Genomic DNA, 126,541 nt, shown 5'->3' on the forward strand with positions numbered 1-126,541 from the left:
ACTGGGATGCCCTTGCCCTCTATGCTACCAAAAGAATGGCCTATAATAGTTATTGACTTAAAAGACTGTTTCTTTACCATACCCTTACAGGAAAATGATAGAGAAAAATTTGCCTTCACAGTACCTAATTATAATAATTCTCAGCCAGTCAAGAGATATCAATGGAAGGTCCTCCCACAGGGAATGTTAAACAGCCCTACTTTGTGTCAATACTTTGTGCAGAAACCATTAGAGATAATTCGTGTAAAGTTTCCACAATCCATAATTTATCACTATATGGATGATATCCTATTAGCTGATCCAAAGTTAGATACATTAGAAAGCATGTTTGAAGAAGTAAAAAAAGTTTTGCCTCGCTGGGGACTGCAAATTGCTCCTGAAAAAATACAAAGAGGAGATTCTATTAATTACTTAGGATATAAGATAGAGCTACAAAAAATTAGACCCCAAAAGGTACAACTAAGAAGAGATAGATTGAAGACTCTTAATGATTTTCAAAAGTTATTAGGAAGCATTTCCAACTTACTGGGTATCATGGGAATACCCAAAGATGGACTACAAAATTTGGCTAATACTCTAGAAGGGGACAAAGAATTAAATAGTCCAAGAGAATTATCAGCCGAAGCTGAGAAGGAATTGGCTCTAGTAGAAAAGACAATTCAAGAAGCACATGTGGATTGTGTGGATCCAGAACTTAAATGCATTCTTGTCATATTCCCCTCCAGACATTCCCCAACAGGTATTTTGATGCAGAGGGAAGATATTATATTGGAATGGATATTCCTACCACGTAAACCAAATAAGAAATTAAAGACTTATATAGAAAAGATCTCTGATTTGATTCAAAAGGGTAAATTAAGACTTCACCAGTTGACAGGAATGGACCCAGCAGAAATTGTAGTACCATTAACTAATGAGGAAATTTCATTTCATATGGAAATTTCATATGGAAAGATAATGAATACTGGCAGAGAGCCTGCAGTAACTTTTTGGGAGTTATTAACAACCACTATCCCAAAAGCAAGAGAATAGAATTCATAAAGAAGACTGAATGGGTCCTTCCTCACATTGTACGACAAAAGCCAATTTCTGGAGTCCTCACATTCTATACTGATGCAAATAAATCAGGGAAAGCAGGATATAAATCAGGAGACTTAAGTAAAGTGGTGCAAAGTCCATATAGCTCTGTACAAAAGGCAGAACTGTATGCCATTCTTATGGTACTGATGGACTTCACAGAACCCCTCAATATAGTCACTGACTCTCAATATGCAGAGAGAGTTGTTTTACATATTGAAACTGCTGAATTTATTCCTGATAATACAAAATTAACTTCATTATTCATACAATTTCAGGAAATCATCAGAAAAAGGGAACATCCTATATATATAACACATATCAGATCCCATACAGGTCTGCCAGGACCTTTAGCACAAGGTAATGATGAGATTGATCAGTTACTAATAGGTAATGTGCTAGAAGTTTCAGAATATCATAAGAAACACCATGTAAATAGCAAAGGTTTGAAGAAGGATTTCTCCATCACTTGGCAACAGGCTAAAGATATTGTGAAAAAATGTCCTACTTGTTCCATCTATAACCAAACCCCATTACCTGCAGGGAATAATCCAAAAGGTATACAAAGAAATGAAATTTGGCAGATGGATGTGTTTCATTTTGCAGAATTTGGAAGATTAAATTATGTACATCATACCATTGACACCTATTCAGGATTTCAATGGGCAACTCCTATGAGTTCTGAAAAGGCTGATTCTGTGATTACACACCTATTAGAAGTTATGGCCATCATGGGAATACCTGTACAAATTAAGACAGACAATGCCCCAGCATATGTCTCCAATAAAATGAGACAGTTCTTTGCTTATTACAATATAAAGCATGTTACAAGTATACCACACAATCCCACAGGCCAAGCAGTCATACAGAGATCCAATCGAACTTTAAAGGATACGCTAAATAAACAGCAACAGGTAACAATGACTCCTAGAAATAGACTGCATAGTGCTTTATTAACCTTGAATTTTCTCAATGCTAATGAGAAAGGAACAACAGCTGCGGAGAGACATTGGATGACAGACAAAACTCCTGAGCTAAACCAACCAGTTTATTTCAAGGATGTGCTGACCTCAGAATGGAAACCTGAATATGTTCTACATTGGGGAAGGGGTTTTGCCTTTGTTTCTGCAGGAGAAGAAAAGCTATGGATACCAACAAAATTAATAAAAATTCGATTTGAACAGGAAAAACCCCTTGATGAAGAGAAGTAAAAGATCATCCACCAATGTGACATCTCTACAAGTTGTAAGAAAAATTTAACAATCAAAGGGTGGGGTAGGGTTCTGTTTTTGTCTTTCCAGGATAATGGAAATACCCATCTTTAAAAACTCATAAGGCCTTGGATATCCAGATGTTTACAGCAGAAAGGAAGAATCTATTGGTACCAATCTACACATGGTAAAATCTCACTGTCTAACATCTTTCTCTCTATCAACCTAGAAAAGTTGTGGTTCCAATTCAATTATAGCCAAGCTGGCTTTGGAGATGGAATTGGCTCACTCCTTCTCTAAACCCAAGCATATTGCTAAAAGAAAAGTTTGAGAGATTCTTCAGTCCCGTATCAGAAGAGCCTTCTGGTGTGAGACAGAAGGAAACCAATAAAAAGGGATCATTGTCTTCTAAATTCTAATTCTCTCCATGCTTACTCTTGATTTCTCAGAATCCTTTCTTACATGCTATGTCCTCTTTAAATCCAAACCTCCCATTTTTGATAACAAATAAGTTTTTCCAATAGCAATCTCAGAAGTCTCCAGAAGGAAGATGGGGCCCCAACAATAACAACTCTACCCAATCCAGAATGATGCCATGGTAATCATCATCATACTACACTTCTTGCCAGAATTTCAGACAATCTTACCCATTACTCTAAAACTTGCTGCAGAACCTACAGTTAGTCTAACTGAGATTTAACTATCTGAGCTTTCTCACAGTACCCAATAGAGATAACATCACCCCCTAAATGGCAGAAAGCAATTCTAAGAAAACGACGCCCCTTCTCCCTTACATTTCATAATTCTCAGGGTTATGGATGACGGTTATAGGGTTGGGGTGGAAGAAAATATTAGACTCAGTATTGTAAAAAAAAAAAAAGGAGGGGGGGAGAAGAAATGGAACGGATAGGTATAAGATATGATGGTAAATCATTGTATATACTAGTAGACAAACAGTAAAATAACAACCTTAGATAATTTGCACTGTAATTTGTACTGTTATAGATTCTTATATGTTGATACAAATGTAAACTATTTTTATACTCCTGTGTAAGATAATTTGTATATTGATACAAATACAGAACTATATTTGTTATAATGTACATATATTTCTACTCTAATTTGAAACATTTTTATATTGATACAAATGTAAATTTATATCTGTCATACTTTATATATGTTCTACTTCTGTTTAAGATATTCGATATATTGATATATATTTAAGATTATTGTCATATTGCATATCGCACTATATATTCCTACCTCTGTTATAAATATCTTGTGTATTGTCACAATTTTGAAGTCATCGTTCTTCACCATACATTTGCTTATAGACTGTTTACCTTATTTACGTGAAGCCTTAGTCCTTAGGTTATTTCGGTAGATAAGATTTATAGATTTATAGTCGCCTATGCCTGTCATCTCTATAGTTACGTTAGTTAGGTTATCCAGATTTACAGATACATAGGTCAGATGGCAGGTAATCTTCAAACACTTCATAGACCTAGAGAATATGGCATTTAAATAACTTAGAATTCTGTTGACGTAAGACACAATTGCTCCTGGCTGCACCAATTGATCCCGAGAGAATGTTGGGCTTCTAAGACATTTCCATTTGGAAGTTTGTCTTTTTGGCACAAAATGGCCTACTGGGCAAAGAACTGCCCTTGCCTTGATGACTGACAGTACAAATGCAATGCTGTCCTTTCTGGACAAGAGGGACACAAGGAAAGCAACCACTGTACTCTGCCAAGACAGGGTAAGATGGTCTTTCAGAAATCCTGCTTCTAAAAATGGTCTGTCAGATACTCTAGGCCTGTAGACAATTTGAATGCACCAACAATGCTGAGAAACATTAGGTGACTGTCCAGGCTGCCAGCTGTCTTGGTCTACTCTTGCAAGATTCCCAAAAGTTGCTTGCATCCATCTACCATTTCTCAGGTACCATTATGTTCCTTCTCAGGTCTTTGATGGGATTGAAGACTAGCAGTTATAGTTACAACTTAGTATATATAATATCTTAGATAGAACATATTAAGTATTAGATTCAGGTTCTTTAGGATAGGAAACCTTTGAATGATCTTTATAACATGCCATTTACCTCTGCTCTATACTTCTCTGGATTTTAGTATGTGTTTCTTGCTTGATATTGTTTGCATTGGTTGTAGTTACATCTTATCTAAGTCATTATCCCTCATTATTTCTGGACAATATTTGATAACCATTCCTTTGTATATAGTCTTGTATTAGTTTAGAACCTTCTTATTTAGACAAAAAGGGGGAGATGTAGTGGGTAGCCATTCCAGCTTGGATCTGGAAGTTCCAACCCCCATTGAGACTCTGGCAACTGTCATGCCTACGAGGTGGGCGGGGCGAGGGGAGGTGCCTGGGGACCCGAGAGCTGGATGGGCCAGCGCTCTCTCTGTGCCGGAACGCTGAACGGTGAAGGTGGACTGTGCAGAGCTCCGGAGAACACCGCTGGACTGCGTTACACCTTCCTCAGACCCTGCGACCTACCCATTACTTAATTTGTGAGTTACGCCATTAAATAAGTATCCTTTAAACTACGTGGAGTGGCCAAAATAATTTCTCCAATAGTTGTTCTTCCAGAGGTCCTGAGTTCAATTCCCATCAACCACAGAGGAACTCACAACCATCTATAATAGGATCTGACACACTGTTCAGGGATGCACACATGCATGCAAACAGAACACCGTATGCATAATAAATAAATACTCTTTACATATTTTTTCTCTTTCATTTTACATAACAACTAATATTTCTCTTGTCCCCTACACATCCTCGCCCCCCAGCTTCCCTCATCCTATCCACAGAGAGGGTAAAGCCCTGGACCACAGGTTAAAAAATCTGGCATATCGAAGTGAGGCAGAACTAAGCCCCTCCCCACACCTGCTTCTCTTGTAAACTTTCATAAAAAACCTGAAATTTACAGAAATTTTTGGATCTGTTACGTGGTAACTGGGGATCATTTCTTAAACTGCAGCTCCCCCAAATACGGGAATGTGGACCGTGGCATCTTCTTCACCAGGAGGCAAAAGGAGAGAAAGGAAGCAGTGCAGAAGAACAGGGGATAGCAGGAAAGCACAGCCTGTGGAAAAGTCAGGGGCAGTGGGGCAGCGGGGCCTTCTAGGATGGAAGCCACGCTGGATATGCCAGTGCTGGGCCAGGCTTCAAACCCTTCTGTCTCACAGCTCAGCTCAATACTGCCACAGCCTGAACACCTGAGTCATGGATGCTTCTCCCTCCTAGAGAAGCACACAGTGGCTTATCCACCCCAGGGGTTCTCAAACTGTGGGTCAGGACCCCTCTAGACCTAGAATGATCCCATCACAGGGATGGTCCAATATTATCAGCAAACACAGATATTGACATTATGATTTAAAACAGTAGGCAATTGCACTTACAAAGTAGCAACTGAAATAATCTAATGGTTGGGTAGTCACCACAACATGAGGAACTGTATTGAAGGTGACAGCATCAGGAGGTTGAGGAACACTGCTCTATCCTGTGGGACAGAAGGTTTCCTTGCTGTGTTCACTTTAAAGCAAAGGGGACTGAGGGACAACAGGACAGTGACATCCAACAGGGATTCACATCATCAATATTCAAGGGTAGGGAAAACCTCATTCTGGTCCTTGGTGAGTTTTGTGAGTTTGAAGTTCTGTAGACAGTATCTCATGTATCCCAGGTGATATCATGCAGCCCACCTTCTTTTCCAGGATGATCAGGACCATCTTCCCCTCCTCCCTTGACCTCCCCATTGCTGGCATTATCCACAAACTCATGTCACAACACCATAAAGGGCTCATACCCAACAGCAGAGCTGGAGTAGAGAAAGAGACTCTAATATGAACTTTCAAAGCCAGGACTAGAGGAAGTCAACTGGCAGGCACCCGTGTGAAGGACACATGCATCTGTTTCCTTCCTCCTACTTTGGAGACAGGGTTGCCAGGTACCCTGGGGTGAGCCTACAACTCATTCAGTAGAATTAGGATGATCTTGAACTCCTGATATGCCTGCCCCGGTGGTTTGGAATCTCTGACATTGACAGGTCCTGCAGCTATGCAAAGTCCAATGTGAAGAAGTGGAGATGTGAGGCCCATATCAGGAGATTGTTTCTAAGTAACCAGTGTCTCATTTAAGCCCTGACTTTTCTGATACTGAATCCCAGACCTTCCTAACAAGCCTTAATACTCTTTTGATAACTAGATATAGCTATGTGTTTTGGATTAGTCAGAATTGTCTAGAGTAACAGAATCACAAAATGAATCTATATATATTGTGTTTCTGTGTGTGTGCTGTTTGTATGTGTATATGTATGTGTATGTGTGTATATGTATATGTATGTGTATTTGTATATGTATATATGTGTGTGTATGTATGTGTAAGTGTATATGTATGTGTATGTGAGTATTTGTATATGTATGTGTGTATGTATGTGTATGTTCATATGTATATAGGAAGTTTGAGAACGTTTAGAGGCTGTGGTCCAGCTAATCCTACAATGGCTGCCGGTAGCTGGAGATCCTGCCAAATCCCAGCAGTCCAACAGCACACTTATAAAATAAACACACAGACACTTATATTATTTAAACTGTTTGGCCTAATGGCTCAGGCTTGTAGCTATCTAGTTCTTACATCTTAAATTAATCCATTTCTATAAATCTATACCTTGCCATGTGGCTCGTGGTTTACCAGCATCTTCACATGCTGCTTGTCATGGCAGCGGCTGGCAGTGTCTCCCTCCACCTTCCTGTTCTCTCTGTTCTCCTCTCTGTTAATTCCACCTATACTTCCTGCCTGGCCACTGGCCAATCAGTTTTAATTATTGACCAATCAGAGCACTTGACATACAGACCATCCCACAGCAGCTGCCTTTGTAGGTTAGCTCTAGTAGTTGTTTATTGCCTGAGGCTGGATGTGTCACCTGTCAGTATGTATACACTGGAATCCCAAATAAGTAGGCTCTAATGCCTGTGACGGAATGGACTTGCCACTCTGGTGAGACCAGGTAAAGAGCAAATACTTCCTTCTTCCATGTGTTTCCACTGGAAGGGTTTAACCCAGATGAGATCTGGATTAAAGATGTGTCTTCCTGGTTGGAATTCTTGATTAAAGGTGTGTTGTCTTCCTACCTCAAAGATCTGGGTTAGAATTAGGTCTTCCCACTTCAGATTAAGCAGTAATCCCTCACAGGTATGCCCTCCATTTTTTTTAATTAATTTCAAATTGTCAAGTTGTCAACCAAGAATAGCTGTCACCATGACCTAACAAGAATCTATTTAAAAAAAAAAAAAAAAAAAAAAAAAAAGTAAGCTGGAGAAATCATCCTGAAAGAATCAGGAACTAAGAAGAAACAGAAGGTAAATAAGTGAAATCTGGGTCTCCTCTAGGTGTTTTGAGTCTTGCTGATGAAGAAATTTATCAATGGACTGAAAGCTCAAGGACAATTTTATTAGAGAAAAAAAACTGCAGAGGATGCAGGTTGTTAACCTCACTGATTGCCCAGAGAAGGATGATGGAGAGGAGAGAAGGCCATGCTTTATAAGCTGGCCAGTTCAGACACTTGCCAACAAGCAGTCACATGAGGGAGTTGGAGGTGGGGAGCTTTTGAGAAAGAATAAGGAAACCTAAAATGTGGGGGAATCAGAAAGTGTTAAGGAGAGAGAGCATGCTTCGAAAAGAGACAGAGGGGCTAGAGAGATGGGTCAGAGGTTAAGAGCACCAACTACTCTTCCCGAGGTCCTGAGTTCAATTCCCAGCACCCACATGGTAGCTCACAACCAACTGTAATGAGATCTGGCACCCTCTTCTGTATACATAATAAAAATAAATAAATAAATAAATAAATAAATAAATAAATAAATAAATAAATAAATCTTTAAAAAAAAAAAAGAAAGAAAAGAGACAGAAAGGAGAAAAGGGAAATTTAAGACAGGCAGATTTGCATGCCATTATGGATGGCTGTAACCCATAAACTACCTCCTCAGGGTGGGGATTCTCGGAAGGAAAAAGTATCTCACTGAAGGGCTAATAATTTTTTTTATTTTATTTTACAATACCATTCAGTTCTACATAACAGCCACAGATTCCCTTGTTCTCCCCCTTCCTGCCCCCTCCCCTTCCCCCCAGCCCAACCCCTATTCCCACCTCCTCCAGAGCAAAGCCTCCCCCGAGAACTGAGATCGACCTGATAGACTCAGTCCAGACAGGTCCAGTCCCCTCCTTCCAGATTGGAAGGGCTAATAATTCTTCCTATCTCTTTAGCAAGACTTCATGTGAGCCTGCCTTCCTTGTGGAGGTCCCTGGCCAAGTGAGTGAACCATTCAACTGGAATGGTAGTCTCCATTCAGGCCAGAGACCAATTCTCTTGACCAGGAACTTCTTCTCCTCTAATAATTTGAGAAAGAAGTACAGAAAGTCTTGTGTTAAATCAACAAGCTAGCAAATCGGTAGTGGTGCACGCCTTTAATTCCTGCACTCAGGAGACCGAGGCAGGCAGATCTCTGAATTTGTGGCTAACCTGGTCTATCAAGTGAGGTCCAGGACAGCCAGGGCTACACAGAGAAACCCTGTCATGAAAAACAAAACAACCACAGCAACAAGAAAAAGAACATGCTATCAGAGAAGGAGGCAGGTGGAAGCAGGGACAATATGTGAGAAGACAAAAAATTGTCAAGTCTAATGAAGGATCCCATCCAAGGATTCAAAACCCAATGAATTCCAAGTCACCCCTCACCTCAAGTAAATGCTCCCTCAAGGCTTGTTATAGAGGAAGTATAAACATAAGGGCATGAAGAAGCTATGAAGGAAATTTTTATCTTAGTATTCACAGTTCAGCTCTGCTTACAGTTTCTAGTTGTTGTTATTTGGTTCTTAAAGACAGGATTTTTCTGTGTAACTCTAGCCTGGCTGGCCTGGAACTCTCTCTGTAGACCAGGCTGACCTCGAATTCACAGAGATCCGTCTGCCTCTGCCTCCCCAGTACTGGGATTAAAGGTGTAAGCTACCACCGCAGCCCGGCTTGTGTTATCTTTTGCCTGTATGTTCACACGGAATCTGGGTCATTTGTTATTATATCATAAACATTCTCTAAAGTTAGTACATTTTCTTCTTCAGTTTTATAAAATCTAAAGTTTGCAGTACAGCTAATCCAACAGCTAGCTGTGAATCCAAGAATCTAGTAGTTGCTCAGTCCCATGAGGCGGGGTGTCTCAGCTGGTCTTCTGTATATGCCCAAATCCCAAAAAAGTAGGCTCCAATGCCATTGGAGGAATGTGCTGGTAGCATGAGGGCAAGGAGACAGAGAAGAGAGAAGCCTGCCTTCTTCTATTGTCTTTATATAGACTTCCAGCAGAAGGTGTGGCTCAGATTAAAGGTGTGTACTCTCCCCATCTCCCTGGGGAAATTACTTATATCAGGTATACACTCACACCTATAATCCTACCACTCCTTAAACTGAAGCAGTAAGATCTGGCCAGCCTGGGCTACAGAGCAGATTGAAGATAGCCTAGACTACAGTGTGAGGGCCTGTCTCAAAACACAGCAACAATAAAATAAATAAATTCTACCTTTTCATTGTATGACAATCTGTTTAATCAGAAGCCAATTTTGTACAGACATCCTTTCTCTTTTTTCTCTCCACTTCCCTTGTGTGTGATGTGCATATGTACATGCACATGTTTTTGCACACGTGGAGAGAGTGCATGCATGTGTGCCAGCGTATAGGCTTAAAGGTGATATTGGAAGTCAGCCTCAACTGCACTTCCTCTTTATTCTTGTCTTGCTGGACACCTTACTCTGGTCATCTCCACCTTCAAAAGCGGGAGTTACAGGTGATCCACCATGCCCACCAGACATTTACATGGTTTTCTGGGATGCAAACTCCTATCCTAATGTTTGCTGAGCTATCTCCCCAGTTCCCACTGATGATTTCTTCAGGACAGATGCCTAGGCGTGGGTTGCTGAAGTCAGGGGGATGACGTCTAAGATGCACATTGCCAAACAGCTTTTCAGGGAGACTGTCCTCCACCTCAGCCCCTGAGGATAGCCACTGCTCCCAACTTATGTGAATGCCCCTATCCAATAAATGAAAGGCCCAGGCACATATAGACTAGTAAAGAGCCCCTAAAGCGCCCACACCCGTTAGAAGCAGGAAAATACTAAACTGTGGAAATCCTTTCCCTGTTTGTAAGCTTCGCTTCTGTTTTCCAAAACAATGGTGCTTCATTTACTCAAACAAAACCCGTTAAAGTGCAGCTCTCATCTGTTCTTTGCCCCCTGAGCACCAGACAGTTTGTTTTATGACAAATGGTGGCCTTAGTTCAGACCACGTGGTGAAAGACAAACAGCATGCGTCCCAGCCTCTAATCACAGCTCCTAATCTCATTTCACATTCCTCTCTGGTTATCCTGCTTGACCCTGCTGACCAAAGCACTTTCATTGTGCTGCTTAAAAGGACCAGGGATTGGGTAGAAACAAAAGCGAGGTCTGAGGATTGTCAGACCATGTGCCCGTCCAGCTCTGCCCTCACACAAAGAGAAAGGAGCGGGAGGCCAGCCAACACCGCTTGATGGAAAACTCTGACTTCCACAAACATGTTCCTGGTGCTTTTGAAAAGGCATCACAATTAGCCCAGATTGAAAGAAAGAGCCATGTAGTCACAATAAGTGCATGGCTGTCCCTGCTGCCTGGAATCCAGGGCTTCACAGGCCTGTCCTCTATCTATGGTGGGTACCTTAGACGTGAGAGCCAAATGGTTTCTTATGCAACTGTTCAATCCTACCTCTGGCACAGAAAGTGATCATAGACACTAGGCCAATGAGTGTGGCAGTACCCACACAGCATCAGCCAGCATATGTGGTGGCAGGATTCAGTCTGTGAGCAGTCCTTTTTCAATTCTTGTTTATAATCCATTGGCCACTCTTGATCTCCCTAACTGTGTGACTGGGCTCAGTCCTGTAGGGAAGGAGTGGCATTTTGGAATTCAGTTGTCCAGTACTAGCTAGTGGCAGGGATGTGGGACAGAGCGGGCTGAAGAGCGGCCAATGTGAAGTAGCCTGCCTGGTTCCCACTGTCAAAGATTCTTCTGGAAGAGACAAGAGTCAGAATGAGCCACCCACTGGTGACTGAGCACAGCTTTCAGGACAGGCTAAAAAGGAAACACAGCTCTCGTCTCTTCCTTCCACCAGCCAATTTCTCAGGAGCAGCATTGCCTCTCAAGCTTCTGGTCAGCATTTTTAACTCCATATTCATGTTGGCCCAGAGCCTCTGACATCAGCCTCTTGCTTCCCCCAAATGCTCCCCCACCGTCTCCCCAGTACTATACTGAGGGCCATTCTCCCAAATCTTGCCCTTCATTCTTCTCTCTAAATACGCTCCTTCTCGGATCTCACCTTCTTCCGGGCCCCCATCTTTGTGATCAGCTCCACCTCTTCACCTTCCTCAGAGGTTAGCTTCTGACACATCCCTCCTGATACCCAATGTAACAGGAGCCTTTCCTGGTGGAGGACAAGCTCCGGAGGATGGAAGTCAGGTATCCCATAAGAATATGAATGTGGATGTGAATAGAAAAAAGATATTGCTTTTCTCATTCCCAAAAAGAAGATCACAAAATCATTTTTATTTTAGGGTTGGCTTTTTGATAGCTCATTATCTGCTACACACACTGCCTCATGTCTGTATTTTACTGGCATTTTATTTATTTTATTCTTAATAAATAGCAAATGAATATCAGTAACAACAAAGATAGGAATAGAAATGACTAAAAAATAATAAAGGAGTCAAAGTAAATTAACTGCAGAATATATATTAAAATGCCTTAAAGGAATTACATGAACTATTAATGTTATATCAAGAACAAGATAGAATATAAAATGATTGTATTTATACACAAATAATATGAAGGTGTGGACAAGGACCACATGGAGTCAGTCAGTAACATAATTAGGGGAAAACTTTCAGATATATTTGCTGAATAATGCTTCTCCTTGACTCTAGCCAGAGAGGCAGGTAGGCTAACCTCAGATCTTCACTTCTCTCTCTGCTCCTCAAAATTCTGTCAGTCTTTTGCCCAGCTCTGTGGCAGACTACCTGCTGCAAGCCTCCCCCCCCCCATGCCACCCAGCACACACACACCTGCCTCCTTCAGTGGACCACACAGATCTTCCTCTTCTAACTCCCCTCCCCCCACTCACTGCTCTGTCCCAGCCCCTAACCCCAGCAGGCACTCCCTGGGAACCCACAGGTCACTCCAGCCAGCCAAGCAGGAAGGTCACCTGCAGATCTTCACCTCTCCCTCCATTCCTCCAAGTTCAACGCCCAGGCTCATCCCCAGCTCTGTAGCAGACCTTCTGCTGTGGCCTCTCCGCACTCTCTGCCCCATTTCCAGGGAACTAAGCAGAACCAGGTAGAACACCCTGTTTTCTTTCTTCCTGGGGACCTGTTCAGCCCTACCTGCAAGCCCATTCCCAGTCCTAAGTGTCAGATCCCAATACCCAAAACCACATTTTACCAGGAACCTCCAGTGTCAAAGAAAATGTTAAATCCAAAACTCCTGGCACAAAACATCCAAGAAATCTGAGGCACCATGAAGAGACCAAATCTAAGAATAATAGGAATAAAGGAAGGAAAAGAAACCCAGGTCAAAGGCACAGAAAATATTTTCAATAAAATCACAGAAGAAATTTTCCTTAAAGAAAGAGGTGCTTATCAAGGTACAAGAAGCTTGTAGAACAACAAATAGACTGGACCAGAAAAGAAAGTCCCCGCAACACATAATAACCAAAACACTAAATATATAGAACAAAGAAAGAATATTATAAACTACAAGAGAAAAGGACCAAGTATCATCTAAAGGCAGACCTGTTGGAATTACACCTGACTTCTCAATAGAGACTCTAGAAGCCAGAAGTGCCTGGACAGATGTTCTACAGACTCTAAGTGCCTGGACAGATGTTCTACAAGACCACAGATGCCAGCCCAAATTACTATACCCAGCAAAACTTTCTATTGCAATAAATGGAGAAAATAAGACATTCCATGATAAAGCCAAATGTAAGCAATATCTGTCTACAAATCCAGCCCTACAGAAGGGGCTAGAAGGAAAACTCCAACCTGAGGTTAATTACAACACAAGAATAATCTCAGATAAGAAAATCAAAAGAGGGGAAACACACACACACACACACACACACACACACACACACACACACACCCACAACAACAAAATAACAGGACTCAGCAAACACTGCTCACTGATACCTCTCAACATCAATTGTCTCAATTCCTGAATAAAAAGATACAGGCTGACAGAATGGATGCAATAACATGATATATACTTCTGCTGCATCCAAGAAACACACCTTAACATCAAGGCTAGGTATCACCTCTGAGTAAAAGGACAGAAAATGATATTCCAAGCAAATAAACCTAAGAAGAAAGCTGGTGTAGCCATTTAAATATCTAACAAAATAGACTTCAAACTGAAACTAATCAGAAGAGATAGGGCAGAACACCACATACTCATCAAAGGAAAATCCACACAAAGAGGACTTTGCAATTCTTAACATCTATGCACCAAACACAAGGGCATCCATGATTGAAACACACACACACACACACAATAATACAGCTTAAATCACATACTGACCTGCATACACTTATAGTGGGAGACTTCAATACCCCACTCTCACCAATAGACAGGTCACCCAAACAAAAAAACCTAAACAGAGAAATGCTGGAGCTAATTGATGATATAAACCAAATGGACCTAACAGATATCTACAGAACATTTCATCCAAACACAAAAGAATATACCTTCTTCTCAGAACCTCATGGAACTTTCTCCAAAATTGACCACATACTCAGACACAAAGCAAGTCTCAACATATATAAGAAAATTGAAATAACTCCCTCCATCCTATCTGACCACCACAGAATAAAGCTGGATGTCAACAACAACAGAAAACTGACAAACTCATGGAAAACAGAACTCACTAGTGGATGAAAAATGGATCAAGACAAAAATTAAGAAAGAAATTAAAGACTTTCTAAAATTTAATGAAAATGAATACACAATATACCCAAATTTATGGAATACAATGGTGGTTCTAAAAGGCAAGTTTCTAAGTGTAAACTTTTTTTTTTTAAAAAAAAGTGAGATCTCACACAAGCAACTTAACAGCACACCTGAAAGATCAAGAGAAGGAGGAGGAGAAGAAATCATACCCAAAAGGGGTAGACAGAAAGAAATAATCAGACTGAGGTCTGAAATCAATAAAATAGAAACACAACGATACCAAAAAAAAAAAAAAAAAAAAGAATCAATGAAGAAAACAGTTCATTCTCTGAGAAAACCAGTAAGATTGACAAACCCTTATCCAAATTATCTAAAAGGAGAAGAGAGAATATCCAAATTAACAAAATTAAACATGAAAAGGGAGACATAACAACAGACACCTAGGAAATCCAAAGAATTGTAAGGACATACTTTCAAAACCTGTACTCCACCATGTTGGAAAATCTTAAAGAGATGGATAATTTTCTCAATACATACAACTTACCATAGTTAAATCAAGATCAAGTAAGCAATTTAGACAGACCTCTAACCTTCAATGAAATAGAAGCAGTCATTAAAAGTCAACCCCCGCCCCCCAAAAAAAGCCCAGGGCCAGATGGTTTTAGTGCAAAATTCTACCAGACTTTTAAAGGAATGTTAATGCCAATACTCCTCAAATTATTCCACAAAATATAAAAAGAAGGAGCATTGCTCAGTTCATTATATTAGGCACAGTTACCCTGATAGCCAAATCACATAAAGACGCAACAAAGAAAGAGAATTACAGCCCAAATCCCCTGATGAACATAAATGCAAAAATTGTCAATAAAATACTTGCAAACCAAATCTAACAGCACATAAAAAAGATCATCCACCATGATCAAGTAGGCTTCCTCCTAGAGATGCAAGGATGTAAATATGTAACATATGTTTTGACACATGTAAATCAATAAATGTAATCTCTCATATAAACAAACTGAAATATATGAAAGCCATGACTGTCTCATTAGATGCAGAAAAGGCCTTTGACAAAATCCAGCATCCTTTCATGATAAAAGTCATGAAGAGATTAGGGTTAAAGAGACATACTTCAATATAATAAAGGCAATTTACAGCAATCTCACAGTCAACATCAGCTTAAATTCTGCTAAATCTGCTAAAATCGGGAACAAAACAATGTTGTCCTCTTTTTCCATACCTATTGAATAGTACTTGAAGTCTTACCTAGAGCAACAAGACAACTAAAGATCAAGGGTATATAAACTAGAAATGAAGAAGTCAAAGTATTTGCTGATGATATGATAGCATACATAACTGGCCCTAAAAATTCTACTGGAAAACTCCTACAGCTCGTAAACTTTCAGCAAAGAAGCAGGACACAAAATTAACACACAAGAATCAGTAGCCCTCCTACATACAAGTGACAAATGGACTGAGGAAGAAATCAGGAAAACTTGATTTTTGATAAAGTCAAAAATACACACTGGAAAAGAAACAGCATCTTCAACAAATGGTGCTAGTCAAACTGGGTGGATGCATGTACAAGAATCCAAATGGATCCATACTTATCACCTCGGACAAAACTCAACTCCAAATGGGATCAAAGGCCTCAAAACCAGATACACTAAACTTGATAGAAGAGAAAGTGGGGAACAACCTTAAACTCATTGGTACAGGAAAAGACTTTCTGAACAGAATATCATTAATTAGCACAGGCACTCAGATCAATAATTAACAAATAAGACCTCATGAAACTGAAAAGTATAAAATACATAAAGGACTAAAACAAAAAGGATGTCAAGAAAACAACCTAATTAAAATGGGGTACATATCTAAACAAGAGAATTATCTAAAGAGGAAACTCAAATGACTGAGGAACATTTAAAGAAATGTTTGACATCCGTAGCCATCAGGGAAATGCAACTCAAATCTACTTTGAGATTCCATCTTACACCTGTCAGAATAGCTAAGATCAATAAAACAAGTAACAGCTCATGTTGGAGAGGATGTGGAGTAAGGTGAACATTCCTTCACTGTTAGTGGGAGTGTAAACTTATACAACCACTTTGGAAATCAGTATAGCAGTTTCTCAGGAAGATAGGAATCAACCTATCTCAAGATTTTGCCATATCACTCTTGGGCATATACACAAAGAACCATTCATCTTACCACAGAGATATTTGCTCAACCATGTTCATTGTTGTGCTATTCACAATAGTCAGAAATTAGAAACAACCTAAATGTCCCTCAACAAAAGAGCAGATAAAGAAAATGTGATACATACATAATGGAGTATTACTCAACCATTAAAAAAAAATGAAATTTGCAGGTAAATGGATGGAACTAGGAACAAAACAAATCACCATGAGTGAGATAACCCAGATACAGAAAGACAACTATGGTATATATCCATTTATATGTGGACATTGGCTGTGAAGTCAATGATAAGCAAGCTACAATCCATAGAACCACAGAGGTTAAGTATAAACTAAGGGACTGGAGCAGGGCAGCTCTCCCTAAGAAAGGGAAATAGAATAGATAGTTATGGATGGATTGGGGGGGGGGTGAAATGGGAGGATCAAGTGAGGAGGGGGAGGAGAGAGGGTGATGAGGGAATACAAGAAAGAAACACTTTTTCTTGTCCACTTTTCCCATATCTATTCAATACTTGTTTTTTTGACTTCACGGCTAATATCCACACATAAGTAAATACTTGCCATAGTTGTCTTTCTGTGTCTGGGATAGCTCACTTGGGATAATTTTTTTTCCAGTTCCATTCATTTACCTGAAAATTTCATGAATTAATTAATTAATTAAAAAATTAACAAAATACTGACTCAGAAGACTTAAAATCTAAAGTAGAACATTTTACTGATAATCGGAATGAGAACTGCACAGGAGCCATTGCTTGAAACATAATTTCCTACCCTCCTTGTCACCAACCCCTATAATCTCCTTTTCGCCTCACGTCCCTGACATACTGCAGTTCACCAAAATTTGTCTCCATCAGCCTTTCATGACACCGTGACTGTATCTGGCTGCAGCTCTTTTGTTGTGTTTCATTGAAAGCTTGGCCACATGATGGTCTCAGACATTTCATTCAACAGGGCAGAGAAGGTTCTGGGGCACATCATCAGACTCCAGGGAAAGAAGAAACAGGAAGATGGAGATTTTAAATAATCACCTCTGATCTCAGAAGTTTTGGTTCTCTGTTTTGAGGGCTTCTAGAATGTACCACAGAGCTGGGTTAAAACATAAAAACCACTTCTCTTTTCTCCCGTCACCTTCTGATAACATCACTCAGAGGAAACCCTTTGTGGCCAAAAGATTTTCCTTCCTTCCACACGGGGAGTGTGGGCAATAGTGCTAAGGAATTCGTGGCAGACACTCACAGGCACCAACCAGCATGAGGGCACGATGCTGCTAAACCTCTGGTTCGCTGACTTGACTTATAGCAGATTAACCCAAGGAGCCAGCTTGAGTTGATCCCGAGGACTCAGGAGACAGCAGCAAATACATTTCAAATTATTGAAAACTTCAGGCTTAGAATAAAGAGCAGGGTGGCTCTTGCAAAGGTTCAGCTAGGGAATCCTGTGGGCTGATAAGTCAAGCTCCTGTAATAGCAACAGCTACAGCACTTGCCTTGAACCTGCTACCAGGTATGGTCCCTGCTGTAGCGCCCCCACAGACCTATGGCCTGGCTTCACCGAACCCCCTGGCATGAGCTGGGAGAGAAGGAATACTTTTGCTGGTCCTCAGGGCAGAAAGCAGAGATCTCAGTGCTGTCTAACACAAACGGTGTCCCAGGCTCTATCTTCCAGGGGGCGGGCAGAGTGTGGGGAGGGGGGAAACAGGTCCTGGGCCTTCGTTGAGTGGACTGGGGACCTGAGCAAACTCCCTAAGGACCACCAGACAGAAGCTGAACTTCCCCTTCCCAGTCTCCTGTTCCACATCCACCAATCCAGATCAGCCTGACTAGCAAAAATTGAATATATGATGAAAAATGTGATTTTACACTTATTTCTCTTTTATGTGGGGAATCAGAAGTGCAGGGGGGGAGGTGTGTAAACCATACACCATGAGTATGTGGCAGTCAGAGGATAATTTGTAGGCATTGGTTCTCTCCTCTACCATGTGGGCCCAAGGAACTAAGTTGTATCATCAGGCTTTGTGACAGGCACTGACCCGTCAGGAATGTGATTTTAAGGGGTACTAACTAATGACACTGCTTAGTCACCAACACTACTCACAATCAGCCCTGCTCACCGCACTTTAGCAAGAAATGATGCTGCCTCCCCACTGCGGGCTGCTACTGAGCAGGAAGGCTGGAAGGGCAGTTCTGGGGGCCTGTACCTAAACCCCGTCCTTAATAGCTACCATGCTCAGACTCTCAAAATTCCCAGATCGCTAAATGTTTTAACCCTACACACTCCATCAGTGAAACACAGGTAGAGAAGTGGCCAAGGCCAGCCCTGGGAGACTCAGTCTTCAAAGACACCTGCTGCCTTGTGTCCCTGGGGATCTGCGTCAGAAAAAGGCAGACAGAACACCAAGCCCAGGGCACTCCTGGGAGCCCCCTTCCTACCACAGGACTGGCAGAGTGCTGTACTTGGCAGTTAGGGATTCCCCCAGGCACCTTGTCTGATTTGAGAGGCTGGGCTTGGCCCCATCCAGGGTTCTTGCAGGGTGCAGGGCACCACTGTGGCAGAGCCCTGGAGCTGGGAGAGGCTAAGGCCACCAAAAGCAGCTAAACCGTCCTTCCTCACACACTCCCCCATGCATCTTTTGTTGCAGTAGCTATGAATTGCAGGCTTCTGGTTATGAGCTCATCTAATACCCACATCACTGAATACCTCCCCCCACCCCCTTTTACTTTTTCCTCTCTTGGGGAGAGTGAGGGTAGATGTGTAAAACAAAATTCTCACTTTATAGCTCAAGCCAGCCTCAGTCTCTCAATCCTCCTGCCTCAGATCCCCAAGTGCAGGGACTATAGGTGTCCAATCACCACACCTGGCTTTCTCTTCAGTCTTGGTAAGTCTGGTAATTTCACTGATACACTAGTTGTTTCTAAGAAGTCACCCCAAATTTGAAATGATTTAAGACTCACCTATTTCTTTATTCCTCTTTCTCACAGTGCTAAAGAAAGGTAGAACCCAAAGCCTTGTGTATATAAGCCAGCACTCTGCCACAGAGCTCCACCAGCTCCTCCAATTAAACTTCTATCCATAGATCTGTATGGGGGAAATAACATCCACTGAAACCTGAAAGATGATGCTGAGATGGGTATGTGTGTATGGAGCAAGGCTTAACAGAGATTGACATGGTCAGAGTTGATGGTAGCTGGTGGCCCTCAGCAGGCCTCACCGTAGTGTGTCTGATTCTACCCATGACTGAACCTGTGGTGCAAAAGGCCAGCACTGTGCACTCTCCTGGATCCTGGATCTACAGACTTTTGTCAGAGAAATGCAGCCCTGAAGACAAGTCCTACTGGTCTCAGTTAAGCTCAAGGGTTTAACACTAGTAAACTTTTAATATTTTGCACTCAATGCCAAGCTTAATTGTGGTGTGTGTGTGTGTGTGTGTGTTTCAATTCCCATACTGAACACTAAAGTTTTGGAAACTAGTTTTTGTTACAGAGTTGGTGATGTTTTTTACTGAGCAACCCAAAAATCACAAGGCAAAGAGTGCTACAGTATAAAACATCTCACAGGACAGTGATCTCCAAAAGATAAATTAACCTGACAGCTGATGGTGCAACCAGTTCATGGAACTCTGGATGGAATGTGATTCATCTGCAACATAAAGATTTGTTAAGGGGTAAACATCCTTAAATAAAGTATAAAAGAATTGTACTATTACCTTTCAAGAGAGGAATGCACTTGATTCATGACTTGCCAGTTTTATGCAATCCCTACCCATTCAAGAAGACATCTTTAAAGATGAGACCCAACAGATGAACATTTGCAACCACTTCTGATGATAAAGAATTACTGGCTTTAAGCCTCAATCAAACAAAATGAGTAGTCCTCTAAAGGGCATTCTATCCTTACTGTAACTTTATTAGAAAATACTGATTTTTCTGTAAATGACATCTTGTCAGTAAAAACCTTGTGGAAATAAAAAACTATCTTATAATATCAATGTTTTCCATTGGTCCTAGGACCTAGCATATTCTCTGGTTCTTTACAGCTTACAGATGAGAGCACTGTGCCCTTGGTACTGGCAGCTGTGGTAGTGACTGAGTGCTCCCAGTGTGGCTATTACTGGCTCTGCTGTGGCCACTTAACCATCCTAGCTTTCAAGACTTCTTGCACATTTCTCTATTACCTTTGACTTGGCATATACTCTCTTGCCATTTCGTATCAAGAAGAGATTCTAGGTTCTTGCATCATCTGGATGCCCTGCTCCACACCAGGCAAAACTGCACAGTGGTTCCAGGGTACATGCCTAAAGCCCCAAACAGATCTCAGTTCTGCCATCTGTTTGTGCGACACAAGTCTTTAAATTGTGGGTAATACCATCACTTTGCTGGTCCACACACAGAAGACACTAGAATTAAGACAGTTCTTAACCCCACAGGAATGTTTGCTGGGACCAGGGAGCTCACACTTGGGGTAAATAAAATCCATCTGATCCTAATACTCCACTCCAGCCTTGGTGGAAAGCATAACTGTTACAACATAAATATGGCCCAGGTGAAGCTTGGTGTAGAAAATTAAGTGGGACCTAAAAAAGAAATGTGAGCATAGATCACCCCCTTTGGAGCCCAAGGGTAGGGCTTTCAGACTTTGAGATCATAAAAATATGTATGTCACCCAGCATAGCAAGGGTTAAAACAGGTTTGGTCAAGAATACTTTTATCATGGTCTACCTACATGCCTGCTCTCCCTCGAAGAACTTGTGGCTGACTTTGACTAGGTTTTTAACTAGTTACAAATACAACTCCTCTACAGCCCATGCAACTACTAACCAAATGCCTCCATCTAGCCCTGTACCCCAACTCCCATGGTTATTGAAATGGAAGGTCGAGGAATTTGGGAGGCAGCAGTATGCAAGATGAGTCAAGAGAAACCCACATAACACAGATGCTCAGAGGCACACCCCAAAACAGACACATCATCATGCATCATGTTGGTATTCCCAATGCTCCTTTGCTTTCAGTTTTTTCAATTAAAGGTACTTATAACCATTGATTCATTCAACAAACATTTATTAACACCTAATACGTGCCAGAATTTTCCTAGGTACTTGTGATACAGGAGAGAAACCTTATCCCATTACATTCTCACCAAGTATGATGTATGTATGCTCTGCTCTTGTAACAGGGGGACATTAAAAACAGAATGGACAGGCATGCATGAATAAATCAAGACTGAAATCTCAAGTCTGGGAGCTATCCTCTGCTTTTTGCACTTTGCATCTCCCTCTTGAGAAAACAGGAAGCATGGCTTTATTGAAGCCTAGAACTGCAGTCAGACAGAGCTGGTCTGTGAGTAGGTCCTAGGTATAGTGTATCACTCTCAGAAAGATCCAAGTGACCATCTTAGCTCATTCTCCACAGCTATAGACCATATCCTGGAGAGGGGCTGGGCTCTATGCCCCATTGGGTTCTTAGCACATGGATAGATGCCTGAAGGATGGTAAAGTTGTTGAATGAATAAACAATTTGCTACATGGAAAGTGTAGCCCTGTTGATGTTCATATGCTACAAACGCCCAAAAGGGTGGAAAGTGAATGCTACTCTTCAATGATTTAGAATTCAACGGCAAAATTATCACTTGTGTATTTTATTCCTATTCGAACCATTTATTTGTGTATTAAGATCCAAACGGGGCCAAGTGTGGTGGCACACACCTTTTAGTTCCAGCATTTGGAAGGCTGAGGCAGGCAGATTTCTGTGAGCTGGAAGCCAGCCTAGTCTACAGAGTTCCAAGACAGCCATAGCTCACTACATAGTAAAGACCCTGTCTCAAAACAAAACAATATAAATGCAAGTCTTACAGATTCCTTTTATATCTACCCCCCAAAAAAGGGCTAAATATTTCACTAAAAATAAAAATCTATTACTTGTCCCATCACCAATTCTTAACCAATATATTTTTTTTAATCTGGGGGAAAAACACTGTGACAGAAACTGACAGGTGTCTAAGGCATAGTTTATGCCAGTCATTATGCCAGAACATTGATTCTTAACTGCATTGAAGTCTAATAACAAGGTGCTGCCCCAACTTCACTAACATAAATCTACAACAAATAATTCACCTTTGAAAATGCGGCACTTCAAGACCCCCCAGGGATTTCAATTATGCATCCCATAAAAGCAACTGATCCTGTGCACTACTGCCACCTGCTGACAGGAACTTAGAACTACAAATTTGATCATCTGGGAGGAAGGCAAGATGTTCAGGAGTTTGGGGTCATTCTGGTAGGTGGGTGAGATGCTATCTCAAATAAGCAACAAAAACAAACTACTACTCTCGTCATCAAAGTGGAAATGTTTTATACTGCATATAGAGTTCAGAGGAACACACTACAACTTAGTGAGCTGAGTTTATTTCAAAAGCAATTGCTATGGAAAATCCTCTATCAATGTAGAATTCTTAAAAATAACCTGTAACATGTTGGACACTGCTATGTTCTACTTACTTTACAGAACCTAGAAACTGGATTGCTCTTGATTCACTGTAGCTGAGGTTCTTGTAGGCTTGGCTGATCCATGGAGAACATTCCAAGTCTGCATTGAGAACTATTTTTTTTTTTAACTACTCATATACCCAATTGGGCTTAAAGCTAGAGACCAGGGCTGATACCATCACTGTCCAGAACTACTCTGACCATTTCCATTGGAGTTAATAACTGCAGTCACAGGAATCAATCTACATCACATTCACAGGCAGTGATGTCAACAAACGTAAAGCACAGCAGTAGTGTTTGGGAGTGCATCCAGATCATTCTCAGCTTCTGAAGATGGAGAGTGCATTCCTGGCAGTTAAATGTGGTACATCTTTTTTAATACACATTTTTCTCTTCGCCTACCATGGAGAGCAGCAGTTCTGTGGCACAAAGAAAATCTGTAGTAGCCACAGCACTCTGGACAAGTGGTTCTCGAGGCCAGTCTGATCAACACAGTGAGTTCCAGCACAGCCAGGGGCTACATAGAGAAGCCCTGTCTCAAAAAAACCAAAAAACTGTAGTACAATTTTGTGTTAATATTGATGTAGTTTGGGGTTGGACTTTAAACCCTGATAGTTTTTAAATTATTAAAGTGGTTTTAGACCTTTCCCCTCAGAAAACATGTTTCTAAGTGCATCACAAGGATTCACTATCAACCTGTGATGTGTACCACCACCAAGCTCAAGTTCTAACTACAGAATCAGAAATCTAGGCAATAGTGAGCTTTACAAACCCAAAGCCCTGCCGTTGTCACTGTGCTGCAGGAGGGAACATGGTCCGTTTGGATGTCTGTGACCCTCTTCAGTTCCACACAAGCTAAAATGCTTGGCACCAGTGATTCAGTTTGCAGGTCTGTAATGTTTCCACGGACTGACTACATGACTGCTCCTCCCCCGAACACCTCAAATCGGAATGTTGTCATGAAGGCTCTTCAACGTTTTCAAACTTTAGATCATTCAGAGTTCAGACTTTCAAACTAGGGAAGCTCAACATGTCACTACTGTTTACAAGTTAAATCTTACCTTACACTTTGGTTTCCTTTTCATAAGGCCTGTATTTATGAGCTTGTAATTCAGTAATTAGGACTCCCTGACTTTTATTGTAGGGACATTTTCCTATCCATCTAATGTGAGAATTATAGCCATTTATTGGATTATCCTTCCAAACATCCAGTTTCAAAATGAAGACATAAAGTAGAGTAGCTGTTTCTACTCACAGCCCCTGAATGAAGACGCTAACCTGCTGTGGACATAAGAGTTCAAGCTGGTAACGCTCTGAAACTGGTGTAATCTTAAGGGAATAGCAGAATAGACTGGCAAACTGCAGAATCTACTCTATGAATAATGGCTTGTCGGGGTAAAACTGAAAACTATGTAGTTTAGTTAAGGAAATTTATCTTTAAAAGTCTTTCACAGACATGAAAATCATGATTTCTTTTGAGGGAAACTAAAGTAACATATCGTCAATGGTAGCTTAGAACAAAAGCAGAGCCATGTAATGATACCCTCTGAAAAAATAGCTGGCCTAAAAACTAACTTTCAGTGATTTAAGACTACATTTAGGACATTTAAGACTGAAGACTAAGAAGACCTATGATAGAGTAGTGCAAACTCAGACTTGACATTTGCTATCATCTTCACTACAGTCCTTTATGCTACATAGAAATGAGTTACCGTGATTTGCAAATCACAATTGGCCAGGACAAAGGGAAGCCAGAAAAAGCAGTGTAAAATAGAAAGCACAGCATAATATGCACCCTCCTCCTGTTTCAATAATTAACACACTGGTAACCACTCCATTTCATGAAAGGAAAACATGAGTTACGATTTGAGTAAAAAGTATTTTTATGGGAAAAAAAAAAGGCTGAGCATCTTGCCTAGAAAAATCCTTTAATATCTCACGTTACCTAATACAGTAAAAGCCTTTCAAAATGCGTTGAGAATTCAGTTTGCATGGGAAATCCACTTGCCTCAGAATGGCTAGTCATCTTTTTAATTGAACGATTAAGTGGCAAAATCGTTCAGAACAGAAAAATATAGTATCTTCAATAGACATCTCAAGACAATAAAGTTTCTATTTACAGGATGCTGTCTATAATCAGATATCACCAGAAGCAAAAATAAACGATCATTTCATTGTCCTTTCTCTCAGCAGCAGGTTATGGCCACACACTAAGGAGAGCCAAGAACCAAAGAAATGTGCTCCAGGTGAAATAAATTTCCCAGAACAGCTGTCATAAAATAGTTTTCTTTCCCCCTGAGAATCAAGTAGATCAATCATTGGATTGCATGAGACAAAAACGAGCTCTAAATCCACTATCATGTAAGATCAAAATTCTGTAGGCATTTCTGTTTAGAAAAGCTAAAATGTACAAATGATAAAAACTAAATAGCAAGACACGGTGCTTAGTAGTACCACGGCAGAAATTTATGGTATTTGGTAAAATATACATGTGATATTTGTGGATAAGTTTATTGCTTTTTGATGGGCTATAGCACCACTCTGAGGAATAAAAGACGGTTAGGATTAACCAGCCTTTAGTCACAATATGTGTTTCTAGTAAAAGTATTTCAGAAGGAGAGCTGAAAAGCCAAGAAACATTTGCATTATGTTTTAAGTGTTCTCAGCTTCATTCAACGGGTGAATTAGGATAAATCTTAGTAAAGTAACTTGTACTGGATTTGCTACTGTCAGGCTGATGATTCAAATATAAAACCAAGGGACTCAAGTTAATCAAACTTACAAAAAGTTAGTACACTGCAAATTTTCATGCCAAAAGAAAATTTTCTGAGATAGTTATTGCTTAAATGAGCAGTGGCTATACATGTGAAATCTTCAAAATCGTGATGATAAAATTTCTTTAGTGTGCTAAAGTTTATCCTAAGGGAGAGAGAAATGTACAAGGGCTATGTAGATACTGTCTATTCGCTATGGAAAACAGGCCAATTTCTCTCAGAACTATTTTAAAAACTAGTATCACCATGGTGATTTCAGGATTAAGAATAAGAAATTAACATCACACATGCTATACAAAGTCAGCCCAAATAATGATTTTCAGCTACTACTTTACTCAGTCTTCAGAAAGTATAATATGAAGTAAGTTTCCTTAATCTAAAAGCTGTGAACAGATAGACTGCTATATAGAAGCACAAAGATATTTTAAATGTAATCTTCTATAAGAAGTAATTAAAATTTCAAAGCCAAACAATCTAGCATCAAGTATGATTTCCTCTGAGACTGACTTTATCCACAAGTTTTCTTCCTTCAATCATCTGGATTAATCAGCATTCTCCACTGGTAATCTTTTTGAGAAAGTGGGACACTATCTCCTTTCAAGTAGCTTGACTTTCTAAAATGACAATGTCAGGAGTGGAATTTCTAAAAATAATTCTGCCCCGCATAAGCATCAGTCACTTTTGGAAGCAGGCACAAGAATTCTCCTAAGAGTGGTAAAACTTGAGAGTGCTATGCAAGTTGTAATGCAGCATGGTCTGTCCACTTGGGGGTGGAGGGTGTCATATACTGAAGGCTGGCAGAGAAAAAGAAAACAGTTTTACACTGTCACTAGACATTTTACAAAGAGAAATGTCTTAATCTTGCTTTCAAGTTACACACACTCTCTCTCTACCTACATATATATATGTATATATATATACATACTTTTTTATTGATGGGGTGATGCAGAAAGTCACAAGTGAGAAAAGGACACTAAGTTTTAATAAAGGGAACATAAAGTCGTTTTCACCAGCATAGGTTCACATTACAGAACACCAGTATCGACAGCATTCTCTTGTCTATTTTTGGTACAGAAGATGGTATCTCTCTACACAACCTGGTAAGGCTTCAGTAACTAAAACATAAAACAAACAAACAAACAGAAAAACCCAAACAAAACAAAAAACCCAGCCTATTAAGTTTACAGTTTATTTTAAAAATTTTGAAAGACACTGCAAGTTCTAAACTTGAGTAGTGCTACCCATACACAACCATCTGGTCAAGAACGCAGTAAAAGCACGCCCTTTGGAGGGAGCTTTGCAACAGTAGAGCAGTGCAACAAGAAAAACTTATACATGGCACATTCTCTTCATATTTTGTAATGTAAAAAGTTACAAACATACCTAATCAAATAAATAATAATAAAAAAGAATTTGATGTATTTGTTAAGTATCCTAAAACCACTACATAGAATAATGGCAACTTTCACTCACAGATTATTTACATGGTGATACCCAGTGTGGGTACAATGCTACAAAACTCAAAACAGAAGGAGTAAACTTGAAATGTTTTCCTGTAAAGATCTAGCAGCATGACTATCTAATGCTGTGTTATCCCATTGCTTCTGAAACGGTCCTTTTTTAGTCTGTGTCTTCATCCAGTTCATAATTGTCTTTATCATAAATATCTTTTACTAGAAGAACCCGTACAAGCATATTTTCCAGGGTGTTCCGGTCCAGGGAAGTAGATGTGTACCACACAGGGCTATCTGTAGAACTAGAACATTCTGGTTGCAAATAAAAAACATCCATTCTCTGATTAAGATTCTGTGGACTTTGGAGGAAAAGAGAAAAGGTCAATTTCATAAAACACAACAAAATTCCAATTGACTTTATTTCTTTCAAGAACAACTCAGCCCCCAGCAACAGCTGTGCTCATAAAACTGCAGTTATGTTTTATCAGTAAACTGTTCGCTAAGCTTTTGTGATAAAAGGATTAGTTCCCTACTATAATTTAAATCCTATTTTCATAGAATCCAAGACTCCATTAATATATACAATATTATTTTAGTCATTATAATGGTGCCAATTATAATCTTAAATGCATTAATTTAACAGTGCATGTCCATTTCAGGAAAAAGGAAATTCGAAAAATATGACTTAAAATGATGAAAATATGCAACATATAAAAAGCATTACAGCATTATACAACAGAAAAAAAAAATACCAAAAAGACAATACTGAGAAAGGAATTCCCATCTGGTAAGTAGTTACCAACACTGGAAATCCATGAAACTAAACTGATGCTCCAGAATAGAGCTTAAAAAACTACCTTTATACCACAGTTAGAAACATAGGCGTGCTAGAGGTGAAGTTCACATGTTTACAAGTTCTTCAAAGCCACCCCGGAAACCGCACTATGACTTGAGAAGTTGTTTACAACATACAACCCAACTCTGCACTTTATGAAAGTCAGAGTGCTTATTTAAAACACTCAAAATGAAAGCGTATGACAGCGCCTCAACACTTAAACAGTTCCCAGAGCCTGTTAGTTCCAGACAGGGGAATGCGGCAGTCATGCAACTGGGGGACCTTCCAAAGAATGTCTTTAAAAAACTGTTTTCATTCACATCTAGGGATTTTATTTTCATCTCTACCTATTGTACCTACATTTAAACACGCCTACCTTTGCACTAGGAGCTGACAAACAATGGCCAGCAACCTGTTTGTATAAAGCCATGTGCTGTGAACTTATTATTATATAGTATATGGCCTCTGTCTAGTTGTAGTAGGACAATCAAGTAGATAAAACAGGGATTAAATACCCCAAAACCTAAAATAGTTATCTCTACACAGAAAGTTTATGTCCCTGCTCGGCCATCAACAGAACCGCTAATCTCTAATATAAAAGATGACAGCAGGAGTGATATTTTTAGCAAAGAGTGGTTTCTTAACATGAACGATCCTAAAGCATGTGTGCTAGGTATTTCCAAATGGTTGAATATAACTTTGGAATATAAAATTCCAAGAGAGAAATCTTAAAAATTGATAAAATACTATCACTTCCTTCATGCATTTTGTATGTGTGTATAATACATATTGGTTTTTCAAGGCTGGGATTCAATGTGTAGCCCTCGCTGTCCTGGAACTCTCTGTAGACCAGGCTGGCCTTGAACTCAGAGAGCTTTCTGCCTCTGCCTCCTGAGTGCTGGGATTAAAGGCATGCACCACCAGTGTCCAGCTTGCCATCACTTCGTAATTAATGTTAAATTCAACCAACTTATACAAACATCTTAAAAAGTCAAGTATCAGGCTGAGGATGCAGCTCAGTGATAGAGCACTTATCTAAGATGCATAAGGTCACAAGTTCAATTCACCTGTACTACACTATAAAAGTAAAATATCATTAATGTTCACCTTTTAGACAAGTAGCATTCAAACATTTTCACAGGACATCTAGAAGGGTTGGCTGTGTTTTCAATTTGTTCAAATACTGGCTCATCATCTTCATGTTTTCGTTTTCCAGTAGCAATTTTATCTTTAAAAAGCAACAATAACAAAAGTAAGCCTCCTAAAACCAATCTTTTTTTCTTTCTTGTATATATGTGTATGTATGGTATGTGTATGAATATGGGCACAGTGAGCCACAGCATGTATGTGAAGGTCAGAGGACTTCTAAAAGTCAGTTCTTATCTTCCACCTATCTGAGGCAGGGCCTCTCTATATCTACATAGGCTAGCTGGCCTATGAACTTTCTGGTGATTCTCCTGTTTCTGCCTCTCCTCTCCCAATTGAGTGCTGAGATTACAGATGCACCATACTGTATCTGGCTTTTTATGTGGGCTCCAGGAATTCCAATTCAGGTAGTCAGACATGCATAGCCCACTAAAACCAATTCTCAGTAAAGACATTACTATTTATCCATAGCAACATAGGATTAGGTTCCCTTCAGAGTTTTCTATGTGGTAGAAATGTATAATTTAATGTATAATTTTCCAACAAAGGAACTGAGAGACTGAGAATATAGCTCAGTTGGTAGAATGCTTGCCTAGTATGTCAGATGCCCAAGTATGAACCCCAGCTCAGCATAAAAACAGGTGTAATGGTTCATGTCTATCGTCAACAAAGGACCACAGTTCCAAGGTCATTCTTTGTTACATGATTTAAGGCCAGTCTGAATTAGAAATCTGATCTCAAAAAAAAAAAAAAAAAAATTAAAAGAAAAAATACAACAAAAGAAATAAGACATTTTAAGAAGATACAGTTTGAAGGTAGAGACAGGTGGATATCTAGGAGTTTGAGGCCATCCTAGTCTACACAGGGAGTTCCAGACTAGCCAAGGATACATAAGTGAGACTGTGTCTCCAAAAAAAAAAAAAAAAAGGAAAGGCACATTTTGTTTTATGAAAACAACTGTCTTTAGGCTCTTAATGAATAGGGCTTAATGAGGTAGATTTTAATGAGAAAAAGTTTGAATATTCCCACCACAGATAATCTCAAATAAAAAGGCTACATTATCAGGGCCAGTTGGCTCACAGGTTAAGAGCACTGATTTGCTCTTGCAGAAGACCTGGGTTCAGTTCCCAGAACCTGCATGGTGGCTCACAACCATTCACACCTCCAGTTCCAGGGTATCTGACACCATCTTATGGCACCCTGGAGCACTGCACATATGTGGTGCACACATACATTCATGCAGGCAAAACACATTCACACACAGAAAATAAAGATAAATTTGATTTTAAAAGAAGTTACACTACCTTCATTATCTGTTCCACATAAGGAAGACACCTGATACCGAAGACATGCTTTATTTTCCATCGTTAAAGGATTTTTTTTCCAATGCCTAAACACGGTGCCAAAGGAAAGTCTTAAGTGTTGCTCCACTGTTTTCAGGCCAAAATACTTAGTGTTAAAGTAGAACAAGGTGTTCAAAAGAGCCACTGGAGAGTGTGATCCCAGCTGCTTTATCCTCCAGAGATAGTCTTCTTCAACTCGAGAGAATATGGAACCTTAAATAGAGAGAAATGTTGTAAAAGAATTATAACTACAACAGCTTTAATTTAGCCATCTACAAATAGAAGTGAATTTAAAACAGCCCTATGCCCATCTACTATTCACACTGGGTCAATGTGAATGAACCTCAGAATTACATATTAGCTCTTTTAACAATACAAGGGTGGGAAAACAGTCTGTGGAACCACCATCCACAGAGTAAGGTACGGGATGCTTGCTCCTGTCCTTCAGTAGGACAAACACATCAGAAAATAATTAAAATCTGTGTAAGTCTTGAAAACATGTGATTCTCATAATCAAATACATTTTCTTCATATCAGAATCTATATATTGTATGTCTTAAGACATAAATATCTAGCTTTGCACTCCAAATAAAGTAGGTCACAGGCTTTACGAAGTTCTTCACAAACATTAGTTACTGATTATGTTTATTTGCAAATGAGCTCATGAGCACAAGTTCATACATCATAATTTGGATTACTTCCTAATTATATTTGACATACTTTCTGTAAAAGTAATAATTCCATTATCAACTATCAACACATATTTAAAACAGCATTACCATCTGGAAGAATGCTTGGTTGCCAACTTCGGAGTATTTTATTCAATTCTTGCTCAAACATCTGGTATCCTGGATCAATAAATATGTTGTCCTTTCGATTACTACCACATAAGTACTACAAAAAAATTATTGAAGGAAAACCAGCTAATTATAAACAGTGAATGTATTACACTTTTCATTTCTTAAGAAAAAGTTTTATGTTTAAGAAAAGCAAGGATTCTAATAAAACACAAGAAATTATTGGCCTTGGGTATGTGTGTAAAAACTGAAAAAGCATAAACTACAAAATAACTATTGCTTAAAACATGAAAAGCTGGAAAGTATAACACAAATCCTCAAAGTAAAAACTAGATAAGAATCATCAATATGGGGCCATAGAAATGGCTTAAGCAGGTAATGCATTTGCCATGCAAAAGCCTGATAACCTATTAAGGTTCTCAGAACCCACACTACAATGTTGTTCTCTGACTGCCAGCTGTGCAGTGTGGCACGCACATGCTTCCCCCACCTCTCCCTCTCCCCCCCATCTCACACACACCCACACACACAAACACAATCACACCCACACTCATTAGTCTGTCAGACAAAATACAGAATGACTCTAGTTTATATTATACATGGAGAAAAATAGACATTTTAAAGAATAATTAATGGTTGAAGGAAAACACTGAGGAGCTGCTGCCTGTGTTCTCTGCCAAAAAAGTGTGCATACCTGTGTACATGGTTGCGCTTTTGGAAATGCTGAGAGCCTAATCAGGGTTACACCACAAGGGAGGATCACCTGCCTTGTTGCTCAAGGGCCTGGACATTATTTCCAGTATAGCAGAAATCAAAACAAAAACAATCTTCTTATCTGAAAACTAAACAATTTATAGAAGAACCCAAGCCCTTTATGGTATGACTTCACCATCACTTACACTTCACACCTGATATCCAGCCATGTTAAAAATGGTTCCTGGGAAACTGCCTGACTCTGGTTTTCTAGGGATGCCATTCTCCTCTCATCCTGTCTAGAAAATTTCTACCTGTATTTCAAACAATTCAATTTAAAAAGTCTCTCATGCTGTGTATACACTTGTGTAACACATGCTTGTGTGAGCACACGCATGTGGAGGCCAGAGGTAAACACTGAGTGTCTTCCTTAATTACTTCTCCACGTTTTCGAGACAAGAGTCTCTCACTGAACACGGAGCTCTCTGGTTCAGGCAGACTTCCTGGCCAGAAAGCCCTCGGGGCCTCCTGTTGCCCCTCCCTAGCATTAGGATGACAAGCAAACCCCACCACACCTGGCTTTTACGCGGGTGCTGGGATCCAAACTCAGGTCCTCATGCTGGTACTGACAGCACTTTACCCACAGGGCCAGCTCCTCGGCCACTGTTAGACCTTACTGAGACACTTAGGTAGAATTAATGGGTCCCAGAACTGTGCTACCAATACTCCTTGAGTAGAGCACCATTTAAATATCTTAAATCCTCGTGCAAACCATATCATAGTGTCCTCCCTTACTATTCTCCCTCATAGCCCATGCTGGCCTCAAACTCATAACCCTCCTGCCTCACATATGCTAGCATGTACGATCTACTATGCCTCGTTTATATTGATTTCCTAAGTCAAACTAATCAATTCTACTTGATTTTTTTTTCTTTTGTTGTTGTGGTTTTTTTTTTTTGATTTTTGTTTTCCATTTTGGGGGTTTTGTTTTGTTTTGTTTCTTATTTTTTGAAACAGGGTCTTGCTATGTATCCCAGGCCGACCTCACACTCATGAGCATACCTGCCTTAGTCTCCCCCAAGTACTGTGCTACTATACTCAACCCAGATTCAAACTTATGAGCTACACAACTTGGGCAAGCTACTATGTAACACATCTCTCCTCATCAGAACAAGGCAAAAATAATGGTAGGTGCATCCAACATTTAGCACGGGTACATAGAAAATCAACTACTAGTAGTTAATGAATGTAATTTATCAACAGAAGTATGTCAATTCTCAAACCATGCCAAAGTCCAGTAAACAGAAAAATTAAAATAAAAGATTAGCAAAACTTCATAAATACTATACATACATTTTGTTTGTTTGTTTGTTTTGGTTTTGTCAAGACAGGGTTTCTCTGTGTAGCTTTGGAGCCTGTCCTGGAACTCACTCTGTAGACCAGGCTGGCCTTGAACTCAGAGATCCGCCTGTCTCTGCCTCCTGAGTGCTAGGATTAAAGGCATGTGCCACCATAGCCCAGCTGAATATTTTTATAGTATATAAATAATGCAGTCTTAAAGCTTCATAAATAAAAGAAAATTGGTTGTATGTAATTTAGTAATTACTGAAAACTACTTATTTGTATAGAACTTAAATTAACTACACAGGCCACTGTTCTACTCTTTGTTAAATTTATAAACATAGTGCAAAGCTTTAAAACAAAATCTTACTACATTCCTACCTATAAAATACTCAAAGGTAAAATCCTAGAAGAAATTCTGGGATGATGTCAAGTTACTACTATCTAGGGAGTTGGAAGAGAGAGAAATCTATCAGAATATACTATAAAATTCTCAAAGAATGAAAATATTATTAAAACAACAACAAACCCTCAAAACTAAGCAATCAAGCAACCAAAAAAACTAGGATATGTTTAGGAAGGTGCTTTTTAAATAAAATTTCATATAGACTAAAAAACAAAAATATAGAACTGGATTAAAATAACAAGAAAAGTCTAAAACTTTCTCTCCTTTCCCACTGAACCCATGTTGTTTTACACGCAAATCTTTTCATCTGCATGGTCAAACATAATGTCTCTTGAAACAAAGGGCATGTACAGTTACTTAGCATTGCTAGCATGGTCCAGGTAATATACTTATACCCTGTACTTATATATAGAAACATCAGCAACTTAAAGGGAATTCTGTAGCTAACAGTCTATGAATTCATTTACTTTCAACTACTAAGAAGTGGTGTCATCCCCAAATACACAACTAATTGTTAAGACTCCTCACAAAAGATGCATGAGGCTAGGGATGGTGGTGCATTTGCTAATTCTAGCAGGTAGGAGGCAGAGGCAGGTGGGTTTCTGTGAGTCCCACGTCAGCCAGAGCTACACCATGAGACCCTGTTTTGTTTTGTTTAAAAAAAAGGAGGGGGGGGACCGAGGTTGCACTTGAGTTAAGTCATTTGTTTTTGTTTTGATACACAGTTCTAGAGAACCTGAAGGTGTAAGGAACATATGTACTATGTTACAGAAAAGCATAAAATATCTAGGAAAATCTTTTATATACCCTAGGCATTTCCAAAGAGATTAAATTTTACCTTTCTTGGTAAGCCAATAGAAATTCCAGAAACCTGAAACTGAAGAAATAGCTCACCCAAGAGCACTGCTCAATCATGAAGATCAGAGTTCAGATACTAGCACCGCCATCAGGCAGTTCACAAGTTGTAAACACCAGCTCCAAGGCATCTGTGGGCACCCATATATACATGTGCATACACGCATACACACTAAGTTGAATAAAAACTTTTTTAAAGTTCCCAAAAACAACCCTTAAATTTTTATACACACATTTATATCTACAAACTCTACCATAGCTTTTCTTATTAATATTATATTCAAAAGCTTACCTCCTGTATACCAAGGCAGAGGTAATAGATGCTGTCGGGGGCATAATTCTCTCCATTTGGTCGTCGGATCTCATTGACAAAATGAGCTAGCCCATAGTTGAGCTCAGCTGTGGTATGAGAGAGTAGATCTTCTTTTAACTTTACTGATTTAGCTAAAAAATAAAATGAAATAAGTAACTGTTAAGTCTCTGCACCCATATTAGGCAGCTCATAACTGCCTTTAACTCCAGCTTTAACTCTGATGCCCTCTTTTGGCTTACACGGGCACTCATACACACATGGAATACATTCACAGACATACACATACAGACATAAATAAAATTAAATCCTGAGGTTGGAGAGTAAGCAATTAAGAGCAATGACTGCTCTTCCACAGGATTCAGATTGATTCCCAGCACCCACATGGCAGCTCACAACTTCAGTTCCAGTGAATCCAATACCTTCTCTGGCCTTGGTGGACACCAGGCATGCAGGCAAAACACTCATGCACATTAAATAATAAATCCTTGGGGGGAAAAATTAAGATAGTAAATCTTAAAGAAAAAAATTAAAAGTGACTAATTACAGAAAGCTATTTTTAAACAAAACTTAGGATAACAAAATCAAAACACTTACGAGATTTTAGCTCATCTAATACCAGAAGATCTTCATCAAGCTGCCTAGTTTTAACCCAATGTTTCCATGCATTTACACCGTATGTATACTTGAAAGGAAAGCTGCATTCTGAATTGTCAGAACTATCATCATGAGACTGGTATCCTGATACAGCTTTTCTTTTGGTACCCTGGCAATAAAAAAAAGCACTGTAAATACTTCAAGTCTACATTATTCCATGAATTCTATACAAGCTGTCTTTAAAGAAAGGCAGAGAGAACTGTATTTGTGTTAGAATTGGCTGACATTCTGAGAACTCATGAAAGTTATCCATACTGCTGCTTGAAATCTAACTACATAAATGTTTCTATACAAATTATTTTGTATAATAAAATCAGAATTAATGAAAAAGACAAACAGTAATATAGTAGTAGTAGTAATAATACTAATAATAATAGGGCTGGAGAGATTACTCAGCAGTTAAGAGCACTGGCTGTTCTTCCAGAGGTCCTGGGTTCAATTCCCAGCAACCACATGGTGACTCACAACCATTTGTAATGAGATCTGGCGCCTTCTTCTGGCAGGCAGAACACTGTATAAACAATAAATAAATAAATCTTAAAAAAAAAAAAAAATAATAGAAGGAAGCTGATTCTAAAAATTAACTTGAGACTGAAGACCTTTTTTTTTTTAATTTTTTTTTTTTAGAGTTTTTATTTATTATGTATACTGTGTTCTGTCTACATGTAGACTTGCAGGCTAGAAGAGGGCACCAGATCTCATTACAGATGGTTGTGAGCTACCATGTGGTTGCTGGGAATTGAACTCAGGACCTCTGGAAGAGCAGTCAGTGCTCTTAACCTCTGAGCCATCTCTCCAGCCCCCGAGACTGAAGAACTTTTTAGTAACTTCAACATATAAGAAATTTATTCTTGCCGGGCGGTGGTGGCGCACGCCTTTAGTCCCAGCACTTGGGAGGCAGAGGCAGGCGGATCTCTGTGAGTTGGAGGCCAGTCTAGGCTATAGAGTGAGTTCCAGGAAAGGCGCAAAGCTACACAGAGAAACCCTGTCTTGAAAAACCCCCTCCAAAAAAAAGAAATTTACTCTTAATTTAAGCACTTAGGAGGTAGAGGCAAGCAGATTTCTGAGTTAAAGACCAGCCTGGTCTACAAAATAAGTTCCAGGACAGCGAGGACTACAAAGAGAAATGCTGTCTTGAAAAGCAAAAAAAAAAAACAAAAAACCAAAAAAAAACACACCTCTTTCCTTGGTTTTCACTGTGTTTCCTTTCTTCTTATTAGTGCAGAGATCAAACCCAGGAGTATGCACATGCTACGCAAGCATCTGCCATTGAGTCAAAGCCCAAGTCCCTTCCATTTAATGTTGGGTGGTGAGGTTGTTTGTTTGGAGAAACAGTATCCTTATCTAGCCCATGTGGTCTCAAACTCACTATGCCCACAAGGTCATGAAGACTTAGGCCTAACAGTTTATACTTTTAGTTCTAACATTAAATACTATGACCCACTTGAGTCAATGGCTGTGTATGGTGTCAAATAAGAGCTCACTTTTGGCCTACTGTGGATACTCCCTCCTTTTTTCAGTTCTTTCTTTCTTTCTAGACAAATCTGGGAAAGCCATTTTCTTACAATGTCTTTTGATCTTGCCTTATGTTGGAAGTCAAAAACAGAAAGTTGTGGAAAGAATATTAAACATATTTAGATTCTGTACATCTGAATGATCAAATTGTCTAGTACATTATCTTATTTCTTTCTTGTTTTATTGTTGTGTTATTTTGGTATTTTTGTTTTGTGATGTGTGAAACTGTGTGACATTTATCCCAAGCTAGCCTGGAACCTCTGATCCTCTAGCTTCTCATCTCCTACTAGAATTACAGGCATGTACCATCACACTGTTTATGTAGTTTTGGTGATCAAACCCAGGGCTTCCTGTATGGCAGGTAAGCATTCTACCACTGGGCTACATCCCCAGTTCCCAACATGTCTTTTCTTTCTGTATTGGCATGCTTAAGAATAAATTATACCTCTTTTATATTGATAAACCTCATCAAAAATAATGAAAAAAATTAATCCCTTGAAAAATCATCAACACTTCCCCCTTCTCCTTTCCTTTTTGAGACAATCTTCTTGCCTCAGCCTCACCAGTGATTACAATTATGTACCACCATGCTCACTCAGAAAATACTCTATTATTGTCAGAGTTGAATTCCTTTTTTAAGTCAACTATTTTCTATTTTGACCTTGTATTAAGATACATTTTAACATCTCTCTTCCTATATCATAAGAAACCACCAATGCATCTTTCTCTATCTGAGATGCTGCTATAAAGACGAAGTGACTACAAGACATAAAAATATTAACAAATTCTGTACCTTTTTTTTAGATCGAGGTCTGGGCTGCTCCTCATATTCTTCTCCAAAAACAGGTGGTAATAAAAACTCATTTTCCATATCAAGCTCCTCCGCAGCTAATAAGTTAGAATTTTTTTTTTAATAGAACAGTACTGGCTTATGCTACATAAACACAGCATATAAAGAAACAGTCACATGGCATGAATGAACACTCAGACATAGGAATAAGTTTGAGGTAGGCTAGGGTCACTCAGACATGGGATAAGTTTGAGGTAGGCTAGGGAGTAGAAGACATCATACTTAACATAGTCTGAGTTTTAATAAACTCTGTTCATACTACTAAAAAACATACGTAACAAGTATCAATAGAGAAATTTCATAGAACTATATGATACTAGAAAAAGCAAACAACTAAAAACTTAGAAGACCCAAAGTGCCAATTCAGTTTAATCTAAGTCTTTGTCATAGAATGCTTTACACATCACTCAACAGGAACTCATAAATTAGGGGGAAAATGAAGAAAAAGAAACACATTCATCTCTCTCTGTTTAAGGTCTAGAATTCACTTTATGGAGTCTCCAATTTGTAATCCTCCTGCCTCAGTAGCAGGACTACAGGTATGCACTATCACATGAGGCTTTTGAAACACTCCTGTTCTTTATTTTGAAACAAGTCCTCATTAGATCAGGCTGACCTCAGAACCCGATACATAGCAGGGGCAGCCCTTTTACTCTAATTCTGCCTCCACTGTTCAATTGCTGGACTGTAGAAGTATGCCAAGATGTCCAGACAGGATACATTTCACACTTGTTTTTAGCTTAACAGCCAAGAAGCAATGGAGGGTTGTCTTAAAAAAACAACTGAATACATTTTTTTTTCATTCAAATGTGAACTTAACTTTCAAAAACATTAAGAAAAATGCTACCAAGCTAGAAGACATGCTGACATGCCTACAATCCCAGCATTAGAGAGGCTGAGACAAGGACTGAGGTGAGTTGGAGGCTAGCCTAGAATATAGAGCAAACTCTTATCTTGATCACCTCTACCCCAACAGTACCTTTGAATTAAAAAGAAACAAGTATTGTATTCTTCTCTAGTGTCTAAAGTTCCTGGAATAATTTTTAGTTGGGAAAGGAAAAGCAGAGAATGAAGGATATAGCTAAGTGGAAAAGCACATACCCACCACAAAAAAAAAAAACACAGAAAAAAGAGAGAAATATGGAGACAATGGGTAATGACATTAACACTGATGATCAAACTATTTTAAGTACAACTCTACAATTTGATTTAACAATGATAAAGTAGTATTTACGTACCTCTGGGGAAATCTATTTCAATATCCAAATCTGGCTCATATGGTACATCAGGCATATTGGATTGTATATCTGGGTCAGAGTTCTTTGTGAGATCTGAGCCAATTATGTCAGTCTCAATAATTACACCTGTAAAGAAACAGTAATTTCATTAGATATAAAACTTTCAAAAAACTCAACAGTATCTGGATACTTAATCTGCCAAAGGAAAAAGTACATACCAATCTTAATATGAAAGCTACTATGAAAGTCATAACTATAATTGGAAACTTTTAATCTTATACATTCTGGCTGTCCCTTTTCAAAAATTAGTAAATAAATGTTATAACACTAAAACAATTCCTATGTTAGAGTAGTTTTCTGTGTGTTTGTGTGTGTGTATGTGTGTGTGTGTGACAGAGAGAGACAGAGACAGAGAGACAGAGACACCTATGTCCTTGCTAGCATGCCATATGTACTTCCACATAGATGAGCATGCATGTGGAAACAGAGGTGGATGGTTTTTTGTTGTTGTTTACTGGGTCCACCTCTCCTCCTTACTCTACCGTCTCCATTCACTAGGGTTATAGGCACAAGCCGCTGAGCCTGACCTTTTAAATGGTTACTGAGGCTCTGAATTCAGGTTCTCATACTTATGTAGCAGGCATAAACTGCATGAGGCATTTCCACAGGTAAATATTCTTAAAAGCAATTCTTTGTGAGAAATAAATTTATGAAGGTAAGTAACTAAAAATTTCAAACGAACTTTTTGAATTTTGACCAAGCTTCTACATACTCAGTATACGCTTGTTTATAATTAACATATCTGTTTGGATCAGCTACTTAACATCTTCTTTTGTTGTATATTTACAAATGCATTCTATCTAATATATGCTGCAGAATGATGGCAGGTCTCCAGACAGAAAAATAAGACAAATGCATACAAATAGAAAACAAAGGTTTCATAAAACAATACAACTTTTCTATGAAGGATTTATGATATTGTTCTCCATTCTTTTTCTACAGTCTTGCTATGTTTTGTACTGGGCACACCTAGAACTCACCCTCCTTCTGCCTCATGTCCTAAGCACAGCAATTGAGTATCTATATTTTGTTTTAATTAAGAACAAAGACCATGCCACTAGTTACAATCCACTAAATTTTATGCTGCAAGTCGCAAGAAAATGTAATAGAATTCAGTTACTATCACAAAATCTACTACTTGGAAAAGTCAAGGGCTTCTCCAAAGGTCAAGCCATGGCTTAACAAGTCTTGGTAATATCTTAGCTTTTTTTTTTTGGTGTGTGTGTGTGTGTGTGTGTGTGTGTGTGTGTGTGTGTGTGTATTAATATTAGCTGGTTCCTAATCTCTGTGAGCTCAAGGCCAGCCTGGTCTACCAAGTGAGTTCCAGGAAAGGTGCAAAGCTACACAGAGAAACCCTGGGGGTGGGGGTGGGGGGGACAACAAACTCCTAACAGTGTATTTATCTAAAATGCCTATCAAACAAAGGCCAAATGAAACAATACCTGTCTCCTAGGTCAGGCGGATAGCTTTATTTCTTGTGCAATTTAGGGTGAGACCCTCCTTTCTTACACAACCTTACTTACTAACAGACCTCTAACTTCTTACCTAACCACTTCTAGGAATGTAGACTGAGCACAGAGATCCTTTCGATATACTAACTAATCATTAGCTCTCTACTGACCTCCTCCTTTATCACTCCCCTTTTGGGTTGTTAAAAAAAAAAGCCTGACAGTCACTGCTGGAGGACAATTCTTACCTACTTTTATGACCCCATAAGAATTCAAGCCTGGTGACCTTGCTCTGCCAGAGGATTGTTATTGCTTGGGTTTATAACTGGATTCCTGAGAGACTTAGAGAGAACCTAGAATACAGAGAACTGAGAGGTAGAAGGAGAGAGAGGAGGATTTTTGAAGAGAGAACTTGAAGACGAGACAGAGAAGAGACAAGAGAAGAGAAGAACTAGATGGGTAAGAACCGAAGAGGAATGAACTAGATGGGAAGAACTAGATTGAAGGCTAAAAGAGAGGACCAGAGGAACAAGATGGAAGATGAGGAAGAGCCAGATGGGGAAGAACAAGTTGAGGGAGAACAAGATGAGAAAGGAGGAGTTGGGAGGAGAGCTGAGATGGGAAGGAACTAGATGGATGAGAACCTAAATTGGGGCAGAACTAGATGAAGGAATTAAGATAGAACTTAGAGGGGACAGCAGAGAGTAGAGAGAAATCAGGCAAGAAAGGAGCTAGGCATGAGAGCAGAATAGAAGCTGTGTAGAGAGAGAACTGACACAGAATAGTAATAATAATAATAATAATATGTATAGACCAAGGAGTTTTATGTACAAAGATTAATTTCTTATCCTCAAACATCAAATTATCAGCTGATTGTAGATTCATCATGGGCCCTGGGAGGGGACTATCGAGGGGCTGGACCCCCACAGTCCTGCTTAACTTTACAATTCCCTAACAGCACTGCAAAATCATTACTACAATTGTCTTCTAGTGTAAAGACAACAAGGCAGTTCAGCACCTAAAAAGAGCTTCTGAGTATCACCAGAAGGCTAGGGGTAGGAATAAATATTCCAAGGAACAGAACCACCCACAAACGACTCATATTAAATCATGCTATTATGTAGCAAACAATCACCTAACAGAAAGTGGGATAAATTCTGATTTAGATAGAGCAAATTATATTTGATTAACGTAAGAAATAAAGTAATACTGGAAATTATCACAAAATAAAATTTCAGAAACCTATAAGTGACTAGGAAAAATAACTGAGTTGAAGTTCAAATCAAATCCTATAACTACTAAAACTCAGGGAGTGAGTGGCTCAACGATCAGAAGCAAATGGCTGCTCTTGCATAGAACCTGGGTTCAGTTCCCAGGCCCTAGATGGTGACTCACAATCATTTGTAACTCTAGTTCCAGAGGATACAATGCTATCTTCTGACCTCCACAGGTAAACCAGGCATAAAAGTGGTACAACTCTCATACTCATAAATAAATCTTTTTAAAAATGTTTGATTTTTTTGAGAGCATAAGTCTGTGTGTGGTGGTAGGCAAAAATAATCTTATCTATTTGAGATGATGAGGCTGAAAGACCTCTTGATCCCAAGTTTGTTGCCCAGGGAACATACCAAGACTCCCATCTCAAGATAAAACAAAAATGGAACAAATCATTTCACTAGAGATCAAGCTTAGAATCAGAGCACACTTGGCTCAAGGCGGAGCATGTATCTCTCTTTAATATTTATTATTGTTTTATGTGTACAGGTGTTTTGCATGTATATCTGTGCACCACTTACATGTCTTATGCCTGTGAAAGCCAGAAGAGGGTATGAGACCCTCTGGAACTAGAATTATAGACAGATATAAGCATGTGAGTGCTGGGGGCCAAAGTGTGTTATCTCTTAATATAAAATATATTTCTGCTATAATTCTTTCTCCTAGCCTCATATTAAGTTTTCCTACAGGATACGCCATTAAGTACTGTAATAATGACAATACATAGAAGCCATCCGCCAAACCACTTATTGACAAACTGTGTGGCTCACTATTGATGTCTGATGACTCTGTTTTCCCCTCATCTTCAGTCATCATAGCTGTCATTGTAAGCAATTCTGTATCAAGAGGATCTGAAGAAACTTTGCTTTTTAGGTCCTCAACTGTGGCAGGAATCTTCTCACTGCTGTCCAATGGAGCAGGCAGAAACACAGGAACGGGCACCTAATTAATCAAAGCATTTAATGTTAGGTATACTAAACAATACAAGGCATTTCCTCAAATTAAATGCATGATCTATTACTATACAAATACATTATTGAAGAAAATGTTTGGCAAGAATGCATATCAAAACTAAGATGTGTACTATGGCAAGGAAATCCCAGAATATACATACTTTAAAAAATAAAAATTTAGGAAAAATAAGCCAAGCTCAAATACAGTATTCTACATATTACAGGTGATTTGTGACGAAGTGAACATTTTAAGAACCTCTAGTTGGGCTGGAGAGATGGCCCCAAAGTTGAGAGCACTGGCTGCTCTTCCAATGATCCTGAGCTCAATTCCCAGCAACTACATGGTGGCTCACAACCATCTATAATGAGAGGTGCCCTCTTCTGGAGTGCAGGTATACATGCAGGCAGAACACTGTATACATGATTGATTGATTGATTGACTGATTAATTGATAGATTAGATAGATGGATGGATGGATGGGTGGGTGGGTGGGTGGGTAGGTAGGTAGGTAGGTAATGAACTTCTAGTCTGTTTCAGTTCTAAACCTTATGGTTTCAACAAAACATTTCCTTTGAAGATGAATTCAAATATAAAATATAGTATCGTTACAGCACGTACACCCATCTGCTCAACTTAACTCTCTGGGATGACTATAAATACAAATAAAGAGCATTATTATAGTAACAGGACGCTGACAAAATCTAACTGTGGAAGAATAGAAAAGATGGCCTCTGTTGGATGTACATGTCAACTGCTCTTCATATGCTCATGTGTTTGAACACTTGGTCCCCAGCTGCTGGTGCTGTGTTGGAAGGCTGTGGAACCATTAGGAGGTAGAATGAAATGGGTCACTTGGGATAGGCTTTGAGGTTTTATAACCTAGCCCTACCTCTTTCAGTCTGCTTCCTGACTGCAGATGCAGTAAGGCCAGCAGCTCCCTCATGCTTTTGCCTCCATGTCCTCCCTCCTAAATCATGACCCAAAATAAAGCTCCTCTGTCCATGAAGTCATTTTTGTCACAGGAACTGTAAATAGTACAGCTTCTCCAGCATCACCAAGACAGTAAAATAAGTTTCCAAACTGCTTGCAAAAACTAGAATGCAAGGGTAAAATCTCACGCACAGGAACAGGAACTGTGGTAGGGACAGGAATATTCTGGCTGTACATGTGCATAGGCACAGGGACATAAACAGGTACAGGAATAGGCACTGGGACATACTCTGTCTTCCAATTCTCATCTGAAAAACAAGACATAGCAAAGAAGAACATGTGTTTTACTTTGAGACATAATCTCACAATGTTGTACAAGCTAGCCTTGAACTCATGGCAATCCTCCTGCCACAGCCTTCTACATCTTGGGATTACAGGTATGAACCATGATAATGGCATTTTGTTTTTATAAACTTGCTTTGTAGCCTTAAACTAGCCTTAAACTCATAGAGATCCTCCTGTCTCTGCCTCCACAGAAGTGCAATTAAAGGCATATAACCACCAAGCATGACTTTTCACAGTGGTTTTTTGTTTCTTTGGTTGCTTGGTTTCATAATAAACTTAACTGGACAACAGGGGAAAATAACTTTGCACTCACTTAAAAGAAATTTCTAGCCAGGTGGTGGTAGCTCTTGCCTTTAATCCCAGCACTTGGGAGGCAGAGGAAGGATCTCTGCAAGTTCAAGGCCAGCCTGGTCTACAAAGTAAGCTCCAGGACAGCCAGAGCTATTAAAACTTTGTTGTTTTCTGCAACACCTGTTCTAACGTAGAACAAACACAACTTACACTTTTTAAAAAATGGAAGAAGGAAAATATATATATTTAAAATATACTTCTATATCCAGCAGACTGTTCTGGCAATTCCCTTCAGTTTATTTACTTAAACAATTAAAATGTAGCGAACACTGGGCTGCACAGTAGCCCACTCCTGTAATCCCAGCGCTCAGAAGGATTGTATTCAAGGCAAACCTGTATACAGCAAGACAGAATTCCCAAAATATCAAAAGGAAACAAAGAACAAAAACAGTTAATGCTACAGATGTTAAATAAGCACCTAAATTATTTAATATCCTTATGACCAGGAGGAAAAAGAACTATCTTTGTTATAATCACAAAGAAAGAGTTCTCTCAACAGGAACTATGCAATTGTAGGTTATCAGTTCAAGAAAAGTTTTATAGAATTGTGTGGTTTTTAACGTTATACTCTAGGCCTTTAATCAGCTATTAACAGATCATAAGTAGTTGAAACAATATGCTTTATTCCCAAGGCAATTTAAAAAAAATCACAGGTGGAAATCAAAAGGATAAGGTATCTATTCTGTAGCCTTTACTCTAGAAAAGCATGCATTTTAATTCAGTAACATCTAAGCAGGAGGTACAATTCAAAGGATCCTAAGTTACCTGTCTGACAAGATTTGGTCTGCATGTGAGGCTTACAGTAAGTTGCTTTTGTCATTGTTAAAGGTTTGCAAAGAATTGCTTTGTTCTTCATCTCTTTGTTTGGTGTAGGAGAAGGGGGTGGTGCTGAGCCCTACAGAGAAGCAAAGAGAAACATTTTATTTTTGTAATTTTTATAACTTCCTAGTGCCAACTGTCTGTTTTCTTTCGTCTTTTCCTCTTTCTTTTCTTCCTTTTTTTTTTAATCTATTTATTTATTATATATGCAGTGTTCCAGAATGTATGCCTGCATGCCAGAAGAGGGCACCAGATCTCATCCTAGATGGTTGTGAGCCACCATGTGGTTGCTGGGAATTGAACTCAGGGCCTCTGAAACAGCAGCTGGTGCTCTTAACCTCTGAGCCATCTCTCCAGCCCCTCTTTCTTTTCTTTCTTGAGGCAGGGTCTTACTATGTAGCTCTGGCTGGCCTGGAACTCGGTATGCAGACCAAGCTGGCCTCCAACTCACAAGAGATCTACCTGTCTTTGCCTCCGGAGTGCAGAAATTAAAGGCATGCGCCATAAAGCCCAGCTCATTGTCTGTTTTCCAAGTCCTAAGGGGACTTACTTCCACAAAAAATGGGGAAGTATAACTAAATGTTACTACTAGTAGTTTATCAGTCTTAATCTGTGAGGGTTAACGTGAATCTACTCTAAACACTGGCAAGCCGCAGGAATTCATTCTTCAGTCTATGAATAGGAGTGTTTTAAGAAAAAATATGAAAACAATGACCTCTTAAGTATCAGTGAACTCAACTGTTAAAGAATTGGCTCATTTATATCTATTTTATGAAAAGAATTCTTACAGCTATTATGGCTAACATTACAGCTTCCTGTACTGTATTGACATACTCTAATACTGATAGGTGAAATAACTAAATATAGAATACAAGTTCAGTCAATCCTCAACGATTAAGGTAGCTACTTTCTTCACATACAGTTTCCTTGAACAAAGAAGTAACCCATATGGAACATGGCTGCAAAGAACCTAGGGAATTGGGTTCCTGTGAGCCTCTAGTTACATTTTCATCAACTGCTCCATTTGTTTTAGAACATTTACTGGCAGTAAACTTTCAGTTACAGAATTTTTGTGTTTTTTGTGTAATGATCTCACTGCACTAAGACCAGATCTCTACCCCTCTCTCTCTCTCTCTCTCTCTCTCTCTCTCTCTCTCTCTCTCTCTCTCTCTCTCTCTCACACACACACACACACACACACACACACAGTACACATAAAATAATCACACATTGTATAGCACACACAAATCATATAGTACATGCATGTATCAGTAATGGCACATACATGCTACATAGTAATCACAGTAAGCACAAAACTATAGAAACAATTATGCACTACATATTATGAAAAGTCCTGAAAATACACTAAAAAGATTCAGCATTTGAAGTTTAATCATAATACATTAAGTTTTACTCTCGTAAAACATCAGAATCTATGATGGTATAATGATTGATTTAATCTTTCAACCTTCATGAAATTCTTGAAAACCAAGGGAAGTTAGTGGCACTAAGGTCTTGTGACTTGTTGGCAACATGAAAGATTTTACCTCCCAAGCCAACTCCAGACATTGTTTTAGCCTTGTCTGGTTAGTAATCTTGCCTCCAATCTTGATACAAAGCACATACACATGTGGTGCTGTATCTTAAGCACAGGATCATATTTTTCCATACATGGACAGTTTTTTCAAGATATCTGTTCTATCTGTGCCATCTCCTCTCACAGCACCAAAGCCTTTCCTACTCATTCACTGTACAACATAAACTATGTACATTTTAAAAATTATGTATCTTTATTTCATGTTTGCCTGTATGCACATATGTGCACCATCTGCATGTCTGGTGCCTAAGAGGTCAGAAGTGGGCATCAACTCCCCTGAAACTGGAGTTATGGATGGTTGTGAGCTACCATGTGGGTGCTAGGAACCAAACCCAGATCCTTCTGCAAAAGCAGTAAGTGCTTTTAACTGCTGAGCCATCTCTTCAGTCTCTAAATTATGTTTTTAACATTTCTATTTTCTATTACAAGAATTCAAGGCCTTCAAAACTTTTGCTCTAAACCAACACTTTCCTATCAATTAGCTAACAGTAACTTGTTTGATGTTCTCCTATGCTGTGTTAATGTAATAATAATGGCCAGTTGTCCATTGCGGTGGTTTCTTTGTTGACTCTAAGCCTTGCATCTTCCTCATGCAGTATGCCTTGAAAGTTTGTAGTCTGTTAACAATAGTTTAAAAAAAAATTATATCCTGGCACATGTTAGTCAAGTGCACTTCTAATATTTAAATCATGAAGTCTCATGAAGTTTTCCGGGCTAGCCTCTGTAGACCACTTAGGTCTTAAGGTTTTGATCAAGCCCCAGCCACATCAAGCCTTAATTTTCAACTTAGTTAGACTGACTGTCTACAAGAGAAGTGAAACACATTCATGATGTTTCCAGAAATGAGTAGGACATGAGGATTCTGGCCTAATAGATGGATTAATTCTTCAACAACTCTGAAGGCCAAGTTCTCTCCTTTTTGGTATGATGTATGTCCAGAATATTTTAGATATCCCATGCTTTTTCATCTCATCTCTAATAGAATGACATACAGTTCTCTTTTTTTTTTTCCTAAGTGCTCAGATAATGAGCACTGACACTGGGAGTTTGTTAAGTTGTTTTAGGCACTGATAAAATTTCAAGGCTGCACAAACTGAATGATTTAAAACTAGGTACTGAAAATTATTAGTAAGTTTGTCAATGCCCTTGAGAATACCAGACACTCCTATCAGCTCTAAAAACTTCATATATTTTCCTGTAAAACACTTTCCAGATTCCTCATTGTCCTGATCTACATAACTTCCTTCAAGTTCAACTTTTTCAACATATCAAATGTGCAAGCAACTAGCACTAGCTGAAGTTTAACGTTCCACTAAATCTGATTGTCATGCTATAAGCAAAAAGCTTCACAACAATGCTCGGCATTACACCTTTGTAAATAGGTCATAATCTCACAAATCCACATGTTGCTTTCTTTGTTATGTCAGTTCTTGGAGCGGCCTCCTGAACTGACAAGGAAACTCTTCCTTTCTTTCTCTAGTTGTTAGTATTTGTTTACTTTTGAAACAGGGTTTCCCTCTGTAGTTCTGGCTGTACATCAGGCTGGCCTCAAACTCACAGACATCTATCACCATCCACAACTGACTTGCTAATTTTAAATTCACACCAACCATACTCAAACTTAACCTGAATGGCTTAACTAATACAGGACAAGAGGTAACACTTTAGCACCACACCTGTGGGTTCTTATAAGCAGCAAACTCAACAATAAAAATGCAAAAAATAAAGAGTATAATGCGCCAAAAAAAAAAAAAGAACAGACATTTCCAATTTCCAGAATGAACATGGAAACAGTAAAAATCATAGTACTGTTTACATTTACAAGAAATATGTACCTCAGGTGACCTGAATCACTCTATATGTTAAAGATGCCAGATAAGTAGGTTTAGTTAAGTTTGGGGAAGTAGGTAAATTTACAAAAACATAATAATGAAGACTGGCAATGATGTAAAAACTTTGTGTGAGCCTGTAATCCCAGCACTCGGGAGGCAGAGGCAGGTGGATCTCTGTGAGTTCAAGGCCAGCCTGGTCTACAGAGCTTGTCCAGGACAGGCTCCAAAGCTATAGAGAAACCCTGGGGGGGAGAGAGGGAGAGGGACAACTTTCTGTGAGAAAAACTTCTGGAAGAAAAGTGTGCTAGGATCCAAACCCAAGGCTTCGCATGTGCTAGCAAAGCAGCCCTTCCAATGAGCTCTTTCCCAAACGCTTCGGTCAATTTTCTTTTTAATTAATAAATCAACATTCCTACTAGACAAAGAAGAAAAAAACTGTCAGGCAGTACATGAGGCCACTTCCAAACTTGAAGTGACACAACCTCTGGAAAGGTATGTATTTAAAAAAAAAAAAATTTATAAAAGTGACTGGCTCACTTGATACACATAATCTATATGGTCATGAAGGGTGGCACTAGGAGAAGCTTATTCCAGATTCAGTGGATTTCAGGCTACAAACTAATCAGAAATACAGACTCTAGAACAAGAAGGGAACTTGGGTCTAATCTGTTCGTAAAGGCAAATCAATTTATACTTCAACCTCTTCAACTACATAGTGAAGAAAACACTTGGCAGGAGTATCTACCATATGCTAGGCACTATGTTAGGTTTGGGAAGTACCGTGATAGCCCTCTATGCCAGCTAGTTTTATGTCAACCTGACACAGGCTACAGTCATCTGAAGGAGGGAACCTCAACTAAGAAAACGTCTCCATAAGATCAGGCTATGAGCAAGCCTGAAGAGCATTTTCTTAAACAGTGATTGATGTGGAAGGGCCCAGTCCACTGTAGGTCGAACCACCCCAAGGCTGGCGGTCCTGGGTTCTATAAGAAAGCAGGCTGAGCCAAGTGGTAGCACACACCTTTAATCTCAGCACTTGGGAGGCAGAGGCAGGCAGATCTCTATGAGTTCAAAGCCAGCCTGGTCTCCAGAGTGAGTTCCAGAACAGCCAATGCTACACAGAGAAATCCTGTCTTGAAAAAAAAAGAAAAGAAAAAAAAAAAAGGTAGGCTGAACAAACCATGAGGAGCAAGCCAGCAAGCAATACCCCGCAATGGGCTCTGCAGCAGCTTCTGCCTCCAGGCTCCTGCCCTGTTTTGTTTGAGTTCCTATGCTCACTGATTTTGAGGATGAACTGTGAATGAAATAAACTCTTTCCTCCTAAAGTTGCTTTTGGTCATGTGGTATTTCATCATGGTATTTCAGCAATAGTAACCCTATCAAGGAAACCCTTCCAACTTACAACAGAGAAATCCAAAATCACAAATATCCTATGATTACTTCATGCTATACCTCTCCCTATTCTGTAAACATGATACCATGTCAATTAACTATGCCATAATGAAAGCCTACAACTCCCAACTTTTTAGAATGTTTGTCCGCTAATCAACAGGTATGATCTATAACTATTTATGCTGATACTAAAGGACTCAAACTAATAAAAATTACGAAGACTACAGTACTCCCAGTATGAAAATCTAAAAAAATAATAAGTGTTAAAAAAATTTTTACAAAACCATTAGTCATCCTGTTGGGAACATACTCTATACTAAAAACATATTCTATGCTAAAATCTACATAAAGCAACAAATTTTTCATCCTCCACACAACAGGAGTTGGGTTTTTTTATTACTGTTTCACAAATGAGAACAGTAAGGATTTAGTTACATAATCTGGCAAGGGATTAAACAGTTAAGAGTTCTGCAGTTAGATGGCAAACATTTTCATCTTATGTCAAAGCTTGTGTTCTAACTACTATATACACTGTCTATATAACATTGGAACTAAAAAACTACCATGTGTTTCATACCCAGTATGTGAAAAGCCAGGTGAGGCACACACTTAAAATCTCAAGAGGTGCTAGGCGGTGGTAACGCACGCCTTTAATCTCAGTACTTGGGAGGCAGAGGCAGGTGGATCTCTGTGAGTTCAATGCCAGCCTGGTCTACAAAGTGAGTTCCAGGACAGGCTCCAAAAGCTACACAAAGAAACCCTGATTTTTTTTTTGTTTTTTTTTTTTTGGGGGGGGGGCGCACGCGCGCGGCGGCGACGGACGGACTTAAGAGGTTAAAGCAGGAAGATGAGAGCAAGTTCCAGGCCAGCCAAGGGCTACATAATGACATCTCACCTCAAAACAAAACAAACTTGAGAAGGGTATCATATTTAATTTTATTTTATAAGTAAGAAACTAAAAGACAGTGAAATACTTGCTTAAAATAATCCAGCTAAGGACCAGGTGTGGTGGCATATGCTTTTAATCTCAGCAATCAGAAGGCTAAGAATGGCAGATCTCTGTAAGTTTGAGGCCAGCCTGGTCTACATGTCAAGTCCTAAGCCAGCCAGCACCGCAGAGTATGATTCTGTCTCCAAAAACAAAAAACAAAACAAAACAAAAAAAACTCAAAAAACAAAACCAGCTACGCTCATCTTTGGCTATGGACTATGGATACAGGGCTAAAAGCTCAAAATGCAAAGAAAATAGATTTGTAAGACACAGGCCTTAATAGTCATTATGGCATCCTAAACCAAGGATATAAAGAGTGTATGTCACTTGGTTATTATCATCACTGCTTTTATATTAAAACTACGTAATGATATTCTAATGGACAATTTCTGAGTTGGAGCCTAGAGATCACACGGTTCTGAAAACCTGCTTTGTGATCTTTGTTCGAGCTAGAAACTAGTAACTACAAATCATCATTATCATCATTATCATCATCATCTTCATCTTGACCACGATTACGGCTAGTCCAGAGGCTTTTTATGATGCCAAAGAACAACTCCTTGAAGCACAGAGCTTTATTTGAACAAGACTGCTAGGAACTCCAGAGGCAACTTGAAGGCAGTCAATGCCTCACTGTTCAAGGTATGGCAAAAAATTACTTGTGCTCTCTAGTAATCATTACATGTAAATGGCCACTATCAACTTATAAAATTCTTAAAATGACGCCGGGCAGTGGTGGCGCATGCCTTTAATCCCAGCACTCTGGAGGCAGAGGCAGGCAGATCTCTGTGAGTTTGAGGCCAGCCTGGTCTACCAAGTGAGTTCCAGGAAAGGCACAAAGCTACACAAAGAAACCCTGTCTCGGGGGGAAAAAAAAAAAATCTTAAAATGATAATTAAGGATTTGCTGCATTATACCAAAAGAAAAAAAGACTAAGCCAAAAAAGATCAGAGCATATTATGTACATATTTTTCCGGTTTAAAAGACTCACAGATCCAGACATCTACTAAGAGATCTTTAAATCACTGCTTTTAGCTTCACTCCCTTATTATTCTCTCAGAGATCCTTATCAGATTGGACCCCAATGTGTTGCTCTGCCAAACGCTCATATACTTTGTCCTCTCTTCCTCCTGACAACGTTCGACTGACTGTTTACCATTGGTCCATCACTCTCTCCAAGGACAGAGAGAACAATCATCTCAAAGCTACCTCTATGCCAATTCAAATACCATGTATTATCTTCCCCACCTGGGTAGGGGCTATCAACAACTCACTTTTTATGTTCCTTATGTGTTTCTAGTACTAGTAAGTAAGTACTTACTAGTAAGTAAGCTGAATGTTTCCACTGTTTCAACAAAATAAAAACGTTTATGATGATCACATTATATTAAGCTAATTATTTTTCACTCAAACCACATCACAGCACTAAACTGAGAAAATACTCACTGTCATTTTGGTTCGGGACGTCTGACAGCCCTGATCTAAAAAACATAAACATTTAAAATAAGACAAATACACTTTCTTGACGTTTTCTAAATCCCTGTTTATCACTGAATTTTACCAATTTTGAAAAACAATTTTAAAAAAGAATCCCAAATTTAAAGATAGCATAAAAATATGGAGGTAAATGAGTACTTAACTGATTTTCCCCTTTGTCCCCTCTGTATACACAAGAGTGCTTTGGGGGAAACATTATATTCTAAGAATTACTGCTGAAATAAAATAAAAAGCCACAACTTCTAAAGTTTTGTTGTTCCTTCCAGGCCACAACTAGTACATAATCTGCTAAGAATGCTTCTTATTTGAAGTTAGATATCACAGGATAGATTATTTTTAAAACTATTCTTTTAATTGCTTAATTTCTCTCTAATTTAGTTCAGTGATGGCCAGTATTTTTCAGCAAATAGGTTTTGAAAGGGGAATAAAATAAGCAATGTATCTATAAAACATCATCATACTGAAGGCTTGGACCTAGAGAAAGTACGAGGTTTATTTCAATTGACTTTTTCACCCATAAACCACGAGAGACCTGACCTTTTTCAGGAAAGGCTTACTAGAGTTATATATAACCTATTGTCCTCCTCTACCATTGAGCCATACCCCATTCTAAACAGCTATCTTCAAATCAACTGTACATTATCAATGTTTGGGATTCATAACTAGGAAGATAAAGAATGTAAAGAGATTAAGTGGCCACATTACATACCATAATGGAGGTTTTCAGGTCCTTTTTGGGTCGTCATATTGGGCTCATTTTGCTGACAGTAGAAACGTAGTAAACAGTGTTGGTCACAAAAATGTTTCATCTCCCCACGCCACTGAACTCGCTCTTTAAGAGTGCCTTGAGATTTACAGCAATCACACCTTGCAGCCTTAATACGAAAGGAAAGTGCTTAGACATTTCAAATGAGATTTAACATATCATACACATTAGCTGACAAAAGTGATGAGAAAATACTGAAATGTTATCTAAGAAGAAATAAAATTTTAAGCCACACACGAAGACTAAATAAATGTGTAATACAGACTGACAAACTCCAATCCCATATTACCAAAGTCATAAAGAAACAACAATGGCTGGAGAGATGGCTAGTAGTTTTCTGTATCTGCTGTCCAATTGTTAGGACTGGAGTTCTGATTCTAGCACCTGTAAAACCAACTAAGCATACTATATAAACACCCATAAATATACCTGAGGGATCTCATGCCCCTTATGGTATCCATGTGCAGGCATGGGCACCTATCTACACACACATGAATCATTTAAAAAGTAATTAAATCAACATGATTAGACAAAATTGATAGAATTTACTAGAAAATAATTTTGAAACTGAGCACGATGGTGTATACTTATTACTCCAACAGTCAGCAAGAAAAGGCAGGAAGCTGGCAAGTTTGAGTCCACCTTGAGCTACACAGCAAATGTAGGCTACAAAGTAAGATCCAGACTCAAATAAAAATAAACAAAACAGCCAGGTGGTGGTGGCACACGCCTTTAATCCTAGCACTCAGGAGACAGAGGCAGGTGGAGAGTTCGAGGCCAGACAGTTCTACAGAGCGAGATCCAGGACAGGCACCAAATCTACACAGAGAAACCCTGTCTCGAAAAACCAATAAATGAATGAATGAATGAATGAATGAATGATTAAATGACTAAATAATTGAATAACTGAATAATTAAATTATAATTTATTTATTTATTAATAAATTAATTAATTAAATGAATAAGCAAAACAAAACTTACACCAAATAGCATTAGTACAAGACAATTTTTGAGGGCCATAATCTTAACAAGTAGAAGTCTCTAGCAATTATATTATCTTGAACAGTTCCTACAATAAGCAGATTTCCATGCTTAAGTATAGAAGACTGGACTGTTTTAATTAAAGGAAGAAAATGAGTCCACTGAGTACACTGCAGGGCCACACACTGGGCAATAACAGGAACTTCCTGTAGGAAGACCAAAGTAACTCTGAAGCAATGTCGTATGATGGAAAACTCAGAAATAATAGCTTCAATTATTTTAGTTTTCTGACAGTTTAATATAAAATTTAAAAAGTTAATTTTCTGACAAGAACTTGAGACTGCATTTTAAAAGAGCCAATATTTACTTAAAAGAAAGGAAAAAAAAATTTTGCAGTGGTGGCACACACCTTTAACCCCGGCACTTGGGAGGTAGAGCCAGGCAACTCTCTGTGAGTTCAAGGCCAGCCTGGTCTACAAAGTGAGTTCGAGACCAGGCTCCAAAGCTACACAGAGATACCCTGTCTCAAAAAAAAAAATAATAATAATTAATTAATTAAACTTAAAAATAAATAAATAATTTATCAAAATATCCCATTAGAAACCAGGTGGTGGTGACACATGCCTTTAATTCCTGCACTCTGGAGGCAGGTACAGATGGATATCTGAGTTTGAGGCCAGCCTAGTCTACAGAAGTTCCATGACAACCAGAGCTACACAGAAAAATCCTGTCTCAGGGAAAAAATAAAAATAAATAAATAAATAAATAAACAAACAAACAAACAATCAGATCTATAGCTAGGAAAGATCAACAGATCTACAACTAGATCAAAGCAATCCAAAGTTTCCTATTAAAAGCAAAAAAAAAAAAAACCAAAAAACCCACCACCCTAAAATTCATACAATTACACTTTAAAGCAGTAGCTCAATACAGGGCAGATTTCCACTTTGAAGATATACTATTTCACCTAAATCTTGCCCATCTTTTAAAGACATTTTGATCAGTGAGTGAAACAAACGATATAATTAATTCCAAATAGAATAAGAAAGTTTCTAATCTAAAAATAAATTACTATAATTTTAAAAAACTGTCAGCTTAACAGCTTAAACATTCTGATAATACTAATAAGTACTACTTTACAGTTCATAATAATTGTAGCTGTGGCTTTTTCATTACTTTAATCCATGGTTTTATATTGTAGATGTGATTATATCTCAACGTAGATCTCAAATGAACTTCTATTAATAAATACTTTAAGGGTGTATCTCAGAAGAGCACATTTTAGCTTAAAAGGGGAGAAAAAAGCAAACTCCTAGTTGAGAGATACTAATAAAGGATCATATTGGTACACAGGTCTTAAAGAATTAACAAAGATGGACCATAACACACTGTCTCTTTACTCCATTTCAGCTCTCTTGCTGAATAAACATTAAACAAATGAAGCTTCATGGTGTATTATCATAAGCAATAACTGATGCTAATAAGCCTTGTCTAAAAACTTATGAATCAAATTGTATACTGATAGTATCATGTAGTAATCTCAGTCACAGGAGCATTTAGTGTTTAACCTAGATCGTTATGATGGTTAATCTCAGCTGTCAACTGTATTTCAAGTGGGAAGACAGCACCCTAGATAAAAGGAAAGCAAAGAAAGATGCTTTGCTTTTGTCCATTTGCCTCGGCTCTCACTAGCATGTTCATCTACCTACTGCTGCTAATACTCTTTTACTGACATCAAAACCTAGATTTTAGGGGCTTCCAACAAGGACTCCCAGCAGCTCTGAAAGTACCAGCCTTGAATACCAAATCACAACTGCTAAAGCACCCAACCTCGAGGCCTGAACTGTTACCAGGCCTCTCCTGTGAGAGACAGCCACTGTTGGTAATAAAGAATACCCTTTTAATATACACATTCTATTAGGTCTGTTCCTCTAGAGAATTCTTAATACAGTTATACTTGACTCAATAATGGAAAAGTTCCTATATACAACTCTTACCAACTAAAGACTACTTAAAACCAAAGTGTTTCAGGTTCTTCTTGTTTCTGTCCATTTACAATCAAATCATAAGGAAAGAAATAAGCTTATCAACACTTACAAATGAGTCAGAGCACAAGAAAAAAGCAAGTAAGGCTGCAGCCTGACTACCCCCTTACTGAGAACCTGAGATGAAAGCCTAACACTGACCTGCTACCTCAGTTCTTACAACAGCTCTGCAAAATGAACGCTGAAAACCAACACTCAAAAATTAAAGATCCGACTGACTAACATCAAATATTAAAAATGAAGCTACAGGATTCCAACAGAAAAGCCAAGTCAAAACTTGTACTTTATCATGACCTCATGATAGATTGACAAAGGAAACACAAAATGAGTTGCTATAAATATAAATAACTAGAAAATAAAAGCCCTAATAAAAGTAAAACACACAAAAGGAGTTCTCAATTTAACATCTAAGCCAAAATTCAGTTTGTGTAAAATTTATCAAATTACCATAGCATAGTACTCTATTGGCTTTCTGAAAAGGTAGGTATCAGGATGCTCAACCTTGCCTCAAAAACCCAATCAGGGACTAAAGAGATGGCTCAGTAGTAAAGAACACTGACTGTTCTTCCAGAGGTCATGAGTTCAATTCCCAGCCCCCACATGGCAGCTAACAGCTGTCTGTAACTACATGATCTGACACCCTCACACAAACATGCATACAGGCAGAACACCAATGCACATAAAATAAAAATAAATAAATTATTTTTTTTAAAAAACCCAATCAATCATCTTGCTTCCACATCCCAAGTGCTAGAATTACAGGCATATGCCACCATACCCAACAGTATTTTTATTTAAACTAGTAATTCAAATGAACATAACTAAGTATATCCTATCCCAAAAAAATCTAAATAATAAAGTTAAGTCTTCATTCTAAAATCATATATATTTAGTTTTCCTACATCCAATTCCTTTCTTCCAAAAAATTGAAAACAGTTTGTCCAAAGAAAACCAGGGCAGGATTAACATCAATTACACATTAAAAAAAAAAATCTAGCCGGGCGGTGGTGGCGCACGCCTTTAGTCTCAGCACTCGGGAGGCAGAGCCAGGCGGATCTCTGTGAGTTCCAGGCCAGCCTGGGCTACCAAATGAGTTCCAGGAAAAGGCGCAAAGCTACACAGAGAAACCCTGTCTCGAAAAAACAAAACAAAACAAAAAAATCTACTTTTTTTCCAACTAAAAGGGTGGGAACTTAAAACTAACAATTCTAAGCTTAATGCCATAACAAAATTATGAAGGCTGAAAACTTTTGTTTATTTTATGTATTTAAGATTTTTAGTGGCAGGTATGTCTATGAACCATGTGCATGCATGCCTGGTGTCCATGAAAGTCAGAAGAGAGACCCCTAGAACTGGAGTTACAGATGGTTGTGAGCCTTAACATGGGTGCTAGGAACTGAACCTGGATTCTCTGCAAAAAAAGTAGTGCTCTTAACCACTGAACCATCTTTCCAACCCGTAAAGACAGGCTCTTCTTGTGTAAGCACAGGCTGGCATCTAACTGCCCATCCAGATGGCTCTGACAGCTTAAATTACAAGTATGTACCCCTACACCCACATAAAACAAATTTTATTTAATTTTTTTTTTGTTGTCTATCAACACTTTTCTCTATTCTAACTCAAAAGAATTTGAAGATAATCTACTGTAAAGATCAGAAAATACAGATTATTCACAATGTCTTAAGAAAAAGCCTATGTAGTAGTTGACTGAGAATGCCTGCAATAGGTTTCCACATCAGAATGCTTGATCCCGAGTTGGTAGCAGAGCTGTACGTGGCCTTGCTTGAAGAAGTCAGTCAGTGTGGATAGGCTTTCAAGAGGTAAACCTCTCCGGTCACTTCTAGTTAGCTCTCTGCTATGTGCTTATAGTTCACAATGTGCTTCTACCCAGACATTATGGACTCTAACCCTCTGGAACCATACACCAAAGTACTTTTCTTCAGGTCACCTTGGCCATGGTGTTTTTAATCACAATAACAGAAATGTAATTAATACAGCATACCAGTAGAAAATTTCAAAGCATAATATTAAATGTTTCAATTAAATTTATCTTGTGGTACTTAGCATCAAACTCAGAGCCTTTCACTTACTAAAATAAGCACTGAATTATACAGCTAAATCTCATTATTAAATTTAAATACTAAAATATAAAATTATTTTAATTCTATGTAGTCTCTCAATGTTGTTATGTATATTACACAAAGGTTTATGGGTTTTAAATAAAAATTACTATATTGGTGCAAAGGAAACAGCAATTTGGGGCTGTGACTCTTAAACACACATTATATGTAACTTGGAAAAAACACATCTTTACCCATAAAAAAGGGACCATTACAAGTATCATCTTGGGGAGAGGGAGGAAAAAGAAATGTTTGTTAATTCCAGAGACATCTATCTATGCTTTTGGATTTGCCAAACTCTTACAAAGTACTTTCTGCATCCTTCTGGTTATAGAAGCACTTTCCCTTCAAAAAGTTGTCAAGTTGGGGGGCAGGAGGGGGGGAGAGCAAGGGAATCCGTGGCTGATATGTAAAACTAAATTAAATTATAAAATTAAAAATTTTTAAAAAGTTGTCACAATACTTGAGAAAGCAGTACCTCATTGCAAGAGGTTGGGACTGTAACCTGCCTCATCTTTTGAAGCATTAGTTGTGCAACATGTGGTGGGTGTCGTGAAAAAGAACGGGGTCCTTCTGTTGACCAGTGACAGCTACAGAAGTTGGCAGGTTTCAGTGTAATCGCATGGGTTTTCTGAGCCCATTTCTTCAGGATTCAGAACATTGCAGTCAATCAGGAAAGGCAGCAGACAACCCAACAGTGACAGTGACCACGGCTATTTTTCAGTGAATGTTTAGTCTTGGGAAGTGCTTTAGAGCTGATTCCCAGCACAGTACTGAGCTGCCAACTGCCAGTTGTATACAACCCGCGTTTTTAAGATTTTAATTTATATATTTATGTATGTATGTCTCTCTGTGTGTATATGCCACCAGTATGCAGCTGCCCACAGAGAGGCCCAAAGGTGTCAGATTCCTGGAGACATTTCCTACAGATATTTATGAGGAGCCACGTTAGTGTTAGAAAATGAACTCAGGTCCTCTGGAAGAACAGCAAGTACTCTTAACCATGAAGCCATCTCTCTAGCCACTACAATCCACTTTTGTCAAATGTCAAAATCTGATCAACAAATAGTTTGTTGATGGGCAGTGGTGGCGCACATCTTTAATCTCAGCACTCGGGAGGCAGAGGCAGGTAGCTCTCTGTGAGTGAGGCCAGGACAATCAGAGCTACATAGAGATACCCTGTCTCAATAAAATACAATTTCAGCTATGAGGCGGCCACTTTTCCCACTACCCCCTTTCCAACTCGCCTCAAATGCCTAGCGAGCCCTGACTATTCATGTAGTTGTAAGAGAATCAGCTTCACTGACTGTTTTCCAATAGTCACTGTCAACTTCCAGTGGCCGATTACTCTTTATCTTCAAGGCTCAAGTCTCCTTGGCGAAAGTCCTGGAACCATCACAATGTACTATATACTTTGCTAGAAGTTCCTGGACCAAACACATTGTGGATGTTTTTTCAAGTTACCTCTGTGCTTTATGACTGACTCACTTTGAACTTGAATAAGAAAACCACCCAAATCTGCTTTCTGTCTAACATACCTTTCATAGAGAAAAATAAGTAACAAGTTAACAAGTCACTAACAAAACAAAAAGAGAAAGTAAAAAATGAGCACTAAAATGAAATGTATAACCACATTTATTATATAAGAACATATTTCACGGGCTGGAGAGATGGCTCAGAGGTTAAGAGCACTGGCTGCTCTACCAGAGGTCCTGAGTTCAATTCCCAGCGACCACATGGTGGCTCTCAACCATCTGTAATGAGATCTGGTGCCCTCTTCTAGCCTGCAGGGATACAAGCAGGCAGAACACTGTATACATGATAAATAAATAAATCTTTTAAAAAAATTTCACTATAGAAAGACAAACTTCAACAATGTAAAAACCGACATTACTTCTGCACCAACCTAATATAAAATACAGAGATCTTATACGTTCTGAAATGTACTGCTTCTTTGAAATGTACTGCTTCACTGAATTGTCATCACTGAGCACTACAAAAATGAACATTATTAGCATATACAATTAGCATGTATGAGGCCCTACATTCAATCCCCAGCACTATCAAACAAAAGTAACAAAATAGAACATAAGACAACAATGTGGTCTTCTACAAAACAGCACATCTTTACCTGCCAAGGAACAAAGAAACTATACAATTTCTCTATTTTCATTATAGATAATATAAAGAAAATATGAAGAGTAAAAGAATGAGATAGGAAGGAGCACACAAAAGAAAGAAATAATAGACACAGAGAGAATAGCTAGCCCATGAAATAAAGTTAGTTTATTCTATAAACAAAACCCAAAATCTCTAAACTAAGTTTAAAAAAACTATTTCAGGGGGGCTGGAGAGATAGCTCAGAGGTTAAGAGCACTGGCTGCTCTTCCAAAGGTCCTGAGTTCAATTACCAGCAACCACATGGTGGCTCACAACCATCTGTAATGAGATCTGGCGCCCTCTTCTGGCCTGCAGCCATATATGCAGGCAAAACACTGTATACATAATAAATAAATCTTTAAAAAAAAAAAAAAGATTTTAAAAAAAAACTATTTCAGGTTCATAATTAGGTAGAAACTTGAATAGTAAAATAATTATAAAGAAATTATTATCACATCATAGCAACTTCTGTCTCAATCAGTGAATGATAAAAAGGAAAATGGTACTTTTAAATACGTAGTCACCAAATACCTTTACTGTTTTGATTACTCAAAACATAATTTCAATACTAAAACCTCTTATTCCTAGCACCATTAAAAAATAAAAACAAAATCTATACTAAGCATGGAACACAGTATTGATATGTGAAGCTACGAGTTTGATCGCTCGAAGGGTAAACAAACAATAAAACCTAAACTGAAGGTAACAGTGCACTTGTGTGTATTAAACAAAAATTAAGCACTAGTAAGATCAAAATAACAATTGGGGGAAATTTTTTAAATACACTCCTTTAAAATATGAAAATGTGAGAAGAGTGTTAAAATGTGTGTCCACTGTGTAGTTCTAAACTTTGGACTTTAAAACTTCAACAGTAACAGTAAAACTTCAAAGCAACAGTAAAATAATGAATTATCTTTCTAAAGTATACCAAAACCATTTTATGAAGGTACACCACTGAAAATACATGAAATTTCAATTATTTTACCTCTGGCCAGGAAAGAATTCTTCCTTTAGTTAGTATGATGATTTGCAGATACATCATTAACACTAATCATCTTCATAAAGTGAATAAAGTAAGTCAGATTCTTCAAACTTGTTTATCTCACAATTTAGGAGTTATGGTATCTATCTTCACATGTTTTAAAACTGTATCCATAATGAAGTACCCCTAAGGTACTTTTTCCATGTTATTAACATAGAAATAAGTAATTTTTTCTTATGTAATATCTAAATTTTCCTTGGGTAACATGATGATACTACACACTCCAACTTTATCTTTATTTTCTCATCTAAAAAAAAGTCACCAGGAATAGTGATGCAATCCTTTAATCCCAGCAATCAGGAAACAAAGATCTGTAATATCAAAGTCAGCCAATGCTACACAGTGAAACCCTGTCTCAAAAACAAGTAGTTAATAGGCTAAAGATTATTAATATGCTGACATTTAAAAGTCTTTTATAAGATACAACAAAGTTGTTCCACACCTCTATTCCACCAAGAGACATTTACATATGAACCCACACACACATAAAAGCAAAGACTTACAAAACACTAGATAAATATTTAAAGCTACTATTGTTGCTCAATACTGACAATTGAGTCAGTATTAAAATAAAATTAAGAGAAATATCCATTTTATGTAGCTACACTATTGAAAATACATGAATAGCCTAATAATTGGTAATGCCTAAATTCCAAAGAAAATAATAATTCTACTTCAACTTATAAAAAAACAAGTAGAAAAAACAAAAACAATCTTAATGAACAGCTGAATCAGGGCTAGGCATAAAGTATGCAAATTTAAAAAACAAAAGTTTCTGTCACAATAATAGCTACCAAGAATTTTAAAACACTACCCAAAGTAGTTGCTGCAATCAGAGTACGTATGTAGTTACTTGCCTTGTAGTACCACTCCTGAAATTTTTTACAGCAGTCTTCACTGCAGAAGTCTCTGAGAACTCCATCAAGCTCTTTAGTTGCTCCCTTCTTACACAGCTGAGAACAATAGTTGCACGTAACACATCTTAATCCTAATCGTCTTGCAAAATCTTGTTTGTATAATAACTTGCAGCCTGAAAAATGTTACCATTTTTTTAAGAACACATAAAAAGACAAATTTTAAACTGAAACAGATCTTAGAAGACTAGTTAATGATTAGTTTCAGAAAATGCTCAATATACTCACATTAAAAAGTCCTCTCTCCCTTCTGATTAAAAACTTACATATGGGCCAGGCAGCATCGCACACCTTTAATCCCAGCACTCGGGAGGCAGAACCAGCCAGATCTCTATGAGTTTGAGGCCAGCCGGGTCTCCAGAGTGAGATCCAGGACAGGCACCAAAACTACACGGAGAAAAACCCTGTCTTGGAAAAAAACAAAAACCTACATGTGTATGTTCAGGCACACACATGTGGAGGCCAAAACTTGACGCCAGTTGTCTTCCTCAATTTGCTCTCCACCTTATTCTTTAACACAGAGTCTCTCATTGAACCTAAAGTTAGACTGGCTAGCCAGCAAGCCACAAAATGTATCCTCCTGTCTCAGCCTCAGCAGTGCTGGAATTACAGACTGCTGTGCCTGATTTTTACATGGATGATAGGGATCCAACTCAGGTATCCATGCTTCATGTCTGCGCAGCAAGCACCTTACTAACGGGACATTTTCCCCAGGCCCTATGAAATGCTAACTCTTCTATGATAGCACCAACCTCTAAAAATTTGAACAGAACATGGATTTATTATATTAGAAAACGTATCTACCACAAGGGTTCAAACAATACTTTAAAGACAATAAAATCTGGTGATGCTTCAGAACTATTTTCTTTGCTCTATTTAAATCAAATCACAAGGAAATAGCGAGTGCATTAGAAAAATGAACACAAACTGCTAAGAAGTTCCAACTAAATTTACAGACAGTCTTTTTTTTTTTCCAACACAGGGTTTCACTGTGTAGCCTTAGCTGTCCTTGAACACACTCTGTTTATCAGGCTGGCCTCGAACTCAGAGATCCACCTGCCTTTACCTCCCAAGTACTGGAATTAAAGTGCACCACCACTGCCCAGCAGACATTCTTTAGAAGGCATTATACTCAAGTTTTCTAGATCCTTCCTAATAGCCTATTTTCATATAAGAATTGTTCAAGGAAATAGAACAGATTTCCTTACTTGTCTAGGGAAAATACTATCTACTCCTTTAATGAAATACACCTCTCCTTATCTACTGCATAAATATGCTATGTATTTTCACATATCTGATTTATTACCTATACTACCTCTGAAGTTAAATAGGCCTCTATGTTGTTACTCATGCTATTTCATGTAAATAGAATAATCTACTAGTATCTACAGAAGCCCTGCCCTATCTACCCCTTAATAAGAAGCTCAAATTATAATTCTACCATATACAATGTTCTCATCAATCTAAATATTTTAAAGTCTTGTCCTATCTATGTATCTTCTCCTTTTAGGAGCTGGGTCTCATCATTCTCCTGAGCTACAGCCACGAATGGCTCTGAACTTTCAATGCTCCTTCCTTAAATTCCCGAGCGTTAAGACTGTAGGCAACTGCTACCATACCTAACTGTACAGTTTTTAAAAATATTAAGTTTTGCAAATTACTGTGTGCCATCCTATAATTTATTATTGTGAACTATATATTATTATTAAAGTTACATTTATTTTTATAGGTAAATGTGTTTGTGGCCTCATCATGTTACAGCATACACATACACATGGCAGTCAGGATACCTTGAAAGAGTCAGTTCTTTCTGTCCATTATGTGGGGACTGGGAATCAAACTGAGGCCCCCAGGCCTGGCACTATTTTAAAATATATTGTAATATATATCTTTTTAGTTTTTGTTGTGGTTGTTCTTACTGGGTGTGTTTTGGTTTTTTGAAAAGGTTTCTATGTAGCCTTGGCTGTCTTGGAACTCAATATGTAGATCAGGCTGTCCTGGAGCTCATATAGGTATCCATCTATCTGCCTTTGCCTCTTATTGTTGGGATTAAAGGTATATGCCACCACATCTGGCCTTTTTTAATTTAACTAGATTTGACTGGGGATAAGAGTAAGTATTTTGTTATTTATAAGTTCCAGGAGAAAACTAGGTTGAATAACAGAGGGTTAAAAAAAATGTCATTTAATAAAAATAATAATGTAAATGTAAGTAAAAATGTAAAAAAATTCATATCCATAACACTTTATTACCCATCTGGAACCTTAAGTCTATCCCCATGAAAATTATGTTTCTAAGTATCAATTAACTATTTGATGCATTCTTTATTTACTATAGCCCATTTTAGATTTACCAAAATCTAATTGCTACACATACATTAATTATCAATTATTATGTTCAGACTTAGGAATGAATTAGACTTTTTGCACAAAAATGCAAGTGACAGATTCAATCAACTCGGTATCATCTCAGAATGTGTCACTGTCACTATAACTTCGCCCTTAGATAATAATAGTAATAAAGCATCATGATTCTAGGTGAGATGTAGCAATTACAACTTAGGAGAAATGCCTTGCTTTGTTAATACCTTCTAACATATATGTTCTATTGCGTGTGAGAAGTATGTATGGAGATAACAGTTGAACAAACTGATACATCTGAATTTGTCATTGACACTGGCATTTAGGATTACTCAACTTTCTTCTTGCCCCCAATTTGCTATAGGAATCCACAGAAAAAGTAGAAGAGACAAAAAATCCTCAGTGGAAAATAATAGGTCAGTGGCGCAAGCAAGAGAAAGAAGAGATGATGAAAGCCAGCTTAGAACAAAACTGTGACAACTGGGATACTGCTAACAAGCACCTAAACCCATAGCTACAATCCCGTTTCTATCTATAGTAGTGAGTTCAGAACTAGAGTATAACCTGATTTATGCTGAGATCAGCGAAACTGTAAATAAGGAGAAAGGATGTTTGTAAACTTTTTTTAATTTATTTATTTATTATGTATACAGTGTTCTGTCTGCATGTATGCCTGCTGGCCAGAAGAGGGTGCTAGATCTCATTACAGATGGCTGTGAGCTACCATGTGGTTGCTGGGAATTGAACTCAGGACCTTTGGAAGAGCAGCCATCTCTCCAGCCCGTTTGTAAACGTTTTAACAGAACAGAATGTGCCCCAGACACCCATACCCTAAATGTACCCTCTCTAGTTGTCACTGCATGCAATTCCCCCCACCTATCCATCAGTGACCCTTATCTAAAATGCTTGGGGTCAGAGGAATTTCAGATTTGGGTGAGTTATGAGGTGTTTATTTATTTATTTTGAAAAGAAGCACTTTATTGACTGAGCTTCCTAACCTAAAAATCCTAAACCTGAAACTTCTAAAGTATCATGGGTTTCAGATTTTGAGATCAGTGATGATCAATATGTCTACTAAAAACATCTGTAGCAAGCTGGTAGAGAAAAAGCAGCTAACATAAACCATTCTTTGCTCTTGAAAATCAGCTTTCAGGCCACAACATACAAGTTTAGAGATGACATGGTGTAACAATGCTTTCTTTCCTTTTATCCCCAAATTTCTAAAGATGAAAATTGGAGACCCAGAAATCTAAAAACATATGTAAAACAACAAAACGATTCAACAGAAAAGTAAACTTAAGTTTTATTCAGCCTTATTAAAATAGTGCAACTATTCTAGACATCTGTAATTACATAATAATTTTGGCAAAAGGGCATTAATTATATATAGTAAACATTATGAACAATGGACACTGTGTACACACTTGCCTTCACTACAGAAAGGTCTCTTGACGCCAGAGAAATTTACTGTTTCATGAAGCGTCTTCTCCTCTTGGCAGTATTCGCAATATGTAACTATGCAATGCAACTTCTTATAGTCATCTGAGCAAGTTTTGCTGCAGAACTGATGAACTTTGTTCTAAATGCACAATGGGAACCTTGGTAAGTATGAGAACCATCTCAAGACCAAGTTTAAGAAACAAACAAGCCACTTTTACAGTAAGTTAAATCATTTAATGCTATGATCCTTGGAGACACATTTCCTATAGGCCACAGACATCTAAGCTAACCAATTCACTAAATATAAACATAGCTCCACTAAATTCAGCATCATTAACTACCCTAAAAGTATTCTATGACTAGGTGAACAATCACTAACATGAAGTATCAGTCTGGAAATGCTAACTGAATTGAAGAACAAAAAAGATTAATGAAAAAATACAATGTAAGCTACAGAAATACAAGATACAACATTTTTAGTCAATGCAAGATACTCTTTGTTAAAAACAGACAGGTAGATTCAAACACTTTCCTGACACACTTTAATAAAAACATTTATTCTGTCAAAGTTTTCAATTAGTGCTATTCTACAGCACTGATGCAAACCTTGAGACTAAGTTAGTTTCCTTAAATGAAAAATGGTTAATTACTATTTGTCCTGGCTTCAAAGTCACAGCTGACAGGCCTACTTTTTAAAGAAAGAGCCAGGATTTAAGAAATAAAATTTGAAAAAAAGTAACTTTTCTCCCAAATTATGGCAGCTACAGATGAAGTCAAAATCATCCACTTAATACATATTAGAGATATCTGAAGACTGAAGTAAGGAAATAAAGCAATGCAGCAAACAACTATAGCAGTCGTGAATGGGAAACTGCCGCATTATGAATAAAAAAGTCAAGGAGAAAAAAATGGCTAAGAAGGACACACAGACACACACAGTCGCACAGAAACATACAAAGACACACACATGAAAAAGAAAAAGAAAAAATTCATAGCTGCTAATGATGGACTGAAAAAAGGCTTTAAACTCATAGTCTCCTGAGGGAGATGCTCACTCAATAGGACAGTATCTCTTAATGGCATCTAACACTGAAGTTATCAATACCATATCACTATAAAATCTGGGTAGCAATGATTTTCATCTGAAATTATTGAATTTAAGTTTATTATAAGACATATAGGGGTTGGGGATTTAGCAAGCGCTAGAGCAAGCGCTAGGCCCTAAATTCAATCCACAGCTCTGGAAAAAATAATAATAATAATAATAGTAAGACATTTATTTCCTATATGATACTATTTGAGGGCTTGCCCATGACTTTCTTTCCTCACTCCCTGGTCACTCCTTATTTTTCTCATGTCGGGCATTCAGTATTATTTTTGCTACTAGTTAAGTAGTTATTAGTCTAAAACTCAGGACAGGATGCCATCAAGAGTCTCCAAAGAATGACTGATTTAACTACACTGGAGACAGCACCAAACAAAACAATAAACTACAGAATTTTATAGGAACTAAAATAATCAACTTTCTCAGATTTCCAAATAGTTTAGAAATCATGAAGTATAATTCTAGGTATCACTTCTCACCTGAGTGTTACATTTTAAGTGATGTATGAACAATCACAAAAAGTGGTCAGATTTTTAGTTCGATATCTTATATAACTTTTAAGTATTTACTTCAGGTTATACCTCGGACCACTCAATACACCCAAAAAAAGCTTAAAGAATAGACAAAACTAAACACTGTTCAGCACGGCAATGAGCAGCCTGGATCAATCTATCCATTACTCTCCTCTCATGGAAATAAACTCACTGTTGAGAAGTGCCAACAGCAAAAGAAAGAATATGACAAAGTAAGCAAGTACACTAAAATAGGTTAAGAGTGCTAAGAAGAAAATCAACTACATTCACAGGCCTCTACTCTCTTACTAAAATATAAGATGTTAAATGACAGTACAGTGTGTGACTTACATATTCTAATTCTACAAATATTGAGCAGTACGGTATTTATAGTTCACAGATGATGATAATGAGGAGAAACAGTAAAATAGTCAACAGACACTCTGTGTGTATAAAGTGACTTTTTATATTCTGTTACAAGCACATTAATTATGCATGTGACTTCATTAAATTGCTTCACCTGAAATCTATCCTGTTGATTTCATTTCCACATGAGTAGACAAACCAACAACACAAAATATGAAACTTATATCCACTAAGAAAGGTTTCCAAATAGAAATGCCAGTTATTTTATTACATTCTCATCTTAGCATTAGATAACACATATAAGGAAACAAGACTTGCCTCCCATTCCAAGATTTCTGGTTTTGAACAAAAGGAATTTTTACAGTAGTTGCATTTCAACTGAATATCACTGGGTGCTACAAATTGGCCATTTGGAGATGACTGCATGCTTAGAGCCTAAAATAAAGAACAAAATACACTTAGTCTGACATGTATTTTTACAACTTCTACCTGCAAGTACTATCAAATGTCTACTAGATGCAGAATACAATAGTTTATTTGCTAATTGTTTTTTTAGTAGGTGAAACAATCATTCTTAATTTTCCCTTTAAAATACACTGTGTCAAAGGGCTGGGATGTAGCTCAGTGGAAGGATGCTTGAGTAGTAAGTTAAAGGCCCTAGCTTCAATGCCCAGTACTGCAAAAAAAAATTTTTTTAAAGTACACTGTAAGCTTTATAAATTGAAATGTTTACCAATAATTACCTAAAATAAAATATGAAAAGGAAAAACTACAGCTTAATTACTTCAGCTGAAGAAAATGCTTAACAGTAAGGTTAGCTGTCCAAGTTCTGAACTACAAAATACAAGCAGTGAAGAGGGATAAGAAGGGAGGGCGGTTAGTAGGGTAAAGACATGAAGGAGACAGATAACCCTGCATTGATCAAATACTGAGTTATGAATGACTTGCCCCACAACATTACTCCCATAATTCTCACTCCAAGTCCTTAATCAAGGAAAACAGCATGTATTACTTTTTAAAAAGGTAACTAAGCCAAGCGGTGATGGCACACACCTTTAATCCCAGCACTTGAGAGGCAGATGGATCTCTGTGAGTTCGAGGCCAGCCTGGTCTACAGTGCCAGTGCCATGATAGGCTCCAAAAGCTACACAGAGAAATCCTGTCTCAAAAAAACCAAAAGAGAAAAAGAAAAAGAAAGAAACAATAGAGGGAGAAACAATCATTTTTAAATACCATATTGTACAATACAATTAAAATTTGTGAAAGGAAGAAAGAAGCAAAAAAGACATTTACTATCTGATGACTAAAATGTCACATGCCTTTTGTATTACCTCATCCAGTTTCATCTAGTCAAGCCTAAGAGGCCTTTGAGCCACAAACTTGCAAGAGCCATATTGGATTTTCTAAGTTCCAAAACTATGAGAAATAGCAAATTTTGCTTATAAGCTATTTTTTATAATAGCTTAAAGAGACAAAAGAGTAGTATTCTATTATCTTGCTTTTTTTAAAGATTTGTTTATTTTTATGTGCATTGGTGTTCTGCCTGCATGTATGTCTGTGTGAGAGTACCAGATCCCCTGGAACTGAAGGTACAGACAACTGTGAGCAGTCATGTGGGTGCTGGGAATTGAACCATGTCTCCTGGAAGAGCACCCTGTGCTCTTAATTGCTGATCTCTCCAGCCCTCTTATCTTGCTTTTAAAAGTAAAATATCCTAATACAGACATAAAGTTCAAGATATACGATGTGCCTGAGAGATTAAAATATTGCCTCTTTATCAACTTTGTCTTATTTGTATATAGACTATATAAGGATGGATATTTACATCTTTATCTGTACATTACTCAAAGTTGTTTCTTAAAAATATTTAATGTACATATACACAGCCTCATCAAACCATAGACAAGAGAAGTTTCAAGTAAATGGAAAAAGTAATTAAGCTGATCATAACGACTCAAGCCTGCAATCCTAGCACTTAGAAGTTTGAGAAAGGCATTATGACTTCCAGTTTGAGGCCAGCCTGAGCTAGAACATTGAACACTTTCAAAAGCAGGGTGGAGAATGAAGTAGTGAAGACATTATCTGTATCAGTCCAGTATACCTAACATCAGAGGAAATACAGGTGGTTTTAATATCTGACAAGCAGCAGGCCATCATCACTATCCTTCTCTTCACAAATTAATTATTCCTTTATTTCTAGTTTAAGAAAAACCAACAAAATAGAAACATTATGTACCACTTTGAGAACTTTATCTATCAATGGCCATGACTTCAACTTACAACAGTTTAGTCTTGAACAAATTTATTATCTAACTTCAATGAGGATTTAACTCAAGAAAACAATATTCATTCACATGACTGAGTTTAAAAATCTCAATTTAAGGCCAGGCGGTGGTGGCGCACGCCTTTAATCCCAGCACTCGGGAGGCAGAGCCAGGCGGATCTCTGTGGGTTCGAGGCCAGCCTGGGCTACCAAGTGAGTTCCAGGAAAGGCGCAAAGCTACACAGAGAAACCCTGTCTCGGGAAAAAAAAAAAAAAAAAAAAAAATCTCAATTTAAATGGCAGTAACTGTTGTAATAACTACTGTTATGTTACATAGCATATGTAAAAGACTACAGTTGCAGTTTAAATAAATTAACATACAGCACAGTACCTAAAATAAAGTAGAACTGTTGGATGAAGTAACTCATGAATCATAGCTTTATGCACTGGCTTGAACCTTTGAGCAATACCTGAAATTCTCACATACAATACGTAAACCTACTAGTACTACCTAATACTTGAGTCCCTCGAAACTACTCCTTCAGAATGGTCAACCAAGTTAAGTCTCAACACTTCCTAAACATCTGAGATTATTCATACTCCAAGTTTGAAGGACTATGTCAGACAATTCTTACCATTTACCAAATCAGAAATGTCTCCCTGAAATGGACCTCATATTACTATAAAAGATCTAAATCCCCCTTTTTACAACGTTCCTTTCTAATTTGGAAAACATATATGCTTAATATTTCCAGGCTAAAGAAACCTATATATTTCATTCATTTATCACAGAACACTGCTACTCAAACTACCTAACAGGAAAAGCACTATATATCCAACACTGAACTAAACCACACTAAAATTCATTTTCCTTCAAGATCTGTATCACATCAAATCTGTACAGAAGTTCAACCAGGCCTTCTGTGATTCATGATATAGTTTCCACCCTCCAATCAGGCCTTAAACAAATTAAGTAAAAAGTAGCAGAAAAGATAAAGCATATTACACTAATTGTTTTCTATTTGTGTTTTATGGGGGTGGGGGAAAATAAATAACAAACCTGAAATTTAGCCACACAACTGGAATTGCAAAAGTTATATAGTTTTCCATCAGGCATTGTGGCTTGGTATTGAGGTAAAGAGTTTCGCTTACAAAAATGGCAAATAATTCCCAAACCTAGAAGAAAAAAGATGCATACCTGATTTCTTTATAAAGAAAAAGAAGGGTTTCTAAAAATGTTAACTGATTGTTTAAAGGGGTCTCTCTATATATAAATTATTCTCATATTATTTGCACCTTACGTTTTTCAAAATTATTTGCATCTTCAAAATTACTGCCAGGGTTTAATAAGTGGCTCAGCAATTAAGAGTTTTTGCAAAGGACCCAAGTTCAGTTCCCAGCACCCACAAAGCAACTAACCACCTTTAACACCAGTTCCAGATGACCCTTCACCCTCTTCAGACCTCTGTGGGCACTGCATGCACACAAGTGCACATAGACCACACCGGCAAAAAAACCCGTAAACATAAAATGAGAATAAATATTCAATAAAAAAAACATACTGCCATTAAAAAAACTATTAACTAATCTAAAGTGTACACAGATACATACATAAAAATATTTTAGAAAATTATGGGTGTAGTTAACAGTTTTAGCTAAAAATTTCAGATACAAATAAAACCTCACTAACTTTTAAAAATTAAAAAGTATGGGAATCATCAAAATAATTTTTTTAAAGATTTATTTATTTATTATGTATACAGTATTCTGTCTGCATGTGTCCCTGCAGGCCAGAAGAGGGCACCAGATCTCAATACAGATGGTTGTGAGCCACCATGTGGTTGCTGGGAGTTGAACTTAGGACCCCTGGAAGAGGAGTCAGTGCTCTTAACCTCTGAGTCCTCTCTCCAGGCCCCCATCAAAATAATTTTATACTTGCAATAAAGAAGTTCGTATGAGAAAACCAAACACTGTTAAAACGGTGTAAAATTAAAATGTTACCTTTAATAAACAATTATGTCATTAAACTTTCCAAAGACCTGAAACTTACTTTGTGATTTTGCATATTTTGTCTTGTGACTATTCATGCAGGCAGTTGAACAATATGGCTCCATATATCCATTAGGACCTATGCACTGAGTCATATCAAAAAACCTGCACTGTGTTCGGCAACCAGTACAAGTTGTCAGTTTTCCATATTTCTAAAATTTGAACATAAAAAGATAATTTAAAAAAAAAATTCAACTAGAACTAATTTCATCATAGCATTTTTTTTAAAAGCAAAAGACAGAGCTCTCTATGGAGCCCAGGCAGGCTTCAAAACTTATGATCTTCTTTTCTTAGCCCCTTAAGATCTAGGATTATAGACACATGCCATCATACCTGGTTCAAAGCATCTGCTGTCTTTTCAAAGTGATTCTATTACACTCTTTCTAGATGCAAACTAAATGTGCCATCAACTAAACTAGGTTCTAGCAAACCAATCATCACCATTTAACTCTCCTTCAAAAAACAATGATTTCGTCTATATTTAGTTGAAAATCTAGGAAAGACATAGTACCTTTTCTGTGTGTGTACAATGGTTTTGGTACTATGTTCAAGACTGCATCTCTAAGAAACAAGAAGAAAGCAAGTTCTATGTATGGCTATTAAATCTCACAGCCTGGAGGTGGATTGGAAACCAGAAGTTTTACTGAGTTGAGGAAACAGATGACGTTCTGGACAACTACAATTTAGAAAACAAAATACTGAAGGGAGCTACACAAAACAGAACTATGGCTACTTAACTACAGGTATTTCAGAAGAGGGCTCGGGCTAAGAACTAACATGTGCGAGTGTAAGAAGTAGAGATATGGAAGGAGCTGGCAGTAACCCTGCATAGCTCAATCTCAGCATGAAGGAAGTTGAGGCAGGAGGCTAAGCTACATAATGTGACCCTGTCTCAAAAAGATACAGCAGCAACAATACCAACAAAAAAAAAAAAAAAACACTGCAAAATGGAGCATAGGGAGAACACACACACACACACACACACACACACACACACACAGCCTCAGTGGCTAAGAAACATTAAAAGCAGGATGTCAATTGTATCAGAGGGTTGTTAATAATCTGGGTAAACAATATCAAGAAACAGTATCTGAAAAGAATTTTCTAGGAACACAAAGATTTTCTGACAAAAGACAGGTAAAATTTAGTAGAAGTAAAAAATCTATCTCTTGGAGAAATGAAAACATTTGTCATCTGCTATAATTAAGGAGAATAAATTTTAATATACTTATATAATTATGCTAAAATACATTTTAATGCTTCAAATGGATGTGATTTTTCATATACATTTGATACCAGGGACCTACATATTATAAGAAGATAATTAATTTCTACAAGTTGTCCTCTAACCTTCATACACCCACCTTGGCATGCACAAGCCCACATACATATATACACATACAAACAAACATGAAATTAAAAAAAAATTTTTGAATGGGTCTTCAATCTCACCAACATTCCTGCTCACCTCAGGCTGCATTAAGAAAGAGTCCTGCATGTGATCTCGAACTTCCTTCAGGAAACTTGGATGGCTACCTACCTAAAACATTGTAAAAGATTTTATAAGTACATAAAGAAAAGCTGTTAGACTGAAAAGCAAATAAATAATCTATTAAAGTTGCTTCAATTGTTGACTGATTTTTAATCTCCTAATTTTCAACAGTGTATTTTCTGTTCTGTGCTCACTGCTGAAGAGGGGGGAAATGATAAAACATTAACAGAACAATGTAGAAAAGAAAAACAGAGTTTTGATTCATCCCTGCACACCCCAGCAGCATTCAAGAACCAACACCTGTTCTTTAATGCTAGATAAGCATAATAGTATTATGATTAACACACACACACACATACAAAACACACACATACAACACACACACACACACACACACACACACAAAATACGAGGAAAAAAGAAAAGAGCCCTAGACTACAAAGTAATTTAAGTTAAAAACAGCAATCCTCATCACCAAAAAGCAAAGTTAAAACTTTAAAATTAGTAAGGTAATAGATGTCAAAACCCAAATTACCAATGTTAGAATAGCAGGCAAAAATTTCGTAAGTAGCCATCATAAAAATGCTTCAATAATTACAATATGCTTGAAGAAGAAATAAAGCAGAACCTCTCAATTAAAAAACAGGTATGGAGCCGGGCGGTGGTGGCGCACGCCTTTAATCCCAGCACTCAGGAGGCAGAGCCAGGAGGATCTCTGTGAGTTCGAGGCCAGCCTGGGCTACCAAGTGAGTCCCAGGAAAGGCGCAAAGCTACACAGAGAAAACCTATCTCGAAAAACCAAAAATAAATAAATACATACATACATACATACATACATACATACATACATACATACATACATACAGGTATGGAGCCAGGTGTGGTGCTGCACACCTTTAATCCCAGCACTTCAGAGACTGAGGCAGGCAGATCTCTGGAATTCAGGCTGGAACCAAGGCTACATAGTAAGATCCGGTCTTAAAGAATCAGACAATTGTAAGACAATAAGCAGAAATTGTACTATTTCATATCTTTGGAGCTCTGAAGGAATAAGACAAAAAGAAGAGTTTTCCAAGAAATAATGCCTGAAGATGCCTCATATCAGGCAGAAGAGGTAATCTACAGATAGAAGCTGAGTAAACCCTAGATTAATTTCATCCCTGCCCCCCCCCAAAAAAAGACAAGAAACATCAACAATTTGTTAAAATTAAAGACAAGAATAAAATTTTGAAATGAGCAACAGAAGAGCTTATAGAAGAAACTCAACACCAACGGCAGCATAGAGAGACAAAACATTCACCTTCTACTCTAGAAACCCAACACCAACGGCAGCATAACACATTTATTTCTTTGTCTTTTGAGATGGGGTCTTACTATGTAACCTTGGTTCCAGCCTGAATTCCAGAGATCTGCCTGCCTCAGTCTCTGAAGTACTGGGATTAAAGGTGTGCAGCACACACCTGGCTCCATACCTGTTTTTAATTGAGAAGTTCTACTTTATTTCTTCTTCAAGCAAATTGTAATTATTGAAGCATTTTTATGATGGCTTATAATAAATAAGTTTTAGCTTAGGTGCTTGTTTTCGCCTTGATTACTATGATTTGTAAGGTAGTACCTTAGTCTGCTGTTTTGTTCTGTATATATACAGCTTATCTATTATGCATATTTTACTTCTAAATGTATTTACAAACTCAAACTAGAGACCAAAAACTGGAAACTAATCTTAAAGCTGAAATATAAAGGTAATCATTCCCAACCCAAGCTCTAACAGTTTGAAAACCCCTCTCCAACTCCCCCAAAAGAAAATTCAAAAGAGGAATTACACTAGTAGCATTTACTATTGTATGTAAAAATCACAAGTTGATTTCCAACAACCTACATATATTCTTAATTCATTTGAGGTAGGCCATCTTCACATAAAGAAAATTATGAACTTAAATGAGATTCCAAGATAAATATGGCTAAATCTTCCTATATTAGAACTACAATGCTTCCAAACTCACCCAAAAGAACACCTGGGGTTTTTTAGCACATAAATTACCTGTTTGTATTCACTGACACAACTCTGACAGCAAAATCTTTTCTGCTGACCATCGATCACCAGAACATTATTTCCAGCACCTTTACTAGGCAAATATTCTCCACACTGTTCACAGCAATTCATTATTAGACCATTGGCCATTCTGTATCGATTGAAGCAGTGATCACTGCACAGCTTATGAGTCATATTTTTAAAACTAACTTCATGGCGAATCTAAAAGAAAAACAAACAATTTTAAAGAGTGTATCTGTTTCAAGTAGCTAAAAAGCTGATCGATCCAACAGCAACAAACACCCAAGAAAGCTAAATGTGAGGAAAAGGAAAAATCAAACTACATATCCTATGTCTTTAAACTGTTTATATACACAAGAACATAGGCACACATGCAAGGCACTATCGAAAATGAATGACCCCAGTGATTATCACTATAAATTTCTCTAAAGATAGATTAAAAACAACAGAAAAACCATGTCTGGATTGTGTTAATGTTACATTTCATAAACAGACTTACTATAAGTCTTTAGACAACTCCAAAAGAAATGATAGAGTACACTGCACTAGGCAAGAGAGAAGAAAAGCCAGTACTACAAACAATTCAAATAAGGTATGCATATACAGGTTACTTTAATGTCATAATTAATGTGAATTTATTTTGTTGAAAATTCTTTCACTTCTATTTGCCCATGTTTGTCTTTTTATGTAGTCAGTGTATTTGTATAAATAAACATATTATTAGACCAATAAAAAAAAGAAAAAGTACAATCATAATACTGTGATTACTCTCAACCTATGAAATAAACAAGGTAATTCTTCCTGAGTCAGCTTTCTTGGAAGACTAGGATCGCATAATAGAATACTCTAAAAAGTTTACATATCCTCTCTTCTAATGATACGTGCACCAATAAAAAGTAGGGAAAGCTGTCAACACCTGCAATAATCTCACATGAGAGTAAATGAAAAGTACACAAGTACAAACCTCAGTCAGTTTGCCACAGATTGTGCATCTCGATTTATTTAGAGCTCCTTTAGCAGGACTCTGCTTGTCTTCATAGAGAGACAGACAAGATGTGCTACAAAATTCTTGGAAGGACTCACTTGAATCTACTTGAGCAACAATTGTTCCTTTCATTGTAGTTATATCTCTGAAAAACAAGAGGTACAACTTAAAGTTCCATTTCAAAAGAAACTAAAAATAACAGTTATAACCAATATTTTTAATTTCCACAGATTGACTCATAGAAATTAAACACCATTTTTAGATTCAGGAGATCACTTTTAGTATAAAATATGAACTCTTGGCAATAAGATTAAAAAGTCAAAATATTTGGTCCTGTCACTAATAATTTATCTTCAAATGCACTAACAAGGCTTTTAGATATTGGAAACACGAAAATAAAATTAACATAATTACATGGAATTAAACTGATAGTGCCTGTTCAATTCCCCTCTCCGATTAAAAGGTAAACATAAGATTCCTAGAGTATAGAAATTTAACATCAAGAGAGACTATACGAAATATTTTCTACTTAAATGCACCACTTGCCAGGCATGGTGGCTCACACCTATAATCCGAATACTTAGAAGATGGAGGTAAAAAGGGTCGGAGGTTCAAGGTCCTCAATATACAGGCAACCTAGATTACATAAGACCCTGTTTGGACATAAATTTTAAAATGAATTAATTAATTAATGTGTAAATAAATAAATAAAATGAGTAAATAGAATATGGGGGGGCATGCACCTGTAATCCTAGCATGAGAAAAAAATAGGGGATTGCCACAAGTTTGAAGCCAGACTGTCTTTTTTTTTTTTTTTTTTGAAACAGGGTTTCTTCTGTGTAGTTGTGGTGCCTGTCCTGGATCTCACTCTGTAGACCAGGCTGGCCTCGAACTCACAGAGATCCACCTGGCTCTGTCTTCTGAGTACTGTACTGGGATTAAAAGCGTGCACCACCACCACCACCACCACCACCACCACCACCACCACCGCCGCCGCCCGGCGCCAGAATATTTTATATAAAGTTCTAAAACAGCCTGGACTAAAAGCAAGATATCTCAAAAAAAAAAAAAACACCTAAAATATGACACTACTGAATTTAAAGAAATACCAAATTTCTAGACTCTCTTACAGTATTTAAGTGTATTGTAAAATAATCTATACACTATAGAACAATTGTTTCTGTGCTTGGATTTACTACAAAAATAAAGCACTAAGTCCTTCCCAGATGTCTAATACCTAAAAATAGCTTCAGATTTGGGCAGCTCCTAGAGAGTACAGAAAATCCATTTGACCCTGCAATACATTGTATCATCCAGTTTTGTTTGCAATCATTGAGAACAGTTCTAAAACAGGATATAAACTGTATGCCCAAGAATAGCAAAAAAAAAGGGGGGGGGCTAACTTAGGTCATAAAACTATAAACTTTGACAACACTCAAAACAAATATTCACACAAAACCCAGAGATTTGTCAAATTGAAGATAACCACAGTCCAAAAACAGTGTAAAATGCAGCTTATTTTAATACAGAATGTACCATATATACTCTAAAGTAAGACCTTGTACCATATATACATTCTATATCATAAATGTAAGTAAATTAACTGTCTAACATTAAGCTACATTCTTACAGTTAATAGTGCATTCAGTAGTAGAATGCCTCTATGAGGGAGGCTCTGGGCTTAATCCCTAGCACTGTAAAAAGGAAAAAAAAAGTAAAACAAAAAATTCACATTTTTACAAATTCAAGGGGTCCATTAGAGAAGAGAGTCAAAATAATTACAAGGGTCTAAACAAATTACCCAAAACCTACCAAATAGAAAGCTCAATCTATAGCTTCCAAGATTCAAAGTGGCTTACCAATTTTTAAAACATGAATTCATCTCTAAGAGTCTCAATAAAACTTCTAAACACTTTTATGATTATTATTCAGCCACATGGAACTGTATAAAAGGTTAATCTTACTTTTTACACATAACACAGAGTTTCTTTGGAGCAGGTTTATGAGAGAATGAAGAAAGGCAGGTAGTTGAACAAAAGAGGTGAGCTGATCCTTTTCGTTGATAAGCTGTTTGCCCCTTCTGTAGAGGTTTTTTGCAGTTTGCACACGTGACTTTAACTGGTTTAGTGGGTTGTTGTTGGGCAGAAGGCTGGAATATCTGTTTAGGAAGTGAGGCCACTGGTGATAAAGAATCCACCCCTTGTTGTTTCTGGTTACGAGGAAATGATGCTGACTGGGAGATCCAAGAATCTTAAAAACAAAACATAGAGAAAATAATAATATAAATAGATATTTAAAGACATAGAAATTATCAAAGCAATAGTTTTAATTTCCCAGTTTGCCAAAGTTTATAATACTGATTAAAGCCACACATGGTGGCTCATGCCTATAATCCCAACACTTAAGAAACTGAAGGATTGCCATGAATTTAAGACCAGCCTGAGCTCTAAAGTAAGACCTTGTCTCAGATGCTAATGAAGCAGCAATTTTGCAGAAGTACAAAGTCTGTGGCTAAGATTGTCTGCTTTCTAGAAACAATACATTATAGTCTTAAAAATGGCAAGACAATAGATTTCAAGTGTTCTCATAAAAAGAAAGCACATGGCATAATATATGATTGGCTTGATTTAGTCATTCCACAATATATACATATTTCTAATCAATATGTTCTACATGATAAAAGCATATTATTTCTGTTTGTCGGTTTAAATAAAAGTACATGACATACATGTGACTCTCCCCACATACTGTACATATGTAATTAAAAAATTAGCCAGGCGGTGGTGGCGCACGCCTTTAATCCCAGCACTAGGGAGGTAGAGCCAGAGATCTGTGAGTTCAAGACCAGCCTGGGCTACAGAGTGAGTTCCAGGAAAGGCGCAAAGCTACACAGAGAAACCCTGTCTTGAAAAACCAAAAAAATAAATATAAATAAATAAAAATAAAAAAGGAATGGAGCTGGACAATAGCTCAGTTGGTAATGTACTTGCTGCACAAGCATGAGGGTCTGAATTCAATAGAACTCATGGTTTTTATTTTTATTTTGTTTGCTTGGTTTGTTTTGTTTTTTGGTTTTGGTTTTGGTTTTGGTTTTGGTTTGTTTGTTTGTTTGTTTGTAAAGCAAGCCAATGGAGTGGAGAGATGGCTCTTTCAGGGGTCCTGAGTTCAATTCTCAGCAACCATATGGTTGCATAGATGGTTCACAACCATCTATGAGACCTGGTGCCCTCTTCTGGTCTGCAGGCATACATGCAGGCAGAACACTGTATATATAACAAGTATTTTTAAAGAAGAAAAAGCAAGCCAAGTATGATTGATACACACACTCATAATCCCAGAAGGAGGCAAAGACAGATCCCTAGGGCTCACTGGCCAGCCAGCCTAGCCAACTTAGTGAGCTCCAGGCAAATTAGAGACTTTGTCTCAAACTCAGGATTAATCTCTGGCATCCAAAGGAATGCACATGTACCCTACACAAACACGCATGCACATACATATAACAAAGCAGTAAGTAAGACCACTTCTAAGATTGGTGTACTCCTTAGAAAAATGTGTTTCACTCTTGTTGACACTAGAACTAGTACCAAACATTCAATGTGATAACACATATAAAAAGCTAGCACAGTGGCTAGCATACAGAAAGCACTAAAAAATGTCATTGGTTATGAGACAGGAAGTGCAGACAGAGAAACCTTGTCTTGAAAAACCAACAAATAGCCAGGCACGTTACCAAATCTTGAAAAACTTCTTTACCTACAAAAGCATTTAAGAATCAGCCTCATGGTTTCAAGCAATTGCATACTTTCAGTCAGATTTTGTATTATTGCCTGACTATATTAATGCTCCTTCTTCAACTTAAAAAAGAATGAAAGATGGTGGTGTGGCTCAACAGGTAGAGTACACGCCAAGCCTAGGCTCAGTCCTCAGCACCACAAAAAAATAGGCACAGTAACACAATTCTGTAATCCCAGCACTTGGAAGAGGGGACAGAAGAACTGAAAGTTCCAAGTCATGGAGCTGTAAAGATGGCTCAGCAGTTAAAAATACTCCTCTTACAGAGGACTAGGGTACAAGTCCCAGTATCCACATGGTGGCTAACAACCATCAGTAACTCCAGTTCTAGGGAATCTGCCACCTCCTGGTCTCCATGGCATGAAGGCATGCATGTGGTACATATACATATGTGTAAGTAAAAACTGACACATAAAAGAAAAATAAAAGAAAAATTCCTTTAAAATTCAAAGATATTATTGGCTGTATAGTTATTCTGAGGCCATCTGGGGCTATGTGAAACCTTGAGTAATGGGTGATTTGAATGAGCAATGTCCCTCATGTATTTAAAGACTTGATCCCCAGCGGGTATAACTGCTTAGGGAAATTATAGAGCTTTTAGGATGTGCAGTCTCAAGTAAATAAATCACTGGAGGCAAGCTAATTTGAGATGAATACATATGAACACATAGAAGAGATGAACACATAGAACAGACTGTCTCAAATAAAATACACACACACATAAAATAAACAGTACATTCTGGAACTATTTTCTTGCGAGCATCAATTTTAACTGATCAATTTTAATAAATGGTTAAAAACAGTTTAATATATATATGAGGCTGAACACATTGCTAGGTAATTAGGGGCACTTTCTGCTCTTCCAGATGAACCAAGTTCTGTTATCAGCACCCATGTCAAGAAGCTCACAACTCCATGTAGCACCAGCTCATAGGATCAGAAACCCTCTTCTGACCTCTTCAGGCAACCCCTACATTTACAGAGACACACAGACACAAATACAAATCTTTAAAAAGGCCAAAATCACTGGGTAGTAATGGTGCATGTCTTTCAGATGTCTGAGTCCAAGGCCAGAAGAAACTGTCTGATTCCCTGGAGTGAGATCCAGGACAACCAGGGCTACACAGAGAAACCTTGTCTCAAAAAATTGATGGATGGATGGATAGATGGATAGATAGATGGATGGACAAACATATAAATAAATAAGGTCAAAATGCTTACACATAGTATGCTTAAACTAGAGGATTTTTAAGAAAGGTATCGTGGAACACATTTTTAATCTGAGTTTCAGGAGGCAGAGGCAGGTAAATCAAGAGTTCCAGGCCAGCCAGCAATACAGAGTGAGATCCTGTCTCCAAAAACAAGAATTGTTTTGTTTGTTTTTAATACAAATACTGGATCACTAAGACTTTCAATTTCGTGGGATCATCTTTTGATGATACTTACTTGGGGGAAATGGTGCTTTAAGATTTTATTTGGCTAGGTGAGACAGTTGATTGGCTTGATCAGGTTGGGAGGCAACTAGGCAGTGGGACCGAGTCCTGTGCTCATTGCATGAGTTGGCTGTTTGAAACCTGGAGTTTATGCAGGGACACTTGGCTCAGTCTGGGAGGAAGGGACTGGACCTCCCTGGACTGAGTCTACCAGGTTGATCGCAGTCCTCGGGGGAGGACTTGTCCTGGAAGAGGTGGGAATGGAGGGTAGGCTAGGGGTAAGGGGAGGAGGTGGGAGGGGGGAGAATAGGGGAACCCATGGCTGATATGTAGAACTGAATGGTATTGTAAAATAAAATATATATATTTAAAAAAAAAAAGATTTTATTTGGCTTCATGCCTGTAGAAATAATGTATGACTTTCTTTACATATCAGCTCTTCTATTTCCCCTACTTCCAGGTTTTCACTTCCTCCCATATTTAAATGGCAGGAATGGTAATCATTTATCTAAGCCCTCAGTTTTATATAAACAGATAAAAGGATTAACAGTTACATTTTTCCAAATAACACCAGTAGAAGAACTGGTATCAACAGCAAGATTTTATAACACTCTTTTTCAGTCAGGGTGGCCTCAAACTCTATATGTACCTGAGAATGGCAATGAATTACTGACCCCTCATGCCTAGGAATACAGATCAGCACCATGATACCCAGATAAATTTTCTTTCTCTTAATCTACTATTCTCTATTACAAATGTAAACACCCCCAAAATGCAAGAGCTAATTAAAAACTGCATCAATCAGTCTGATTATTTTGGGTGTTTTGTTTTGTTTTGTTTTTTAACAGTTTGAGGAAATCAGCTCTCATTCTGGGAGTCAGCTCTCTTCCACCATGTGAATTCCTTGGATGGACCTCAAGTGGTCAGGCTTGGTAGCATGGATATTCATTCATTCACTGAGCTATCCTGCCAGCTCTATGTTTTTCTTAAGTGCACTTTATATTCCTTTATATAATTATTATTAAGTAGCATACAGATAGTACATAATTTTTATGACCCATAAATATTCCTAAAGAAATAAGTATAACAAGATAAATGCACAGATTACTAAGAGTAGTTAAATTTAAAAACCTAGAACAAAACTAAGTAGAGAATCAAGAACTCTGAGACATACACTTGACATGGACAAACTTTAAGAACTATTGTGGGGGCTAGAGGATGGCTCAGCAATCAAGAGCACTTGGTGCTCTTCTAGGACTGGAGTTGCAGTACCCAGCACCCACGTCAAGTAGTTCACAACTACCTATGATGTTAGCTCCAAAAGATCTGATACCCCCTCTAATCTCTACAGGCACTTGCCCACACACGTGCACAAAACAGACAGGCACATAAGGCATAAATAAAAATAAATCTTTTAAAAAGAAAAAAAATGTTAAGTATTTAAAGGCATAGTGTAGAGTCAAAACCGTACCTACACTATGCTCTCAGAATTACAGATACTATCAATTAATTCACTTTTATTTTTGAGACAGGGTCTCACTATATAGCCCTGGCTAAAGTAACTGATTCTTCTTAATGGTGATAATCAATGCTGTTATTTGCTTCTTCATACTAATAGTTAAAACACTTATAATAATTAGAAAAACAGTTATTCTAAGACAGGCAGTGGTGGAGCACACTTTAATTCCAGCACTCAGGAGGCAGAAGCAGGCAGATCTCTGTGAGTTCAAGGCCAGCTTGGTCAACAAAGCCAAGTTCCAGGACAGCCAGGGCTTTTACACAAAGAAACCCTGTCTCGAGGGGGAGAAAAGAAAAATATGTTAATATATACATGTTAGCAGTATGAACTTGTGCTTTGGAAAGCCATATGTCAATATATGTCCAAAGTCAAAAATGCTCAGTCTGGCTGGGCAGTGGTGTGCACGCCTTTAATCCCAGAACTGGGGAGGCAGAGGAAGGAGAATCTCTGAATTTGAGGCCAGCCTGGTCTACAGAGTGAGTTCCAAGACAGCCAGGACTACACAGAGAAACCCTGTCTCAAAAAACAAAAACAAAAAACAAAAAAGCTCAGTCTGGGGTATGGCTCAGTAGAGTCTGTATAACAGCATATTCCTAACACTCCAAAACCTATGCATGAGGAAGTGAGATGGCTCAGAGGTAAAGTTTCAACAAGCCCCAGGTCCAACAAGACAGAAGGAAAGAGAACCTAACCCCTGTAAGGTTGTCTGTGTCCTGGCTAATTTTATGTTAACTTGACAAACAAGCTCAAGTTATTTGAGAAAAAACCTCCATATGATTTGCCTATAGGTACCAGACAGCAGTGGCACTCGCCTTTAATCCCAGCACTGGGAGGCAGAGCCAGGCAGATCTCTGTGATGAGTTCAAGGCCACCCTAGTCTACAGAGCAAGATTGGGGGGGGGGGGTTGTCTACAGGCAAATCTTAATTACTGACTGATACGGGAGGGCCTAGTCCATTGTATGAGTGGTGCCATCCTTGGACAGGTGGTCCTGAGGTGCTATAAGAATGCAGGCTGGCTGGGCGGTGGTGGCGCACGCCTTTAGTCCCAGCACTCGGGAGGCAGAGCCAGGCGGATCTCTGTGAGTTCGAGGCCAGCCTGGGCTACCAAGTGAGCTCCAGGAAAGGCGCAAAGCTACACAGAGAAACCCTGTCTTGTAAAAAAAAAAAAAAAAGAATGCAGGTTGACCAAGTCAGGAGAGAGTAAGCCAATAACCAACACTACAGCATAAATAACCTCTGCATGAGCTCCTACCCCCACATTCCAGTCTGAAGTTTCTGTCCTTCCATTCATGAAGGCCTGTGAGCAGGACATGGAGGATGAAAAAAACCCTTTCTCCCTCTTCTTGTTTTTGGTCTTGGTGTTATATCAGAGCAATATAATAACTAAGACAGCATGTGTACAAATATATGTGAGAATGAGAAAGTGAGATAGAGAGGAAATGAGAATTCTTATTTTTTATTTAAGGCTTTTCCTAACACACACTATGGAGGAGGAAAAAGAAATTTTTAAACTGAGCATGGTAGTGGTGCAAGCCTGTAATCCCTGCACTCAGTTGTAAAAGCAAAACAATTAGAAGTTCAAGGTCATCCTTAGTTACATACTGAACCCAAGTGTGGGCTACATAAAACTCAGTCTCAAAAAAGAAGTAGGTCTGGGTAAAGAATTCTACATGGAAGAATAAAAACCAAACGTCATCACCTAGAATGCACACACACTAAAAAAAAATAAAAAAAATAAAAAGCCACAGGTACAATGAAGTGCACCTGTAATCCAATACTGGGGAAGCATAGCCAGGAGGATCCCTAGGGCTTGCTGGTCAACCAGTCTAGTCAAATCCATGGGTTCCAGGTTCACTTGGAAACCTTGCCTCAAAAATAAAAAAGTGGTTGAGGAACATGTCCAACAACAGGCCTCTACATGCATGTGTACATAACACTGTGGTGGTTTGAATAAGAATGTCCCCCGATAGGTTCATACATTTGAATGCTTGATCATCAGAAGGTAGCACTATTGGAGAGGGATTAGGAGGTGTGGCCTTGTTGGAGTAAGTATGTCACTGGGTTTCAAAAGCCCACACAAAGCCCAGTCTCTCTTCCCCTGACTGTGGATCAGGATGTAGCTCTCACCATGATGATATTGGATCAACCCTTTGAAACTGTAAGCAAGCCTGCAATTATATGCTTTCTTTTATAAGAGATGTTTGGGTCATGGTCTCTTCACAGCAACAAAATAGTGACTAAGACAAGCACACACACAAAGCTCATATAAACTCACACATAACAATACTCATGCATGTATGTATTTACACATATACATGTATGCATATGTATGGGGAAGAGGTATTGAAACAAATCTCTAAAATGAGTAAGAAGAAACATCTCTTCAGCCAGGGGGTGGCGGCACACACCTTTGATGCCTGCACTCAGAATCTGATCCCCCCACACCACTCCTACAGGGTTTCTTTGTGCACCCCTGGCTGTCCTGGAACTCGCTCTATAGACCAGGCTGGGTTCACACTCAGAAATCTGCCTGCCTCTGCCTCCCAAGTATTGGGATTGAAGGTGTGCAACACCACACCCAGCTCCATTTTTTTCCAAACTAAAAAGTATGGGGATAACCTATGTCCTAACTTCACCTCTAGAAATATATGCTAAGATAACCAGAAATATGAACAAAATATAGTAAATAGAAAAAAACATAGGTAGAAATGGACACAAATCCCCACTGGACAGTCATGAACACATATAAACAGAATGAGGTGCCATGGTACATCCCAGGAATACCAGACTCAGAAGGCTGAAACAGAAAGATCACCGTGAGTTCAAAGATACGAAGTGGGATCTGACCATGTCTCAACTACTCCCCACAAATTATACAGAAACTGTTAATGTTGTGAGAAGTATAATATTAAAAGGGAAAAACAAAATACCTAAGGCTGGAGATTAGGCTCAGTGGTTAAGAATGTTTGTTCTTGCAAAGGACCTCAGTTCAATTCTTAGCATGTACATGGAAGCACACCACCTCCTTGGGCACCAGGCACACACATGGTGCATAGACATACATGCAGGCAAAACACTCATAGACACAAAATAATAAAGTAAATTTAAAGATAATAAAAATAAAATAAAATGATAGTATACAAAGCTACATTTCAATTAGGCTTAATTTAAAAAAAAACACAAACAAAACTACCAGAATTTAAAGATAATTACCAACAGCATTGACAATGATCATGTTCAATTAGTATAAGGGACTCTGCCCCCCATTCTTAAATGCCCCTTATGCATTTTCCAAACATTCTTCACTAATCAGATACTAATGTTCAAGTAAATAAACAAAAGTAACAGGCTGGAGAGTTGGCTTACAGATTAAGAGTAACTGGCTGTACCTCCAGAGGACCCAAGTTTGATTCCCAGCACCCACATGGGGGCTCACAACTATCTGTAATTCCAGTTTCTGAGAATTCTATACCTCTTCTGGCCTCAAGTTCATGGTGCAGATACATACACACAGGCAAACTCATACACATTGAATAAATAAATTAGTTTAAAAAAGAAATAACTGGGGCTGGAGAAATGGCTCAGCGGTTAAGAGCACTGGCTGCTCTTCCAAAGGATCTGAGTTCAATTCCCAGCACCCATTTGGTGGCTCACAACCATCTGTAATGAGATCTGGTGCCCTCTTCTGGCCTGCAGGCATACATACAGGCAGAATACTGCATACATAATAAATAAATCTTTGAAAAAAAAAAAACTGCCGGGCGGTGGTGGCGCACGCCTTTAATCCCAGCACTCGGGAGGCAAAGCCAGGTGGATCTCTGTGAGTTCGAGGCCAGCCTGGTCTACCAAGTGAGTTCCAGGAAAGGCGCAAAGCTACACAGAGAAACCCTGTCTCAAAAAAAAAAAAAGAAAAAGAAAAAAAATAACTGGCATATATATCAAAGTGCAGTGCACATCATCTACATTTTAGTAACTCAAATTAATTCTTCACAATCCTAGGGTGTTAAAGTTGCTAATGAGACTGAATAAGTGGAGACAGACAGAGAGAAACTGAGATAGAGACAGGCATATCTACATGCAGAGAAAGATGAAAGCAGAGGAACATATACCATTATGGTTGTGAAAAGGCCAGTTTTATATGTTGCCTGGTTTGGGGAGAGAGCTTTTTGAGATAGTGTCTCACTATAGCCTAAGATGCCGTCAATGTGCTACATGGCAAAGGATGGCTTTGAATTCCTGATCTTTCTGCCTTCATCTCTCAAGTGCTGGAAGTACAGGTATGTGCCACTACACCCAGCTAAGGCCAGAATTATTACAATCTCTGTATTTTACTATTTTTCAATGAGCAAAGAAGCTCACAGAAAGGAAGATCCAATAGTCAAAAACTATACCAACTTTCAAAAATGATAATAAATGTTTATTGAAAACACTGGAAAAAAGTAAAATAAAATAAAATAACAACATAGATAAGCAATCAAAACCAAACACAAGGCAAATGTACTGTCACACACCTTTAATCCCAGCACTTTGGAGACAAAGGCAAGCAGATCTCTGTGAGTTCAAGGTCAGCCTGGTTTACATAGCAAGTTCCAGGCCAGTCAAGGATACACAGTGAGACCCTGGCTCAAAAGAACAAAGATAATAACAAGCAAACAAACTACAAGGATCTCAAAGTCATTGAGTAGAATATAGTAAATCTGTGCCTGTCAATCATCCCTTAAAATAGTTTAAAAATGAAAAATAATATATTTGGCTTTCTTCAAAAGAAAAGAAATAAAAGGATACCTTAGTCAATTCTTTAATAAAAATATGGAAAATATGCAGAAGAGAATGTAAGTTCAATTATATAACATTTTTCAGGATATTATTCTTTTTCTTTTAATTTACATATTTAAACATTAATGCATATTAGCAAAAAGCAATGACAAGATGCTATAATTACACATTATTTTTGTTCACTAAACATAAAATCATACTGCTATTAATATTCTACTTCACAAATACTACACATTGTTTTACAATTCATTAAAATTTCAAGCTTTAATGTCAACAGAATGAAAACATTTTTCTATATGAAGATATTAAACAAAGCAACACCTCTTATTACAATGAAAAAGGGATCAGACAAATTATTAAATTCATTTGCATGAAGCAGAGTATCACTACTTACCAGGATTATGATGCGGTGCAGACTCGCCATTCTGAAATACATCTCCTGCAACATTCATCCTACCAGGATTAAAAGGTCCTACTCCAGACTTGGACTGTGAAGTTAAAGATGGGGTGTATGTTTGTATATTAACACCAAAGTTACTTGACTGAAGTCCGTTAGAGACATCTCCCAGGTTGGTATTATGCAGTGATGTCACATGAGTAATCATTAAGTTCATGTCTCTCCCGTCAGTATTTTCTAGCTGGCCATCACTCACAGAGCTTACGCCTGTTTCTAAGGTTGTAACATTAGCAATCTGAATTTCAGAGTCTGGTTCTGTGGTAATACCACTGTTACCCATTCCTGTGTTTACCTTACTTCTTGAAAAAGTGGAAGTGGAGAAATCCACATCATTCGTTCTGTTTTTAGTTTCAGAAGGTCTCCTTTCAATAAAATTTGAGGAATTCTTCTCTTGCCCTTGATTTGTCTCCATGTCCTCTTCATCATCAATGACAATTGTCTCACTTACACTGCCCTTCTGAGAAGCCAACTCTTTCAATGAAGGAAGGACTTTGGGATCATTTCCTTGTAGTTCTTCATTTTTTGAAGATGTAAATGTTACGCTTCTTTGATCGGCAACCGAAGGTGCAGAAGATGGAGGAGGTTGCACAGGTTCAATAAAAACAACGTCATCATCATCTTCCATTGATGAATTCTGAAACTTACTAGATCTAGACACTAAAGGATTCGGTGGGCCACTAAATGAATTTCCTACGTTCGTGAGACTAGTTGCCATGGCTGTACTTCCTAATAAAACAGGAGTTTGATCAGTCAATTCTAATGTTCCCACTGAACTTGTGTCCATGCCAAAGAACCTGTTCAGGGAAATGAAATATATATATGTAAGTATATGACTTGATTTTTAAAGATGCACTTATTTTCTGTTGTAAGACTGCCGTAATATCTTCTGTGGTCTTAAACATTCCATTATTTACATATCCATATAGCTACATGCATGGGAACAAGGAAAACAGCCAATCCTCAGTAATCATGTGTACTATACACTCCCGCGTTCTTTCTAGAGATACACTATTTACTCTATAAAGTTTACCAAAATGTAAACAGTAAGTGTCAACAGAAATCCAAAACTAACATAATATGAAAGTAAAGAGTCAACATCAGGTATCTTCCTCTATTGTTCTCCATCTATTTTTTTTTTTTTTTCTCACTGAACCTGGAACTCACTGTTAATTTGGTCTTTGGACACTCAGAAACATTCATTTTACTGTTAACAAATTTTTCACAACCATACAGTTTAAGAAGGTTGTCAGGTCCTAAGAAGTATGGTACTGTTGACACCTTAATCTGATCCCAGTGAAATGGATTCCAGATTTCTGGGCCCCAAAACTATCAGGTTAAATTTCTGTTGTTTTAAGCTACCAAGTTTATTGTAGTTTGTTGCAGCAGCCATAGGAAACCCATATAATCCACTTCTCTGTTCAATCATCTCCCAAACAACCTCCATCTAGGTATAATTTGTATCCTATGTTAATAATTAAGAAATTACAAGCCAGACATTGTACAGGCCTTTAATTCCAAACAAAAGCAGGTGGAGTTCCAGACCAACCTGCTTTTACATAGAGTTCCAGGCCAGCTAGAACTACACACTAAAACCCTATCTTTATATATAAAGGAAGGCCAGGCAGTGGTAGTGCACACCTTTAATCCCAGCACTGAGGCAGGGGCAGGCAAATCACTAAATTCAAGGCCAGCTTGGTCTACAGAGCAAGTTCCAGGACAGCCAGGGCTACAGAGAGAAACCCTGTCTCTAAACCACCTCCAACCCCCCAAAAAGGAAGGAACTGTAGCTTAGGCATTGGAGAGGTGGCTCAGCAATTTACTGACGGTTTTTTTCAGAGGATCTAGGTCCAATTCTCAGCACCCACGTGTTTGTTCATGACCATCTGTAACTCCAGGGAATCAGATGGTTTCTTCTGGCCTCCATGGGCACTAGGAATATACATGATGCAGACATACACATAAAATAATAAAATTTATACACATACACATACACACACACACACACACACACACAAGCAAACACTCTCCCCCTCTCTCTCTCAAAAATTGTAACTTAGCGAAGCTAGTTTGTCCAAGTATACAGTATTGAATACACAGCCTCTAAACTCAAGAGCCAATGTTCTGCTACATTCAACTATTTCTGTTCATTTGTTGTTTTTAGAAAGGCTCTCACTCTGTAACCCAATCTAGTCTCAAATCATGGCAACCCTCCTGTCTCAGCCTCAAGTACTGGTTTATAACAGGCATGCGCCACCCCACCACATCCAGCTCCAATTAAAATTCTCTAAATACCTAACATAATGCCTACCTATGTTGAAGCCAAAAAGAGAGAAGGCAGAGCTAATAAAAGAAAAAAAACAGAACAAAATTCTTGAATACATGGAGATGAGATTACGTACACAAAAGGTAGCAATACTAATTCTCAAGAAATCTGGAGATCTTAGAGATGAAAGAGATCAGTGGACCAAGCCGAGGGGGGAAATAGAGAGCATACACTCTAGGTAGATTTGTAGACATGACACAAGTTGAAGTGGTTTATAGATGGCAATGTTATTTTCAGAGGATGCTACCTAAAGAGACAACAGATATACAGGTACTATTTATGTATGTGTGTATGCACATTCATGAGTATACACATATATAGGCATGTATGCACATGTGCACAGAGGCCAGAAAGCAACATGCATTTATTCCTCAGTGGCTCTTGTTTGAATGTAATCAACCCCCATAAGCTCATGGAGAGGGATACTATTAGGAGGTATGGCCTTGTTGGAGGTAGTAGTGTGTCACTGTGGTGGCATGCTTTGAGGTCTCATCTATGCTCAAGCCATACCCAGTGACTGAGTTCACTTCCTGCAATCAAGATGCAAGACTCTCAGCTCCAGCACCATGTCTGCCTTCATGCTGCCATGTCCTCACCATGATGATAATGGACTAAACCTCTGAAAATGTAAACCACCCCAGGTAAATGTTCTCCTTTGTAAGAGTTGCCATGTTCATAGTGTCTCTCACAGCAATAGAAACCCTAAGACAGCTCTTTACCTTATTTTTTTAATTAAGGTTTAGTTTTATTTTATTTATGTGTACGTGTACTAAGTACATGCCACATGTGTGTAGATATCCACAGAGGCGAAGAGAGGGCATTAGATCCCCTGGAGCTGGAATTACAGGCAGTTGTGAGCTGCTCAAAGTGGGTGCTAAGAACAAACTCAAGTCTTCCGGAAGAACAAGAAGCACTCTTAACCACTGAGTCACCTCTCCAACACTTTCCACCTTAATTTTTAAGACAGAATCTCTTGCTTCACCTGAAGCTCATCCATTTGACTAGACTGACTGGCTAGCAAGTTCCAGAGATCCTGCTGTCTCCTTCTCCACTGCTAGGATGACAGACATGCACCACCACACACAGCTTCTTACATGGGTGCTCAAACTCAGGTCCTAATGCTTGCATGCTTGTGCAGCAACCATTTTTTCATCTGAGCCATCACCCCAGCCCCTAGCTGTGAAAATTTTAAAAACCTGGCTTAAAACCATAAAAGTACAAAGAGCTACCAGGATAGAGGACATAAATGTAACTATCACTTCGATTAATGGGTGACAGGGTAGAAAATGTGTTCACTGTTTATCATATGCTTAATTTTTGGATCACATGATTTTCATTTTTTTTTTTAAGCTAATTTAGGGGGGACTTGGCTTTTATGTTTGAGATAGGGCCTTATTATGTAGTCCTAGCTGGCCAGGTACTCAATATGTAGCCTTGAACCTGTGGCAATCCTCCTGCCTTATCCTCCCAAGTGCTAAGATTACAGGTGTAAACTATCATGTCTGGTTATAAATTTAAGTTTTTTAAAACAGAAAGAGGTATGAAGATGTAGCTCAGTTGGCAGACTGTTTGCTTAGAATGCACAAAATCCTGGGTTCAGATCCCTATCATGACATAACCCAGGGGCAGAAGCACCCATTTGTAATCCCAGAACCTATAATGAGAAGGCAAGAGATCCTGCAGCAGGGCTTGTAATTGGTAATACAGTGGCTATACACAAATAAACTTGAAGATTCCCACTAATTAAGAATTCATGCCAGGCAGTGGTGGTACACACCTTTAATCCCAGCACTCGGGAGGCGGAGGCAGGCAGATCTCTGTGAGTTCAAGGCCAGCCTGGTCTACAGATCCAGATCCAGGACAAGCACCAAACTACACAGAGAAACCCTGTCTCAAAAAACCAAAAAGAAGAATTCATAAAATCATCCCAGGGCTTTGTGAATGGAAGACCTTCATTCTAAATTTTACTCTACCTCTGTTGTCAGAATAAGCAAAGGTATGTATCATGAGACTTAGCTTTAGTGACTGCCTATCTTCCCATTAATTTAATTTAAATTCCTTGTTAAAGACAATTCAGGTTTAAAGGATATGGGAATATTTTATTACTATATGTAATATGGCTTGAGGCCAGCCTAGGCTACATGAGACTTCAGTCTATTAAAACAAATAACAACAACAAAACCTTTTAAATAAATAAGGACAAAAAAAAAGCAACATAAAAAAGGGGACAAACTAAACCTAAATTCATAATGGAAGGAAATTAAAAAAAAAAGTAGAAATAAATAACATTAAAATAGAAAAACAAAAGCAAAGACCAATTCTTTTGGGGAGAAAAAAGCCTCAAATTACTAAAAATGGGGATGTAACTATTAACCTTACAGAAATAGAATTTTCAAAGACTACCATGGACAATTCATTATATGCCAAACTGAATAACAAAGATGAAATGAAAAAAAATCCTTAAAATTCACACAAAGGAAAAACATGAAATCTGAGTAGATCTAAAATAGGCAAGTTGATTAAGCCAGAAGTCAGTAATCAGAAACATCTCAGCAAAAAATAAGATTAGGGCAGATAACTTTACTCATGAATTCTATAGCATTTCAAAATAACCAAAAACCAAAAATAATGAAAAGGGGAACATTTCCAAACTCTCTTTTTTAATCCCGAATATATAAATACCTTACAGGCAACTTATAGTAATCTTTAAAAAGACAAATCCATGATTTGCTTGGTGCCACAGGCCTTTAACACCAACACTGGGAGGCAGAATAAGGAGGATCTCGGTGAGTTGTTGGAGACCAGCATGGTCTGTGTATCAAACTTGAGGACAGCCAGGACTACAGAGAGACCCTTTCTCAAAAAATAAACAACAAAAGACAGCTCCAAAAGTCCTTAACAGAGAAATAAATAAATGAATGGATAAAGAATATGATATACAGAGAGTATATTCTAGCATAAAGAATGGGATCCTGTTAATTATAGGAAAATGGATGAACTAGAGGAAATCATGTTGAGTAAAATAATACATCTGGGTCCTGTGCTTTCTTTCACATATGGTAACAAAAATAAAGATGACCTAAAGGAAAAAAAAATTCACAAAACTGGTCCATTACTTAGACCATGTACAATACATTAATAAATCTCAAAAAAACAATCAAAATCTAAATAGAAGCCAACTAAAACTCTTAGAGAGAGAAAACTTCAATCCACTGGAATTGTCATTCATTTTTGGATGACACCAAAAACACAGATAAGAAAAAAAACATTAGATTGCTCAAGATTTACAGTATTTGTGCAAAGAATTATTTCCAAGGAATTGAAGACAATGTAGAGGGAAAATACCTCCAAATCAAAAATCAACATCAAAATAAATGTAGGTAGGTAATTAGGTAGGTAGGTGGAATTTCCACAATACCAACCTATTTTTTAAGTGAACATCATACTTAAATAAAACACTTTGCCAGAAGACACACAAACAACCAATAACCAAATCAAAGATGGCCCAACATCATCAGTCATTAGGCAAATGTATATGAAACCAAGAGATCTCAACTGGATAGTATGTTATCTGTAATCTCAGCTCTGGAGAATGAGCAAAAGATTCAGGCCAGCCTGAGCTACATTTTAATATCTGTCTCAAGGTGGTAGCTCATGCCTTTAATCCCAACACTCAAGAAGCAGAGGGGAGTGGTTCTGAGTTTGAGGCCAGCCTAGTCTAAAAAGTGAGTTCCAAGACAGCCAGGGCTACACAGAGAAACCATCTCGAAAAAATGTTTAAGAGAGAGAGAAGCTCAAGGTATGAAGAAACCTCAACAACTTTTTAAAAGTTGTATTATACTTATGTGCGCATGTGAGTGTGCATATACGTGGGTGTGTGTGTCTATGGATATGTGTGCACATACATGCGTACAGTGTGTACAGAGGTCAGAGAAGCCAGTTCCCCACTTCCAACATGCAGGTCCTAATAGTAAGCACCTTTACCTGCTGAGCCACCTCACTGCCCAACCCCTCTAAGCAACTTTTTTTAACTGAATTGCTGTCATCCATCAACTATATCACTGGATATATGTCCAAAAAGACATGAAGGGAGAAACTCAAAATGACATTTGTACATCTATGTTTATATAGTAGTAGTATTCACAAATGCCAGGAGGTTGAAGAAATCCAAATGTCTATCAAAGAATAAACAAAATATAGAATATCTACAAAGTAGGAAACTATTCAGGGTGTGTTACAGAAGCATGTGTCCTGGAGTACCTTAAAAAAAAAAAAAGACACACCGCCTATGATCTCACTTGAGCCACCTTTAATGGTCAGATTCATCTAAGCAAAAGTAAAACAGTTGCTACAAGAGAGATAAATAGGAAACTGTTTAATATTAGTTCTGGTTTTACAAGATCAAAACAAAGTTCTAAGATCTACTGCTGGCAACATGACACTATGAATGAGTGAGTGAGTGAGTGAGTGAGGGAGTGAGGGAGTGAGGGAGGGAGGGAGGGAGGGATTACAAGCTTGGTTGTTTTTGTTTTGTTTTTGGTTTAGTTTGGTTTGGTCTAGTTTTTCAAAACAAGGTTTCTCTGTGTGGCCCTGGTTATCCTAAAACTCTCAGACCAAGCTGGCCTCAAACTGGCCTCCATCTGCCTCTGCCTCCCAAGTACTGGAACCAAAGGCATGTATCACAACAACCCAGTAGTATTACATGTTTTAAGCTGTACTCTTAAGCTAAATATAGTGACACACACTTTTAATTTCAATGCACAGGAAGCAGAAATGTTCTATATAGCAAGTTCCAGACTTGCCAGAACTACATATAGTGAGATTTTGCCTCAAAAAAGAATTAAGATGGCCGGGCGGTGGTGGCGCACGCCTTTAATCCCAGCACTCGGGAGGCAGAGCCAGGCGGATCTCTGTGAGTTCGAGGCCAGCCTGGGCTACCAAGCGAGTCCCAGGAAAGGCGCAAAGCAACACAGAGAAACCCTGTCTCGAAAACCAAAAAAAAAAAAAAAAGAATTAAGATGATAAAATGTAGGGCTAGGGGTACATGAAGCTCAGTGATAGAATGCTTAACTAGCATTCCATAAGACCCCAGGTTCTCTCCAGCAGGAGAGCTATTATGTGGGATTTTATAAGAATTGGAAATGTTAAAGGGGAGAGAGAGGGCACACTCATCTATATTCCCAGCATTTGAGAAGCAGAGGCAGGTGTGTCAGGTCTTCTAGAGCAGCCTTAGTCACACAGGAATTTTGAGGCCAGCCTAGGCTACATGGGACCCAGTCCAAAAAAAAAAAAAGTTTAAACTTTAGTAAGAAAGATAATAAATATCCTCTTCCTCGTGCCCACTGGGGTGACCTTTTTTTTTTTTTTTTTTTAAATTTTATGTGTATGGGTGTTTTGCTTCCAAGTGTGTCTGTGCACTATGTGCATGACTGGTGCCCCTAAAGGCCAGAAGAGGGTGTAGTATCCACTGGAATAGGAGTTACAGATAGTTGTGAGCCTCCATATGGGAGCTGGGAAATCAAACCCAAAGCTCTTAATCGCTGAACCATCATCTAGTCTGTCAAGTATGAACAAAGACCTAAAAGCAGAGGTTTTGTGCATGACAATTAACTGTAAAGTATTACAGCATGGTGGAAAAGTTTGACAGTTGTTCTAAATTAGATAATGTATGACCTGTCAATTTTATTCATTTCACACATACACACTCAACAGTACTAAATACAAAGACTCAAATGAATAGTGTTAAACAAAGGACCAAAAGTAGAAACAGTGTAAATGTCCATCACCAAATTTATAAAAAAGCAAAAATGTTCTATATGCTTAGAATAGTACTCAGCCTTGAAAATGAATTAAATTCTGAAACATACAACATAGAACTCTGAAATACTGTACTAAGTGAAATAACTCAAACAACACAAAAAGACACACACACACAAAAAAAAACAAATACTATGATTCCAATCATGAGGTACTTACTACAGGGGAATTCCTAGAAACAAAGGTAAATTTGACAGAAGACGTTGCTTACTAGTGGAGTACCTGACTGACAGGCATAAAGTCCTGAGTTTGATCTTCACCACAGCAAAAACAAACAGCAAAGACAAAAATAAAAGGTAAATTTTTTTAGTGTAATTTACAGGAATATTTTGTTTTGTTTACTTTTTTTTTTTTTTTTTGGAGAAAAGGGCTTAACTCTGCTATCCAGGCTAACCTAGAATTCACTATACAGTCCAAGCTAGCTTCAACCACTGGTGATTCTCTTACCTCAGCCTTCTAAGTACTAGGACTACAGGTGTGAACAACCACATAAGATCAACACAAGAGGATGGCTCAGCAGCTGACCGAAGTGCATTTACCAGCATCCACGGCAGGCTGCTAAAAACTGCCTATGACAACAGCTCCAGGCAGATTTGATTTCTCTGGCCTCTGATGGCATTGTGAAGACATACATACAAGCATACATATACATATACACACATACATACATACATGTGCGCATATGCACAAAACCCCTAATTAAAAATAGTAAAACAAGCCAGGCAGTGGTGGCGGTGCACACCTTTAATCCCAGACACCATAATTAAAAATAGTAAAACAAGCCAGGTGGTGGTGCACACCTTTAATCTCAGCACTTGGAAGGCAGAGCCAGGCAGATCTGTGAGTTCGAGGCCAGCCTGGTCTACAAAGTGAGATCCAGGACAGCCTAAACTACATGGAGAAACCCTGTCTCAAAAAACCAAAATAAATAAATAGATAATAATAACAGTAATAACACAGAAGCTCAAGATGGCTTAGTGAATGAAGATCACTTGTTAATCTTGCAGACCTGGGTTTGATTCCCAGTATCCATATGGTGGCCTATAATCATCAGTAACTCCGGTTCTAGAGGATCCAATGCCTTCTTCTGGCCTCCAGGAGAACCAGACACACACATGGTACACATACATACATGCAGTCACATTTATACACATAAAATAAATCTTAAGAATTTTTTTTAAAGATTTATTTATTTATTATGTATACATTGTTCTGTCTGTACGTATCACCACAGGCCAGAAGAGGGCACCAGATCTCATTACAGATAGATGGTTGTGAGCCACCATGAATTTTTAAGTAATAATATTTTTCAAATGTCACGGGATTTTTTTTTTTTTTTTTTTTTTTTTGAGTCAGGATTTTTCTGTATAACAGCTCTGGCTGTTCTGTAACTCACTTTGTAGACCAGGCTGGCCTCGAACCCAGAGAGATATACCTGCCTCTGTCTCACGAGTGCTGGGATTAAAGGCGTGGGCCCCGCCACCACCCCCAGCACCGCCAGCACCAGCACCACCACCACTGCTGTCACAGCAAGTTTTAAAGGAAAAAGTGGAAGATAACTACAGGGGGGTGGGGGAGCCAAAACAACTAATGTGGTAGTTTGAATGTATTTGGCCCCCATAAGTTCATAGGGAGTGGCACTATTAGGAGGTATAGCTTTGTTGAAGAAATGTGTTAGCGTGGGGGCAGGCCTTGAGGTTTCCTATGCTCAAGATACCACTCAGTATCTAAGTCAACTTCCTATTGCCTGCAAGATGGTGTCAGAATTAAGATAAATCAGAGGATATCTTGCTAGTGTTTAGGGAAGCCCTCTTCCCTAGGACTCAACTATTACTCCAGCACCAAGTCTGCCTACATGCTGCCATGCTCTCCACCATGATGATAATGGACTGAACCTCTGAAACTGTAAGCAAGCCACCCCAATTAAATATTTTCATTTGTAAGAGTTGTCAAGGTCGGCTGGGTAGTGGTGGAGGTGGCCGCCGCCACCTTTAATCCCAGCACTCGGGAGGCAGAGGCAGGCGGATCTCTGTGAGTTCCTGGGCTACCAAGTGAGTTCCAGGAAAGGCGCAAAGCTACACAGAGAAACCCTGTCTCGAAAAACCAAAAAAAAAAAAAAAAAAAAAACCTAAAAACCTAACTAAGACAACCAATTAGGGGAAAAAACACTGACGTTTCTCCAATACTCCTACTCAAAATTCAGTACAGAAAATCTGTGACCAAATGTAGAGAAGGGCTTCCCTAAACACCAGCAAGATATCCTGATTCATCTCAATTCTGACACCATCTATCTAGAGACAACATGAGTCCTCATAGGTTGAGAACTCACAGACCTTCCATTTCAGATTGCAAGCCATAGGTTTGTGTTTAACTTGTGTTTGATTAATTAGCTCTAAACTGGGAGTCCTCAAGATCCTCTAGCTAAGTCCAAACTTTGCTAAAGATGTCCATAAAACTCAATTTGGAATTTATATTTAACAGTTTACTTTTTTGTTTTGTTTTTTGTTTTTCGAGACAGGGTTTCTGTGTGTAGCTTTGCGCCTTTCCTGGAACTCACTTTGGAGACCAGGCTGGCCTCGAACTCACAGAGATCCGCCTGCCTCTGCCTCCCGAGTGCTGGGATTAAAGGCGTGCGCCACCACCGCCCGGCAACAGTTTACTTTTTATAAATGATATTTTAAAGACTACAGAAGAGGGGCTGGAGAGATGGCTCAGAGGTTCAGAGCACTGGCTGCTCTTCCAGAGGTCCTGAGTTCAATTCCCAGCAACCACATGGTGGCTCACAACCATCTGTAATGAGATCTGGCGCCCTCTTCTGTATACATAATAAATAAATAAATAAATCTTTAAAAAAAAAAAAAAAAAAAAAAAAAAAGACTACAGAAGAGATCTAAAGAACCAGAAAGAGGGAAAGAGCCCATGCCTCCCCCACCTAGGGTGCCATTCTCCAAGGCTCTCTAAAAGTTCATCTATCCAAAAGCTCTCTGAAGCTTAGGTTTCATAGAAGCTTGTGAACACTGATGATAAGGTTAACTACCAACTCTCTTGCCCTTCCACAGAGGTAACAGTTTGGGACTGAAAAATCCGAACCCTTTTATCTCTCAGTCTTTCCGATTACCAGTCCCTTGCCCCACCCACATTCTGAAACCACCAAAGGACTGCCAGCCATCAGAAAACCTTGTTAGCATAGACATCACTCTGGAGATTCATAAACTTCAGGAGCAGTATGCCAGGAAATAGGGATCAAAAGTACATTTCAGTGGGGCTGGAGAGATGGCTCAGAGGTTAAGAACACTGGCTACTCTTCCAGAGGTCCTGAGTTTAATTCCCAGCAACGACATGGTGGCTCACAACCATCTATAATGAGATCTGATGATTCTGGCATTCAGGCATACATGCAGACAGAACATTATATATGTAACAAATAAATCTTTTTTTTAAAAAAAAAAGTACATTTCAGTTAAAAGTGAACACAAACTATTGAAAATAGCTACCAAAAAGAGCTACAGAGATGGCTCAGCAGTTATGAACACCAAGTTGCTTTTCCAGAGGATCCAGATTCTATTCACAACACCCACATGGACAACACACCACACATCTGTTAACTCTCCAGTTCCAGAGAATCAGACATCCTCTTCTGGCCTCTATTAGCACCAGACACACAGTGTCACTCAAGACACAAATGCAGGCAAAAACATCCATACACATAAAATAATACAACAGTAATTTTTTAAAACTTAAAAAAAAAAAGTTACTGAGGGAGGTAGGGGCACATGCCTTTAATTCCGGCACTCCGAGATGCAGAGGGAGGCATGAATCTCTGTGAGTTCAAGGCCAGCCTGGTCTATAGAGTTCCAGAACAACCAGTACAACACAGAGATACCCTGTTTGTGGGGGAAAGGGGGGGAAATAGCTACCAAGAAAGAAAAATTTAAGAACCAAAAGTAAATAAATATAAATTTAGACTCTAATAAATACCTATATCTTATTATACTGATAAAGATAAAAATGCTTATATTATCTTTTACATTTTTGGGTAAGATTTTATTTATGTGTGTTGCATAAGGGTCAATGTATAACATAGTGTGTGGTTCTCTGAAAGAGCAGGAAATGCCCTTAACCACTAAGCCATCTCTCCAGTCCCCTTATAATGCCATTTTGTTTTTAATTTTTTATTTACTTTTGACACAAGGTCTCAATATATAGCCTTGGCTAGCAGAAGCTCAGGTAGAGCAGGTTGGCCTAGAATTCAGAGCCCCACCTACCTCTGCCTCTGAAGTTCTGGAATTAAAGGTTATGTGCCACCACACCCAGCTAACTGATAGCTTTTATAAGTATCTCACACTAAATTTTAAGCACAATCTCCATGGGACGCAAGCACTACCCTACCCAAAAAAGCTAAAACTGCCTCAAAAACTACAGTGGAGGCCAGGCAGTGGAGGCACACACCTCTGATCCCAGCACTCAGGAGGCAGAGGAAGGTGGTATCTGTGAGTTCAAGGCCAGCCTGGTCTACAGAGTGAGCTCTATCTAGGGTACCCAAAGATACACAAAGAAACTCTGTCTTAAAAAAGTGGGAAGGAGGCCAGGCAGTGGAGGCGCACACCTTTAATCTCAGCACTCGAGAGAGGCAGAGCCAGGCGGATCTCTGTGAGTTCGAGGCCAGCCTGGTCTACAGCACAAGACCCAGGACAGGCACCAAAACTACACTGAGAAACCCTGTCTCAGAAAAACTGGGGAGGAAAAAAACTATGGCAGAAATAATTGATGAAGACACCCAACATCAACTTTGACCTCCACATGTACACGTACATACATACAACACATACAATTATATACATGAAGAAAAGCTTATTCTTGGCCAAAGAAAAGAGAAGTTATTAATTCTAATTTTCAATAGGCTGTTAGGAACTTAAAACAGACATAATGATACCCTGTATCCTACTCTGCTTCAGCTGTCAATGTGACATGGCCTAGAATAATCTAAGGGAGAGTTGCAGTAGAGTGACTGCTCAAATCAAGATGGCCTGTGCCATGTCTAAGGAATATTGGCTGATGAGTAATATGAGATGGCCCAGCCCACTGTGGGCAGCAACACACCATCTCTGGGGCAGATGGGCCTGTGCTTGAAGCATTTATCTATTCTTTATCAATAAAAACTGAGGAATCACCTATCAGGGTAAGAACCTGAACTAAATGATCATAAAAGTGGCAGAGATACAACCAGTGACCTTTCTCTTGCTCCTTGATCCAAAACAGGTGATACCACCCTCTCTAAAACTCATCCTACTACTTCCTGTGTCTTTCTGTCTTCAATCCTCCAAAACCTCTATGGCTAATTTTGGTGAGCTAGTAGCTAGCTCCACCCTCTGACTCAAAGCAAATTTTACTGGCAGTCTTGGGAACATCAGAATGACATCAAAATAGCACACAACATGGGTTGTTTAAGAAAACTAGATAAACCCAGCATGGTGGTTCACGCCTTTAATCCCAGCACTCAGAAGGCAGAGGCAAATGAATCTCTTGAGTTCAAGGCCAGCCTGGTCTACAAGTGAGTTCCAGGACAGCCAGGGCTGTTGTATAAAGAAACCCTGTTTTGCGGGGGCAAAAAAAGAGAAAGAGAGAGAGAAGAAAGAAAGAAGGAAGGAAGGAAAAGAGAAAAAGAGAGAGAGAGAAAGAAAGAAAGAAAGAAAGAAAGAAAGAAAGAAAGAAAGAAAGAAAGAAAGAGAAAGAAAACTAGTTAAACATGAGCCTGTGAGCAAGGAAGCAGTATTCCTCCACAGTTCCACTGCCAGTTCATGTTCCCTTCCCTCAATGGCAGACTGTGTCCTCAAAGTATAAGCCAAACAAACCCTCTCTTCTTCAAAATTGCTTTTGGTACAAGTGTCTTATCACAGCAACAATTAAAAAGAAAAAAGAAAAGAACTGAATTTGGTATCAGAGTCAGGCTGTGGCTATGATGAACCTCCATGAGGCTTTTTATGCTTTTGGACTATCTCGCTAAAGGATTTTCAAACTTTGAGTTGGAAAACCATGGCAAAATAGTGCTTAATGAATGAGCCATTTCAAATGGAGCTTGAAAGATAAGAAGCAAAGACTCTTAATCAGAATTGTTTGTGCTGTATTCTGAATTATCACTGTGTGGTTCCGGGTCAGCTAGGGCTGAATATTCATCTGTGATAAACAAGAGGTCAGTATCACTGAAGTACAATCTTCTAGGCAGTTATTTCCTCAGGGTTGGCACACAGACGCTGGGAGAGGGGGAAGAACATGAATGCTGCATCTCAAGCCAAAACTTGGCAACTTGTCAGAACTGTCTGCCTGGTACTGTTTTAAAGGCATAAAAAAGTTGCAGGATTTGAGGGGCTCATGGAGAGGGGCTGAGGCCTGTCACGCTGTAGCAGTCAGAGACTCTAATGGCAAACTAGGAGAGGCCTCACGGAAAGTGCAGTTACAGTGGACAACTCAGATAGTAGATTCATGGCTGTAAGACATCACAAGAATATCAAGTGTGACAGAGATGGCCCGAGCCTACAAGACAAGTTGTCTATGCTGTGGATGACACAGCCACCAAGTACTGTGGAGCCCAGAAGATGACTGAGTCTCAGATGCCAGACCCTGAGCTTCAGAATTTGGATTTATACTGATTTTGAGTTTGCTTTCACCTGAATATAAATATGCCCAGTTCTTCCTCCAAAGAATATTACTTGTTTTCGATTTTATAGAGCCTACAGTTAAAGGACTTTTAACCTTTGAAGAGATGGAACTTTTCAAGTATTGGAAATTTTTAAAGACTGTGGGACTTTGAAAGTTGGACTATGTTTTATTTAATGATATTAACGTAAGATCTTTGAGACAAGGAAAGAATTGAAAGGCGATGGCTTAAAGTGATATGTCTGTGTGTCAAGTAGTTAGTTTATGTCAAGTTAGTTTCAGCTGTCAATGTGACATCCCAGAGTATCTAAGGAATATCAACTGAAGGGCTGCCTAGATCAAATTGTGCTGTGCTGTGCCATGTCTGTCGTGGAGTATTAGTTTAACTATGTAAAGTTGTGTTGCATTTGTGTTGCAGAACAGTTGTTTATGTAAAGATGTGTTGTGTGTGTTTATGCTGCATTTGTTCACTATGTGAAGATGTGGTGCTGTTTTACCTTGCCTGCCTAAAGCACCTGATTGGTCTAGTAAAAAGCTGAACAGCCAACAGCTAGGCGGAGAAGTGATAGGTGGGGCTGGTGAGCAGCCAGCTGGGGCACAGCCAGCTGGCCAGCCAGCCAACAACAGCCAGGGAGCAGCCAGAGGCCAGACAGACACAGAGAAAGCAGGAAAGTAGGACATCAGAATGAAAGAAAGGTAAGAAGCCCTGAGGCAAAACATGGATGAAGAGAAACAAGTTAAATTATAAGCTCATAACTTTAAGAGCTAGTGGGACACACATAGGATAAGGCCAATTTGGTAGCCCAAAGAAAATTCCAACTACAAATGTCTATGAGGAATTGTCTATTAATATGGTAGGGTCCAGCCCACTCTGGGCAACACCATCTCTGGACAGGGAGGCCTACACAGTCTAAAACTATCTGAGCAGAGTATAACAGCATATCCTTTAATTGCACTGTGGAGGCAAAATCAGAGGCATGCAGATCTCTATGTGTTTAAGTGCAGCCTGGTCTACATAGGAAGTTCCAAGTCAGACCAGGTTATTTAGTGAAATTCTGTCAAAAAAGACAAGACAGAGAAAGAGAAGAAAAATAAAGAGAGGGGGAAACAATGCAGCAATCAGCATTCCTCCATGATTCCTGCTTCCAGGTTCATGGCTTGAGTTCCCGCCCTGACTTCCCTCAATGATGGACTATGACCTAGAAAGAAATGTGAAACAAATAAACTCTTTCCTCCCCTAAGCTGTTTTTTTTCATTGCAACAAAGAAGCAAGCTTGGATAGTCTGTCTCAAAATATATATATATATAATAATAAAAGTAGTAGTAGTAATATAAATAAACCACAAATCACACTGTGTGATCAAGTGATTATACTACCTCACTAATTTTCTAACTCTCAATTGGATTTTTAATGGTTAACAAGAATTTTATCCTGCAGTTTAACAAAAGTACTATTATTCAAACTTCATTTTTACATTGATATGCTTTTAAACAAAATAAAAAGCGTGTTGTAATTCACCCTTTAAGATGATCAACTATCTTTTTTTATTTATTTATTTATTTGTTTGGTTTTGGTTTTTTGAGATAGGGTTTCTCAGCCTGGCTGGCTGTCCTAGAACTCACTCTGTAGACCAGTCTGGCCTCAAACTCAGAGATCTACCTGCCTCTGCCTCCCCGAGTGCTGGGATCAAAGGTGTGCACCACCAGCACCACCACACCAGGTTTTTTCACCATGGAGCCCAGCACCAAAGATGCTCTTGCTATTTGCCATGTTGAAAACAAACAAACCAAAGGGAGGGAGGGGAGGGGGGAGGGGAGGGGAGAGGAGGGGGAGGGGGAGAGGAGGGGAAAGAGAGAAAGAAAAGGCAGTAGTTTTAAAACTAAGGTAACATAGGCTGAGGTTGTAGCTCAATGATAGACTCTTGCCTAGCATAGGTTAATGAGGCCCTAGGTTAATTCCCAATTATTGCCCCCCCCCCAAAAAAAGGAAGATGGGCTACAGATATAAATTTTCAATTTCCAACTCCAATCATGTAAAGCAGAATTTCCTGGGTGATACACAAAAAATAATGAACTGTAAGTGTTGCTCTGAACCTCATACTTCAAACTTATGCATTTCTCTAACAGCATTTTTTTTTCTCAGTGGCAACTTTATGAGTAAAATGTATTGGGATCTGCACAGCTTTTGGATTTGATTATGCTCAATTCTAAAATCCTCATTCTATACTGTTAGTAACAGGAGAAAATTAATCAACTAAAATTAAAATAAAAATTTACTAAGCATGGAGTCCAGGCAATCTCTTTCCTAATGAGAGATATTACAGAAAGAGAATCACTGTCTGTCTGTCTGTCTCTTTCTTTCCCTCCCCCCCTCTTGTTACCACTGTGGTAGTTCACACATGTAATTCCAGCACTCAGACTTGGTAATAGTCTGAGCCTTTCCTTATAGTCATAAAAACACACAGAAGTGAATATGCCTAATATTTCCTGTAACAAGTCCCTTTAACATAATAAACTACGTGTTAATGGTATCAATGAAATGGGACAGATATCAATGCATAAAGAGACAAAATTAAAACTATACCACAACTTTTAACAACAAAGAGTTATAGCATTTAATATATAATACCAGAGCATCTTATTAAAGGCAAAGATTTACTCTGTCACAACAATACTGTCTGTATACTTCTATAACTCAAACAAGCAAAACAGAGTAAAAGCCTACAAAATGAATCCAGTTATACAAATCTATGATCTGACAAGTTCATATGCATGCAAGCTGGAAATGGCTTTTTGGTTTTGGCTTTGCTTTTTTTTTTTTCTGTTTGTTTGTTTGTTTGTTTGTTTTTTCGAGACAGGGTTTCTCTGTGTAGTTTTGGTGCCTGTCCTGGTCTCACTCTGTAGACCAGGCTGGCCTTGAACTCACAGAGATCTGCCTGGCTCTGCCTCCCGAGTGCTGGGATTAAAGGCATACTGCCCAGGCCTTTTTTTTTTTTTTTTTGGGGGGGGGGGCAAACTGGAAATGTTTTTATGTCGGCTTCTGTGGAATACCAAACAACTGACTCAGCAAATGAGGGACACAAAGTCAGGCCATGTCAAGTGGCGCATACTTATGGTCCTAGAACTAGGACGGAGGCAAGAGAACTGCTGCAAGTTCTAGGCCAGCCTGAGCTACATAGCAAGACTCTCTCTCTCTCTCTCTCTCTCTCTCCCCCTCTCCCTCTCTCTCTCTCTCTCTCACACACACACACACACAAAGCGAAACAACAAAAACACAACAACTAAGAAAAAGGGAGGAAGATAAGTCAATCCACTTGAAAGGTCCTGTAGTGTAGTATCTGAATGGCTTAATTCCTAAAAAGAGCTTCACTCTCAAGTTTATATTCAAGCCAGGCATAGTGGTAAACACCTGCAATTCCAGCATCCCAGCACTTGGAATGTTGAGTTCAGGATCAGCTTGGTCTACAAAGTGAGTTCCAGGACTATATAGTAAAAACCTCACCTCAAATAATAGTAATAGTAATAATAATAATGTTTCTTACAAAATTTTCAGACTAATCTGGACATATACTGCAAAAAATGATACAAACAACCTCTACTGGTTTTGATGAGGTAGTAAAAAAACATCTAAATGAAGCAGGCCATAGTGGCACATACCTGTAACACCACCAACTAGGAAACACAGGCAGAAATAGCCCAAGGACATCCAGTGCTACAATGAATTCAAGGCCAACCTGGGCCATAATTCCAGTCAAAATTAATTAAATAAAGAAATAATTGCAAGTTAAGCATGGGTGTGGTTCTCCCCCCCTTTTTCCCCCCCAAGGCAGGGTTTCTCTGTGCAGCCCTACTTATCCTGGAACCCACTCTGTAGACCATATTGGCTTCAAACTCTTGCCTTTTTAGTGCTTGGACTAAAGGCATGTGCCACCAACACCTGGCATTCTCTTATTTTTTAAAAAGAAAGAATTCAACAGGATTCAAGCACTTTTTATGTTTCTACTTCCAGGCAGGAAAAGATGATTTCTGACTCAGTTTCAAATGTGAGATGTCATGAGAACCTTAAAGTAAAGTTTGGTTGCTGATGTTGGGCTCCATCATCAATCACACTGCTTAAGTTCAGACCTTGCTTTACTAAATATTACCCCGTAGTATCTTTCTATGACTATTTCCCCTGCAAAATTAGGAATGAAAACAGTATTCAAAAGGAAAAAATATTACCTAGCTAGCTAAACTACCAAGTTCTCCAGTGAATTAAATTACTTAAAACATATTTTTAAAAAATTGTTTAACATTGGGTTGGAGAGATAGCTCATCAGTTCAAAAAGAGCACTTGTTCTTGCAGAGGACCCAAGTTCAGTTTCCAGCACTCACACAGTGGCTTACAACCATCTCCAGTTCCCAGAGAATCCAATACCCTCTTCGGATATACTTGGTCACCAGATACATGTATTGTGCACATACATTTCATGCAAGCAAAATACTCATATACATAAAAATAAATAAATAAAAGAGAACCACAAGCACCGATACTAATATAACAACACACCTTTGAAAGTCTACCAATTACAGCACGAGCTGTCCTGGGCTCAAAAAGGACGTTGGAGACTGGGGTGCAGCTCAGCTGGTCGAGTGCTTGCCAGCATGCAGGAAGCACTGTTTGATTCCCAGCACCACATAAACCTGGCAAGAGGGCACATACCTGTAATTCTAGCACTTAGGAAGTTGAGACAGAGGGATCAAGTTCAAAATCATCTCCTAGTCTATACAACAAACGTTCAAGGTCAACCTGGGAGACATTAGACCCTGTCTCAAAGTAAGTGACAGATCTGGCAAGATGGCTAAATGGATAGAGGTGCTTACTGGCTGAGCCTAACCACATGAGTTGGTTCCACGGAACCCAGTAAGCCTCGAAGAGTAGAACCAACTCCAAAACCTGTCCTGACCTACACACTGTTGCTGTGGCATGTGCACCCACACATCAGGTACTCACACACAATAAAAAAAAAATTTAGCAATTAGAAGAGTAACTTAACGGAAGCTTTATCAACACCGGAGATGAAAGACTAAGCAGAGACTACACAGCTCTGAGCAGCAGCTACTTGGTGAGGTGAAACAAAAGGTACTGAAGGAACAGATATTCTGTCCTTTCTTAACCAAAGACATGAAAAGATCCAGAAACGCATTCACTGTAAGGTTCAAATTTTGTCATTTAGATCAGACATAAAAAGTTAAGCAGCTCCCTCTAGTTTTTCAATACCTTAGACCAATTAACCATTATGACAAGAAAAATGTCAAAAAATGGTTGCGTGCACTTCAAACAAAATAACGTTAATTCCCACTTTGCAACTCTAGAGGGCACCAGAAATATGCCCTCCTTCACAACACCCCTCCTCCCCGGTAACGTGAGCAGCTGCAGAAGCCCGTCGTCTGGTTGCTGAGGTTGGTATTGCAGCAGCAGAAGCGATGTCTGCAGCGGTGGAAACAGCAGCGCCCACTCCCAGCTGCCTCACCAGGCATCACTCGGGCTTCTCCCCGGGAGCAGCTGCCACCCAAGCGAAGGCTCCTCCCCCTGAAAACAACCAGGAGGGCCAAGTCCCAAAGCTGAACCCCTATAACCTGACGGTGTCCTCTGTATTAAGCAACAAATTGGATGCAAAGGACTCACAATGGGGGTGTTTTCCTCACTTTCTGCCAAAGATGCACCAGATAGGGTTGAACGAAATTTCTGGTCCTGGTATAAGAGAAAAAAAGGAAAAGAAAAAAATGGATGAACACCCAATCTGGTAGGAGCACCAAACCTATTTCGCCAGGAGGAGGCAGAAAAGGGACTAAGAGGTCAAGGAGGTTCGGCCCTTCTATTATTACCCCCAGCCCACGCAAAAACAGCCCACTCCTATGCAAGTGGAGCGAAATATTTATTTGGGGCCAAAACCTACGTGAAGCCACAATCTGCAGGGGAAGGGACCAGAGGGCATCAAGCCTACTCCTGGGAAGGGGAGGGGGGAAGGGCAAACATTGCCCCGACGCCAGCAAGGGACTTGCACTCCCTCTCAAATCCTACCACCCACCGTCATTCCAGTCAAACTCGGCATCAATTTACAGGTAAGAAACAGTTCACGTCTGCGCTGGGCTGATATTGCCCATATTTGCCCCAAGCAGTTGCCCTGGGCCCGAGGTTTGCCCCCCCTGCAGTCCGCGACCGGCAGCGCTGCCTCCCCGTCCGCCATTAGAGACCCAGCCAAACAATACGTGAGGAGCAAGAGCCGCGCAGCACAGCGCCGGGGAGGAGACCAGCGACGAAGAGGACCCGGCGAGACTCAGGCGGCGCCCCTCGCCTTCGAAAACTTGGGGTCTCGGTCAGGAAGACCGGGTGGGAGTGCGGCCCCCAGGCGGGAGGGCCCAAGGGCCCCTCCCCGGCCCGCCCGCCCGCCCGCCCGCCCGCAGCACAGAAAGGAAAACACCCCACGACCTCCGGCCGCCGCCGCCGCCCGCGCCCCGAGGCCCCCGCGCCCCCCGCCCCGGCGTCCGCCTCACCCAGCCCGCCCGGCCGCGCCCGCGCTCCCTCAGCCCTCGGGCCGCACGCGAAGACGCCCGGGACATGAGCGCGGCCCCCAGCGCACCCCGAGGCCCCGACGCAGCAGCGGCGACACCGGCCGCCGCGGGCTGCTTAAGCCCGGGTCGGTGGGAGGCTCCCGAGGCTGCCCTCACCCATCTCCGCCTCCCCAGTCGCCCCCGCCTCCGCCTCCTCCTCCCGAGGCTGCGCCGCTCTCAGCCACCCCCACTCTCCGCGGCCCTCGACAGGAAAGACAGCGGGGAAAAGCCTCACCCGGTTCTGGCTGCAGCTCCGCGGAACGAACCTCCCCTCCCCCGGCCCACCCCCCTTCGGCGACACGCACAACTCCGCTCGGTCCAGTCCCGGCTTTAGCGCTGGGGAGGAGGAGGGAGAGGAGGCGGCGGCGCGGCGGAGCCCGGGGAGGCCCCGCCCTCCGCACGCTCATTGGCTGCTGGCGAAGGCGGCCCCGAACGCCTCGGGCATGGCCATTGGCTCCGTCGGCTTTCTTTCAAGGCCCTCCTCGGTGAGGTAGTCAGGGCGGCTGTCCGTCAAACGCGGGCCACGCCCTCGAGCCTGCTGTTCCCTCCCCCCTGCCGCCAGCCTCGGGCTTAGCCCGCCCTCCCTCCCTCCCTCGGTGCCCCCGCCCCGCCCCGCCCCCACTCGCCGGGTCCGCCGGGGTCAGAGCCCGAGTGGCGAGGCCCGTAGTGCCGATCGCCGTTCGGCCTCGGGCCGGGGCATCTTCGTCGAGGCTTCCCGCGGGGCCCGGGCCGGGCCACCGGGCCTTGGCCTCCAGACGGTCGCCGCGGTCCCCCGCGACTCTCCCCGAGGAGAGACGCGGCCTCGATGCCCCAGCGTCCTCCCTGTCCAGGCCCCAAGGCCCGGGAGACGGGCGAGCCCCGCAGTGCCTGCGGCGGGCCGAGGGGGCGGGCCGCGGCTGCAGGGGACCGGCGCGCTGGCCGCCGTGCAGGCGCCTCCACCGTGCCTCGCCCGTGGGAACGGTCCCCCACCTCCGCCATGGCTGCGGCGGGAGGAGACGTCGTCCTCCATTTTGTGGGATCTGGTGGGAGAACTCGGTGCCCATCGGAACCGAACCCCGGGGCGCCGGGGAACTTGGCCCCGAACAGCCCCGACCGCGCTCCACCATCGGCCATGCCCTCGGCGGCCAAGGGCGTGCGCGCCTAGGTTGCGGCGAGGGCCACACGACGGTGCGGGGCCCAGGTGCTGCCGCCGGAAGCCGCGGGCCCCCTAGCGGGCTCAGGCCCCGGGGACCCGGGCTGTCCGGGCTCGGCCGTCGGTGCCTGGCAGAGCGCGCGCTCCCGGGCCTGCTCAGCGCCCGTCCTCTACGTTGACGGGGCCTCGGGCCACCGCGCGCCCTTGGCTCCTCCTGCCCGCCGCGGCCCCGTGGGCAGCGACCCTCGCCCGGGAGCCCCGCGGGGCGCGTTCGGAGCGGAGCCGCGGGAGGGCGGCACGAGGGTCTTTTGTTCCTCGTCTACACCTACGTCTTCGGCGGATGTCATGGTGCCGGATTTCCAGGACTCCCTGTAGAGACTTAGGAGATGCACCTCGCCCTGTCGGTTGTTAGTGGGATTACAACCGATGCTGTTGGTGACTTCCCCAGCCAAATGGATGCGTGAATTAGACCTCAATTTCCAGATTGACAATACTGCCTATTAATGAGACATATGACGTTACATTTTAAAGCTCTTCAGAATGATAATGAACGTGAAATTTTTAATGAAGTGATTTATCGATTCAGGACTCAAGACTAATGTGTAAACTCTAGTGGATGCCATTTATAAAGTATAACCTGGTAGAAATTGAGATTCATTCTCAATAAAAATTATACACAAGTGCTTTCACCCGCGTCTAAATTCCGTACATACACTGCTCTGTTTTACTAACTGAAAAAGACCGGCATGTATTTGATCCAGCTTTTCAAAGAATATTTTTCTGGAAACTTTGTTAAAAAAAAAAAAAAAAAGGTTTTCAATACACTAAAACATTCTTGTGAAATTTCATGTTACACAATACAGTTTTACATTGCCATCCTCAATATCATTGTCACAACAGGACCATCCTCTTAATAAATGTGAGGAACAATAAAATTCTCTAAAAATGTAGCAGTATCCATTTTCTGCTGCCATCTAGGGCCATATTCTTTTTTCTTTAATATTTTTTCATATGATACATTTTCATCGTTTTCCTTCTCCAGCTTCTTGAACCTCCTCACCTCCCTAACCAACTTTTGTTCTTTCTCTCAAAAAAATAAAATAAAATAAAAAACAAAAAGGAAACTAGTAAGACAAAAAAAAAAATGCCAAAATGTGACAGGCAATGGTGGCACATGCATTTAATCACAGCACTTGGGAAGCAGAGGTAGGCATATCTCCAAGTTCGAGGCCAGCCTGGTCAACAGAGTGAGTTCCAAGACAGACAGCCAAGGCTACACAGAGAAACCCTGTCTTCGAAAAAACCAAATAAATAAGTAAGTAATGCCAAAGCTAAACAAAAAGTCCACTTAAAAAGCATGGAGTTTGCTTGTATTGGCCAACTACTCCTGGGTATCAGGCCTGCCCTGATATACTTACTCACTGACACTCCCTTGGAGAAAACTGACCTCACGCTTGCCAGCAGGTATTAGTCACAAATAGCTTCTTGGTTAGAAGTGGGACCCCAGGGTCCAATTCCCCCTCCCAGTGCTGGAACCTGAACCCCTGCAGGTCCCATGAGTTCTGTCTGTCCCAGCCTCTCTGAGAGGTCATAAGTGTGCCATTCCTGTTTCCTTGGAGTCATCCACCACCTCTGGCTCTTACAATCTGTCGTCCTCTACCGAAGACATCCCTCAGCCTTGAGGGAAGAGTCTGATAAAGGCATTAGGGCCATATTATAAGTTGACTCACTGAATTTATGGTTAGAAGTGTTTTTATGTGGTTGGCTGATTGGTTTGCCACAAGCTGTTCACATGGGAGCAGCTTTATACTGCTATCAATTCCCTGATGTTGCTGTTTTATACTTCATTATTCTCTGGTGACAACCTGGGCTCAATCCCTGGAAGCCACATGGTAGAAGGCAGGTGTGCATGACCCTTCTTGGAAAAATAGTCAAATGTTTATTTGATTGGTTGAAACAGGTTCTTACACTCCAGGATGGCCTAGAACTCAAATATGTAGCTAAAAAAGACCTTGAATTCCTGGTCCTTCTGCCTCTACCTCCCAAATTCTGGGGTAAGCATGTGCCAATTAGCCCTATTCAAATGCCTCATATACTCCAGTCTGGCCTACTTACATTGTAGCTGAGGATGACTTCCAACCCTTGATCTTGCCTAAACTCAAGGATTACAAATATGTGCAGCTACATGAACACCCATGTGCAGACACATGTGCACACACACACACACATAGACACACACTATTTGAACATTAACATATATGGAAGATTAGATACAATACTTTGTTCATCATTTTATTTCGTCCATTAACTTAATGACTTATCAAGGTTTTGTTTCATTTTGTTGTAAGACAGTCTCTCACTGTGCAGCCTGACTGGCCTGATATGCAATAGTAGACCAGGCTCCCCTGGAACTCTCAGAGATTGTCCTATCTCAGCCTGCTGAGTGCTGAGCTTAAAGCCAAGTACCACCAGTTACTAGTACTAGCCAGTTAGAAGAATTCTGATTGATCTAGATGTTACATGGACTTTTCCTAGGGAGAGGAACAAACATGTATTCACCCCAGGGAGAGTACCAAAGACAAGTCAAAGAAATGACTCCAGACAAGTAGAACTTTGTAAGTGAATGCATTTAATTATGACTATTTACAGGAGCATAGGCAACTTACGCTTGAAAAAAACTCATATTGAAGAAAGTCTTCCCAGCAACTGTTAACACTTTATATCCTGGAGGGCAGCACCTCTGGAGCCCCTCCCCCAGCAACCATTAACTATCTACTTATTCCTAGGAAGGCATGGTGCCTTGTGAACCCCTCCCCTACCAGCTATTAACTGCCTATATATTCTTGGGATAAGACAGAGTTTCATGAGCCCTCCCCCAACCAACTGTTAACTGCCCATATATCTAAAAGGGTCCATTATGAACCCCTAACCACCAATATGACAAACAGTAATGGGCCAAATCTTGCGCAGGTCTTGCACAAGTACTTACAGCTGCTGAGAGTTCAAGGGTGCAAGGACTAAGTCATGACAGGAGGACATCATGGAGATCCGCCTGCCTCTGCCTCCCAAGTACTGGGATTGAAAGCATGTGCCACTATGCCTGGCACTACCTTTTTTTAGATAAGGTCTCTCACCGGTACGAGGGGAGCTGCGGTGGTCCTCCTGCCTCCACTTCCCCAGGACTAAGACTGCGGGTGCTCAGCACTATGCCTGGCTTTTCATGTGGGTGCTGCAGACCTGAGCTCCCCTCCTCATGCGTGCGTGGAGGGGCTTCACTGCATGAGCCATCTCTCTAGGCTCCAGGACAGGAAAACTCTCCAGTGCTACAGAGCCTGCAGCTGTGCGCTGGAGGGAGAGGAGCCCCCGAGTCTTCATGAGAAATAACACAGTGGAAAGGCAGGCCCTCGAGAAACTCAGGGGGATGCTCGTCTCCCTACCTAAATGATGAGTCTGAAGAAGCTAAGACCCCAAAATAGAAGAAACAATCATAGTAGGAATGAGAAGGTGTGATAGTGAATGCTCTCACAGATTCCTTTTTGCTGTGTCCGTTGGTTGGTTGGTTGGTTGGTTGGTTGGTTGGTTGGTTGGTTGGTTAGTTGGTTGGTTGGTTGTTTGGTTGGTTGGTTGGTTGGTTGATTTGTTGTTTGGTTGGTTGGTTTGTTGGTGGTAGTGGTGGTGGGGGGGGTTTTGTTTGGTTTGGTTTGGTTTCTTGGTTTTTCATAACACGGTGTCTCTGTGTGGCCCTGGCTGGCCTGAAACTTGCTATGTAGACTTATGGAGATCTGCCTGCCTCTGCCCCCCCAGTGCTGGGATTAAATCCATGAACTACTACACTCTGCTAGCTGTTCTTTTTTTTTTTTTTTTTTTTTTTTCCGAGACAGGGTTTTTCTGTGTAGCTTTGCGCCTTTCCTGGAACTCGCTTTGGAGACCAGGCTGGCCTCGAACTCACAGAGATCCGCCTGCCTCTGCCTCCTGAGTGCTGGGATTAAAGGTGTGTGCCACCACCGCCTGGCATGTTCATTTTTAAAATATATTTTTATTGATTTTACATGCATGCCTGTAAAGGTGGGTGCACACAGCCATTTTAGAGTGTGGAGGTAAAAGGATAACTTGACAAGAATTGGTTCTGCCTTTCTACCCTGTGCCTCTCTCTAGGCCAGTGACTCTTAACCTTCCTAATGCTGTAATCCTTTAATACAGTTCCTCAAGTTGTGATCATCCCTGGCCATAAAATTATTTCTTCATATGCTATAATCTTGCTGCTACTAAGAATTATAATGTAAGCCAGGCATGGTGGTGCATGCCTTTAATCCCAGCACTCCGCAGGCAGAGGCAGGTGGATCTCTGTGAGTTCAAGGCCAGCCTGATCTACAAAGTAAGATCCAGGACAGCCAGGGCTGTTACACAGAGAAACCCTATCTAAAAAAAAAAAAAAAGAATCATAATGTAAAATCTGATATGCAACATTTGTGGGAGTCAAGACTCATGTGTTGAGAACCACTGTTCTAGGGGTTTAGGGGGTTACAGTCTGAAGGCTTGGCAGCAGGCATCTTTGCAATACTAAGTCATCTTGCAGCCCTAACTGTACATTTAATTCTCATTTAACGTCACATGAAGTTTTATTAACACTAGTGACTGTGCCTGCTAACAGGATGAAGATATGGAGCTGCCAATTTTGGAAAGTAACAGTTTGGGTCACCGAGATGGCTCAGGGGATAAAGGTGCCTTTCTACCAACCTGATGACCTCATCAGTCCCCAGAGCCTATGTGATGAAAGGAGAGCAGTGACTCCCAGAAGTTGTCCTCTGGCCTCCTACTGCCTGCTGTGCCTTGTGTGTGACAATAAACACAATAAGAAAATCACATTTTTAAGAAAAGTAGCAGTTGAAATTTAAAAAAAAAAAAAAAAAAAAAAAAAGCCCTGAGCATTAGATTCTTCTTTCAAATACTTATTTGGCCAATCAGACCCTCAGAAATGTCCCTTTTGAGCCTTTTTCCTCATTCCTAAAATAAACAATACAGAGCTATTATAAGGACTGAGCAAATTTTGTGATAGAGATATATGCAAATGTAAAGTTTAGTGCTCTGAGTGCCAAGAAATCACCACTGAGATGATACAGCCACAAATGCTGGCATCCCAGCATCTCCCACCACTGGGCAACTGAATTTAGGCATGCAGTAACTTCTCTAAGCCTGTTTCATCATGTGTAAAGTATAGATAATCCCTCCTTTCAGAGACACAATGAGCACCCATAAGTAGAACTTGTAGACGTCAATAAAGGCTTGGCATAATTGGCTCAGTAGACTACTAGAGATATACTTTTATATAGCTAGGCTTGATGGTACACACCTGTAACTCTGGCACTCAAGAGGCAGAGGCAGAATGATTGTACTAGTCAGTTTTTTATCAATATGACACAAGCTAGGGTCATCCAAATTAGAGGGACCCTTCAGTAGCCTGATCTGTGGGCATGACTGTAGGGCATTTTCTTGATTGATGATTAATGAGGAAGGTCCCAGGCCAATGAGGGTCATGCCTTCACTGGGTTGTATAAGAAAGCAGTCTGAGCAAGCCAGGGAGAGCAAGTCAGTAAGCATCATTCCTCCATGGCCTCTGATTCTGTCTTGAGTTCTTGCCCTGACTTCTCTTCATCAAGGACTGTGATTGGGATGTATATGCCAAATAAACCCTTTCCTCTTCGAGGTGCTTTTAATCAAAATGTTTTATGACAGCTATAGAAGGCAAACTAGAACAAGGATCATGAGTTTAAGACCAGCCCGGACTACATAGGGAGACCCTGTCACAAAGGCTTACAGGGCTTGACCGTCTTGCCTGGGCAGAAAAAATGTAGGTATAGTACCTTGTAGGGGCTACATTGCTATATCTACCACCAACACTATACTCATATGTAATCAAGATAGAGATGATCAGCCAGGTGGTAGTGGCACATGCCTTTAATCCCAGCGCTCTGGAGCCAGAGCCAGGCAGATCTCTGTGAGTTCAAGGCCAGCCTGGTCTACAGAGTGAGATCTAGAACAGGTATGAAAACTACACAGAGAAACCCAGTCTCAAAAAAACAAAACAAAAAAAAAAATAGTGATGATTACAAATAGATCAAGTAGTACTTCAAATCAAATGTACTGTTTTCTTTTTGAAAGGAGTTTAGTATAATTTTCTTTTTAAAAAAGACATTTATTTATACATTGCAATGAATACATTGGGTATGACAGCAAAAGAGTTTTCTGGCTAGGGTGAATTATTCCATCTTCCCAACATGGCGGCTAGAAACTAGCAGTTCTGATCTAAAAGTTGTTTGAGTCTGAAGGTTAGGTAGCTAATGTAGACTAATACTTTGAATTTTCCCCCTTGAAAAGAAGGAAAAAACCAGGAAATAGTGGTGTACAACTTTAATCCCAGCACCTGGAAGGCAGAGGCAGGTGGATCTCTGTGAGTTCAAGGCCAGCCTGATCTAGAAATTCTGCAATCATTGAAGACCTAGAGAGGTGTTTTGTTTTGTTTTGTTTTGCTTTTATAGTTATTTTGTTTTGTTTTGATTATTTGCTTTGGTTTGTTTGGGGCTCTTTTTTTCTTTTCTTTTCTTTTTTTTTTTTTTTTTTTTTTTTTTGAGGGAGAAGAAAGACTGAAACAAGTGTAGCATGGCTGATTATAGCACAGAAATCCTATTCTTGAATGGGGCATGGTGAGAAACTGAGGCTGGCCAGGCAGTGGTGACACACTCTTTAATCCCAGTGGGGAAAGGGGAGGCAAAGGCAGGTCAATCTCTGAGTTCAAGGCCAGCCTGATCTACAGATCGAGTTCCAGGACAGCTAGGACTACACAGAGAAACCCTGTGTAGGAGGAGGAAGGAAGATTAGACATTCAAAGCCAATACTGTGTACCTAGTAAATTCTGGGCTAGTCCAGATTTTTTTGTTTTTGTTTTTGTTTTTGTTTTGTTTTTTTCGAGACAGGGTTTCTCTGTGTAGCTTTGTGCCTGTCCTGGAACTCACTTGGTAGCCCAGGCTGGCCTCGAACTCACAGAGATCTGCCTGGCTTTGCCTCCCGAGTGCTGGGATTAAAGGCGTGTGCCACCACCGCCCCGGCGAGCTAGTCCAGATTTTACAAGAGTTTGTAGGAGAAGGAGGAGGAAGAAAGCAGCCATGGGAGGTTCTACTTTCATGAATGGATGACATAGTCTCTATAGTGCAGTGGTTCTCAACCTGCGGGTCACAGCCCCTTTAGGGATCGAATGACTCTTTCACATGGGTCACCTAAGACCATTATGCATATCAGATATTTACATTACCAATCATAACAGTAGCAAATTTACACTTATGAAGTAGCAATGAAATAATTTTATAGTTGGAGGTCACCACAACCTGAGGAACTAAACGGTCGCCACATTAGGAAGGCTGAGAACCATTGCTGTCATGTAAGAGCCCGTTCAGGAATGGCTTTTTCCAAAAGCAAGGCCACTTGTATTCTTGGTTCCTTGGTATGGAGTCAGGCTCCCTTTCTTTACCACGTTGAAACAATCAGGGAATGCATTGGGGTATGGATCCTTCAGCTTCTAGAGTTATCACTCAAATCTCATTTTTCCTTTTTGCTTTTTTTTTGTTGTTGTTGTTGTTGTTTTGTTTGTTTGGTTTGGTTTGGTTTTTCGAGACAGGCTTTCTCTGTGTAGCTTTTTGCCTTTCCTGGATCTTGCTCTGTAGACCAGGCTGGCCTCGAACTCGCAGAGATCCGCCTGGCTCTGCCTCCCGATTGCTGGGATTAAAGGCATGCACCACCACCACCTGGCCCCTTTTGCTTTTCTTTGAAACAGTGTCTCATATAAATCAAGTTTAATTCCAACTCTTTTTTTAATTAATTAATTAATTAATTTTTTTATTTTATTTTATTTTTTTGAGCTGAGGATGGAACCCAGGGCATTGCGCTTGCTAGGCAAGTGCTCTACCACTGAGCTAAATCCCCAAACCCTTAATTTTTCTATTATCCAACTCTTGATCCTTTTGCGTCCAGTCCTGCACCATACAAAAAGCAAGCTAGAATAGCAACTGGTAGCCGAGAGTGGGGTATTGCTGTGACAGACCTGACCTTGTTGCTTTGGGGAAGACTGTAAAAGGAATTTGGGACTTTGAGCTGGAAAAACCATTTAGTGTTCAGAACTGAATGCACTGTTGTGGGAGTTTGGAAGAAAGGCATGTTGAGAGCAGTACAGATGATGGAGGTCTGACTTGTAAAGATTCAGAGGGCAGCAGAGACTTTATCAGGGTTGAATTTTCATATCTAATAAGACCAAAAAAAAAAATCAACAATGCCAACTCTGCTGGTGCATCTAGAATCTTATCCAATAAGACCTGCTCATCCACAAGCCTGTGAGCTTCCATAAAAACACTTGTGCTCCAGAGAAGGGTAACCCTGGGGCTTAGTAAGGAAAGAGTGAGCCAGGCTTTGAATGCCCCTAAAGGTGACCTGGGTGAGGTCCTATGCTGGCTGCAAATTCCATGAATCTAGTAAGATGGAATGCCAAGTATATCATAGCCTGCACACGGAGGAGAAGGGGATCCTCAGCAAACATTCTAAACATTCCAAAAGGCCCCTGAGGAAAGTCCAGGCTTAGGAATTCTCAAGAAGGAGGAAGAAGAGGCCTTCTGCCTAAGAAGGGTACCTTAGACTCCTTTGATCTGGAGGAAGAAAGCAAGAAATGAAGTTTGTGTGTCTGTACACAGTGGCCTTGGTGAGTACAGATCAGGTACTGAAATAAATTGCTTTATCTGTGAAAGCAAAAACAAACAAAATGCCCCTAGAGAAGGAATGAATCAGGAGTACTGGAAGGACACCTGCCTCAGCAGTTGAAGATGATGCTGAATCCACTGCTTGCTAGCCCTGTGGCTGTCCATCTGTTCTGAAGAGCCTCAACAGAATTCCAGAGCCTGTATCATTTATAACGAATGGAAATGTATTGGTTCATTCTAGATTTGGGGAACTTCATCAAGGTGCCAGACGGGGAGAGCCTTCCTGCTCCCTCGATGTGGACAGAAACACAAGAGCCGAGACCTAAAAGAGCAAAGAGGTGGCCACACTCCTAGATAAGGAACCCACTACTGCCATAAGGGCACTGATCAATTTGTAAGGGGGAACCCCCATGATCTAAACTCCTCTTAGTATTGTCACAACAGCAATTCAATTTGAACTTGAGGGTTGTTTTCTCTCTCTGTCTTCCTCTCTGTCTCTCTGTCTTCCTGTCTTCCTCCCTCCCTTCCTTCCTCTCTCCCTCCCTCCCTCCCTCCCTCTCTGAAAATGAGTTTGGTGTAGCCTACCTAACCTGGCCTTGAGCTCGCTATGTACCAGAGGACAACCAAGAACTCCTGATTGTCCTGTCTATTTCCTGAGTGACAGACATGGTGCCCGTGAGTTCTGAAGGAAAGGAAGAGCACTCTAACCATAGCACTAACTCTAAATCTTTGAAGCCTGGGCTTCTTCACTAAAATGAGAGACTCATGCATCCTCTGTCCTTGGAAGAAAGCTCTTGTTTCTTATTTACCCTCTTTTGTAGGATCCCAGTGCACTTCTTTCTGGCTCTTCTAGCTTATTAGTAATAGTCTTTACTTTTCTTCTTTGTGGCTTTACTATCTTTTAAAGGGTTATTTACATTCATTTTATGTTTAGGAGAGTTTTGTGTTATGGGGTATTCACCAGAGAAGACTGCTCGGACACAGGTTTAGGCCAATAGAAAGTCTCTGTTAGCTGGCCGGCAACTACACTGGAGGTTTGGGATCCCAGTGTAGAATCAAGCCTTTCTCCAGGTGAGCTTTTTTTTTTTTTTTCAAAAATTTGTTTGTTTGTTTGTTTATTCATTCATTTTATTTATTTATTTATTTATTTATTTATTTATTTATTTATATGTATATATATATATATATATATATATATATATATATATATATATATATAGTGTTCTGTCTGTATATATGCCTGAATGCCAGAAGAGGGCACCAGATCTCATTATAGATGGTTGTGAGCCACCATGTGGTTGCTGGGAATTGAACTCAGGACCTTTGGAAGAGCAGCCAGGTCTCTTAACCTCTTGAGCCATCTCTCCAGCTCCTCTCTGTAAGCGCCCCCCCCCCCAAAAAAAAACATATTCTGTGTTGACACAGTTCAGTTAACAACAACAGTTAGCCAGTTGGAAAGCATCAGAAGAGGCACATCTAGTCACCATTGGTACATGCCCACCATGTAGTCTCAGAGGCCCAGTGACGTTGTTGTTGTCCAGATGTGTTAACTGACATAGCAGACTAAGAACTGCCTGGATGAGATGTTTTGGATATTAGACAAGTTCCAGTCAGTCCCTTGTAAGTCCTTCAATTTTAATCTGGGCTGTTGCCAGTCACAATGAGTTTTGATAGTCAATGGGCAACAGTCTAACAAGCAATCCTGGCCACAAGGTCCCTGCATGTGGCATAGAATCTGATTCCCCAGGTTCTCCCTGTTTCCACAAGGCCAGAATCTTTCTTAAGGAATTTTTCAGGAAGCCTGAGTTTTACAACTCTAATTTTTGCAATAGAAACTCCCTTGTTGCTAATAATGAAGGGACCCAGCCACACGACATGCATACAATTGTAAACTCTGTATTCCTATCTTAAAAGATAAACTCTTGCATCTTTCCTTTCTCTAATACAATCAGACACTTTAAAGAAGGTGTGGTAGTTTTAATGTGATTGGTCCCCATAGGCTCACAGGGAATGGCACTATTAGATGTGGCTTTGTTGCAATAAGCATGGCCTTGTTGGAGGCAGTGTGTAACTGTGGGAGTGGGCTTTGAAGTCTCATATATGCTCAAGCTACGCCCAGTGTCACAGATCAGTTGCATTGCCTGCATACCAAGATGTAAAACTCACAGTTCCTTCTCCAGCACCATGTCTGCCTGCATGTCAACCATATCCCACCATGATGGACTGAACCTCTGGACTGTAAGTCACCCAATTAAATGTTCTCCTTTAGAAGAGTTGCCATGGTCATGGTGTCTCTTCACAGCAATAGAAACCCTAACTAAGACAGTAGGCATCGGTAAATAAAGGGCAAGATGGAATATGGGATGCTGGTTTGTAGCTGTTGTGTTGCAAATTCCCCAGAGACCACTAAGGAGTCGGTTTCCGATGTAAGCACACAAGAGGGTCTTTTTACTTTCAGGTTCAAACCCGGACCACCACCCTATGCGCCAATGCAGCAGATGGAAGGAAATGCAGCAACAGCGGCAGGCCCAGGGGTAGGAGACTTTTTAAAACCACCAGCCGAGAATTACATGCCATGGCATTTTGTGATTAGGTGAAGGGATATGAGGCAAGGCGATTTTTTGAAAGTATTGGTCTAGACTTTTGCTCGAAACCACATTTGAAACTAATTGGCTGCTTCTAGGGTATGGGTTCAAGTTTCATTGTCACAACACATTCCTGAGATTCTTCCTGCCGGGGTACAGCCCCTGGTCACCAGTTGGTCTAAGATGGTGGCCCTTCTCTAAGACAGAGTCTGTAAAGTCAAGTCTAAGCCTTCACAGTAGCCACATTTGGTATCTGTCCTCAGTTCCCAGGTACAGGCCATGTTCCAACCCCCAGCAAGCACAGAACTTGGCAGCTTCAGCCACATGATTCTGGCTTTAGAATCAAGGATACGAGAAAGGGGATACTGCTAGGCAGTGGTGGCACATGCCTTTTTAATCTCAGCACTCGGGAGGCAGAGCCAGGTGGATCTCTGTGAGTTCGAGGCCAGCCTGGTCTACAGAGTGAGATCCAGGACAGGCACCAAAACTACACAGAGAAACCCTGTCTCAAAAAACAAAAGAAAGGAAGGAAGGAAGGAAGGAAGGAAGGAAGGAAGGAAGGAAGGAAGGAAGGAAGGAAGGAAGAAAAGAAAGAAAGAAAGAAAGAAAGAAAGAGAGAGAGAGAGAGAGAGAGAGAGAGGGAGGGAGGGAGGGAGGGAGGGAGGGAGGGAGGGAGGGAGGGAGAGAGAGAGAGAGAGAGAGAGAGAGAGAGAGAAAGGGAGGGAGGGAGGGAGGGAGGAAGGAAGGAGGGAGGGAGGGAGGGAGGGAGGGAAGGAAGGAAGGAAGAAAGAAAGAAAGGAAGAAAGAAAGAAAGAGAAAGGGGATGCTAAGGAAAGCCACTGAGGTCAGGTATGTGTCAGGGGTGTCCTTGTGTGGAAGCCTAAGGAGACCATTCCATGAAGATGTGAAAGTGAAGCCTGGATTGGCTTGGAGACCCCAAAATGTTGGATATGCCAGAGTCATGGGATATCTGCCGAGGAGAGCTGCTAACAGGAAGTGGAACGAGCCCAACACAAAGAAGTGTGTTAAGCCAACAAAGCTGAAAGGACCTGGAGATCTGAAGAGCGTTTTGACATCAGACATGGAGACATAGAGTTTGGAGTTTGCCCAGCTGGTTTTTAGTCTTGTTTTGGTCCAGTATTTCCTCATTATGGATCCCTTCCTCCTTTTTGATTTTTTTTTGGCTTATTCTTTTTATTCTCTCTTTAAAGACTTTATTTTATAAACTATTCATTTTTTTCTATGACTATATCCTTTTCCTTTTCTTTTTTTGAATATTTTATTTCTATTTATTTTAAATATTTTATATATTTATTTGTTTATTTATTTATTTATTTACACTCATGATAGTCATTAATTACACTCACTTCTACGGAGAAAATATTTTACTGTCTAAAATAACCCTGGACTTTTAAATTTTAACCTGTTTTTATGTTCAGGCTATCTGTGCATTATTTCTCCTGCAGTTGTACATAAAATGTTTTTACATTAAAAAAAAGGACAAATACTATAGAAGTGTATTACATGAAGTATACAGAATATACAAATTCATAGAGACAGAAAGATCAGACATTATCTCAAGATAGAGAAGAAAGGAATACAGAGCAATGATTTCCGAAGTACAGAATCTCTGTTTTGTGTGATGGAAAAACCCCACAAATGGACAGTAGTATCAGGACATAATATCATGAATGTAATAAATCAATAGAATTAATGTAATTATGAATATCATAAATATAATTATTGAGTGACTACTGCAAATGTAATCAATGAATACCTTTTTGAAATGGTAATGTATATCCTGTGCCCTTATATGTTGGAATTATGTAGTCTGGTTTTGATTTTACAGGGATTACAGTTAAGAGATTGTGTGAGTCTCAGAAGAGACTTTGAACGCTGGACTTTTAAACAGTGCTGACACTATGATGGACTATGGGGACTTTTGACGTTGGACTAAGTAAACATCCTGCGTTATGATATGGCTACAAGTCTACGGAGGCCAGAGAGAGGAGTGTGGTGGTCTGAATGAAAATGGGTCTTATATGCCCAGAGGGAATGGCACTATTAGGAGGTATGGCCTTGTTGGAGTGGGTGTGGTTTTGTTGGAGGGGGTATCACTGGGGGGTGGACTTTGAGGCCCCAGATGCTCAAGCCAAGGCCAATATCTCATTCTCTTGTTGCTGTCTGCCAAACCAGATGCAGAGCTCTCAGCTCCTTCTCCAGGACCATGTCTGCCTGCGTAGTGCCGCGCTTCCCGCCACGATGATAATGGACTAAACCTCTGAACTGTAAGCCAGCCCCAAGTAAATGTTTCTTTATAAGAATTGCCATGGTCACGGTGTCTCTTCACAGCAATAGAAACCCTAACTAAGACAGCAGGGAATTCTGCCACCCACCTGGAAATGGTAACTATAAAAACTAGGAAGTAATTATGTCCTCCCCTGGCAGGCTGATCTTAGTGAAGTCGGTTTTCCCAGAGCTTGCCAGGGTGTCGGTTTCTCATTCAGACCCCTTTATAGGTAAGGGATCTCTGTTTTGGATTAAGGGAGCACAAATATGGCATCTGGCTGAGACATTTTGTGCCAAGCTGTCCAGTTTAGTTTTGACATATGTTGGTCTGAGCAACTCAGAAAGTTTTATGGACCCCCGATGAGTAGCCTGGTGAAGAGCAGTTGCCAGAGTCCTATCACGTGTTTCTGGGAGAATGATCTTTACCTCTGCTGTCCTTCACCAGTGTGTGGATTTGAGCTGTCCATTTCTTCTTTACCACAGAGTCAATAGGCCCCACTGTTTTTAGGACCATTTGTCAGACAGTCAGGTCAGCAGCTGGTGGTGGAGGACAGCAATTCATAGGGAAAGCTAAATAATCTCTAGAAGGTCCAAGATTTTTTAATGTCCTTTCTTTCCAGCAAGAAGAAGTCCTCTTTCTCTATAGGTTACACTGTGGACATGCCCAGTAGTAAAAGCACAGTGACTAACCAAATATATGGTGGTGGACCTTTCTTTTCCCTGTCTGAGAGCCGGGGTCAGCTCAATCTGTTCTGCTGAGCGGGCTGAGGTGCCTGACTTACTTAGAGTTTTATTGCTGTGAAGAGACACCATGACCACAGAAGCTATTATAAAGGAAAACATTTTAGTGGGGCTGGCTTACAGTTTCAGAGGTTTAGTCCATTATCACATGGCGGGAAGCATGGCAGCATGTAGGCAGACCCGGTGCTGGAGAAGGAGCTGAGAGTTCTACATCTTGATCCACAGGCAGCAGGAGACCGTGTGTTACACTGGGCATAGCTTGAGCACATATGAGACCTCCACTTCCTCCAACAAGGTCACACCTACTCCAACAAGGCCCGATCTCCTAATAG

The 126,541-nt window shown here is 39.6% G+C and overlaps 1 protein-coding gene across 12 annotated transcripts; it reads right to left on the reverse strand.

Moving 5' to 3' along the window:
- Positions 1-26,735: 26,735 nt before the first annotated feature.
- On the reverse strand, positions 26,736-112,593 carry Zmym2 (zinc finger MYM-type containing 2). Of its 12 annotated transcripts, none has more exons than XM_028858143.1 (26): positions 110,960-111,047; positions 109,799-109,864; positions 108,680-108,813; positions 89,274-90,130; positions 79,323-79,608; positions 77,338-77,503; positions 76,362-76,574; positions 74,297-74,368; positions 72,830-72,980; positions 71,840-71,955; positions 68,835-68,951; positions 66,522-66,672; positions 62,677-62,849; positions 53,415-53,580; positions 52,655-52,689; positions 45,343-45,472; positions 44,074-44,189; positions 42,769-42,940; positions 39,216-39,341; positions 37,921-38,015; positions 35,553-35,721; positions 34,938-35,089; positions 31,333-31,447; positions 30,515-30,766; positions 29,172-29,292; positions 27,396-27,588 (listed from the first exon to the last, which is right to left on the reverse strand). In XM_028858143.1, exons 4-26 carry the CDS (start codon positions 90,118-90,120, stop codon positions 27,396-27,398), a joined length of 4,134 nt encoding a protein of 1,377 aa, XP_028713976.1. In that variant the 5' UTR covers positions 90,121-90,130; positions 108,680-108,813; positions 109,799-109,864; positions 110,960-111,047. The 12 variants fall into 12 exon arrangements, 11 of the variants coding, with proteins under 11 accessions (XP_028713973.1, XP_028713970.1, XP_028713968.1 ...); XM_028858145.1 differs by lacking the exon at positions 110,960-111,047 and adding an exon at positions 110,754-110,813; XM_028858144.1 differs by lacking the exon at positions 110,960-111,047 and adding an exon at positions 110,668-110,739.
- Between the last annotated feature and the right edge of the window lie 13,948 nt (positions 112,594-126,541).

Source organism: Peromyscus leucopus, chromosome 9, assembly GCF_004664715.2.
Source record: "Peromyscus leucopus breed LL Stock chromosome 9, UCI_PerLeu_2.1, whole genome shotgun sequence".
Classification (NCBI taxonomy): domain Eukaryota; kingdom Metazoa; phylum Chordata; class Mammalia; order Rodentia; family Cricetidae; genus Peromyscus; species Peromyscus leucopus.

Bases quoted from the DNA above. Each gene is read 5' to 3' on its own strand.
- Zmym2 (XM_028858140.2), bottom strand. From the start codon at position 90,120: ATGGACACAAGTTCAGTGGGAACATTAGAATTGACTGATCAAACTCCT. The intron at 68,952-71,839 runs GTTTGTTATTTA...TCTTTATTTTAG, and splicing joins GTTGTGTGGCTAAATTTCAG to GCTCTAAGCATGCAGTCATC. The intron at 39,342-42,768 runs GTGAGCCACACA...GTTTCTTTACAG, and splicing joins AGAGTCATCAGACATCAATA to GTGTAATTATTGAGACTGAC.